This window comes from Physella acuta, unplaced genomic scaffold, assembly GCF_028476545.2.
Source record: "Physella acuta isolate Inbredline_101_S28 unplaced genomic scaffold, ASM2847654v3 ptg000063l, whole genome shotgun sequence".
NCBI classification, from domain to species: Eukaryota; Metazoa; Mollusca; class Gastropoda; family Physidae; genus Physella; species Physella acuta.
The window spans coordinates 314,098-429,307 of record NW_026731583.1 but is presented as its reverse complement, the minus strand read 5'-3'; the positions used below and the strand labels follow the sequence as shown (position 1 = coordinate 429,307).

At 34.1% G+C, this 115,210-nt stretch overlaps 6 protein-coding genes, 1 long non-coding RNA gene and 1 pseudogene across 7 annotated transcripts; 6 read left to right on the top strand and 2 right to left on the bottom strand.

Annotated features, from left to right (window-relative positions):
* Positions 1-3,704: 3,704 nt before the first annotated feature.
* LOC131949836 (zinc finger protein 501-like) lies at positions 3,705-5,232 on the top strand. Its single transcript, XM_059311849.1, has 2 exons — positions 3,705-4,698; positions 4,868-5,232. The coding sequence occupies exons 1-2, from the start codon at positions 3,752-3,754 to the stop codon at positions 5,109-5,111; spliced, it is 1,191 nt and encodes a 396-aa protein (XP_059167832.1). The 5' UTR covers positions 3,705-3,751; the 3' UTR covers positions 5,112-5,232.
* A 10,310-nt stretch (positions 5,233-15,542) lies between these two features.
* Positions 15,543-20,574, top strand: LOC131949829 (zinc finger protein 501-like). The gene is made up of 4 exons (XM_059311837.1): positions 15,543-15,616; positions 18,263-18,359; positions 18,591-18,693; positions 18,903-20,574. The coding sequence occupies exons 3-4, from the start codon at positions 18,675-18,677 to the stop codon at positions 20,285-20,287; spliced, it is 1,404 nt and encodes a 467-aa protein (XP_059167820.1). The 5' UTR covers positions 15,543-15,616; positions 18,263-18,359; positions 18,591-18,674; the 3' UTR covers positions 20,288-20,574.
* A 10,282-nt stretch (positions 20,575-30,856) lies between these two features.
* On the top strand, positions 30,857-35,628 carry LOC131950490 (zinc finger protein 664-like). The gene is given in 1 exon segment (XM_059312683.1): positions 30,857-35,628. A coding segment is annotated over 1 exon segment (1,467 nt). The 3' UTR covers positions 32,324-35,628.
* Positions 35,629-41,808: 6,180 nt separating this feature from the next.
* On the top strand, positions 41,809-47,434 carry LOC131949791 (gastrula zinc finger protein XlCGF26.1-like; annotated as a pseudogene).
* An 8,474-nt stretch (positions 47,435-55,908) lies between these two features.
* LOC131949825 (zinc finger protein 665) lies at positions 55,909-61,015 on the top strand. The gene is made up of 2 exons (XM_059311823.1): positions 55,909-55,982; positions 59,212-61,015. The coding sequence occupies exon 2, from the start codon at positions 59,238-59,240 to the stop codon at positions 60,702-60,704; it is 1,467 nt and encodes a 488-aa protein (XP_059167806.1). The 5' UTR covers positions 55,909-55,982; positions 59,212-59,237; the 3' UTR covers positions 60,705-61,015.
* Positions 61,016-65,523: 4,508 nt separating this feature from the next.
* On the top strand, positions 65,524-74,430 carry LOC131949783 (zinc finger protein 665-like). The gene is made up of 4 exons (XM_059311735.1): positions 65,524-65,635; positions 72,032-72,958; positions 73,208-73,336; positions 73,604-74,430. The coding sequence occupies exons 2-4, from the start codon at positions 72,058-72,060 to the stop codon at positions 74,182-74,184; spliced, it is 1,611 nt and encodes a 536-aa protein (XP_059167718.1). The 5' UTR covers positions 65,524-65,635; positions 72,032-72,057; the 3' UTR covers positions 74,185-74,430.
* A 1,842-nt stretch (positions 74,431-76,272) lies between these two features.
* On the bottom strand, positions 76,273-95,726 carry LOC131950482 (uncharacterized). Its single transcript, XM_059312671.1, has 3 exons — positions 95,622-95,726; positions 81,604-81,760; positions 76,273-76,994 (listed from the first exon to the last, which is right to left on the bottom strand). Exons 1-3 carry the CDS (start codon positions 95,724-95,726, stop codon positions 76,273-76,275), a joined length of 984 nt encoding a protein of 327 aa, XP_059168654.1.
* Positions 95,727-108,082: 12,356 nt separating this feature from the next.
* Positions 108,083-109,768, bottom strand: LOC131949755 (uncharacterized). The gene is made up of 2 exons (XR_009388196.1): positions 108,419-109,768; positions 108,083-108,286 (listed from the first exon to the last, which is right to left on the bottom strand). It is a non-coding gene; the product is annotated as an uncharacterized LOC131949755 (long non-coding RNA).
* Positions 109,769-115,210: the final 5,442 nt, after the last annotated feature.

Here is a 115,210-nt window from a genome sequence, read left to right as displayed (position 1 = left end):
CTTCACCGTCACGGGCCGCTGCGCACTTGCGTGTTGTAGATCAGCCATCTTAGCCTTCAACTTGGCCAGCTCTTGCGACAACTTCTCGAACGTCGGCTTGGTGCTTTCCATCCTACCTCCCAAGGTCAAGCCCCACGTTGGGCGCCAAATGTAACCCTCACTCAGTGGGGATGCTTTTACCCACTGAGGTGTTGTGGTTTAAGACGGGCTGACCCTGAGATTAAGTACACACCGACGCCGACAGTTGTTGTCAAGTACTCGTTTATTTATAGCATCGAGCCATGACGGCGATGCAACACAAAACGAACTAGCCAAGATAGACCAAAATATCCAAACAATCCAAAAGACCAAAAGATCAAAAGATCAAAATAGAAACAGAAACAGAAACTGTAGCCCTAAAACAAATGTAAAATAAAAAAGTTACATTCAGGACAACACCACGTGTAAGCTACAATATACACGGGTACAATAAATTATGTTTTCGGCCAGTACACAGTACTGCCAACAAGTACCAATAAGTAGTACTACAAAATAAATACTTAATTTAATACATCACCCTAACTAGTGTGCACATGCAGCACTAGCAGGAATACATAAGTATTTAAACAAACATAATTTATATATCTACACTACCTTCATTAGGTCTACATCTTGGTCCACAGACAGCAGCCTTGCGTGTGCGACACGACTAGGCACATGTCACATGACATGGAACACAGGTAATTTCGCTCACAAAAGCATAAAAAAAACGTCAACAGTTCAGTTGCAGTCCCACAGGGGCCGCAACCCAATGAATAAAAACTTCATAGTTGTATCCCCCTTTGGCTGGTAACCATATGTGTTACAATAACATTAAAAAGGGAATTAAAAACACACATTTTGTACGTTTTTAAAACAACACCAAAAAATATCTGATGAAAAAGCATACTTGATAAGTAGGCCTATATCAAAATGTAGGGGAACAACGCTTCTTTGAATTTAAGTAACATGTATGCCTATAACAAGTACTTTTGAAACACACGTTTGATCAGAAGAGTGCAGGGGTTCACAATTTGTCAAAAATGCGTCTTTTTTTAAAAATTTACAAAAAATAAATTATGACACATACAGTAGATCTGGGTACATAGAAATAAAGAATAACCATAGCTCTTAACAGGTAAACAGTATTTGGTAGGCATTTGGTAAGTAATCTATTGATCAAAAGCACATACTCGATTTCTTGTTAAGGGCAGTAACTATACTATTTGTACATTAAACTATTATTGATATAATTTATTGAATCTTGATTGCATATAGATCTACCGCTATCTATCATATTTAGCATGGGTGGTGGTAGATCTAAGTCTATAAATACTATAAGCCTATGTGAACTTTTAAAAAAAATGTATTAGAAGTTGGTCTGTTTTTCTGTTTTCTTGAATGGTGTGTGTGTGTAGGGGAGGGGGGAAGAGAAGTGAAGACACCGACCTCAAATTGCACTTATGTTCCTTCTATGACGTAGGCCTATACTTTAGGCCTGCTGAACTCAGTGACCCTGCCGATTGTGGTGGGATTTTTTACCCAATATTTAGGCTAGGCAATCACGCAAGTGGAGATATTTGGAAATTTTATTGGTTGACGAAATTTCGTAAATAAATTATACAATTAGGCCCCTAAGTATCTTTCAACTTATGCGTTATTTTTAGTAATCGGAATTAGAATCTAGTAGCCTAATTGGAATTGGTACTTTCGAGATAAAATCGGCTGTCGGGATCTAAAAATAAAAAAAAACCTTATAGGCCTATTAATATAAATATAAATAATGTCTAAAAAAGTCTAGATTACGAAAATTGTAAAAATTACTACAAAGATGTAAAAATGATTACAAACAGAGTAAAAGGGACTAGAAACAGGGTTCGTACACTATTTTGAAAATGAAACAAGACCTTTGTAACCACACCATTATTTGTGCTTATAGCTGATAAACTTGTGTCTGCTATTAAAAACTACCGGTACCCCCCCCCCCCACACACACAACAAGAGACGGTGGAAGGATAACTGTGAGGTCACAGTAGCCCAGTCTAATACGTCATATCATGAACTATACCGTAACTTCTATTCCCCCTCACCTAGCCAAACAGCACCATCTACGTACTTGGGGCAGAGGCGTAGCGACCCTTCCCGGCGCCCGGGGACAAACTTTTTTATTTGCACCCCCCCCCTCCTCGAGATTTCGATTTGCACCCCCCCCCTTCCCTCAAACTTTCGATTTGCACCCCCCTCAACCTTTCAATTTATTTTTCCAACCCATTTTGGCGCCCCCTACGGTTGGCACCCGGGGACATATGTCCCCCCCCCCCTCGCTAGGCTACTGACTTGGGGTCAGAGGCGTAGCGAGGCGGGGGGGGGGAACGACATATGTCCTCGGGCGCCGACCTTAGGGGGGCGCCAAATTGAAAGTTTGAGGGGGGGGGGCTAGAAATGAAAAGTTCGAGGGGGGGGGGGGGGGTGCAAATCGAAAGTTTGAGTGGGGGGGTGCAAATGAAAAGTTCGAGGGGGGTGCAAATCGAAAGTTTGTCCCCGGGCGCCGGGTAGGGTCGCTACGCCTCTGCTTGGGGTCACGGTGAGTTCATACAAATTTAGATATCAGTGACCTTAGCTACTATGAGGGGCGGGTTAGTCTAGCCCTAAACGTTTTCACGGTCAGTCAAGCAACAAACAAAAAAAAAAAAAAAAAAAAAAAAAACAGGTCTTACACTCTTCCCCCCCCCTCCCCCAATGACGTAGTAACTGAGAAATCAGGTTTCTTCTGTGATACCCAGCGAAAAACGTCATACCACAGTGAAGACCCGTCCAGACTTTTTCCAGATTGCGTACGAACCCTGTTAAACAATGTTTAGTAGCAGAAATATTTAGTTGAAACACTTAAAAATAACTAGTTATACAAAATGAGTAAAAAAAAGCAGTATTTAACACGCAATTAAAATAAATCTATCCAAATTTTAAACGTTCTTTATTAAAAAATTAAAGATGGCGCCAAAATAAAGTATGGTTTACAGTACTTCCAGTGGATACCGGAACTGTATGACAGACTTTGCCATTGTTTTAGTTTTTTTACTGCTATACCATTTCGGAATAATAACCGAAGCTAAACTAAGCCTTTCTAAGGTTTTACCATTTATTTTATTAATACTAGACTATAACTAGATCTAGATATATATTAGGTCTATAATGAATATAGATTTATTGATTCATTGATTAATAATTAATTAAGTCTAGAGCTAGAGTACTACTCTAGCCTAGACTCGAGAGTATCTTTGTTTTCTAGATAATGACTAGAATTTAGAATCTAGGTCTCTGGTTTTGACTAATCAAAAAATCAGGATGTCTAACCTACTCAGATTGTTGTGTACTAGAATCTACAATTTGTACATCTAGACTTTCTGGAATCTAGATCTAGATCTACTAATTAACTTATTCTAACACAGCTAACATGACAAATGTTTGATTTTGGCATTGTTACGGTCAGGTAGACCCTACATCATATAACTTATATGATGTAGGGTCTACCTGACCGTATAAGATAGATCAAGATCTTATTATTTATCATCAATGTGTCCATTTTATCAGTTTTTTTATATGTCCACTTTATCAGCAGATGTCAATGTCATGTCCTTAAGCATTGTGTTTAAACTTATCTTTAAATTTTATGAACATATTTTCAAACAAGTAAAAACATTCCACAGATATTTATCCAAGTCAAGATTGCAGAATGGCTTTAACAAAACTTTCTTATTTGAAAGCACATTTGCAATACAGACATGGTAGGGATAGAATAGTCAACAGGGGTCAGGATGCCATTGATAATTGTAGTCAACTTCCTTCCCAGTCATCAAACTTTCATCAACACCCTATCATTTGTACAGTAGAAAAGCCTTACAAATGTGACAAGTGTAATAAATCTTTACGAAGCCGTTTTACATTAAGCAGACACATTAGAATCCATTTAGAAGAAAAGCCTTACAAATGTGATCAGTGTAATAAATCATTTCGAAGTGGTGTTACATTAAGCAAACACCTTAGGATTCATTTAGGAGAAAAGCCTTACAAATGTGACCAGTGTAATAAATCTTATCTTAGCCATGATACATTAAGCAGACACCTTAAAGTTCATATTGAAAAAAAGCCTTACAATTGTGAGAGCTGTGGTCAATGTTTTAGAACATTTGCACAGCTAAAGAAACACTGTATAATTCATACAGGAGAAAAACCTTATAAATGTGACAAATGTGGTCAATGTTTTACAACACTTACACAGTTACAAATACATCATAGAATTCTTACAGGAGATAAACATTACAAGTGTGACATATGTGGTAAAATTTTTAGAAAGCAGTGGGATTTAAAACAACACCTTGGAATTCATAAAGGAGAAAAGCCTTACAAGTGTGACAAATGTGATAAATGCTTTACAAATTTTAGCAACTTAAGGAAGCACAGTAGAATTCATACCGGAGAAAAACCTTACAAGTGTGACTTATGTGGTAAATGTTTTAGACATATATGGCATTTACAACAACACTTTAGAATTCATACAGGAGAAAAACCATACAAGTGTGACTTATGTGGTAATTGTTTTAGACAGATATGGCATTTACAACTACACCTCAGAATTCATTCGGGAGAAAAGCTTTATAAGTGTGACAAATGTGATAAATGCTATACAAGTTCTTGCAACTTGAGCAAACACAGTAGAATTCATACAGGAGAAAAAACCTTACAAGTGTGACTTATGTGGTAATTTTTTTGGACAGATATGGCGTTTACAACAGCACCTTAAAATTCATGCAGGAAAAAAGCATTTCAAATGTGTCAAATGTGGTAAATCTTTTACAAATTTGGGCAACTTGAGGAACCACCATAGAATTCATACAGGAGAAAAACCTTGCAAGTGTGACTTATGTGGTAAATGTTTTACCAAGCAATGGGAGGTACAACGACACCTTAGAATTCATACAGGAGCAAAACCTTACAAGTGTGACAAATTCGATAAATGCTCTACAAGTTTTGGCAACTTGTGGATGCACTATAGAATTCATACAGGAGAAAATCCTTTCATGTATGATCAGTGAAGTAATTGTTTCACCCAACTTGGTATTTTACAGAAACATCTTAGAATGCCTACAGAAGAAATGTTTTAACTGTGGTATTATAAATGTTTAGCACAAAATTATACTGTACTTAAACATCACAAATGTGATAAATATTTTTTATATTTATTTATACATCAAAGAACCCACTACTGAAATATGCACTTGAACATCTCATTGAGGTATGCATCAGTTTAGGGCAGGGGTCGGCAACCTTTTGAGACGGAAGAGCCAAAAATTACAATTTACAAAATTTTCCAGTTTTAAAGAGCCACTAACATTATTTTTTTAATATTTTGGTATTTGGTAAGGATTAGGTAAATAAATTTGATTTTTTATTTGAAATAAGTAGCGTTAAATATGAACTAATATTGATTCATATAAAAACATCCAAATGTTTCGCACAAAAACTGCTTTAGCTAGCTCTGCTGTAATAGAATTAGTAATCAAACAATATAACTATAATATAACTATACGACTATCCCAATCCACTTTAGAAGCCAATAACTTATTTTTCTTTCTTTACTGACACCACTGGCCCAGGGGGTGTCTCTCATTAGCCAGGCAGGCCTTAACACAGCTAATTTCGACTAACTGGTTAGGGTATCGGTTTGATTACTGTATCGGTCGCTTCCGTCCTTCGGTTCTCACAGGGCTTATCTTCCACCCTACTTGTACCCCACAGTCCAGTATCTGGCTCAACAGTAGGAAGCTAATTACTAAAAAAAACTACGTCACTCAGGTCAATTGTATGCATACTGAGAGGTAGAGGGATGCATTCTGAATAAAATAACATTCCCTATTTAACGGTATTCGAAAAAAGTTGGCACTTGGGCAGTGGCAAGCAAGGAATTGTTTGCAACGGGGCTGGCTAAAGCACGGCTGTGGGACTGGTGCCCTTTATGTTTTATAGGATAGACAATTTACATAAATAAGTCTACAATTGTTTATTGATATTTACATATAAAACTGATTTTCAAATTGAAATTTTAAAGTTAATTTTGATTTTTGGTGAGACATAGGCATATATTTTAAAAAGAATATTTTATTCTACTCTTTACCTTCAATTTGGACGAGTTATTAATTAAAAATATAAAAACAAAAATCTGTCACTATTGTAGTGGAGCAAGTTGGCAAGTGCGAAGTTAGGAGTCACATTGTGTCCCTATGTTAATATGAGGCAACATCATGTTTGTTGTTTGTCTGTTTTTATTTCATGAAAGGTCTTAATTCAATTCATAGTTCACTGACGACCATAATCTGATGATTTTAAGTTGATTCTTTTGATGAAATAATGGGAAATTATATTTCTGTCCAGTTGTGTCACTATGTCACTTATGGTGTGGAGCTTCCTAATGTATTTAACCATGACTAGTACTAATCTAGATGCACAGTTTTAAATTGTGTACAAAATTAAATCTTTTGTTAGCATTAACTGTCTAAATGGTACTCTATCCACCCACCTCCCCCACCGTACATTACTGTTCATACTATAATCACAGGGGAATTTTAACAAAAAAAGATGTCATTTATGTTCTGGTGTTATAAATCAAGTTGTCTCTACACTAACAGATTTCAGTTGAATTTAAGTTTTATGAATTGATTTGTGCTACTGTAACTTGGTGACTTTCTAGCCCTCAGTCTTGTGTCAGCTTGTGTTGCATCTTGTTCAATCTTTTTAGTGTTGATTAACTCTTGATTCACTCTTGATTAACTTAAATTTAACAAAAATAGAGAAACTTAGCTCCACCTCCCTACAGCTTATTGTTTTTTATGTAAGCCACATTTTAAAAAATTACATTATAAATTACATTGCAAATGTAAACCATGTCACATTTTAAATGTAAGTAACATTTTTATGTAAGCCATTTTTCAAATGGGAGTCACATTTTAAATTTTAGTTGCAAATTTATGTTAGCTATCGTCTTTGTATATATTTGAGTCACAAAGTATGTATGAAATATATTGATTTATTTTGTTCAGTTTAATTGTCTCTTTTTTAATGGAAAATAAAAACTGGAAACATTCTAGTTTTAAAAATAAATTGAATTTGAATGAAATCACATTAAATTTTAGTAGATTTGTAGCTGCTTTGATTGCCATGGACATGTGGCACACAGCTGGGTGGATGGGATTACGACTTGTGTAAGGATATGTTACACGTGATGTTATATGTGATGTTATATGTGATGTTATTTGTGATGAGTGTTAAGATTTTTGTTATTTTTAAATGGTAGGTATAACAAGTCAGGTAACTTAAACCTTTACTTCCTTATATAAACTGTATTGGCACAACAGGTAGGGTAAACAATTGCAGCTAAAGTGTGCATGGCTTCTTCCAGATTATTTACTGGGGGGGAGGGGGAGAGGGGGGTGTCACTGTTTAAAGTTTAGGCCTATATTTTAATGTGTAAAATATATTTTTCTATCTCGTAAGGGGTAATTAAAGATACATTCTTATAGTGCAAGTGCACACACACACACACACCAGTGTATATATATATATATATATATATATATATATATATATATATATATATATATATATATATATATATATATATATATATATATATATACATACATATAGATAAATGTATTTCTGTCTTTTTCTTTGTTTGTCTGTCTTTGTTGCATTACTACATCTTTCATCCAGGGGATGGAGTGGTCTAGCGGTAGAGAGCTGGACTGCTAACCCGTAGAGTTTAGCCTATTGAAGATACACCGTACAGTTCATATAGGAGAAAAACCTTACATGTGTGACAAGTGTGGAAAATGTTTTCCAGCACATTATGGATAACAGATACACCTTAAAACTCATACAGAAGAAAAGCCTTACAAGTGTGATGATTGTGGTCAATATTTCAAACAGCTCACACATTTAACAAGCCACCATAGAGTCCATACAGGAGAAAAGCCTTACATGTGTAAGACATGTGGTAAATGTTTTTCAAGGCTTGGTCACTTGAAGAGACATCTTAGAATTCACCTAGGTGTGACCAGTGCAGTACAGGTTTTTAACAGACAACACCATACAATTCACACTTGAGAAAAGCCTAATGAAATGTTTCTTTTAAAGTACTATGTTGTAGAACCACCTTAGAATTCACACAGGAGAAAAGTCTTATAAGCGGTTAAATATTTCTTTCAAAGTACTACAGAACCACCTTAGAATTCACACCCTTTCATGTGTAGGAAATGTAGTAAATGTTTTAGAGAGTATGGTCATTTGAGGAGACACCTTAGAATTCATACAGGAGAAACACCTAATGTTTGATAAGTGTTATAAGTTTCAAACAGACCTCAATTTTTTTTATTCCAAGTATTACATTACAAAACTACCTTAGAATTTATAAAGGAGAAAAGCCTTATAAATGTGGTAATTGGTAAATGTTTGCACTAAGAGTTGTTTGAAAAAAGAAACTGTTTTAACCATCAAAGAACCTAATTATGAAATTGGTTCTTAGACATTTCTTTGAGATGTACCACACTTTAAGGGACTTTTGAACAGCTCTGCTCAATGGATGGCCTCTTTTTGTTGATTATTGTTAAAATTTGAATTCTTTAAATTTGAATTCTTGTTATCTGTTGACATAACATTTTTAAATATCAAGCTTTTTCTTTGGTATTTTGTTTATATAGACCCAGCTTGTCTGTACTTATAACATAGTTACTTTTTTGAGATCTTAGATCAAGGCAGATAAGTTGTATAAAGTATGAGAAGATGGTGAACACCATAGTGCCAACAAAATGTTATCTGGCTCACTCCATGAAATAACATTTAAATAAGACCACTCCGAAGGATATTATACAGATGTAGTAGAGGAGGGCACCTGGTGACACCATTAGTATTAAATAAACTTGCTGTGTTTATTTAAAAATTTGATACATAAAAAAAAAACTGTAAAGCATTTTGTCAGTTTTATATCTAATTTTTAAAAATTAGTTTTTGGTTTTACTTAGCTATAAAAACAAATAAAACAAATATAGATCTACTTATGTATTGATCATTTTCAAAATTGTTTCTTCCCTGTTAAATATAATTTTGTACATAACGCTGGTACTTTGTCCGCATTAATTAATGGTTGGACCAAAGGTGTTTTGTACACAGTGGGGGTTAGACCAGAGGAGTTTTGTACACAGTGGGGGTTAGACCAGAGGTGCTTTGTACACAGTGGGGGTTAGACCAGAGGTGCTTTGTACACAGTGGGGGTTAGACCAGGGGTGCTTTGTACACAGTGGGGGTTAGAATAGGGGTGCTTTGTACATAGTGGGGGTTAGACCAGGGGTGCTTTGTACACAGTGGGGGTTTGACCAGGGGTGCTTTGTACACAGTGGGGGTTAGACCAGGGGTGCTTAGTACACAGTAGGGGTTCGGACAGTGGTGCTTTGTACACAGTAGGGGTTTGGACAGTGGTGCTTTGTACACAGTAGGGGTTTGGACAGTGGTGCTTTGTACACAGTAGGGGTTTGGACAGTGGTGCTTTGTACACAGTGGGGGTTAGACTAGAGGTGCTATATTTGATAGATGCTTAGTCCACATATGGTTTTACATTAATAACAATAATATATAAAGCTCAGTTCTTTTTCTCTCTCTTTATTTGTTCCGAGGGTAAGCGGCAAGAACAGGTTTTACATCAAAATACATACATGAATTGTATAGCCTACATATTTATACAAATTATTCAGTGCTCTTCAGCTTTTATCAGTGTTCTTCTGTTTCTTGTTTCACATTCGGTTTCTTGTGTTTTAGTTACTGTAGGACAAATATTGCTGCAATCGATTAGTTTTTTTTTGTTTTTACAAAACCATTATTCTATCACTGTGAAAAAAAAATGTGTCGGATTTTGTCCCCCCCCCCCCCCCTCTCTATATGGCCTGCGTTATGCGCCGACCGAAATTTGGGGGGGGGGGGGGGGGAGGAAGCTGAATAAATATGCAGAAAAATAAACACATTTTCACACAACTTCAAGATGATCAGCACCAGTGGCGTAGGTAGGATTTTTGGGTTCCTATGCAAAATTTTTTATTGGGCCCCTACGTCAATCTGTAAATTGTGTATTTTATACGTCCATAGTTGTGTATTTATACGGAATTATTATGTAGTACCCCGTAACGTAAAATACCTTTGATTTTACATCTTTTTTATGTATAAATAGGTAGTCCAAACTGGCGAAAAAGTGCGTTTTAGGGTCAGTTTTTGCGGTTTTCAAAAATAATTTTTTTCTACTTCTAGTTGTCCTATAAGAATAAAAATTATATGTCAATAAAGTTTAAGCCTTTATCTGTCGTAATCTGGTATTTTTATTTCTGTAACACATGTTTGAATGTGTTTTATATTTGTTTGAAAAGTATCAGTTACGTCAACAAATTTCACCGTTTTGCGTGTACCGATCGACCCCACACTGTTTCATTTGGCTGCGGCTTCGCGACGAAGCATCGTAGAAGCATAATCTTAATGTCATTTTAAAGAGCGAATTCTAGTCTATCGTTTGATGTATAAATTGAAAAAATAACTTGCTTATTTCATTTTAAAAAGTCAGTTTTTAAACTTTAAATGACGATATATACACGAAAACAAACTAATTCTGTTTCAATCTTTACACCGATGTAAAGTTCACTTTTATAACTACTTCAAGTCTTTCTGATTTACGTACCCTCGATAAGCATATAACCCTCGAGTCAACTTTCAGCCCCGAGTGAGTTGCCCGCAGAACGGTTTTAAAGGTTGACGACCGATGATGCTAAACGGATTTTACCCTTGATAGAGCCTTCAAACTAGTTGTAAGTATCATTTTTAAAGTTTCATTTCCATGTTAATAAATGAATTTTAAGTTTGAATGTCAGTTTGGTTTAATTAGCACACGTTATTAATGTAAATTTGAACGCTACTAGTCCACTGTTTTAGCGTGTGAACTACGCTTGTACACATGGTGTGTTTAAACGTGAAGCTATTTAATTCAGGACATTCTAGGGACTTAAAATATGGATGCACTTAACTATTAGATGCTAGTGTTTACTAATTCTTTAAAATCTATCGAATGGGATTAATGATAGGGTCGTATTACTACAGTTTATCTGGACTATCGCGTCAAAATTATGAATCGACAAATTCAAAATGGCCACCAGACATTTGTGGTTACTATGTGGACGAACTCAATTATTTACAGGGAACGAAGGTTAAATACTTATAAAATATTATTGAAACACAAAAGAAACTTATAATTATAATAACTATACATTTTTATCAATTTATTTAAAACAAAAGACACTAAATTTTAAGGACTAATGTGATAAATTTTAATTTTCTGTTGTGCACTTTGATTCTGATTCCCCTGCTGAATAATGTGAAATGGTCTGCGCCTGTCTCCTTAATAAAATGTACCAGATCAATTTTTAGATGGTGGTGCAATTTAGTAAGATTGTACATGTTGTGACTTAGTTTTAAATGTTATATTAGTTGTAAGTGTAAGTAGTACTAGTAGTTTTTCTCATTATTTATTTATTTTATATGCATATAGTAACACTGAAGGACAGTTAATTTGTCATATATGATGTTGAGAACCACAGTATGGCATCTTCATCATTGGATATCTCAACCATTGTGGCACAAACAACGAATATTTCATTCAATAGAATTAATGTTCAAAATATACTATCAAGTATAAATTACTTTAAACAAAAAGGTGTTTTCAGGCTTTTTCATGTTTCCAGCTACAGTCACAGGACAAATAGTAGGCCTACACAATAGGCTAGTAGTAAATCTAATTATAATTTATTAATCACTAAATCAATTATTTATTCCATAGCTGGAGACATTTATGGTGGCCTATCCAGAACTTTCCTTATAAGGGAAGGGAAGAAGGCCAAGCCCCCCCCCCCCCCAACTACAGTTCCCAAAACATATCACTTACTCTTGATGCTCCACAAGATCAAGGTTGGGGGAAACAAGACATACAAAGATGTGGAGTTGTCGTTTTAAAAACTGTTCCCCCAAAGCAGTTATCAACCCAATAGGTTTGAATGTAGCAGCAACTGCTGCATTACTTGTAGGCATCACGTCTTTATTAGATTACATTACAACTCCACTAAATTTTGATTCTGTTTCTCCTGCTCTAGATAACTGTGGCATTTTTTTAAAATAATATTTTAACTCATGTGATTTTTGAAAATAATGAACACATTCTTCCTGCTAATGTTACCAACACAATAGTTTTAGAGTTATTCTATGTCCAAAGCAAAAAAAAAAAAAAAAAAAAATTATAAAAATAAAAGTGACCAAAACGCATTTTTGTCATTTTCAATTATTTTTTTTACCTTAGAAAGACTCATTTTAGATGACTGAAAAAAATTGGGCATATATATTACAAACTTTGCAGTAACTTTACCAATTTCTACACTTCTATGTTATTTAGTTTAGCAAATATGGGTTCTCAAAAATGGCACTTTTTAAAAATCAGTTTTTTACCAAATTTTGCTTTTTTAAAAATCGCATAACTTTTTTATTTATTAAGATATTTTTATAAAATTTGTGGCATAGAGCTTACAATTAAAAGTTCTTTCATGACATAATCACTCCAGAAGTCTGCAATCAATAGTTAATTTCAGTTTGGACTACCTAGTATAAACAAACTAACTGTAAGCCTGTAACATTTTAAGTAACCTGTAACATTTAAGGTGACACAGTAGCGTTACAGGGCTCGGGTCTCACAATTTAGGCGTGACATCTTTACGAAAACTCGTAAAATTTACTGTCAAAACTTGTTTTATTCAGTGAAATAATACAATATTAAGGAGAGGGGATAACACTCCAGAGGAAATGCAAAACTGTTAGACGGGGTGGAGGTTACACTTACTAAACGCACCGGGTGATATCGAACCTTGTGACGCTACTAACCAACTACAAATTTTTAAAAGTTGCTCATAATTTATTTAGATTTTTGTTTTATAAGTTTGAAAAGTGATTAATATGTTCCTTGAAGTCCAATTTAGCTGCTTATATATGTTTGATACTTAGGATGGCCAAGTTACTGACCCAAAGGGCTTATTTACAACTTGTTTCATAACACCATAATAATGGAGAGACTCGGGTCGCCTAATGTATACTACTCCCGAGGTGGCTGAAGGACACCCTTTATTTTCTTTAGCCATTGATTATAGTAGCCCTCCGTATCCTTGGGGCATGGCGCTCATTAAATCAAGTGTATGCGCCTTAGTGATGAGGTGAGCTAGGGACGCCAGCTGATTCACCTGTGCAGTTTGAGCGTTGAATTAAGCAGTAACCCTGACCCCTTGAGCAGGACACCCAATTAACTGACCCCAGGTGCTAAGAATGCCGCTGGGAAACTTTGGGTGGCAAACCGAACTGCCTTACTGTCAAGGGGCCGTTCTCCGATCGAAACAAAAAAAAAATTTAATGGCAGAAAACTTTGCAGGAGTTTCTTTTTGGCTTCTCTTCGAGGGGAAGTCACTGCTCCTCATGTGTGGGGTTGTGGTAGGAAATTTCACTGTCAGTAGATGTTTGTCTGAACTATTCTAAACGACTTCCCAGTGTTTCTTGGTGATTGGATTATTTGTGTATTAATGCATAAAGGACAATGAGACAGACAAACAAAAATCTTTAAGTAGCGGCATATTGATTGGAGATAAATTAGATCAACAAACAAATTGTGATTACGGTTAAAACTAGCATAAAAACATTGACACATTTTCGAATTAGCTTGATGTGAAGACACTCTCTACGGCTGTTAACCAAAAAATGGCTCAATTGTAATCATGGATGGATGGAATTTCGTTGGAGACAGAGAGTTGAGAGAGGAAGGGGGTGCAGGTTTGTGGCGGTGGAACCTTCTCTTGTGAGACCTCAATCATGACCGGTAATGTAATACGTGGACGCTCTATAAACACAAACCTCATTAACGTAGTACTTGAACTTAGTTACCCTTTCCTTAGGGTATAACAGCATGTAGCCTTAGATTTAATAAATACACCCTTTACTTCACCCCACAACTGCCATCCTCCACAAAGCTCCACCCTACTGAGCGTCCATGATTACATTTTAGTATCATTTCTTTTGCATATCCAAAAACATAGTTTGTTTTCACAATTCGTAACCAGTGTATATTCACGATTCAAGCTAAGTCCATAAGCTATCAATCTTTTTCTATTTCATTTCAACTTTAATTACTTTAGTTTTGTTTATTCTGTAATTTGTCTACAATTCTGTGCTTATTAACACTCTTTTTTTTTAGATAAATCTCAAAGGCATTAATTTATATATTAACTATTAGTCATTAACAATTTAAACAACTTTATTAGCTTAATTTTATTTATGTTAATTATATATATATATATATATATATATATATATATATATATATATATATATATATATATATATATATATATATATATATATATATATATATATTGTTGGCCCTAGGCCTTGCATATTCCTAACGCCGGCTCTGGGTGGAGAAAAGAGTTTTTAGCGATACGTATAAATTTGCGGGTGCCGGATGCCAATCTCACAACAGAGTCAATGTTCAAGTTTATGTATAGGCTAATTCTCTCATCCGCGTGCCCGACAATGCAACAATGCCTATAGTGTTAGTAATACCGATGGGCCCTGTACAACCCTTCCCTATTGAAAGATCTGATGGCCTTTTTTTGGAAATTTTGATTACTTTTACAGTAGAAAAAAAAACTGAATTTCCTTTTTCTTTTTAATTTTTTTTATAACACAAAAATAAAAATTCCAATGTAAAAGTTTAAAAAAAAAAGAAAAGGGCCCCTATTTGCCTTGAGTCCCTATGCCTTGCTTACGCTAGCTTTACGGTAGCTACGCCACTGATAATTCACTGATCAGCACGTACAGATGAGCCCTACACACCTGAACACATGAGCACATTCTACATGCGCCGTTATTTAAATTTCTAATTTTAAAACGTGGTTATTTTGAGTTTATTTCTTGAAAAAAAAACTAGATCAAAATCTACTTCATTTTAGGCTTTGAAACAAAATAATGACGAAGTCCTACTATTATTTGGCTGCCCGATCTATCAGGGCCTAGGTCTACACCAGGGGTCTCCAAACTTTTCAGTCCGAGGGCCGCATTAACTATCAAATTTCAGTTTGGGGGCCAGTTTTTTCTGGGCAAAGTTCCTCAACAATCACCGACAAACGATTTTTCGTTGGACAAAAACATCTCCGCGGGCCGGATGAGAAGACTTCGCGGGCAGCATCCGGCCCGCGGGCCGTAGTTTGGAGACCCCTGGTCTACACACAATTTATTTTTTCATTATTAAAAATAATATGGCGCCAAATTACAGTATTTCCGGTGGTTTCCGGAACGGCGTGACAGACAACTCAATGGTTTTGTTTTTTACTGCTGTATCATTACGGAATAATAACCGACGCTAGGCCTGTAAGTTCTAGAGCTAGATCTAGACTAGACTAGATCTAGATTCTATAACTAATCTATAGACGTAAGATTACCCAAGTTTGTATTGCTAATTATTTTTATGTTTTTTTTTTGGCTAAATATTTCTGCTACTAAACATTATCTAGATCTAGAGGTCTAGACTATTCTAGACTCTAGTCTAGATTCTAGATCTAGTCCTTTTTTGCCATTTTCGTAATAATTTTATTTAACTTTTAACTAGATCTAGAGATCTTCCAGAGTCTAGATCTAGAGATTATTCTAGATCTAGGCCTAGACTTAGCAGCTAACGAGATTCTAGTCTAGAATCTAATCTAGATCTAGAATCTAGACTTAAAAAAATCTAATTCTAAACTAATAATTTAATTTAGGCCGCACTCCGCGTTACGCTAAATCTTTATTCTTTACCCTAGGTGGCACGCGATCTGACAAAAAAAAATTGATATCATTATCAGGACTGGTCGAATTTTTTTTTCGTCTTAGAAATTTAATATTTAATGTTGACATAGATCTAGATCTGGTACTTGTAAAAAAAACAGTATTGGGTCAGATGATAGTCCTAGATCTAGCAGCAATCTAGCTAAATCAAACTGCCCTTTACTGCCTTTAGTAAATTGTTTTTACAGCTATCTAGCATGCGTGATAGTAGATCTGAATTCTCAATCTGTATTATTAAGCCTATGTGAACTTTTCAATTTGCTTGGGTGGGGGGGGGGGGGGGGAGGAGAGAAGTGAAGTGGAGACACAGACTATCTTAGTATCTTGTAAACTTGTGTTCATTTTATGACGTATGCTTTGGGCCTGCTGAACTCACAGGGACCTCACCGACCAGGGGCCTTAGTGGGATTTTCCACTCACTGGATAGTAAACGTAAGCAAGCAATCATGCCAGTGATGATGCTTGGAAATTTTATTTAAAAAAATCACACGTCATGTTTTCAATATGAAAAAAATAAAATGTAAAAAAAAGACACTAGTACCGGTCGTGATAACCCCGGGTAGTCACTTCGAATAATTTATTAATTTATAACTAGATCTAAATTGATTATCACAAATCCTCTGGAAGTCAAAAAATTAATCAAAATTACTGAATGTTTTAAACTACTAAACAAAATACATTTGACTTGATTATTTATATCTTTTTTAAAATTTTATCAAATAGTTTTAAAATGTACTATTATTTTATTCCTATTTATGTCAATTAAACTTAAAGAATTAATTGACTACAATCGACTTTATTTATATTTATACATTTCAATGGTTAAATAAACCATGGTTTACCGTTAATTATGTTTACAAAACTCAACAAATATTACCAGATAATTTCCTGTGCTAAACTAAGGTTTTACCTTAACTCCACTTTTGAGGTTTTAGCCTAGACTGACCTAGACTCTATAATTATCAGAATAGATCTAGATTCTATAGTTTGGTGATGTTACTGGTTTAATTTTAATTCAAGTGAACACCACACTTAATTACGCAACTAATATAACATGACATTTTGTGATCATTTAGGCCTACTATTAGGCCTACTTTTTCACTAAGGCATTATAAGGTTTTAGGACGTGTATACGATAAGCCATAATATATCAAGATTCTACTACCATACTAGATTCTACGATACATTTGAAAAGATAAATTGGAAAAAAAAATACTTCAAAAAAAGCAAAAAAGGAGTGATATTTCACATCTTAGAACGCCAATTTAATGTAGATTTACAAGTATATTTTAAATCTAGCTCAAAGTGTTAAACTACTACTTACTACTTACTTCAATGACTAAATGTTGAATAATTTAGTAGCATTACTCACTTCATTTTTAATTATTTCCTATTTTATTGTATTTTGTATGGGGAAGTATAATCTATATCCACAATATTTAATAAATTGTCTGTCAACTGACAGCAGACCTGAAATAACCTCTGAACCCAAAAAAGGGTTAGGGTTTGTTGCAATGTATTGTTTTTGATTAACAAGGAAAGAGGCATTCTCAGATTAATGTTACTATTATTATAATGTGAGGCTAGGGTCGGCGTGGCCTAGTGGTAGAGAGCTAGACTGCTAACCTGAGAGTCTTGAGTTCAAATCTGGGTTCCTTCAGTGGAACGTCCCTGAGTGAGTCCCTAACTTGCACTAAGGAAACCACAGTGGCTGGGCATAGTGCTGACCATACTATCCCTCCATATGCCGAGGTCAGTGAATCAGATGAACTCTTTATCTACCCCATGTGTCTTGGACACAAACGGGATTAAGAAAAAGATTATGATGAGAGGCTTAATTGATTTTTGTTCAAGTTGTGCCAAAAGTAAATTCTATTTCTGGGTTTTGATTATAGCTCAGTCTGAAGTTAAACTTCCAGTTCTGGTTAAAAATTTGGTTGTGGTTAAAGATACCCGATTTGGTTTGAAGCCCCAATTCTGGTAATAGTTTCTTTTACGGTGATGGTTTAGGTTAAGAAAAAAGTGTAGACTTTAGCAAAGAGTAACAGAAACTTTATCAGACTTGCACCCATTTTATTTTTCCTTTACTCTAATTATCTAGATTGTATTATGACTCGTAATTACTATCATACACTTTTTTTTTATTACTGATTATGTCAGATGTTGAAGAGAAAATAAATAGATGAAAAACCAAATACTTTTTAAGTAAAAATCTAATATTTACTTGTTTAGAACAGGATTCTGACATTTTCAGGTTACTATGGTGACAAGTATGCAGAGATGTAACAACCCATTCTGGCCCCCTTCAACTTTTTTTTCATGTTGTCAAAAAAAGAGCTTTGCCCCTTTTGGTAAGTTTGGGGATGTTTTTTCCAGTAACGGTCCTAAACAATATGTATTTTGATGTCACAATTGATGTAAAAAGCCAAGTAGCAGTCTATAATCTTAACAGCTCAAATTCCCTAGCTACGCCTCTGCAGCTGTTTCAGTAGACCAGAGTAGAACAGTATTTTTATAGTTTCAGGTGTACTATGTTGACAGCAATGTTTGAGTTGACTAGTATAGACATTTGAAATTTTTAGGTGTGTTATGGTGACAGCTATGCCAGAGACCTGGGCATACAGGTACAGAGGGTTGGTGGTGTAAACAAGAACAGTTTAACAAACATGGAGAGCAATGAAAGTGGTAAATACATTTAATTAGTTCTTTATAGTATAATGGGCTTTTTAATTTTCTACATGAGTCTCTTATTCTGTATTGTTAATGTTGATGATTGTCATGTCCACTAATATCACTTAAGTGTAAACAAGACATCACAAGATTAATGTCTAGTCTTCTGAGCAATGTCTTTAAATTTGTCTTAAAATTAAAAAAAATGCAAAAAAATTCCACAGGTATCTATCCATGTCAGCAATGCAGAATTGCTTTTACACAACTTTCTTATTTGCAAGCACATTTGAAGTACCAACATGGCAGGGATATAATTGTCAACAGGAGCTCAGATCTCATTGATAATTCTAGTCAACTTTCTTCCCAGTCATTAAACTTTCATCAACACCATATCATTTCTACAGTAGAAAAGCCTTACAAATGTGAACAGTGTGATAAATGTTTTCTTAGGCGTGGTTCATTAAACAACCATCTTAGAATTCATACAGGAGAAAAACCTTACATATGTGATAAATGTGGTAAATGTTTTACAACAGTTACACAATTAAAGAGACACTTAAGAATTCATACAGGAGAAAAACCTTACATATGTGATAAATGTGGTAAATGTTATACACATTATACCAGTTTACAAAGCCACCTAAGAATTCATACAGGAGAAAAGCCTTACAAATGTGACAAATGTCATAAATATTTTGCAGAAGGTAGCTCTTTAAAAAAACATTTTAGATATCATTCAGGAGATAAGCCATACAAGTGTGACAATTGTGATAAATGTTTTAAGGATAATGGACAGTTAAACAAACACTTAAGAATTCATACAGGAGAAAAGCCTTACAATTGCAATGAATGTGGGAAATGTTTTACCCAACACACCAATTTACAAAGCCACCAAAGAACTCATACAGGAGAAAAGCCTTTTAATTGTGACAAATGTGGTAAATGTTTTGCAGAAGGTAGCTCTTTAAAAAAACATCTTAGATATCATTCAGGAGAAAAGCCATACAAGTGTGACAATTGTGGTAAGTGTTTTGCTGAATATGGTCTCTTAAAGAAACACTGTGGAATTCATACAGGAGAACTGCCTTACAAGTGTGACAATTGTGGTAAGTGCTTTGCTGTTTATGGTTTCTTAAAGAGACACTATAGAATTCATACAGGGGAAAAGCCTCACAAGTGTGACAAATGTGGTAAATGTTTCACACAGCGCACAACTTTACAAGACCATCTTAAAATTCACATAGGAGAAAAGCCATACATGTGTGACAAATGTGGTAAATGTTTCACAATACAGCATGGATTACAGAAACACCTTAAAACTCATGCTGAAGAAAAGCCTTACAAATGTGACAATTGTGGAAAATGTTTCAAACAGCTTCCACAGTTACAAAGACACCAACAAGTTCATACAGGAGAAAAGCCTTACATATGTGAGAAATGTGGTAAATGTTTCAGAGAAAGTAACGGATTACAGAGCCACTTTAGAATCCATACAGGAGAAAAGCCTTACATGTGTAAGACATGTGGCAAATGTTTTAGAGATCGTCGACTTTTGAAAAGACACCTTAGAATTTATATAGAAGAAAAACCACACGTTTCACAAGCATAATGAAAGTTTCACACAGACTTTAAATTTTCAGAATTCACATTTAATACATGTATAAATGTTTCATTTGAAGTATTACATTACAAAGCCACCTTAGTATTAAAAAAGGAAAAAATCCTTACAAATGTGGTAATAGGTGAATGTTTTGCACTGAGAGTTGTCTGAAAGAAACTGTTTTAACCATCAAAGAACCTACAAATGAAATCGGTCCTTAGAAATTTATTTGAGATTTGACATATTTTTAGGGATTTTAGAACTGCACTATTCTAAGGATGGCCTGTATCTGTTAATTATTGTTGAAATTTGAATTCTTATATTTAATTCTAATTGTTGTTAAGTGTTAACATTAAATTTTTAAATATCATGAGTTTTCTTTGATATTTTGTTTATTGACCCAGCTTGCCTGTACTTAAAACATCTGACCAATTTTAGTCACATTGATGAAGTTTTAGATTAATGCAGATGGGTAATCAAGTTGTATAATTTTAATTAGAGGAGATGGATGGCGCCTTAAGTGCCAACAAAATATCTTCTGGCTCTTTCCATGATATAGCAAGAAATAAAAGTCACTAAGACCTTGTTTTCTGTCCACATGAAGGCCCTCTATGATCAAACAGAAATTCACACAGCTAGGGCAGCAAATCCATTTCACAAATTATTTGTTTAAGAGGCAGTATAATCTATCTAAGTTCACCATGGGATAAATGGTGTAAACCTGGGAAAAGAAGGCACTAATTTACTATCTGCTAACCAAACCATCGCTGGTGGTGTTGTCTTTATATGAATATTGAGGATTCTTGTTTAGTGCTTTTATCAGGAAAGGGGGGGGGGGAGGTCACTACTGGACAGCCTTGGTAAGTAATCTTTGTAGTCTAACAGTCTAGTGAGCTCTACATATAAAGGGAAAGTGTTGTCAGCAATATATACCCAGCTTCCTTTACATCAGCACTATGCCCAGCTTCCTTTACATCAGCACTATATGCCAGCTTCCTTTACATCAGCACTATATGCCAGCTTCCTTTACATCAGCACTATATGCCAGCTTCCTTTACATCAGGACTATATGCCAGCTTCCTTTACATCAGCACTATATGCCAGCTTCCTTTACATCAGCACTATGCCCAGCTTCTTTTACATCAGCACTATGCCCAGCTTCCTTTACATCAGCACTATATGCCAGCTTCCTTTACATCAGCACTATGCCCAGCTTCTTTTACATCAGCACTATGCCCAGCTTCCTTTACATCAGCACTATATGCCAGCTTCCTTTACATCAGCACTATATGCCAGCTTCCTTTACATCAGCACTATGTGCCAGCTTCCTTTACATCAGCACTATATGCCAGCTTCCTTTACATCAGCACTATATGCCAGCTTCCTTTACATCAGCACTATATGCCAGCTTCCTTTACATCAGCACTATGCCCAGCTTCCTTTACATCAGCACTATATGCCAGCTTCCTTTACATCAGCACTATGCCCAGCTGCCTTTACATCAGCACTATATGCCAGCTTCCTTTACATCAGCACTATATGCCAGCTTCCTTTACATCAGCACTATATGCCAGCTTCCTTTACATCAGCACTATGCCCAGCTGCCTTTACATCAGCACTATATGCCAGCTTCCTTTACATCAGCACTATATGCCAGCTTCCTTTACATCAGCACACAGTGCCCAGCTGCCTTTACATCAGCACACAGTGCCCAGCTGCCTTTACTTTCAGGTATCCATTAGAGCTGAGTGGACTAAGTAACGTTCTATGGACACGATTGTACCCAGGATTCAAATTGAATGCTTTTATTATTTTAGCATCATATTCTCTAGCTGTCAGACCATGCTGTCCTATCTGCCTAGGTTTGGTAGCTTGATGTCAATATTTTTTGTGGAATGTTCATTTCCTTGATTGCGGAGACTGTCGGGGTAGTTGATGCTGATATTCCAGCCCACAGCAATGTAGTCTGTCCCCTTTCTCCATGGACATAATTTTTGTAAGGATAATTATAAATTACAGTCTTCATTTGATCTTGTATAAGTTAAACTTTTTACATACAAAAATAATAAGTAAATTTATCCTCTACCGTTTAAAAACATCATTAATCCTAACCCAGTACACTAAATCAAATGCTTAACCAACAATACAACTACAAACCCACGACACTGTCAGGTTATTTACCTATACATTTTAAAATTGTAGTAGTCTATATATAAATAACATGTTTATGTAAGCAGTAGTTATAAATATGATGAAAGACAAATGACAGATACTACAGGTAATAAGAGGTGATTTGGTGAAGTTGCAGGCAGTAAGAAGATGATACAGAAGGTTATTAAATAAGTTTACACACAACAGTTTAACTTTTAAAATAAAATGATGAAACTATCAGTAGTTAACCATTGTAAAATTGAAGAAGTAAATATGCTACCCTGGTCAACATGCCAACCCTTGTTTTAATAGTACAATCTTGGGCCATATGTGAACCTGGGACACTCCTAAGAAACAATGCCAGGATCGTCTCATGGGGGACATTCACATTTTTCCCATCATTATATATATAATCATTATATATAATCATTATATTATATATATATATATATATCACATACCATGGTTACCAGTTAGGGGGAGGGATAATTTATAATTTATTTGGTTGCGGCAACTGTTGATGCATTTTTATGCTCTTCTGTGAGCGATGTTCCTCGATTTACCTTGTCCTGTGACCTTTGGGACTCTGGGAAGTTGTACCTGTGTCTGCGGAATTCAAAAGACCCTGCAGTTGCTTAGGTTAACTTGGTTATGTAGACCTAATGAAGGGCTATATGCCGTATATGGCTTTGACGTTATTGAATTAGCCATATTCTTATTGTAACCGATGGTTCCTAAGGGAATTGTATTGCGTTCAATGTTTTTGGTTGTATAGTGTGTATTTATATCAATATATAATTTCGTTTAGAGTGATAAATTGTTTTGTTTTGTCTGCCTACATTCAGGGGCGGAACTACAGTGCCGCCAGACCCCGCAATGCTGGGGGCCCAGGCCGTTTAGGGGCCCACCGCCGACCGTAATCAATTTCTTTATAGTTAAACAAAATAATTTTCTTCTAGAAAAACAAACAGATCTACTTTAGTAGTGATGTTCTACAGTAGCTACCACACGCTGTTTCGTAAAGGAAAAAATTATACAGGCTACATGCGTTGTAGTGTGAAAGATAGGCAAACGTTCAAACCACTTCCATGACTTATTTCCCTTTTTTTAATAGTTAAATATGTGTGTTTTTAAGAAACTTTTAATAAAAACCTTATATACGTGTTAAATGTGGTAAATGTTTTACACGGGCTAGTAGTTTACAAACCCACCAAAGAATTCATACTGGAGAAAAACCTTACATGTGGTAAATGTTTCATTGATAATTGATGCTTACAGCAACACCTTAAAATTCATATTGCAGAAAAGCCATATAAGTGTGACAAATGTGGTAAATGTTTCACTCAGTTTTGTAATTTAAAGAGACACTATAGGATCCATACAGGAGAAAAGCCGTACAAGTGTGATGAATGTGGGACGAGTTTCATAGAAAGAAAAAGTTTACAGACACATCTTAATATTCATACTAACCAAAAATCCTACCAGTGTGAACAATGTGGTCAATGTTTTTTAAGGATGAGCCACTTAAAAAACATTCTGTAATTCACACAGAAGACAAGCCTTACATGTGTGAGAAATGCGGTAAATTTTTTCACAAGTTTTGGGATTTACAGAGACACCTTACAATTCATAGTAGAAAAAAACCTTAAAAATGTGATGGAAGTTTCACACTGCTTTGTGATGTACAAAAACACCTTGTAATCCATAAAGGGGAAAATCCTCACAAGTGTGACAAATGTGATAAATGTTATTTAAAGGTTAGCTCTTTGAAAAAACATCAAGTAGCTCATACAAGAGAAAGAATGCTTAAGTGTGACAAATGTGGTAAATGTTTCAAACAGACTAGTGATTTACAAAGACACCATAGAATTCATACTGATCAAAAACCTTACAAGTGTGACATATGTGGTAATTGTTTCAAAATGGCAATTTACACAGACGCAAAAGAATTCATACAGGAGAAAAAGCCATACATGTGTGACCAGTGTGGTAATAGTTTCTCCCAGCATTGCATTTTAAAGAGACACCTTAAAATTCATACAGGAGAAAAGCCTTACAAGTGTGGTGATTGTGGTAAATGCTTCAAACAGCTCCCACATTTGCAAAGCCACCATAGAATTCATACAGGAGAAAAGCCTTACATATGTAAGAAATGTGGTATATGCTTCAGACAGAGTAACGGATTACAGAACCATCTGAGAATTCATACAGGAGAAAAGCCTTAAGTTTGTAAGGTATGTTGTAAATGCTTTATTAGTCACATGAAGAGACTTCTTAGAATTCATACTTGAGAAAACTGATACATGTGTGACACAAGTGCGGTACAAGTCTCAGGCCTCACATTTACATATCCACCAAAGACTTCATATTTACAGATCCACAAGACTTCACATTTACATATCCACCATAGACTTCACATTTAAAGACCCATCATAGATCTAACATTTACAGATCCACCATAGACTTCACATTTACAGATCCACTATAGACTTCACATTTGAGAACATCCTTACAAATGTTGTAATTGTTTTTCACATAAGTAACATTTTACAGAAGCATTACAAATGTGGGAAAAATTTTCACAAAGAGACAACAGAGGCATCATTATTTTTTTCCCCATATTTTTAATATTTTGTTAACCATCAAAAGAATCCATAAAGAAAATGTCGTTGAAAATCTCTAAGAGCTATGTAGAAAATCTCCTTGTGGATTGTGTTGCTTTGTGAAAAAAACATTTTTTTATTGTTGTGGTTTGCCAGTATTAAATTTTTAATATCTAGTTTTTATTGATAATTTTAAAAAATTGACCCTGCTTGTCTGTACAACCAGCCAATTCTAGTCTAATTGATGAGGGTTTAGTTTAAGGTACCAGGCCAAGCAGTAGCGTACGCAGGGGGGGGAGCAGGGGGAGCGGCCGCTCCCCCTCTGGCCATTTTCATCAAAGTGGCGCCTTTTTGGAAACTTTTTAAACGCAAATATTTAAACAATGATATTCGTTAAAAAAATACTTTTGGTCGGCACATCTATGTAAATCACAAGATTTCTTTTCATGCAGCAATTAAGCATTATTGTACTAGTCTAGTAGTTTCTACGTTTACAACACGTATTAACAGCTGCATCAGTTTGCCATTCTAAAAATAACCATTACGATGCATTGCAATGTTTAAAAAACCTCTACGGTAGTACCACTTGGCAAGAGGGGTGTTAAGTTTAGGGCAACTGTATAGTGTATGTGCTTACGAATAATTGAATTAGAAAATGTTATACATAAAACTTCACACGTAATTACTTTATATATACTTTATATATACAGTTTGAATCGTGTGATTAATTTTTGAAAAAATTACAATACAGAAACAAATATAACTGATGTGGCACCTCTATTTAAATTTACTTATGAGCAAACTGCTTAGTGGTGGGGAAATTTTGACAAGTTCAACAACGTTATCACGATGAAGTAGTAGTATTCTTACAGCGATATTGATTACGATTACAAATTATTTGAAACAGTTAAAAGCCCCCCTCCCCCATGGACCCTTCTGTAAAAAAAATATTGTCATAATACCACTGCTACTTATTTAAATCTATTTCTGTAATATATATTTGTTTAATATATAATTGTGTAATATATATGTATGTTTAGAACAGTCATCTAAAAACTGACGCTATGTTCACTCTGAGTTGGTAACCCCCCACACCTCACCACCACAATTGTGTAGAGCGACATTAATGTCACACCTAGGTATACACTGGGTTGGTTAATTGACCTAAAGTGAACCGACAGTGGTGAATGAAGTTGAACCAACCCCCACCCCCAACCCACCCCGAACTGATCTGTTAAGTACATGTAGAAAAACGCGTAATGATGTACCAATGTAACATGCCGCCAGGAAATTAGCTTTTTAAACGTAAAACTCTGTGAATATTGTTTTTGCAATTACCAGTAAAAAGGTGTGTGATCAATACAGTGATCCAACCCATCACTATCACTATGTTATATAATAATCTTCAAAGAACACAACGAAACAGTAGTTAATTAAATTTATGATCTGAACTATAAGACCGATATTTAGTTAAATGTAGGCTGTTATTCCGAATGTATTTCTATTGTATCGAAAAGCGTGGTTTTATACCAACTCAGATTTTAAAAACTTTCATTATGCTGTAATACTTTAGCATTTATGATGACGATATATTAAATTCTGATTATAGACAAAAACATTTTGTAAACATGAATAGTGTTAAACAATTTCATTATATTCTAAAGTAATTATTTATTTATTTTGACATTTATAATTAAATGTGTAGATATATACATATTTATATTAAGAGAGTGAATATTTCCCCTATTTCACTTGTCTTAAATAATTTCCCAGGAACTATTATGTAAGAATTTTTTTTTTACAAGAATTACAAAACAGATTGTGTTACGTTCGTTGTTTTTGGTTGTAGTGTGTGTATATATATATTTTGTTTTGTTTAGATTGATACAATTTTTGTTTTGTCGGCCTACATTGTGTTTTTTTCTTATTTCTTCAGAGTGCTACTTTCAATTTATTTTACATCATAGCGAAGTAATGACATACAGCTAGTAATTATATATATGTATATATATATATATATATATATATATATATATATATATATATATATATATATATATATATATATATATATATATATATATATATATATATATATATATATATATATAATACACGTATATAGAACGTGCTAAAAATTCGGCGCCTTTTTTTGCTCTTTTCGCTCCCCCTACAACGAAAACCTGGATACGCCTCTGTCTAGATCTCTCTAGCAGTTATACTCAAATATAGAATCTACTCATAGTCTAAAATCTAAAATTATTCTAGATCTAGAATCTAGATTTCTAAATCCTTTAAAATTAATACAAGATGAGGTGCTTCTGAGCTGTTCATAACTTAAAAATCTAGATCTAGAACTAGAATCTATATAGTTTATTATATACTATATGCCTATGATCTATTCATATTCTCTCTAGATTTATAAATCATCTAGATTCTAGGTCTAGACTTTAGTTTAACGTTCAAGCTAGGGACTAGGAAAATTCGTCAAATCACGGGCCGGAAATAGATCTAACGCTATCGCCGCCGTATTCTAAACTTGATTCTGGTTTCCGTAAGCTGTAAGCCAAAACATAGCTCACTGTTCACTGTATAAAACCAGATTCTTGACGTATTTGTGAGTATTTTACACTTCCTGTACAGTTAGGGCCTAGATCTATGTAAAATTACAACTAGATTTTTGTATTAAATTTCTAATAAAGTCTTTATTTTAAAAATTTAACCACCACTTGAATTAGATAATGCCTTCCGAAGCATCAGCATGGTCTTAAAATTTCTGCCCACGATCGGCAAATTCGCTAGTTACCTATTATCGATAAGAGCCGATGCAGTTAGAAACAATATGTAGGCCTAGGCCCTATCTATTGCACTCTCAACTAATTCAAGACATCTATACTATTACTTATATTTGAACAGTATTCAATCATTATATTTTATTAAAAAGACATTTTATTTTATTCAAAATATTCAGCGTTGGACCAACACAAACTGAATGGACGCGAGCGAGAAAGTAGTCTATTCGAGAGGCCCATTAAATAATTTAAAAATCATGCAATGTGTAGTTACAATTAATATGGTTATAAAATCCTGTCTGTCTGGTTTTTTTCGGACCTTACTAAAGATTGGATGTATTTGATGTTTTTCGGTAACTAAATAAAAAAAAATATGCAGAAACAATTTGGTTTTCACATGTAATGGAGACATAAACAATGGCATCCTGCTATTCGATAGGCTGCCATAGATTTTATTGTACACATTGTAAGCTAAAAAAAGAAAACTAGGTCATGTGGGTTTAAATTTGCTTTGTTATTTAAAAACTTTATCTGCAAAGTTTGTAAACAAATAATTATCGATCACGGAGTTCCTGTACAGCCAATCAATGTGTGTCTTACGAAAGTGAGACATCTGGTTATAACTTAGGCTTGATGAAAATAAATAGAAATGTAGCCTTAAACTCAACAACTTATTTTTTTGTTCTCTGGATTTGCAACTTTTTAAACATTTATTCTAAAAATAAAAAATTTCTAAATTGATTTTAGGCTAAAGTTTTTATTTTTTTATAATTTTTACGGTCTAAATCTAAAAAAGCACATTTTTATTCCATGTCAACAACATTTTGGAAGGATTCTCGTCAACTCGCTCACGTCCATTGATATCTATTCATGTTGTGCCAGAAAAAAACGCTATTTCTAGGTTTTGAATTTCAAACTAATGAATTATAGAACTATTTTCAAATTATAAATATAAAATATTAACCCTTAGTGTGGCAGATATTAAATCTAGTATAATTTTTGTGTTACTGAATGCATATGATATTTTTACACTATTTTGTCTTTCGGTGTGGTGTGTGTGACAAGAATGCACTGGGATCATATGAAAGTAATAGAAAATACAATTAGAGTAAAAGTAAAATAAAAAGTAATATGCCAAAATGTAATTTTTTCTCATGTGTGTATTTATTCAATGGCAAAGACAACTAACATCTTACAGCAATGGCAAAATAATAAAGAGAGATAGTATATTGAGATTAGGATCAGTGATATAAATAATGTTAGGATTATAACTAGGTTTATTTTTACGGTTCAAGGTGAGGTTAACCGCCATATTCTGGTTAATGTTTCGGTTATAGTTAAGGCTCCAGTTCCGGCAAACTTTTTATTTGTGTTTAGGTCTAGGAAAATGTGTAGGTTTAGGAAAAGAGTAAAATAAAATTTTCTTACTTGCATCAATTGTATTTTTCCTTCTCACTAATTATCAAGAATGCAATATTACTACTAATTGCTATCAAGAGACCCTTTTTACTTTCTCGTATATACGAAGTATAGAGAAAGTCTTGTAATCGTGAAAAAAAAAATAATCCAGATTTTTACAAATCTCGACATTTTACACCTCACTGATACGGAAAAACATAATTTTGCAATCTTGTCCGTATGTCTGTGTGTGTGTGTGTATTTAGATGTGTGTGTGTGTAAACACGATAACTTGAGTACCGTTACAGCTAGGTTGATAAAATTTCATATATAAGCATTTTATCAAAATTGTTGATCTGTATCAACGTTTGAGCGATTTCCGATAACCAGAAGTTTTACTTTTTCTACTTAGAATTTTTTTTTTTTGAGTACTATTTCAGATAGATAAATGAAATTTCAATGTAAGTAAAAGATCTAATTCTCTACCTTCTTTCAAATTTTGAGTTATTTCCGTTGACCGGAAGTACTAATTACGCTATTTCCGATTTCTCAAAAAACGCATGTAAATTTATAAATTACTATGAGATTCTATTCTATTTTTAAAAGTTTAAGTATTTAAATTTTAATTAAAAATTATGTCTATATTCCAAGTTATATAAGAATATTCGAGAAAGTTTAGGGGAGATCACTCCCGGTTTATTTAGATTACTATAAATGTAATGTTATAGAAATATTTATTGTCAAATTATGGAGAGGTAATTCATTGATGAAAAACCAGATATTTTAAGTAAATTTAATTATTTACACAAATACCTATTTCATTTAGTACATACATCTTCTGGTCCTTTTGTTTCTTCTGCGTTCTTAATTTTTGTGTTGGAAAGTATACATGTCAACTGCTTATGTACAATTGAGGCCATTGAGTCAGATTTTAGCCTTCTTTTCTTTTTTGATTTGTTTCCATAGCCTTTGTTTACCCAAGAACAAACTATCAGCAGTTGTATGATTTTGGAGTTATCTCTCCTAGAAGAGTGGCTGTACCCAGCTTACTAGCTTCATCTGCCCAAGGGTTCGAACTCGAGACTTTTTGGTTTAGCAACCATTACCTTTACTGACTCAACCACTGCCATCCCTTTCGTTTTTTGTTGATGTAGTTGACTTTCATGTCTACTGTATCAATCAGTCATCACTGTGTCCATTGTATCAGTCATCAATTTGTCTATTGTATCAGTCTTCAATTTGTCCATTGTTTTAGTCATCACTGTGTCCATTGTACTAGTCAACACTGTGTCCATTGTATTAGTAATCAATGTGTCCATTGAATTAGTTATCAATGTGTCCTTGTATTAGTCAACACTGTGTCAACTGTATTAGTCATCAATGTGTCCATTGTATTAGTCAACACTGTGTCCATTGTATTAGTTATCAATGTGTCCTTGTTATAGTCACCACTGTCTCCACTGTATTATTTAGAAAGAACTGTGCCCACTATATCAGTCACCACTGTGTCCACTGTATCAGTCCTTGACTTGTCTAATAAGCCCTGTGCTTTAACCTATCTTTAAAAATTATGAAAACGATTTTCAAACATGTAAAAACATTCCACAGATATTTATCCAAGTCAGCATTGCAGAATGGCTTTAACAAAACTTTCTTATTTGAAAGCACATTTACAATATGAACATACTGGGAATAGAATTGTCAACAGGAGTCAGGATGTCATTGATAATTCTAGTCAACTTTCTTCCCAGTCATCAAACTTTCATCAACACCCTATCATTTGTACAGTAGAAAAGACTTACAAGTGTGACTTATGTTGTAAATATTTTAGAAAGCTATCGGATCTACAACAACACCTTAGAGTTCATACAGGAGAAAAGGCTTACAAATGTGACACATGTGGTAAATGTTTTACACAACCTTATGATATACACATACACAAAAAAATCCATACAGGAGAAAAGCCATACAAGTGTGACAAATGTAATAAATGTTTCACACACCCTTCTAATTTACGCAAACACAAAAAAATTCATACAGGAGAAAAGCCTTACAAGTGTGACACATGTGGTAAATGTTTTACAAACTCTTATAATGTACACAGACACAAAACAATTCATACAGGAGATAAACCTTACAAGTGTGACTTATGTTGTAATAGTTTTAGACGGCTATGGGATGTACAACGACACCTTAGAAGTCATACAGGAGAAAAGCCTTACATGTGTGACAAATGTGGTAAATGTTTTACAAAGTTTGTCAACTTGAGGAAGCACCATAGAATTCATACAGGAGATAAACCTTACAAGTGTGACTTATGTTGTAAATGTTTTAGACAGCTATGGGATTTACAACGACACCTTAGAAGTCATACAGGAGAAAAGCCTTACATGTGTTACACTTGTGGTAAATGTTTTACAAAGTTTTACAACTTGAGGAAGCACCATAGAATTCATACAGGAGAAAAGCCTTACATGTGTGACATATGTGGTAAGTGTTTCAGAGGCCCTTCTGATGCACGCAGACACAAAAAAACTCATACTGAAGAAAAGCCATACAAGTGTGACAAATGTGGTAAATGTTTCACACGCTCTTCTAATTTACGCATACACCAAAAAATTCATACAGGAGAAAAACCTTACAAGTGTGACAAATGTGGTAAATGTTTTTTCGGGTTATGGGATGTACAACAGCACCTTAGAAGTCATACAGGAGAACAGCCTTACATGTGTTACACTTGTGGTAAATGTTTTACAAAGTCTTACAACTTGAGGAAGCACCATAGAATTCATACAGGAGAAAAGCCTTACATGTGTGACATATGTGGTAAGTGTTTCAGAGGCCCTTCTGATGCACGCAGACACAAAAAAACTCATACTGAAGAAAAGCCATACAAGTGTGACAAATGTGGTAAATGTTTCACACGCTCTTCTAATTTACGCATACACCAAAAAATTCATACAGGAGAAAAACCTTAAAAGTGTGACAAATGTGGTAAATGTTTTTTCGGGTTATGGGATGTACAACGGCACCTTAAAATTCATACAGGAGAAACCCTTACAAGTGTGACAAATGTGAAAATGTTTTTCCCAGCATTATAGTTTAAAAAATACCATAGAATTCATACATTTAAGAAAAATCTTAGAATTCCTACAGAAGATATGCTTTAACTGTGGTAATTTCAAATGATTAGTATAAAGTAACATTGTACTGAAGCATCACAAATGTGATAAATATTTTAATAACCTTTAATATTCATTTAAACATCGAAGAAGCCACACCTGAAATTGTACTTGAACATCTCTTTGAGGTATGCATCAGTTTAGGGTCATCTATATCTGCACTGAACAGTCTTTTCTTTGTAAAATATTGTTGAAATTTTGTTTCTTGTTATCTGTTTGTATTGCATTTTTTATACCAATTTTTCCGTTGTTAATGTATTTATATAGACACATCTTAGCACATCTGGCCAATTCTTGTCAAAATGATGAGGTTTTAGTTCAAGACAAAAGAGCTAAAAATGCTTTTGAAATCATAATTGTATTTCTCAGAAAAGAAAGTGTGGTTTATTTTTTTTCTTTAAATCAAGTAAAGCATTAATAAAATGTAAAATTATAATTAATTTATAGTGTTGGTTCTGTATGAACTGTATACAGATTGGACGCTATTTTTGTGTTTTTAAAATCATTAACATTTTAAATCCTTTTTTATAATTAGGTAATTCAAACGTAAAGAAAATGGCCATGACTAAGTCATGTGGCTTTTAAAACTATGACTGTAAAGGTTAAATAGGCTATTTTTATGTTAATTTGGAAAAAGTGTATGGGTGGAAATCTAGCATTTTGTATAAAGTGTGCACTAGATCACCATAGTGCTATTACTTTATAAATAAATTTGAATAATGTCTACAAAATTAAATATTCATTAATTTAAAAATATTTGTTCACGGTGAAGAGCTTATAACAAAATTTACATTAATTGAGTAGGCCAACCAGTTACAAAAATTAGAATTTTATCTCACCAAAATCGTTCAAATTACTTCACGTTATAGGATAGATTATTTAGATAAAATTAAGTTTCTAAATAAGCCTACAATTGTTTATTGATATTTACATATCAAACTGTAATTTTTATTCTCTACTAGTTTAGCTCACAGTATCTCTGGTGTTTGATACTACAGTAATACTTTATTTTCCATTTTCATTTCACATAATAGTGTCATATATGTACTATATTAATTATAATACATATTGATACAATTGTACATTTATATAGCAATATATTTATATTTATATTGAGAGAGAGAAGGAGAGAAAGACAGTAAGGCAGTGTGAAGAGCAGCGAGTGTTTATTTTATTGGGTGACAAAGTGTGAAATTGTAAGACAGTTATATTGATTCTGTTTAAATTAGTTTGTTATATTGATTTTTGTTTTTAGCATCTCTTATTCATTGATATTTTATTATCTTAATGCATTGTCTATTTACATCATCCTGACCCTCACAACATGGGCTAAAATTGGGCCATTTAACTATTTTCCACATATTTAATAAAACATGAAGTTCTAAAAAATTTAAACAATTCCAACAATCCTTTCCATATCTTTGGTTTCTCTGAAACTCGATTACAATCTTTTACAAATGATGATGAGATAACCGTCGCTGATTATAACCTAATACGCAGAGACCCATCCTTACACAAAGAAACTGGCCTTTGTGTCTATGTCCACTCCTCCATTCGTTTCAAGCACAAGAAGGATCTGTCAACGGACAATATAGAATGTATATGGATTGAACTGGAAAATAGCAAGCTCTAATAAAGTATTGAAGATTTCAGCTCCAATAATCTCTGAAGTTTTAATCAATATCTATAACCTCTGTATTGCCAAGCAATATTACCCGAAACATTTTAAGCATGCTATGATTATACTACTACACAAAAAAGGTAACATCCAAGATGCTAATAACTACAGGCCAATTTCTATACTTTCTTCCTTCTCCAAGCCACTAGAAATACATATAAACAAATAAATGTAAAACTACCTAGAAAAACATAAGCTTTTCCATAGTAATCAGTCTGGGTTTAGAACGTTTCATTCTTGTCACTGCTTTGATTAAAATGAATGAAAACTGGCTTAATAAACCGGGAGTAATCTACCCTAAACTTTCTCGAATATTCTAATATAACACTACGTGGGATGGCAACTCGGAATATAGACACGATTTTTGTTTACTAAAACTTTTAAAAATAGAATAAAATCTAGTAGAAATAAGAATTCCCCACAAGCCAAACGCCAAAACAAAATGTGCATAATAGTGCGCAATATTATTAGTACTTTATAAATTTACATCAGTTTTTTAAGAAATCGGAAATAGCGTAAATTAGTACTTCCGGTCAACGAAAATTACTCAAAAGTTTGACAGAAGGTAGAGAATTAGATCTTTTACTCACATGTGAAATTTCAATTATCTATCTGTAATAGTACTCAAATTATAGGCTTTTGAAACATTCAAAGTAGAAAAAGTACCACTTCCGGTTATCGGAAATCGCTCAAAAGTTCATACGGATCTACGATTTTGATAAATACTTATATATGAAATTTCATCAACCTAGCTGTAACGGTACTCAAGTTATCGTGTTTATACAGACAGATATGCGGACAAGATTGCAAAATTATGTTTTTCCGTATCAGTTATGTGTAAAACGTCGAGATTTACGAGATTTTTACGAGAAAGTACAAATATTAAAAAAACCTACTTTGTGGCACGCTGTTTTTCGATTTCAGAAAAGCCTTTAATTCTATTGATCACATCATACTTCTTGAAAAACTAATTCCTTACAAATTCCACGAATTTACAGTTAGGTTACTTCACTCCTTTTTGTCTAACAGATCTCAACGCGTGTTTTACCTTAATACCATCTCTTTACAGAAATATGTTAATATAGGGGTTCCACAGGGCTCAATCTTAGGTCCTTTACTTTTTTCATTATACATTAAGATCTTGCATTGCACATTGACGCAGGTCAGTGCGAGATGTTCGCTGATGATACTTCGTTACATGTCTTTGCAGACAGTGCTGACTCACTTAGTTACAAACTTCAAACATGTGCCAATCAGCTTGCTACTTGGACAAAATTGAACAAAATGAAACTTCACCCCGATAAAACTAAGTCAATGATTATTACAACTCATCAGAAACGCCTTCGTCTTCCATCCACCTCATTACGCATTACTATAGCCTATAGACAATACAAACATTGAACAGGTTAACAGTTACAAATGCCTAGGATTGATTATAGATCACAACCTCAATTGGTCCGACCATATTCATCTACTAAAAATGTCCTTATTAAAGACAACTTTTCAAATAGCAAGGATAATGAACTTTCTGGACTATTGGAGCAGGCTGGTTTTTTATGAAGCTTTTATTCAATCTATGTTGGATTATGCTTCTGTAGTGTGGAGCGGCAGCTTTATAACTAAGCAGCGTCCTCTTCTATCATTACAAAAAGGGCTATAAAACTGGTTACTGGCTTGTCTAGTAGTCTGGATTCTTCCATTAAATAAAAAAGATATTATATACTAAATTAGTTTTTTTATATAAAATATTCCATGAATCAGCCCCCCTCTTACTTATCAGACCTATTTTCTTTTAACATAAAATTAAATCGACGTCTTAATTTACCGATCCAAAATACAACTTTTTTTTCCAAAAACATAGCTTCGCCTACTCTGGTTCTAATTTGTGGAACAATATTCCTAATAAAATAAAACTATCTAGCTCTGAAATATATTTAAAACTAAAATAAAACATTGAAACATTTCTCATTCATCTATTATATTCTTATTTTATCTCATTGTGTATTATAACTATGTAATATTATTTCTTTATTCTACATTTTTACAAGCTTTTATTTAACTCACTTCCTCTGTCTGTCGTAAGTCTGTCTTGACGGAAACGCAGGAGTGAAAATTCGGACAGTTCTACTTGACCGACACGATTCACAGTTGGCACGTGGGTCAAGACATGAAGACAATGCAATCTGAAACTAAATTTGACTTAATTGGATGCCTAATTGATTTTTTATGAATTAATTAAAATTTGGACCGAATTAGTAGGCATGTCTAGCCAACCACACCACACGCGTCATCAATAGCTGCGCCATCACGACCACGTAATGGCTGCGTTCAAAAACCATTGCGCGCCTACTGAACGTAATATTCAGTAGGCGCGCAATGGTTTTTAGTCATGTAACTCTATTGTAGATAAAACATGTAAAGTACTGAAAAAAAATTCATAAAAAACGTTTTAATAACAAGCTTTTATGTAATGATGCACTAAAAAGTAGAAAATAAATTATAGACTACTATTTAAATAACTATAAAGAAAAGCGTGGGTGTCTTCCTTAACATTAGTAAAGGTATCCAATAGATACTAAAGTGACCCACGCTTTTCTTTATAGTTATTTAAATAGTAGTCTATAATTTATTTTCTACTTTTTAGTGCATCATTACATAAAAGCTTGTTATTAAAACGTTTTTTATGAATTTTTTTTAGTGCTATGTTACTGCTATGTCGTTACTATTGCTTTTTTTAAATGCTGTTTTTAAATTGTTTTTTTTTAAACGTGCCTACTATAGTTACCATAATTGAAAAAAAAAAAAATAAAAATTTAAATTCTGAAAGTTGATTTTGAATTTCGGTGAGCGTAAACTTATACTTATAAACTTATATTTTATTCTACTTTGTTACTTTCTCGTATATACGAAGTATAGAGAAAGTCTTGTAATCGTGCAAAAACAAAATCGAGATTTTTACAAATCACGACGTTTTACACCTCACTGATACGGAAAAACATAATTTTGCAATCTTGTCCGTATGTCTGTGTGTGTGTGTGTAAACACGATATCTTGAGTACCGTTACAGTTAGGTTGATGAAATTTCATATATAAGTATTTTATCAAAATCGTAGATCCTGATTTATATGTGAGTTTTCAAAGTAGGTATGAGATATATAGATTTATTTAGTACGCTTTGTGTATTGGTTTATCATAAACAATGCTCTTTTTTTGCAAGGAAAATAAAAACTGGAAATACATTAGTTTTTAATTGCCATTGTGGAAAATAATGACACAGCTAGGTGGATGGTGTTAGTGCATGTGTTAGAATATGCTACGTGGAGAAGGTGAAGAGTGTTAAGATTTTTTTTTAATGGGAGATAGAACAAGTCAGATTACTTAAACCTTTACTTTTTGATAAAAAAAACAACGAGATAAAGGAGACAGATACAAGGGGCGCTAGGTTGATAGTGTTGTCTTTTTCTCTAAACCAAAATCACCACCTCAACTTTAGATTTAATTGTAAACGACAAATGACATTGAAAACGGATTTTTATACAGAATCGCTTGATCTGCACGGTTACTGCACATTGATACTAAATATAGTCGTAGCCATACCCCTAAACCTCGCACCTAATCTACAACATGACAAAAGTCGCTTTTAGTTTCTTTCAGGCGACTCTACTTGGGGGGGGGGGGGGGGTCAGCCTTACCGCCAGACAGCATGAGTCAGCCAACCCTTTCCCCACGCCCCACCCACCCGTCTACCGTCTTCCTTCAACGAAATAAAATTTATATAGAAAATATACTTTTACCAGTGTCCGCCCACTTTCTAACAAATTTAGTCCACCCCCACCCTTGAAAATTTCTAGTAACCCCCCCTACTGGTTGCATTTGTAGATCATACAGACTAAATGAAGAGCCTACTTTTATAACATAGACAAGAGGTCGGCAACCCCTAATAGCCGTCACTAAACCCGGCTCTACGATGGTAAACATTTAGCGTGAACCACAGCTCATCAGACCATGTGGGGATGGTAGGGATACGCCTAGAGAGGAAGAGAGGGGTCTGCTAGGCACGCTTACAGCTTGGTGTTTTCTAGGGTATCCAAGAAGAGAATATATATATACAGAGCCGACCCGCGGCGTAAAGCCGCTATTTAGTTGTTTTATTTTCTACTTTTCAGTAATTCATAATTTGTGAATTCGACAGTACCAATGTTGCCACTGAAAATATTTGTTTTAAAACACTACCAGATGGTCGTTAAGGACGATACCCCCCTCCTTTCCCCCAACCCCTACCCCACCCACCCACCCCCACTCCACCCCCCCCCTCCCCCCTTGAAAGCAAACTCCTTCGTTACCTCCCCTAAGTTTAAAATCGTTTCAAACTATATTATCTGCCCCTAATAGCCGTCACTAAACCCGGCTCTACGATTATAAACATTTAGCGTGAACCACAGCTCACCAGACTTCCTAGAGAGAAAGAAAGGGGACTGCAAGGCGCGCTTACAGCTTGTTTTCTAACGTCTCCAAGAAGAGAATTATATATATATATATATAGAATTTTTTATATTTTTTTATAATATAATGAATATAAATAACTTAAAACATGATAAAAACTCTCATCAGAGAACAATGAGTAGGTGCGTTAGAAAGTATCCTGACGGCAGCTTGGGCACCAGGCCCAGCCGCACAGCCGTTGACGACGGCTCCAATCTTGCCACTGCCCAAGTGCCGACTTTTTAAAAATATCGTTAAACGAGTAATGTTATTTTATTCAAAATGCATTGCTCTATCCGTCAGTAATCAAATTTGACTTGAGTGACGAAGTTTGTTTTGGTTATTAGCTTCCTACTGTTGAGCAGGGTACTTGACGGTGGGGTACGAGTTTACCCTGCGTTCAGAGGGGTGTAAGCCTAATGACAACCAAGGGACTGAAGCGACCGGTACACGGTATTCAAACCGATATCCAAGTCAGTTAGTCGGAGTTTGCCGTGTTGAGGCTGCCCTGCAAGCTATTGGCTTGTAAAGTGGATTGGGGTAATCTTATAGTTATATTCATTACTAATTCCATCATAGCAGAGCTTGATAAAATTCTTTTATATATTTTGTGCGAAATATTAATATTTTTTAAAATATAAATATTCTTTCATATTTAAAGCTATTTATTTCGAATCAAAAATCAAATTTAAATGTCTGATCCTAATCAAATGCCAAAATATTGAAATAAAAGTGTTAGTGGCTCTTTAAATCTGGGATTTTTCGTAAATTGTAACTTTTGGATCTTCCGACTCAATAGGTTGCCGACCCCTGACATAGACCCATTATGCATGAAAGAAACTCTTCACATTTACATATCCACCATAGTTCACATTTACATATACACCATAGACTTCACCAGTGGCGTAGCCAAGATCATATCAAGGGGAGGGGCGGTTCCAATTTTTATCCGGGGACAAACTTTCGATTTGCACCCCCCACCCTAAAACTTTCGATTTGCACCCCCCTCAAACTTTCGATTTGCACCCCCCCTCATACTTTATATATGTACCGAGGGGTCTATGGGGGGAGGGGGGTTATGACCCCCCCCCTAACCCCCCCCCCCCCTGCCTACGCCACTGGACTTCACATTTACAGATCCACCATTGACCTCAGATTTACAGATCCACCAAAGACTTCACATTTACATATTCACCATAGACTTCACATTTACAGATCCATTATAGACCTCACATTTACAGATCCATCATAGACCTTACATTTACTGATCCACCAAAGACTTCACATTTAAAGATCCATCATAGATCTAACATTTACAGATCCACCATATACTTCACATTTACAGATCCACTATAGACTTCACATTTGAGAAAATCCTTTCAAATGTTGTAATTGTTTTTCACATAAGTAACATTTTACAGAAGCATTACAAATGTGGGAAAAATTTTCACAAAGAGACAACAGAGGTATTATTTTTTCCCCATATTTTTAATATTTTGTTAACCATCAAAAGAATCCATAAAGAAAATGTCGCTGAAAATCTCTAAGAGCTATGTAGAAAATCTCCTTGTGGATTGTGTTGCTTTGTGAAAAAATATTTTTTTTATTGTTGTGGTTTGCCAGTATTAAATTTTTAATATCTAGTTTTTATTGATAATTTAAAAAAAATTGACCCTGCTTGTCTGTACAACCAGCCAATTCTAGTCTAATTGATTAGGGTTTAGTTTAAGCTACTAGGCCAAGTAAGAATGGCAGACAAACAAAAACAATTTTTTATATCATAATTGCAATGTTCAGACAATGAACAAGATGTGGTTTAATTATTTTTTAAATTGTGTAGAGTTTTAATCAACTAATGAAAGGTTTTAATTTCTCGATATTGTTGATATTTATGAATTATATACAGATTTGACTTATTTTTTGAGTGCTTTTGTACTATTAAAATTGTAATTATTTATTAAATGATAATGTAACTTTAAACAAACTGTCTTTAAGTAGGCCATGCTGATGTGAAATGTATACAGTATATAAAGTTGAAATAGACTGCACTTATGTGAAAGAAAGAGGATATTGTCATACCAAAATAGCAAAATAATCTCTCCCCCCCCCCCTTGACGATAATGACACTACAATTTGAGGATTGGTGTCTATTATATAGGCCTACTGCATTAATGTTTTTAGCTTCTCAGCAAATAATTAATTAAAAAACAATAAATAAATGCAAAATATATGCATTTTGTAAAAACTTCTGTCAAATAATACAAGACGGCATGAACATATTTTATAAAAATTAAAATAATTGATTACATTTAAAAAATTCCAATTTTTTTCTGGTAGGGAAGATACTTTAGGATATCTATTTCTTATTACTGACGCATTTTTTAATAAGAAGTTTAATAAGATTAGTGGTTAAAATTCTTTACTTTACTCCGTTAAATTAGTACTCAAATTTCAAATTTATTCACATTTATTAAAAAAACGGTTGCAATTGTAGGCACAAAGGCCTTTTTTCACATTGGCCGTTTAAACAAATAAAACAATTCAATAACACATAGCAGTAACATTGCACTAAAAATGTGGAATAAAGAAACAATGTTACATAGTTATCATACAAAATGAGATAAAAAAGATAATATAATAGATGAATGAGAAATGTTACAATGAGTCAGTTAGGTCATTAAATAATTTTAGTTTTAGTTTAGATTTGAATATATTTTTATCTAGATAGGCCCCTAGCTTTATTTTATTAGGAAGATTGTTCCACAAATTAGAACCAGAGTAGGCGAAGCTATGTTTTTGGAAAAAAGTTGAATATGGGAATGGTAAATTAAGACGACGATTTAATTTTAGGGTGGTTGTAACTAAAACTCCACAGCTTATTTTGAAAAAAAAATATTTTTATTTTGCTGTTAGCTTTAGGGCAACAGTTAAATACAGATAATGGTTTGATTATGGTTAGTGTGACAGTAAGAGTTACCGTTCTTGGTGACTATATTTGCATGAAATTTGAAAAGCACAAACATACAGTGGTTATAATTACACAGTGGCCTAACAATACCTAACATAGTGTCGATATCACTTTTAATGGTGAAGCTATAATTCTTATTGTTAGATTAGTATATACAAGACTTTTTTTTTCCAAAAACAAGTGAATCAAAATTAATAATATAAATATAAAAACATTTCAGGTTTAGTTTCGTACATACTATTAACTATATACTATATTGCTCTTTCAGTCTTTCAGGCTTGCGAAATTTCATGAAATTTGTGAGTATTTTACACTTCCTGTACAGGTAGGGCCTATGTAAAATTTCAATTAGATTTTTGTATTAAATTTCTAATAAAGTCTTTATTTTAAAAATTTAACCACCACTTGAATTAGATAATGCTTCCCGAAGCATGGTCTTAAAATTTCTGCCCACGATCGGCAAATTCACTAGTTACCTATTATCGATAAGAGCCGATGCAGTTAGAAACAATTATGCACATTAGGCCTATATTTCTATATATCTATTGCACTCTCAACTAATTCAAGACATCTATATTTATATTTGAACAGTATTCAAGCATTATATTTTATTAAAAAGACAATATTGTATTTTATTCAAAATGTTCAGTGTTGGACCACACAAACTGAATGTAGGCCATTCGATTCACAGCTTCCGGGTTTGTTGTTATGAAGCCATCTCACGGCTCATGCACTTACCAAAAATGGCGACCAGTTTCGCTTTCACTAAAGTGTAGAGGGCTAAAACTATTGATTACGAAGCCATCGTTAATTTTAGAAATCGGAACTATCCATTTCTATTTAAGTCTGTCATTTAAGAATTGTCTGATCTACTTTTGGCCTAATTTCTTTGTTTGTCTCTCTATATAATTCTTATCTTTCGAATCAAATAACTATTAAATACCGGCTGCTATTTTTAACCAGACTATGTTTATTTGAAACTTGAAAGCATTAATTTTACACACATTACAATAAACTGGTAATAATTTATGGTTCTCTATGAGATATGGACTGTGAAAATAATAATGCCATTTTATTATAATCTTTTTTTGGTGAACACGAGGCGCGGGAAAATGTGTGACGCGCAAGAATCCAATAATTTGGCTAGATTTATGACTGTTTTTTTATGTCACACCTAAAAATAGAATGTTTACGCTTTCTTCATTGATGATCATTTTAATTATTTTTTAAACTGAAAGTATGAATTATTAGTTAGATTTCAGGTTTTGTAACTTGGTATACTTACCATTTATCAATTTTAAAAGCATAACATGCTAATTGTGAACAAATATAGTCATAAAACACAGAAATATAAAGTTACAATGCAATGTGCCACACCCGGGTCACATCCCCTCAAGAAAACACGTGCTTATTAAGCTGTTTATCTCACTTTACAACAGTAATTAAAATTAATTTTCAAATTTTTATTACTTATTGGATAAAACTAGGCACATGTTTACTAATAGTTTTAAACAAAACATAAGTAAATTCTGTTTTAATGAAGGTCACAGGTCAAATATTTTTTCCTTTAGTCAAGTTCAGTGAAAGGTGCCACAGGCTGACCTGACTTTGGAATTTTTTCAGTAATAATGACTTTGCGCAGAAAGTTAAAATATGCTAAATTAGCTTAGTTTACTAGTGTTCTAGCTATTATTGATGCATTTTTAATAAAAAAATCATTTTGTAATTCTCATCAAAAAGCCTACTGAATGGACGTGAGCGAGAAAGTAGTCTATTCGAGAGGCCCATTGAATAATTTAAAAATCATGCAATGTGTAGTTACAATTAATATAGTTATAAAATCCTGTCTGGTTTTTTCGGACCTTACTAAAGATTGGATATATTTGATGTTTTTGGTAACTAAATAAAAAAAATGCAGAAACAATTTGGTTATCGCGTGTAATTGAGGCATAAACAATGGCATCCTGCAATTCAATAGGCTGCCATAAATTTTATTGTACACATTGTAAGCTAAAATGGGGTTTAAATTTGCTTTGTTATTTAAAAACTTTATCTGCAAAGTTTTGTAAACAAATAATTATCGATCACGGAGTTCCTGTACAGCTAATCAATATGTGTCTTACGAAAGTGAAACATCTGGTTATTACTTAGGCTTGATAAAAATAAATAGAAATGTAGCCTTAAACTCAACAACTTAGTTTTATGTTCTCTGGATTTGCAACTTTTTAAGCATTTGTTCTAAAAATAAAAAATTTATAAATTGATTTTAGGCTAAAGTTTTAATTTTTTAATAATTTTTACGGTCTAAATCTAAAAAAGCACATTTTTATTCCATGTCAACAACATTTTGGAAGGTTTCTCGTCAACTCGCTCGCGTCTATTGATATCTATTCATGTTGTGCCAGAAAAAAACGCTATTTCTAGGTTTTAAATTTCAAACTAATGAATTATAGAACAATTTTTCAAGATTTAAATATGAAATATTAACACTTAGTGCGGCAGATATTAAATTATTAAATTATCTATTAATATAATAGAAAGTACAATTAGAGTAAAAGTAAAATAAAAAGTGGTATGCCAAAATATAATTTTTTTTCATGTGTGTATTTATTCAATGGCAAAGACAACTTACATCTTACAGCAATGGCAAAATAATAAAAAGAGTATATTAAGATAAGGATCAGTGATATAAATAATGTTAGGATTATGACTAGTTTTTTTTTTTTACGGTTCAAGGTGAGGTTAACCGCCATATTCTGGTTAATGTTTCGGTTAGGGTTAAGGCTCCAGTTCCGGCAAACTTTTTATTTGTGTTTAGGTTAAGGAAAATGTGTAGGTTTAGGAAAAGAGTAAAATAAAATTTTCTTACTTGCATCAATTGTATTTTTCCTTCGCACTAATTATCAAGAATGCAATATTACTACTAATTGCTATCAAGAGACCCTTTTTTAGATTACTATAAATGTAATGTTATAGAAATATTTATTTTCAAATTTTGGAGAGGTAATTCATTGATGAAAAACCAGATATTTTAAGTAAAATTAATTATTTACACAAATACCTATTTCATTTAGTACATACATCTTCTGGTCCTTTTTGTTCTTCTTCTTCTGCATTCTTAATTTTTGTGTTGGAAAGTATACATATCAACTGGTAATGCGCCATTGAGCCAGATTTCAGCCTCCTTTTCTTTTTGGATTTGTTTCTTTAGCATTTGTCCACCCAAGAACAAACCACCAGCAGTTGTATGATTTTGGAGTTATCTCTCCTAGAAGAGTGGCTGTACCCAGCTAATTAGCCTCATCTGCCCAAGGGTTTGAACTCGAGACATTTTAGTTTAGCAACCATGACATTTACCGACTCAACCACGGCCATCCCTGTCCTTTTTGTTGATGTAGTTGACTTTCATGTCTACTGTATCAATCAGTCATCACTGTGTCCATTGTATCAGTCATCACCGTGTCCATTGTATTAGTCATAGCTGTGTCCATTGTATAAGTCAGCACTGTGTCCATTGTACTATAAGTCATCACTGTGTCCATTGTATCAGTCTTCAATTTGTCCATTTTATTAGTCAGCACTGTGTCTATTGTATCAGTCATCACTGTGTCTATTGTATTAGTCAGCACTGTGTCCATTGTATCAGTCATCACTGTGTCTATTGTATTAGTCAGCACTGTGTCCATTGTATCAGTCATCACTGTGTCCATTGTATTAGTCACCACTGTGACCATTGTATTATTTAGTAAGAACTGTGTCCACTATATCAGTCACCACTGTGTCCACTGTATCAGTCTATGACTTTTCTAATAAGCATTGTGCTTTAACCTATCTATAAATATTATGAAAACAATTTTCAAACATGTAAAAACATTCCACAGGTATTTATCCAAGTCAGCATTGCAGAATGGCTTTTAAAAAACTCACTTATTTGAAAGCACATTTACAATATGAACATACTGGGAATAGAATTGTCAACAGGAGTCTGGATGTCATTGATAATTCTAGTCAACTTTCTTCCCAGTCATCAAACTTTCATCAACACTCTATCATTTGTACAGTAGAAAAGACTTACAAGTGTGACTTATGTTGTAAATATTTTAGACATTTATCGGATATACAACAACACCTTAGAGTTCATACAGGAGAAAAGCTTTACAAGTGTGACACATGTGGTAAATGTTTTACAGAGTTTGTCAACTTGAAGAAGCACCTTAGAAGTCATACAGCAGAAAAGCTTTACAAGTGTGACACATGTGGTAAATGTTTTACAGAGTTTGTCAACTTGAAGAAGCACCTTAGAAGTCATACAGCAGAAAAGCCTTACAATTGTGACACATCTGGTAAATGTTTTACAGAGTTTGTCAACTTGAAGAAGCACCTTAGACGTAATACAGGAGAAAAGCCTTACAAGTGTGACACATGTGGTAAATGTTTTACAAAACCTTATAATGTACACAGACACAAAAAAATTCATACAGGAGAAAAGCCTTTCATTTGTGACAAATGTGGTAAATGTTTTACAATGTTTGTCAACTTGAGGACGCACCTCAGAAGTCACACAGGAGAAAAGCCTTACAAGTGTGACACATGTGGTAAATGTTTTACAAAACCTTATAATGTACACAGACACAAAAAAATTCATACAGGAGAAAAGCCTTTCATTTGTGACAAATGTGGTAAATGTTTTACAATGTTTATCTACTTGAAGACACACCTTAGAAGTCATACAGGAGAAAAGCCTTACAAGTGTGACACATGTGGTAAATGTTTTACAAAACCTTATAATGTACATAGACACAAAACAATTCATACAGGAGAGAAACCTTTCATGTGTGACAAATGTGGTAAATGTTTTACAAAGTTTGTCAACTTGAGGATGCACCTGAGAAGTCATACCGGAGAAAAGCCTTACAAGTGTGACACATGTGGTAAATGTTTTACAAACTCTTATAATGTACATAGACACAAAAAAACTCATACAGGAGAAAAGCCTTACAAGTGTGACAAATGTGGTAAATGTTTTTTCGGGTTATGGGATGTACAACAGCACCTTAGAAGTCATACAGGAGAAAAGCCTTACATGTGTTACACTTGTGGTAAATGTTTTACAAAGTTTGACAACTTGAGGAAGCACCATAGAATTCATACAGGAGAAAAGCCTTACATGTGTGACATATGTGGTAAGTGTTTCAGAGGCCCTTCTGATGCACGCAGACACAAAAAAACTCATACTGAAGAAAAGCCATACAAGTGTGACAAATGTGGTAAATGTTTTACACGCTCTTCTAATTTACGCATACACCAAAAAATTCATACAGGAGAAAAACCTTAAAAGTGTGACAAATGTGGTAAATGTTTTTTCGGGTTATGGGATGTACAACGGCACCTTAAAATTCATACAGGAGAAACCCTTACAAGTGTGACAAATGTGAAAATGTTTTTCCCAGCATTATAGTTTAAAAAATACCATAGAATTCATACATTTAAGAAACCTCTTAGAATTCCTACAGAAGATATGCTTTAACCGTGGTAATTTCAAATGATTAGTATAAAGTAACATTGTACTGAAGCAAATGTGATAAATATTTTAATGACCTTTATTATTCATTTAAACATCAAAGAAGCCACAACTGAAATTGTACTTTAACATCTCTTTGAGGTATGCATCAGTTTAGGGTCATCTATATCTGCACTGAACAGTCTTTTCTTTGTAAAATATTGTTAAAATTTTGTTTCTAGTTATCTGTTTGTATTGCATTTTTTATATCAATTTTTCCGTTGTTAATGTATTTATATAGACACAGCTTGATTGTTCTTAGCACATCTGGCCAATTCTTGTCAAAATGACGAGGTTTTAGTTCAAGACAAAAGAGCTAAAAATGCTTTTGAAATCATAATTGTATTTTAAAACTATGACTGTAAAGGTTAAATAGGCTATTTTTATGTTAATTGGAAAAAGTGTATGGGTGGAAATCTAGCATTTTGTATAAAGTGTGCACTAGATCACCATAGTGCTATTACTTTATAAATAAATTTGAATAATGTCTACAAAATTAAATATTCATTAATTTAAAAATATTTGTTCACGGTGAAGAGCTTGTAACAAAATGTACATAAATTGAGTTGGCCAACCAGTTACAAAAATTAGAATTTTATCTCACCAAAATTGTTCAAATTGCTTCACTTTATAGGATAGATTATTTAGATAAAATTAAGTTACTAAATAAGCCTACAATTGTTTATTGATATTTACATATCAAACTGTAATTTTTATTCTCTACTAGTTTAGCTCACAGTATCTCTGGTGTTTGATACTACAGTAATACTTTATTTTCCATTTTCATTTCACATAATAGTGTCATATATGTACTATATTAATTATAATACATATTGATACAATTGTACATTTATATAGCAATATATTTATATATATATTGAGAGAGAGAAGGAGAGAAAGACAGTAAGGCAGTGTGAAGACCAGTGAGTGTTTGTTTTATTGGGTGACAAAGTGTGAAATTGTAAGACAGTTATATTGATTCTGTTTAAATTAGTTTGTTATATTGATTTTTGTTTTTAGCATCTCTTATTCATTGATATTTTATTATCTTAATGCATTGTCTATTTACATCATCCTGACCCTCACAAAGTGGGCTAAAATTGGGCCATTTAAATATTTTCCACATATTTAATAAAACATGAAGTTCTAAAAATTTTAAACAATTCCAACAATCCTTTCCATATCTTTGGTTTCTCTGAAACTCGATTACAATCTTTTACAAATGATGATGAGATAACCGTCGCTGATTATAACCTAATACGCAGAGACCCATCCTTACACAAAGAAACTGGCCTTTGTGTCTATGTCCACTCCTCCATTCGTTTCAAGCACAAGAAGGATCTGTCAACGGACAATATAGAATGTATTTGGATTGAACTGGAAAATAGCAAGCTCTAATAAAGTATTGAAGATTTCAGCTCCAATAATCTCTGAAGTTTTAACCAATATCTATAACCTCTGTATTGCCAAGCAATATTACCCGAAACATTTTAAGCATGCTATGATTATACTACTACACAAAAAGGTAACATCCAAGATGCTAATAACTACAGGCCAATTTCTATACTTTCTTCCCTCTCCAAGCCACTAGAAATACATATAAACAAATACATGTAAAACTACCTAGAAAAACATAAGCTTTTCCATAGTAATCAGTCTGGGTTTAGAACGTTTCATTCTTGTCACTGCTTTGATTAAAATGAATGAAAACTGGCTTAATAAACCGTGAGTAATCTACCCTAAACTTTCTCGAATATTCTAATACAACACTACGTGGGATGGCAACTCGGAATATAGACATGATTTTTGTTTAATACAACTTTTAAAAATAGAATAAAATCTAGTAGAAAAAAGAATTGCCCACAAGCCAAACGCCAAAACAAAATGTGCATAATAGTGCGCAATATTATTAGTACTTTATAAATTTACCTGCGTTTTTTGAGAAATCAGAAATAGCGTAAATTAGTACTTCCGGTCATCGGAAATTACTCAAAAGTTTGACAGAAGGTAGAGAATTAGATCTTTTACTCACATGTGAAATTTCATTTATCTATCTGAAATAGTACTCAAGTTATAGGCTTTTGAAACATTCAAAGTAGAAAAAGTACCACTTCCGGTTATCGGAAATCGCTCAAAAGTTCATTCGGATCTACGATTTTGATAAATACTTATATATGAAATTTCATCAACCTAGCTGTAACGGTACTCAAGTTATCGTGTTTACACAGGCGGACAAGATTGCAAAATTATGTTTTTCCGTATCAGTTATGTGTAAAACGTCGAGATTTATGAGATTTTTACGAGAAAGTAATAATATTTTAAAAACCTACTTTGTGACACGCTGTTCGTTAATTTCAGAAAAGCCTTTGATTCTATTGATCACATCATACTTCTTGAAAAACTAATTCCTTACAAATTCCACGAATTTACAGTTAGGTTACTTCACTCCATTTTATCTAACCGATCTCAACGCGTGTTTTACCTTAATACCATCTCTTTACAAAAATATGTTAATATAGGGGTTCCACAGGGCTCAATCTTAGGTCCTTTACTTTTTTCATTATGCATTAATAATTTTGCATTGCACATCGACGCAGGTCAGTGCGAGATGTTCGCTGATGATACTTCGTAACATGTCTTTGCAGACAGTGCTGACTCACTTAGTTACAAACTTCAAACATGTGCCAATCAGCTTGCTACTTGGACAAAATGTAAAAAATGAAACTTCACTTCACCCCGATAAAACTAAGTCAATGATTATTACAACTCATCAGAAACGCCTTCGTCTTCCATCCATCTCATTACGCATTACTATAGCCTATAGACAATACAAACATTGAACAGGTTAACAGTTACAAATGCCTAGGATTGATTGTAGATCACAACCTCAATTGGTCCGACCATATTCATCTACTAAAAATGTCCTTATTAAAGACAACTTTTCAAATAGCAAGGATAATGAACTTTCTGGACTATTGGAGCAGGCTGGTTTTTTATGAAGCTTTTATTCAATCTATGTTGGATTATGCTTCTGTAGTGTGGAGCGGCAGCTTTATAACTAAGCAGCGTCCTCTTCTATCATTACAAAAAGGGCTATAAAACTGGTTACTGGCTTGTCTAGTAGTCTGGATTCTTCCATTAAAAAAAAGATATTATATACTAAATTAGTTTTTTTATATAAAATATTCCATGAATCAGCCCCCCTCTTACTTATCAGACCTATTTTCTTTTAACATAAAATTAAATCGTCGTCTTAATTTACCGATCCCATATAAAACTTTTTTTTCCAAAAACATAGCTTCGCCTACTCTGGTTCTAATTTGTGGAACAATATTCCTAATAAAATAAAACTATCTAGCTCTGAAATATATTTAAAACTAAAATAAAACATTGAAACATTTCTCATTCATCTATTATATTCTTATTTTATCTCATTGTGTATTATAACTATGTAATATTATTTCTTTATTCTACATTTTTAGTGTTATGTTACTGCTATGTCGTTACTATTGCTTTTTTTAAATGCTGTTTTTAAATTGTTTTTTTTTTTTAAACGTGCCTACTATTGTTACCATAATTGAATAAATAAATAAATAAAAATTAAAATTCTGAAAGTTGATTTTGAATTTCGGTGAGCGTAAACTTATACTTATAAACTTATATTTTATTCTACTTTGTTACTTTTTCGTATATACGAAGTATAGAGAAAGTCTTGTAGTCGTGCAAAAACAAAATCGAGATTTTTACAAATCACGACGTTTTACACCTCACTGATACGGAAAAAAATAATTTTGCAATCTTGTCCGTATGTCTGTGTGTGTGTGTCTGTCTGTGTGTGTGTGTAAACACGATAACTTGAGTACCGTTACAGCTAGGTTGATGAAATTTCATATATAAGTATTTTATGAAAATCGTAGATCCTGATTTATCTGTGAGTGTCAAAGTATGTATGAAATATATGGATTTATTTAGTTCGCTTTGTGTATTGGTTTATCATAAACAATGCTCTTTTTTTTCAAGGAAAGTAAAAACTTGAAATAATTTAGTTTTTGATTGCCATTGTGGAAAATAATGACACGGCTAGGTGGATGGGGTTAGTGCATGTGTTAGAATATGCTACGTGGAGAAGGTGATGAGTGTTAAGATTTTTTTTAATGGGAGATAGAACAAGTCAGATTACTTAAACCTTTACTTTTTGATAAAAACAACGAGATAAAGGAGACAGATACAAGGGACGCTAGGTTGATAGTGTTGTCTTTTTCTCTAAACCAAAATCACCACCTCAACTTTAGATTTAATTGTAAACGACAAATGACATTGAAAACGGATTTTTATACAGAATCGCTTGATCTGCACGGTTACTGCACATTGATACTAAATATAGTCGTAGCCATACCCCTAAACCTCGCACCTAATCTACAACATGACAAAAGTCGCTCTTAGTTTCTTTCAGGCGACTCTACTTGGGCGGGGGGGGGGGGGGGGAGGGGGGTCAGCCTTACCGCCAGACAGCATGAGTCAGCCAACCCTTTCCCCACGCCCCACCCACCCCAGAGCACGTCTACCGTCTTCCTTCAACGAAATAAAATTTATATAGAAAATATACTTTTACCAGTGTCCGTCCACTTTCTAGAAAATTTAGTCCACCCCCACCCTTGAAAATTTCTAGTAACCCCCCTACTGGTTGCATTTGTAGATCATACAGACTAAATGAAGAGCCTACTTTTATAACATAGACCAGAGGTCGGCAACCCCTAATAGCCGTCACTAAACCCGGCTCTACGATTGTAAACATTTAGCGTGAACCACAGCTCATCAGACCATGTGGGGATGGTAGAGATACGCCTAGAGAGGAAGAGAGGGGGCTGCTAGGCACGCTTACAGCTTGGTGTTTTCTAGGGTATCCAAGAAGAGAATATATATATACAGAGCCGACCCGCGGCTTAAAGCCGCTATTTAGTTGTTTTATTTTCTACTTTTCAGTAATTCATAATTTGTGAATTCGACAGTACCAATGTTGCCACTGAAAATATTTGTTTTAAAACACTACCAGATGGTCGTTAAGGACGATACCCCCCTCCTTTCCCCCAACCCCTACCCCACCCACCCCCACTCCACCCCCCCCCCCCCTTGAAAGCAAACTCCTCTTCGTTACCTCCCCTAAGTTTAAAATCGTTTCAAACTATATTATCTGCCCCTAATAGCCGTCACTAAACCCGGCTCTACGATTATAAACATTTAGCGTGAACCACAGCTCACCAGACTTCCTAGAGAGAAAGAGAGGGGACTGCAAGGCGCGCTTACAGCTTGTTTTCTAACGTCTCCAAGAAGAGAATTATATATATATATATAGAATTTTTTTTATATTTTTTTTATAATATAATGAATATAAATAACTTAAAACATGATAAAAACTCTCGTCAGAGAACAATGAGTAGGTGCGTTAGAAAGTATCCTGACGGCAGCTTGGGCACCAGGCCCAGCCGCACAGCCGTTGACGACGGCTCCATTCTTGCCACTGCCCAAGTGCCGACTTTTTAAAAATATCGTTAAATGAGTAATGTTATTTTATACAAAATGCATTGCTCTATCCGTCAGTAATCAAATTTGACTTGAGTGACGAAGTTTGTTTTGGTTATTAGCTTCCTACTGTTGAGCAGGGTACTTGACGGTGGGGTACGAGTTTACCCTGCGTTCAGAGGGGTGTAAGCCTAATGACAACCAAGGGACTGAAGCGACCGGTACACGGTATTCAAACCGATATCCAAGTCAGTTAGTCGGAGTTTGCCGTGTTGAGGCTGCCCTGCAAGCTATTGGCTTGTAAAGTGGATTGGGGTAATCTTATAGTTATATTCATTACTAATTCCATCATAGCAGAGCTAGATAAAATTCTTTTATATATTTTGTGCGAAATATTAATATTTTTTAAAATATAAATATTCTTTCATATTTAAAGCTATTTATTTCGAATCAAAAATCAAATTTAAATGTCTGATCCTAATCAAATGCCAAAATATTGAAATAAAAATGTTAGTGGCTCTTCCGACTCAATAGGTTGCCGACCCCTGACATAGACCCATTATGCATGAAAGAAACTCTTCACATTTACATATCCACCATAGTTCACATTTACATATACACCATAGACTTCACCAGTGGCGTAGCCAAGATCATATCAAGGGGAGGGGCGGTTCCAATTTTTATCCGGGGACAAACTTTCGATTTGCTGCCCCCCCCCTCAGACTTTTGATTTGCACCCCCCCCACCCTAAAACTTTCGATTTGCACCCCCCTCAAACTTTCGATTTGCACCCCCCCATCATACTTTATATATGTACCGAGGGGTCTATGGGGGGGGGGGGGGTTATGACTGGACTTCACATTTACAGATCCACCATAGACTTCACATTTACAGATCCACCATAGACCTCACATTTACAGATCCACCAAAGACATCACATTTACATATTCACCATAGACTTCACATTTACAGATCCATTATAGACCTCACATTTACAGATCCATCATAGACCTTACATTTACTGATCCACCAAAGACTTCACATTTAAAGATCCATCATAGATCTAACATTTACAGATCCACCATATACTTCACATTTACAGATCCACTATAGACTTCACATTTGAGAAAATCCTTTCAAATGTTGTAATTGTTTTTCACATAAGTAACATTTTACAGAAGCATTACAAATGTGAGAAAATTTTCACAAAGAGACAACAGAGGCATCATTATTTTTTTCCCCATATTTTTAATATTTTGTTAACCATCAAAAGAATCCATAAAGAAAATGTCGTTGAAAATCTCTAAGAACTATGTAGAAAATCTCCTTGTGGATTGTGTTGCTTTGTGAAAAAACATTTTTTTTTATTGTTGTGGTTTGCCAGTATTAAATTTTTAATATCTAGTTTTTATTGGTAATTTAAAAAAAAATTGACCCTGCTTGTCTGTACTAAATACAAGCAGCCAATTCTAGTCTAATTGATTAGGGTTTAGTTTAAGGTACCAGGCCAAGTAAGAATGGCAGACAAACAAACAAAAACATTTTTTTATATCATAATTGCAATGTTCAGACAATGAACAAGATGTGGTTTAATTATTTTTTAAATTGTGTAGAGTTTTAATCAACTAATGAAAGGTTTTAATTTCTCTATATTGTTGATTTTTTTAATGAATTATATACAGATTTGACTTATTTTTTTGAGTGCTTTTATACTATTAAAATTGTAATTATTTTTCAAATGATAATGTAACTTTAAACAAACTGTCTTTATGTAGGCCATGCTGATGTGAAATGTATATAGTATATAAAGTTGAAATAGACTGCACTTATGTGAAAGAAAGAGGATATTGTCACACCATATAGCAAAATAATCTCCCCCCCCCCCTTGACGATAATGACACTACAATTTGAGGATTGGTGTCTATTATATAGGCCTACTGCATTAATTTTTTTAGCTTCTCAGCTAATAATCTATATATATAATTCTCCTCTTCGAGCCGTTAGAAAACAAGCTGCAAACGCTCTCCCTACCTCCCAACCCTTAATTGGTTTTAGTGAGCTGTGTTCACTCTAAATGTTTACAAGCAGAGCCAACGATTTTAAACGTAGGGGGGGGGGGGGGGGGGGGAAGGGGGGGGGGGAAGGAAAGGGGGGGGGGGGGTTATGGTCCTTAACGAGCTACTTATAGTGTTTTAAAGAAATATTTTCAGTGTCAGCGTTGGTACTGTCGAATTCACAAATTATGAATTATTGAAAATTAGAAACAACTAAATAGCGGCGTATGTTATGCCGCGGGCCGGCTCGTCAATTATAAAACAATAAATAAATGCAAAATATTTGCATTTTGTAAAAACTTCAGTCAAATATTACATTTTTCTAAGACGGCATGAAAATATTTTATAAAAATTAAAATAATTGATTACATTTAAAAATTCCAATTTTTTTCTGGTAGGGAAGATAATTTAGGATATTTTTTTCTTATTACTGACGCATTTTTTAATAAGAAGTTTAATTAGATTAGTGGTTAAAATTCTTTACTTTACTCCGTTAAATTAGTACTCAAATTTCAAATTTATTCAAATTTATTAAAAAAAAAAAACGGTTACAATTGTAGGCACAAAGGCCTTTTTTCACATTGGCCGTTTAAACAAATAAAACAATTCAATAACACATAGCAGTAACATAGCACTAAAAATGTGGAATAAAGAAACAATGTTACATAGTTATCATACAAAATGAGATAAAAAAAAGAGAATATAATAGATGAATGAGGAATGTTACAATGAGTCAGTTAGGTCATTAAATAATTTTAGTTTTAGTTTAGATTTGAATATATTTTCAGATCTAGATTCTAGATAGCTTTATTTTATTAGGAAGATTGTTCCACAAATTAGAACCAGAGTAGGCGAAGCTATGTTTTTGGAAAAAAGTTGAATATGGGAATGGTAAATTAAGACGACGATTTAATTTTAGGGTGGTTGTAACTACAACTCCACAGCTTATTTTGAAAAAAAAATCTTTTTATTTTGCTGTTAGCTTTAGGACAATAGTTAAATACAGATAATGGTATGATTATGGTTAGTGTGACAGTAAGAGTTACCGTTCTTGGTGACTATATTTGCATGAAAAGCACAAACATACAGTGGTTATAATTACACAGTGGCCTAACATAGTGTCGATATCACTTTTAATGGTGAAGCTATAATTCTTATTGTAAGATTAGTATATACAAGACTTTTTTTTCCAAAAACAAGTGAATCAAAATTAATAATATAAATATAAAAACATTTCAGGTTTAGTTTCGTACATACTAGTACTAGATCTATATTGACTATATTGCTCTTTCAGGCTTGCCAAGTTCATGAAATTTGTGAGTATTTTACACTTCCTGTACAGGTAGGGCATATGTAAAATTACAATTAGATTTTTGTATTAAATTTCTAATAAAGTCTTTATTTTAAAAATTTAACCACCACTTGAATTAGATAATGCCTCCCGAAGCATGGTCTTAAAATTTCTGCCCACGGTCGGCAAATTCACTAGTTACCTATTATCGATAAGAGCCGATGCAGTTAGAAACAATTATGCACATTAGGCCTATATTTCTATGTATCTATTGCACTCTCAACTAATTCAAGACATCTAGATCTATATTTAAAATTATTTATATTTGAACAGTATTCAATCATTATATTTTATTAAAAAGACAATATTTTATTTTATTCAAAATGTTCAGCATTGGACCACACAAACTGAATGTAGGCCATTCGATTCACAGCTTATGGGTTTGTTGTTTTGAAGCCATCTCACGGCTCATGCGCTTACCAAAAATAGTTTAAAAAAAACATAAGTAAATTCTGTTTTAATGAAGGTCACAGGTCAAATGTTTTTTCCTTCAGTCAAGTTCAGTGAAAGGTGCCACAGGCTGACCTGACTTTGGAATTTTTTCAGTAATAATGACTTTGCACAGAAAGTTAAAATATGCTAAATTAGCTTAGTTTACTAGTGTTCTAGCTATTATTAATACATTTTTAATAAAAAAATCATTTTGTAATTCTCATAAAAAAGCCTACTGAATGGACGCGAGCGAGAAAGTAGTCTATTCGAGAGGCCCATTAAATAATTTAAAAATCATGCAATGTGTAGTTACAATTAATATGGTTATAAAATCCTGTCTGTCGGGTTTTTTTGGACCTTACTAAAGATTGGATATATTTGATGTTTTTCTGTAACTAAATAAAAAAAAATGCAGAAACAATTTGGTTTTCACATGTAAAGGAGACATAAACAATGGCATCCTGCAATTCGATAGGCTGCCATAAATTTTATTGTACACATTGTAAGCTAAAAAATAAACTATGTCATGGGGTTTAAATTTGCTTTGTTATTTATAAACTTTATCTGCAAATAATTATCGATCACGGAGTTCCTGTACAGCCAATCAATATGTGTCTTACGAAAGTGAAACATCCAGTTATAAGTTATAACTTAGGCTTGATGAAAATAAATAGAAATTATTTTCAAGTTCTCTGGATTTGCAATTTTTATAGCATTTATTCTGAAAATAAAAAATTTCTAAATTGATTTTACTTTAGTTTTTTTTTTAATAATTTTTACAGTCTAAATCTAAAAAAGTACATTTTTATTCCATGTCAACAACATTATGGAAGGATTCTCATCAACTTGCTTGCGTCCACTGATATCTGTTCATGTTGTGCCAGAAAAAACAATATTTGAATTTCAAACTAATGAATTATATAACTATTTTTCAAATTATGAATATGAAATATTAACACTTAGTATGGCAGATATTAAATCTAGTATTAATTTTTGTGTTACTGAATGCATATGATTTTTTTTACACTATTTTGTCTTTGGGTGTGATGTGTGTGACAAGAATGCACTGGGATCATATGAAAGTAATAGAAAATACAATTAGAGTAAAAGTAAAATAAAAAGTGATATGCCAAAATGTAAATATTCAATGGCAAAGACAACTAACATCTTACAGCAATGGCAAAATAATAAAAAGAGATAGTATATTGAGATTAGGATCAGTGATATAAATAGTGTTAGGATTATGACTAGGTTTTTTTTATGGTTCAAGGTGAGTTTAACCGCCATATTCTGGTTAATATTTTGGTTAGGGTTAACGCTCCAGTTTCGGCAAACTTTTTATTTGTGTTTAGGTTAAGGAAAATGTGTAGGTTTAAGAAAAAAGTAAAATAAAAATTTTCTTACTTGCCTCATTTGTATTTTTCCTTCTCACTAAATATCAAGAATGCAATATAACTACTAATTGTTATCAAGAGACCCTTTTTTAGATTACTATATATGTAATGTTTAAGAAATATTTATTGTCAGATTTTGGAGAGGTAATTCATTGATGAAAAACCTGATATAATATAATTATTTACACAAATAGCTATTTCATTTAGATCTAGTACATACATCTTTTAGTCCTTTTTACAAGCTTTTAACTTGCTTCCTTTGTCGTCAGTCTGTCTGTCTAGAGCGAAAAACGCTGGAGTGAAAATTCGGACACTTCTACTTGACCGATATGGTTCAAACTTGGCACGTGGGTCAAGACATGAAGACAATGCAAACTGAAATTAAATTTGACTTATTTGGATGCCTAATTAATTTTTATGAATTAATTAAAATTTTGACCTTATTAGTGTGCATGTCTATCCAACCACACCACACGCGTCATCACGTTCAATGGCTGCGCCATCACGTTCAGTAGGCCCGCAATGGTTTTTAGTTGTGTAACTCTAAATAAAACATGTAAAGTACTGAAAAAAAATCCATAAAAAACGTTTAAATAACAAGCTTTTATGTAATAATGCACTAAAAAGTAGAAAATATACTATAGACTACTATTTAAATAACTATAAAGAAAAGCGTGGGTCTCTTCCTAAACATTAGTAAAGGTATCCAATAGGTACTAAAGTGACCCATGCTTTTCTTTATAGTTATTTAAATAGTAGTCTATAATTTATTTTCTACTTTTTAGTGCATTATTACATAATAGCTTGTTATTAAAATGTTTTTTATGAATTTTTTTGTTCTTCTTCTTCTGCATTCTTAATTTTAGTGTTGGAAAGTATACATGTCAATGATTGTCAACTGGTTATGCGCCATTGAGACCATTGAGTCAGATTTCAGCCTGCTTTTCTTTTTGGATTTGTTTCCATAGACTTTGTCCACCCAAGAATAAACTACCAGCAGTTGTTTGATTTTGGAGTTGTCTCTCCTAGAAGAGTGGCTGTACCCAGCTAACTAGCCTCATCTGCCCGAGACTTTTTGGTTTAGCAACCATGACCTTTACCGACTGAACCACGGCCATCCCTGTCCTTTTTATTGATGTCGCTGACTTTCTTGTCTACTGTATCAATCGGTCATTAATGTGTCCATTGTATTATTCATCAGTATCCATTGTATTTGTCATCACTGTGTCCTTTGTATCAGTCATCACTGTGTCCATTCTATTAGTCACCACTGTGTCCGCTGTATCAGTCCATGACTTGTCTAATAAGCATTGTGATTTAACCTATCTTTATGAAAACAATTTTCAAACATGTAAAAACATTCCACAGATATTTATCCAAGACAGAATAGCAGAATGACTTTAACAAAACTTTCTTATTTGAAAGCACATTTACAATATGAACATACTGGGGATAGGATTGTCAACAGGCGCCTGGATGTCATTGATAATTCTAGTCAACTTTCTTCCCAGTCATCAAACTTTCATCAACACCATAGAATTCATACAGGAGAAAAACCTTACAAGTGTGATTTATGTTGTAAATGTTTTAGACAACTATCGGATGTACAACGACACCTTAGAGTACATACAGGAGAAAAGCCTTACAAATGTGACACATGTGGTAAATGTTTTACAAAGTTTGTTAACTTGAGGAAACACCATAGAATTCATACAGGAGAGAAAACTTACAAGTGTGACTTATGTTGTAAATGTTTTAGACAACTATCAGATGTACAACAACACCTTAGAGTTCATACAGGAGAAAAGCCTTACAAGTGTGACAAAAGTGGTAAATCTTTTACAAAGATTGTCAACTTGAGGAAGCACCATAGAATTCATACAGAAGAGAAAACTTACAAGTGTGACTTATGTTGTAAATGTTTTAGACAACTATCGGATGTACAACAACACCTTAGAGTTCATACAGGAGAAGAGCCTTACAAGTGTGACAAAAGTGGTAAATGTTTTACAAAGATTGTCAACTTGAGGAAGCACCATAGAATTCATACAGAAGAGAAAACTTACAAGTGTGACTTATGTTGTAAATGTTTTAGACAACTATCGGATGTACAACGACACATTAGAGTACATACAGGAGACAAGCCTTACAAGTGTGAGACATGTGGAAAATGTTTTACAACACCTTATAATGTACACAGACACAAAAGAATTCATGCAGGAGAAAAGCCTTTCATTTGTGACAAATGTGGTAAATGTTTTACAATGTTTGTCTACTTGAAGACCCACCTTAGAAGTCATACAGGAGAAAAACCTTACAAGTGTGACACATGTGGTAAATGTTTTACAAGCACTTATAATGTACACAGACACAAAAGAATTCATGCAGGAGAAAAGCCTTTCATTTGTGACAAATGTGGTAAATGTTTTACAATGTTTGTCTACTTGAAGACACACCTTAGAAGTCATACAGGAGAAAAGCCTTACAAGTGTGACACATGTGGTATATGTTTTACAACCCCTTATAATGTATATAGACACAATACAATTCATACAGGAGAAAAGCCTTACATGTGTGACAAATGTGGTAAATGTTTTACAAAGTTTGTCAACTTGAGGATGCACCTTAGAAGTCATACAGGAGAAAAGCCTTACAAGTGTGACACATGTGGTAAAAGTTTTACAAGCACTTATAATGTACATAGACACAAAACAACTCATACAGGAGAAAAGCCTTACACGTGTGACACCTGTGGTAAATGTTTTACAAAAGCTTATAATGTACACCGACACAAAAAAATCATACACGAGAAAAGCCTTACAAGTGTGACAAATATGAAAATATTTTTCCCAGCATTATAGTTTATAAAATACCATAGAATTCATACATTTCAGAATCTTCTTAGAAAACGTTATAGGATAGATTATTTAGATAAAATTAAGTTACTAAATAAGCCTACAATTGTTTATTGATATTTACATCAAACTGTAATTTTTATTCTCTACTAGTTTAGCTCACAGTATCTCTGGTGTTTGATACTACAGTAATACTTTATTTTCCATTTTCATTTCACATAATAGTGTCATATATGTACTATATTAATTATAAACATATTGATACAATTGTACATTTATATAGCATTATATATATATATATATATATATATATATATATATATATATATATATATATATATATATATATATATATATATATATATATATATATATATATATTGAGAGAGAAAGACAGTAAGGCAGTGTGCAGAGCAGCAAGTGTTTGTTTTATTGGGTTTTAATTTTAGCTGCATTTATATTTAAAACTTTTCATTTATGGTAGGTTAGTTTGGTACTGGTTGAGATATTATCATTTGCTGTTATTTTTTCTACAGACTTGTGAAGCTACTATACAATTTAATATTTATATTTTGAAAATAAAACTTTTATATAATTATTTAAATAAATACTATTTATTATGTGGCTGGCATTTTTAATTTTAGAGTAACTATTGTTTAAGTCTGTATATTAGCTAATTGTACAAGTAAATAAAATATGAAGTCACAGGCTCTAAATCTTTCGTGAATAAAAAAATCCAATGCAAATGTAGCCGTTCGCGTTGCTATGTTAACCGTTTAAAAAACGATAGAACGGGATTATTATTCCAATTATATATGCCCTCCTTATTAGCAGCGGTTTTGACCGTAACTGCCGTATAATTTTATTTCAACTTTTTACTTGTTTTTGTTAATCTCATATTGAGTTTAAAAGTTTAAACTCTGTGCCCACTTATCAGAATATAGTATAAATAATCTTAACATTAATCTATTTTAATTATGAGCCTTAATATATAATAATCAAATAATACAAAAATGTATTTTAACTGAAATGTCAATATTAAGGGTTAGTTGAATTTTTTTTTAAAATTACCTGCCTCGGCATAATTGTTAAACATTGTAATTGATTCTATTTATTCAATCCATTTTTTTCTAGGCATATAAACAAAATAAATTTTCGACTGATCCGTTTAGCAATGTGCTTGTAATGTATTTAATATTTTCAAAAAATATTTTGTTGGCGTATTCTTTGCCAACAATAATAATAAATTTTTTAAATAAGTAAACTCTACCTCAATACTTGTAGTAAGACAATGCAATGCAAGGTAATACACAGCATGGAGTGTTTACTTTTATGGCTCTAGAATCTTTAACATGGAGTTTGCGTGGCCGAGTCGGTAAAGCTCATGGTTGCTAAACCGAAAGCCTCGAGTTCGAACCCTCGGGCAGATGAGGCTCGTTAGCTGGAGACAGCCACTCTTCTAGAAGAGACACTTCCAAAATCGGAGTCGATGGCCTAAAGGCGCATAACCAATTGACACGTATCCTTAATTGTTATGGAGGCGTGGTCGAGTTGGCAAACATTCGAAAAAGTCTCGAGTACAAAAACCCTCTTGCAGATAAGGCTCGATCCCTTCCAACACTAAATTTTAAGAACGAAGAAGAGAACTCATAAGGACATAGAGATGCAGAAGTGGAGTGCATCATTTCGAGGGCAAAATTGTGTTGTTTTTAAAATTGCTTTTTTCCCTGTAAAAATGATATTGTAAACATATGATTCTGCCTTCTTTGACCAAATTTGTCCATATTAGGGGATCGACTAGAGGTACTTTGTCACCGATGTTTAAGTTAGCCCACCTGTAGTTTAGCATGAGTTTCAAATACGTCTTCGGGTTTTTTTAATTAACACTATAATTATTTAAGAAATTTGATGAGACAAGTTTCCTTTTTAGTTGCCAGAAATTAAAAATAATATTAACCATGCAAGAAATACAAGTCACTAACTGCTTGTTTTTGTTCCAAGTGACGGTTGGTGCCAGAACTACTACAATGAATTGTATTTGTGTAAAGCTGGGAAAATATGCTAGGCACTGCCATGGATTAACTATCTACTAACCAAACCATAGGTCATGTTATTTTTTAAGTGAGTGTTGAGAAAACTTGTTCAGTGTTTGTTTCAGGAGAACCTGTTATATATTATATTGACCTGTATATTATAAAGGGATAGTATGGTAAGCAATATGCCCGAACGCCTTTACTAAAAGGTAGCCATCTGAGCAAGGTGTACTAGATACTAGATGTGCTAGTTAATCTAGAGTCTACAGAACTCAAGCTATTCTGGATAACACTTGCATACTCAACCATCCGTCCGATGAATAGGCCTACCTAGTTCTGGTAGCTTAGTGTCTCTATGTTTGTTTGTGTAACCCTCACTCAGTGGGGATGCTTTACCCACTGAGGTGTTGTGGTTAAGACGGGCTGAGATTTAGGACACACTGACACCGACAGTTGTTGTCAAGTACTGGCTTTATTCAACAGTACATCGAGCCATGACGGCGATGCAGAACACAGATGAATACTAAACAAACAGGAAAACCAAAAAGAAAACAGAGAAGAACTGTAGCCCTAAAACAAATGTAAAGAAAAAGTTACATTCATGATAACACCACGAGTAGGCTACAACATACACGGGTACAATAAAATATGTTGCGGCCAGTACACAGTACTGCCAACAAGTACCAATAAAAGTACAACAATAAATACTTTAAAAATTACTCAACCTAACTTGTGTGCACATACAGCACTAGCAGGAATACACAAATAAGTATTCTAACAATAAACATAATTTATATAACCACACTACCTTCATTAGGTCTACATCTTGGTACCGTCACCGTGTCCACAGACAGCAGATTTGCGTGTGACTGACACGGCTAGACACGAAACTACCCATAGTCCCATGTCACATGACATGGGACACAGGTAAAATCGCTCACAAGAGCATGCAACACAACTACATCAACAGGGCTCAATGAATTAAAACTTTATTTGTTATCCCCCTTGGCTGGTAACCATATGTGTTAAATTTGCAATTGTCTTTTTCTTGACTGCTGATGTTACGTAACACAGATCTCTGCGTTAACCTTGCTACTTTATTATAATAGACAGCACAGACGACAAGTCTTGGCTCTTGGTCTACCTGTAGGTAACTGAATACATGTAATGTACACATCTACTACTTCACGGAAGCCACTGTGAACACTCAAGGGCCGTAACCATGATATACATAATACAAGGGAGGCAACAATTACCAACAAGACATACTGTAACTGGAACAGCTGAATCTCCCCTGACAGGGGCTGCTGACATCCCAGCCTACACAGTGGCGTAGCGAGGGGGGGGGGGCGGGGGGACATGTCCCCGGGCGCCGACCTTAGGGGGGGGGGGGCGCCAAAATGGGTTGGAAAAACTAATTGAAAGTTGAGAGGGGGTGGTGCAAATCAAAAGTTCGAGGGGTGGGGGGGGGTGCAAATCGAAAGTTTGTCACCGGGCGCTACGCCTCTGAGCCTGCAACAATGTATTTTGGCTCATTTCACTAAACTGCTCTATTTTTTCCGCGCTGGTAAGCGAGCGATGAAGTAAACAAATATCGAGGTCATTAATCAAACTTATAATATTACTATTAACATTTTGAATGGTGGAAAGTGGAGGTGGGAGTCAAAGTCAAGGCTGAATTTTTTGTGAACGTCATAAATGTTTAAACCCTTATGCCACTGATTGGGTACCACTTAGCACACATGGCCGATGTAACAAAACTTCAATAATAGTTACTTCACTTTACAAGAAATCGAGTCTGCACATTTGATTATTCGAGTTGTAACCAAAGGGGGTCGTCCATAAATGACGTCAAACTTGTAGGGGGGAGGGGGGGGGGGTCGGTATTTTTGTGACGATGTGTGATGAGGGGGGGGGGTTCAGATGGTGCGACGTCACACTTTTGCTTTATAGAAAGAAATGTTAGAAAACGAATTTTAGATGTTATTTTGCGTTTTAGAAAACAGGTTTAATAAATTGTAATAGGAATTGATTAAAATACTCTAATTTGACAGATTTCAGACAAGATTTTGGTAAACTATCGATCTTTGTAGGCTAAGGTGTGACGTCATTTTAAGGGGGGGGGTCTGGCTTTTTGTGACGAATTGTGACGGAGGGGAGGGGGGAGGAAAAATCGTCAAAAACGTGACGTCATTTATGGATGACCCCAAATGCTTATTTTAATTTAAATCTAGATCTAGGTCTATATAAAGTATTATAAAATAAACTCATATTAGGCCTACATCTGTAGGCCTAGACTAGTTCTGTTTTCCGTTTCTGCTTAACAATCTCTGGTTTAGTTTCGTATCTATATTGCTCTTTCAGGCTTGCCAAATTCTGGTCCAGGTATAGACTAGAATCTAGAATAAGATCTAGATCATAGATCTAGTAGATTTAGACTAGATGTATATAGATCTAGTAATGTAGAATTCTCTCTAGATCTAGATCTTTCTAGCAGCTATCCTCATATTGACATATTGTAACATTTACTAACATTATTCTACTTCCAACTAACCACATCCTTTAATAAAATGAGGCGCTTCTGAGCTGTTCATAACTTAAAAAGTGACAAGCAAACCAGTTTTCATGCTATAATCTAGATCTAGAATCTATTTTCTATAGGCCTAGGCATATTCTCTCTAGATTTATAAATCATCTAGATCTAGACTTTAGTTTTGAAGTTTTAACGTTCAACCTAGGGACTAGGCTACGAAAATTCGTCAAATCTCGAGGCCGGAAATAACGCTATCGCCGCCGTATTTAAATTATCTTGATTCTGGTTTCCGTAAGCCAAAACAGCTCACTGTTCACTGTATAAAACCAGATTCTTGACGTATCTGTGAGTACTTTACACTTCCTGTACAGGTATGGCCTATGTAAAATTACAACTAGATTTTTGTTTTAAATTTCTAATAAAGTCTTTATTTTAAAAATTTAACCACCACTTGAATTAGATCTAGAATCTAGATAGATCTAATGCCTCCCGAAGCATGGTCTTAGAAAGGCAAATTCGCCAGTTACCTATTATCGATAAGAGCCGATGCCGTTAGAAATAATTATACCTACACATTAGGCCTAGATTTCTATGTATCTATTGCACTCTCAACTAATTCAAGGCATCTATATTTATATTTGAACAGGGTAAAACTCCATTTTAGCGTATTTTATTCCCCGCTTCACGTTTACCTCCAGTTGAGCGTAGTATTTTATTACAAAGTGAAAACAGAAACACACAAAAACGTTTTATGGTCGCTTTGTTTACTCAATCTAAAAAAGCAGGTTTTTATTCCTTGTCAACAATGTGATGGAAGGATTCTAGTCAACTTGCTCGCCTCCATTAGCTTTGCGTTTTTTTATTTTAAACAATAGGCCTATAAGAGTCTATAGTCTATATGAAAATAATTTTTTTTTTTTAAATTATGGCTAGAGATCTTAGAAAAAGGCAGACCAAAATGTAGCCTATATTTTTTACATTATGACTTATTGTGACATTGACAACGAAAATATGATAGAGGTTGAGGGTCATCTATAAATGACATCATGCTTTTTTGACAATTTTACCTCCCTCTCCTTCCCTCAGTCACACATCATCACAAAAAGCTAGACCCCCCCCCCCCCCCCCTAAAATGACATCACCCCTCTGCCTATAACCCCCATCAAAATTGCAGTTGAATTTTTCTTAAAATATGATATTTTTCCAAACTCTTGTCTGAACTCTGTCAACATAGAGTATTTTAATCAATTCCTATTACAATTTATTAAAACAGTTTTCTAAAACGTGAAATAACGTCTAAAATTCATTTTCTAACATTGCTTTTTTATAATGCAAAATTGTGATGTCACACCATCAGAGCCCCCCCACCTTCCCACTCATCACACACCGTCACAAAATTAGGGATGGCTGCTAAAGTAAATGAGCTTGGCTGCATCTGATAAAAACATCACTAATCTTTATTTTTTAATGAAAAGTTTTAAAACAATTGTTTAAAACAGGTATATTAATAAAATTTGAAACATTTTTGTAACTTTCAGAACATAAATCCCCCTAAAAGTGTGAAATAGTTACTAAAATTTAATGAGTCACCTTTTTTTCACATTACTAATCTCAGCCGATTTTACGTACCTAAAACAATAGATTACCAGTGATTTTATAAATGTATACAAGTTGCATCTCACAATACTTCTAGAATTGATGAAGTTGTTTGTCAGTAAAATCAGTTCTTAAAGTACAGAATTTTAAAGAATGCTTTATAGGCCTATATAACATATTTAAATATGCTTCAATACATTTTCATATGAATAGAAATGAAAGAAAGCTATTCTAAATAAAATTTTCTTCAGATGGCTGCTATTTTTAATAGCAAATTTACTATCTCAAGCAGGGTTGAAAAAATTTAATTTCATGATATTTCAATTGATTTAACATTAAATCATGATCTATTATTCAATTATCTAGGCCTATAGGTAATATTTTAATAAAATATAAGAAAATATACTTATATTTAAAGACATTCATTAATACCCTCTCACCCACATTACTAGTTTTGGCAGAATTCACGACACTAATATACTAGTCAAAGTTTCACCCGATATAATTCATTATATGAAGTCCAGATCTAGTTGAATATAGATAGTCTAGATCTAGAAAGAATGAATAATAATGCATACTGATTGAATAGGTCTATAGATTACTATATAAACTATAGGTACATCTTGATGTTCTAAATCTAAAAGCTAATAAAATTTAAGCTAGACTAGATGTTAGATTTAACCTTAGCATTGAATAAAAAAAACATAAGTATTTAGAAAAATATCTGAAATTTTGCTAGCAAAACTACTCAACCGTTAATGTTGAGGCTAGTGAATAGCATGCAATTTCACCCATTGCATTTAAACAGTTATCAAGAATGATTCATATTGAAAGTCTATAGGAAATCATATTTTGTGCTTATTAATTTCCTTACTAATTTCGACTTATTAATTCTATGGGGGTCACGTGTCGCTTACTTTTTATAAAAGGGGGTCATCAAGTTTGGGAACCACTGCTTTAGAGCATCTTATTTTCTAGATTATGATTAGTTTTGACTAGAATCTAGATCTAGGCCTACTAGTACAAGTTAACTAGTACTAACACAGCTAAGATAACACATGTTATTGTTTAAGACAGGTAGGCCTAAGTTACATTTACTAATTGTAATAAAATAACGTCAAAAAATAGAAAGGAGCTACTATTTATGACGGGGACGGAGTGGTAGAGAGCTGGACTACTAACCCGTAAGTCTCGAGTTTGAATCTGGGTTCAAGTCAGTAGACCATCCCTGAGTCCACCCAAGTCTAATGGGTACCTACCTCATGTTAGGGAAAGTAAAGGCGGCGTGGCATAGTGCTGATCACTTCATATGCTGAGGTCACAGAAACAGGTGAACTCTTCTTCACTTGCCCCATAGACCGTTAGGTTTGAAAGGGAAACTTTACTTTCCTATTTATGACAATCATCACAAAATATCGTTTAGATGTAAATCTTAGTTCAATCTAGGGTCTGGATCTAGATCTAGCTTAAACTGAGACGACTTGAAAGACATTTAAAAAAAATAATCTTATAGGCCCTAATAATGTTGAATAATTAGTTTATATTTTGGTAGCATGACTCACAATATTTTAAATTACGTTATTTCCTGACTTAATGTATTTTGCATTGCAAAGTCCATATTTTAAAAGTTGTCTGTCAAATGACAGCAGACCTGAAGGGACATCAGAACCCAAAAAACTGCATGATTTATTTCATTTTTGGTCAAAAGAAGTCCATATTTAGAAGAATGAAAACTTTGCCAATCTTCTATGGTACAACTATTTTTTCAATATTAGACTAGATAAATCGATATCTATTCATGGTGTACCCAAAAAAAAATGCTATTTCTTGGTTTTGAATTTTAAACTAATGAATTGTAGTACTATTTTTCAAATTATAAGTATGAAATATTAACACTTAGTATGGCAGATATTAAATCTAGTATAATTTTTGTGTAAACTATAGGGCAAGTGAAGTAGAGTTCACTTGTTTCTGTGACCTCAGCATATGAAGAGATATTGTGGTCAGCACTGTGCCCAACCGCCTTTACTTTCCCTAACATGAGTTAGGTACCCATCAGACTCAGGGATGGTCTACTGCTTGAACCAGGCTCACTACCGCTAGACCACTCCGTCCCCTAATTTTGGTGTTGCTGAATGTTTATCATATACATTCAGTAACACAAAAATTTGTCTTTCGGTATGTGTGACAAGAATGCACTGGGATCATATAAAAGTAATATAAAAAGTGGTATGCCAAAATGTAATTTTTTTTCATTTGTGTATTTATTCAATGGCAAAGACAACTAACATCTTACAGCAATGGCAAAGTAATAAAAAGAGTATATTGAGATAAGGATCAGTGATATAAATAGTGTTAGGATAATGACTAGGTTTTTTTTTTTTACGGTTCAAGTTGAGGTTAACCGCCATATTCTGGTTAATGTTTTGGTTAGGGTTAAGGCTCCAGTTCCTGCAAATTTTTTATTTGTGTTTAGGTTAAGGAAAATGTGTAGGTTTAAGAAATGAGTAAAATAAAATTTTCTTACTTGCATCAATTGTATTTTTCCTTCTCACTCATTGTCAAGAATGCAATATTACTACTAATTGCTATCAAGAGACCCTTTTTTAGATTACTATAAATGTAATGTTATAGAAATATTTATTGTCAGATTTTGGAGAGGTAATTCCAGGGCTCCCTACTTGTATAGTTTTGCCCGTAATTTTACGATTTTGACACCCAGGTTATAGAATTATGATTACGAGCCGACCCGCGGCATATCATACGCCGCTATTTAGTTGTTTTATTTTCTACTTTTCAGTAATTCCTAATTTGTGAATTCGACAGTACCAATGCTGCCACTGAAAATATTTGCTTTAAAACACTACCCCTTCCCCCTAACCCCGAACATACACGCCCCCCCCCTGTGAAAGCAGCCTCCTCTTAGTTACCTCCTGTAAGTTTAAAATCGTTTCAAACTAAATTATCTGCCCCTAATAGCCGTCACTAAATGCGGCTCTACGATTTGTAAACATTTAGCGTGACCATAGCTCACCAGACCATGTGGGGGTGGGGTGGGGGTGATAGTGATAGAGAGAAAGAGAGGGGACTGCAAGGCGCGCTTGCAGCTTGTTTTCTAACGTCTCCCAGAAGAGAATTATATATATAGATGCCGCAAAGGTTACGGTTTTCATTTCAGTGGCGATCAAAATCGACTTTGGTGTAAAAACACTTTTTTACTGTGGTAACTTTTATGTTCCTGGTCTGAGTTTTATATTTATCTAGTTATATTTCAGAGTGTTATCCGGTTTTCTATGTTTTTTAGCATCTCCCGTAACAATCCCCCTCCCCCTTCACTTCCCGCTCATGTCAAGACTGGCAGCAGTCGTGTTTATATTGTGAACTATTGTCCCCGCGAGTGGTCTGTTACCTCATGAGCCAGTGTTGTCCGTAGAGATGGCCTAAATCATTGAAAGTCCGGTCGCGCATAGAAAATATCTCAATTAAAATTTAACCTACATGTAGATCTACTATTTTTTTAAAGAAAAAATAGTCTACCATTTAAATAATGAAAAAATAGTCTACCATTTAAATAATAAAAAAATAAACTATGCGAGCGTAGGTTTCTATTTATTTATAAAATAAACTGGATTTGGGTAAAAGCCAAGACACGAAATAGCGAGTCATTTAGCTGCGGCAGAATTACGGCTAAATGCCTAAATAGCGAGACATAATTTATCGAGGCATTTTGTTTGAGATGTGCGAGAAGACAAGTTTTTACTAAACAACGAGATCTAGATCTAGGCTCACCTAGATTAATTACAGGTCATATTTTTAAAATTATACTTTTCTTCTAGATATCACATTGATAAAATGTAGATTTTAAAAAAATATTCAAGAAATATGCTAATTCTAAACATTGCCACCCGTGTTATTGGCAGCTCACGTTTTCTTGTTCGCGGGAGAAAAATCTTGATGCCCATACAGTCTAGGGGTCACTGAGTTCACATTGGTTCAGACATCGGTAGTGTAGGCCTATATCATACAGCATACTACTCATTGCAAGGACTATTCCTATTTAAAATTTTCCCTTGTTGACTCACATTCTGAATTTCACTGCGTTTTTAAAAAAAATAATAGTCCATAAAATAAAAAGTATTATGAGTCGCCGACTCATCATTATGCTGGTGAGCTTTACGATCATACAAAATTGGTCTTATTTACATTGTATTTAAAAATGTGTACAAATATTGAAAGTTACGGGCAGTATCCAATTATTACGGAAAACCTATGCTCTTGTTACAGGAAACATTATTTTGGGGTAGGCAGCCCTGTATTTCATCTATATAAAACCAGATATTTTAAGTAAAATTCATTATTCACACAAATAGCTATTTCATTTAGATCTAGTACATACATCTTTTAGTCCTTTTTGATCTTCTTCTGCGTTCTTAATTTTAATGTTGGAAAGTATACATGTCAACTGGTTATGCACCATTGAGTCCAATTTCAGCCTGCTTTTCTTTTTGGATTTGTTTCCATAGCCTTTGTCCAACCAAGAACAAACTACCAGCAGTTATTTGATTTTGGAGTAATCTCTCCTAGAAGAGTGACTGTCCCCAGCTAACTACTATCCTCATCTGCCAAGGGGTTTGAACTCAAGACTCTTTGGTTTAGCAACCATGAGCTTTACCGACTCAACCACGGCCATCCCTGTCCTTTTTGTTGATGTAATTGACTTTTATGTCTACTGCATCAATAAGTCATCAATGTGTCAATTCTATCAGTCATCAATGTGTCCTTGTATTAGTCATCAATGTGTCAATTCTATCAGTCATCACTGTGTCAATTGTATTAGTCATCAATGTGTCAATTGTATTAGTCATCAATGTATCCATTGTATTAGTCATCAATGTGTCAATTGTATTAGTCATCAATGTATCCATTGTATTAGTCATCAATGTGTCCATTGTATTAGTCATCAATTTGTCCATTGTATTAGTCAACACTATGTCCAGTGTATTAGTCATCAATGTGTCCTTGTATTAGTCACCACTGTCTCCACTGTATTATTTAGAAAGAACTGTGTCCACTGTATCAGTTAGTCCATGACTTATCTAATAAGCCCTGTGCTTTAACCTATCTTTAAATATTATGAAAACAATTTTCAAACATATAAAAACATTCCACAGATATTTATCCAAGTCAGCATCGCAGAATGGCTTTAACAAAACTCTCTTATTTGAAAGCACATTTACAATATGATCATACTGAGGATAGAATTGTCAACAAGTGCCTGGATGTCATTGATAATTCTAGTCAACTTTCTCCCCAGTCATCAAACTTTCATCAACACCCTATCATTTGTACAGTAGAAAGGACTTACAAGTGTGATTTATGTTGTAAATATTTTAGACAGCTATCTGTTTTACAACAACACCTTAAAGTTCATACAGGAGAAAAGCTTTACAAGTGTAACACATGTGGTAAATGTTTTAAAAGTTATGTCAACTTGAGGAAGCACCATAGAATTCATACAGGAGAAAGACGTTACAAGTGTGACTTATGTAGTAAATGGTTTAGACAACTATCGGTTGTACAACAACACCTTATAGTTCATACAGGAGAAAAGCTTTACAAGTGTGACACATGTGGAAAATGCTTTACAAGGTTTGTCAACTTGAGGAAGCACCATAGAATTCATAGAGGAGAAAAACCTTACAAGTGTGACTTATGTTGTAAAGTTTTTAGACAGCTTTCAGTTGTACAACAACACCTTAGAGTTCATACAGGAGAAAAGCCTTACATGTGTGACAAATGTGGTAAATGTTTTACAGATTATTCCAACTTTAGGACGCACCTTAGAAGTCATACAGGTGAAAAGCCTTACAATTGTGACACATGTGGTAAATGTTTTACAGATTTTTCCAACTTTAGGAAGCACCTTAGAAGTCATAGAGGAAAAAAGGCTTACAAGTGTGACAAATGTGGTAAATGTTTTACAGATTTTTCCAACTTTAGGAAGCACCTTAGAAGTCATAGAGGAAAAAAGTCTTACAAGTGTGACAAATGTGGTAAATGTTTTACAGATTATGCCAACTTTAGGACGCACCTTAGAAGTCATAGAGGAGAAAAGCGTTACAAGTGTGACACATGTGGTAAATGTTTTATATATGCCAACTTTAGGACGCACCTTAGAAGTCATACAGGAGAAAAGCCTTACAAGTGTGACACATGTGGAAAATGTTTTACAAGGTTTGTCAACTTGAGGAAGCACCATAGAATTCATAGAGGAGAAAAACCTTACAAGTGTGACTTATGTTGTAAATTTTTTAGACAGCTTTCAGTTGTACAACAACACCTTAGAGTTCATACAGGAGAAAAGCCTTACATGTGTGACAAATGTGGTAAATGTTTTACAGATTATGCCAACTTTAGGACGCACCATAAAAGTCATACAGGAGAAGGGGCTTACAAGTGTGATGAATGTGGTAAATGTTTTACAGATTTTTCCTACTTTAGGAAGCACCTTAGAAGTCATACAGGAGAAAGTCATAGAGGAAAAAAGGCTTACAAGTGTGACATATGTGGTCAAAGTTTCACACTACTTTATAATGTAAAAAGACACAAAAAAACTCATACAGGAGAAAAGCCTTACAAGTGTGACACATGTGGTAAATGTTTTACAAACCCTTATAATTTACACAGACACAAAAAAAGTCATACAAGAGAGAAGCCTTACATGTGTGACAAATGTGGTAAAGGTTTTACAGATATTGCCAACTTGAGGGCGCACCTTAGAAGTCATACAGGAGAAAAGGCTTACAAGTGTGATGAATGTGGTAAATGTTTTACAAATCTTTATAATCTACACAGACACAAAAAAATTCATACAGGATCAGGAGAAAGTCATAGAGGAAAAATGGCTTACAAGTGTGACATATGTGGGAAATGTTTCACACAACCTTATAATGTACACAGACACAAAAAAACTCATACAGGAGAAAAACCTTACAAGTGTGACACATGTGGTAAATGTTTTACAAATCCTTTTAATTTACACAGACACAAAACAATTCATACAGGAGAGAAGCCTTATATGTGTGACAAATGTGGTAAATGTTTTACAAAGTTTGTCAACTTGAGGATGCACCTTAGAAGTCATACAGGAGAAAAGCCTTACAAGTGTGACACATGTGGTAAATGTTGTACAAAACTTTATAATCTACACAGACACACAAAAACTCATACAGGAGAAAAGCCTTACAAGTGTGTCAAATGTGGAAAATGTTTTTCCCTGCATTACAGTTTAAAACAACACCATAGAATTCAACATTCAACATAATTAGGCCCTACAAAAAGATTATTTTTGTAAATGCCTTTCAAGTCATACATTTCAGAAACATCTTAGAATTCCTTCAGAAGATATGCTTTAACTGTGGTAATTTTAAATTAAACATTGTACTGAATCATCTCAATGTGATGATTATTTTAATGACCTTTAATATTTATCTAAACATCAAAGAAGCCACACTTGAAATTGTACTTGAACATCTCCTTGAGGTATGCATTAGTTTAGGGTCATCTATATCTGCACTGAACTGTCTTTTTTTGTAAACTATTCTTGAAATTTTGTTTCTTGTTATCTGTTTGTATTAGATTTTTAATTAGTGTTTTTTCCAGACTTTTTTCTCTGGGGGAAAGGGGGGTGGGGGGGGGGGGGGGGGGCGGACTCTAGTAAAAGTGTATGTTAATATTAATTCCATCTCTTTGGGGGGGGGGGGGGGGCAGAAGAGATGCCTGGCAGAAACTCTGATTTTTTATACCAATTTTTCCGTTGTTAATGTATTTATATAGACCCAGCTTGATTGTTCTTAGCACATCCGGCCAATTCTTGTCGAAATGATGAGGTTTTAGTTCAAGACAAAAGAGAAAAGTAAAAAGGGGACACAAAAACGAGCTAACACGCTTTAAAAATCATAATTGTATTTTTCAGAAAAGAAAGTGTGGTTTATTTTTTTTTTTTAAATCAAGTAAAGCATTAATAAAATGTAAGATTATAATTAATGTATAGTGTTGGTTCTGTATGAACTGTATACAGATTGGACACTATTTTTGTGTTTTTTAAATCCTTTTTTTATGATTAGGTAATTCAAACGTAAAGAAACTGGCCTTAACTAAGTCATGTGACTTTTAAAACTATGACTATAAATGTTAAATAGGCTATTTTTATGTTAATTGGAAAAGTGTATCTGTGGGAAACTAGTATTTTGTATAAAGTGTGCACTAGATCACCATAGTGCTATTACCTTAAAAATAAATTTGAATAGTGTCTACTTAATTAAATATTCATTAATTTTAAAATATTTGTTCACGGTGAAGAGCTTGTAACAAAATGTACATAAATTGAGTAGGCTTACCATTTACAAAAATTAGAATTCTATTTCACCAACATTGTTTCAATTGCTTCACTTTATAGGATAGATTATTTACATACATTTAAGTTACTAAATAAGCTTACAATTGTTTATTGATATTTACAATTGTTTATTGTTATTTACATTTGTTTATTGTTATTTACATTTGTCTATTGATATGTACATATTAAACTGTAATTTTCAAATTAAAAGTTGATTTTGAATTTCAGTGAGGGTAAACATATATTTTAAGAGAATATTTTATTCTACTTTGTTTTTTTTATGTAAGCCAAATTTTAAAATTACATTACGAATTACATAGCAAATATATAAAACATTTATGTAAGCCTTATTTTAAATGTTAAGTCACATTTTAAAATTTAAGTCACTTTTAAATTTAGGTTGCATTTTTATGTTAGCTATCATATTATATATATATATATATATATATATATATATATATATATATATATATATATATATATATATATATATATATATATATATATATATATATATATATATATCTCAAGGTATGTAAGAAATATATTGATTTATTTTGTTCAGTTTATGTATTGGTTTATAAAAAATAATTATCTTTTTTTTCAAGGAAAATAAAAACTGTAAATAATCTAGAATTTGATTGCCATCGTGGAAAATAATGACACAGCTAGGTGGTTGGGGTTAGTGCATGTGTTAGAATATGCTACATGGAGAAGGTGATGAGTGTTAAGATTTTTTTTAAATTGGAGATAGAACAAGTCAGATTACTTAAACCTTTACTTCCTTATATAAACTGTATTGGCACAACAGGTAGGGTAAACAATTGCAGCTCAAGTGTGCATGGCTTCTTCCAGATTATTTACTGGGGGGGGGGGGGGGGGGGTGTCACTGTTTCAAGTGTAGGCCTATATTTTAATGTGTAAAATATATTTTTTCTATCTCGTAGGGAGAGGGGAATTAAAGATACATTTTTATAGTTCAAGCGCACACATACCGGTATAGGCCTACATGTGTTAGTTTTCAATAAAGGCTAGGCCAATTGCATGTCTTTTCATCTCTCTCACAAACCAAAGCGCGAGAAAGACCTGCTTGTATTTACTGCTCATGCTGTAGTAGATGAAGACGTTGATGCTGCTGCCCACAGCTTCAAGAAATGTGGACGCCGAGAACATGACGTCAAATATATTCCCAAAGTACCGGTTGATAAAGACCAGACGTTCAAGCAGGGAGATAACATACGTCATCCACATCGGTAAGGTCGTGAGAACAAAAGCAACAGCCAGGTTTAGAATCATTTTGATTAGTTTAAGATCACGTGACGTTATGAGCTGCATTCGTTCATTGGTCAATGACCTCGATCGCCATTGGTTCGTTTTTCGCAGCTGGTAGACGATTAGACACGCCGTGATGAGGTCAAGAACGCAGGGGCAGATAATGCTGAAAGCGTGGAAAGCGATGCTGATGCTCTCATTGTAAAAGCAGACATCCGTCCCGAATATGTACAACACGGTTGTGTTGAGGGGAGGAAAGTTCAAGGTCACGATCTGCACGCACTGATAAAAGATTGGCATTTCGATGACGTAGAGGCTAAAAATAGACGTCATGACGACTGCGGTGGTTGTCTTGGTGAAGTATTCCTTGACTTTCATCGGCGAGAGAATGGAGACAAATCTTTCAACGTTGATGTAGACCTTGATCCAGCGTGAAATACGGGTAAAGATTTCTCGAGGGAAGGCTGGCAGAAGGATGAAAAGAAAATTGGATTTATACAGGGCATACTTCTACTTTATATTAATATAAATACAGAGGCGTATCCAGGTTTTCGGTGTAGGAGGAGCGAAAATAGCAAACAAAATTTTTTCCAGCATTTGTTTTATATATATATATATATATATATATATATATATATATATATATATATATATATATATATATATATATATATATATATATATATATATAAACATATATATGTATATTTATAATATATATATATATTTATAATATATATATATATTTATAATATATATATATATATATATATATATATATACTCTGTATATATATATACTCTGTATATATATATATATATATACATATATAAATATACATATATATATATATATATATATATATATATATATATATATATATATATATATATATATATATATATATATATATATATATATATATATACAGAGTGGTCAATAAAGGGGGGGGGATTCTAACCCCACTGCCTTCGCCACTGACTTAACAGATCAGTTCGGGGTGGGTGGGTTCAACTTCCTTCACCACTATCCGGTCACTTTAGGCCAATTATGCAACCCAGCGTATACCTAGGTGTGACATTAATGTCGCTCTACACAATTGTGGTGGGGGGGGGGGAAATAACCAACTCAGAGTGAACATAGCGTCATTTTTTAGATGACTGTTCTAAACATACGTATTCAATTACCCATGTATACTGATTCAGAAATAGATTTAAATAAGTAGCAGTGGTTTTATGACAATTTTTTTTACAAAGGGGGCCATGGGGGGGGGGGGGGGTGTAACCCTCCCCCATCCTCACCAACGCCACTTAACTGAGCGGATAATTGTGCGATCAGTGTTAGTTTAAATTGAGTTGTTTTTTAATACAAAATATAGCATTATTCAAATTTAATATAGATATAGATCTTGTAAACTTAATTAATATAAAGTTGATACTGTTTCATATAATTTGTAATCGTAATCACTATCGCCTTAACTGTCATGACACTACTACTTCATCGTGATAACGTTGTTGACCTTGTCAAAATTTCCCCACCGCTACGCAGTTCGCCCATAAGTAAATTTAAATAAAGGTGCCACATCAGTTGTATTTGTGTCTGTATTGCAATTTCAAAAAATAAATTACACGATTCAAAATGTATATACATAAAGTTAATTATGTGTGAAGTTTTATGTATAACACTTTCTAATTCAATTATTCGTAAGCGAATACAGTTGCCTTAAACTAGGTAGTCGAAACTGAAATTAACTATTGATTGCAGACTTCTGGAGTGAGTATGTCATGAAAGAACTTTTAATTGTAAGGTCTATGCCACAAATTTTATAAAAATATCTCAATAAATAAAAAAGTTATGCGATTTTTAAAAAAGCAAAATTTGGTAAAAAACTGATTTTCAAAAAGTGCCATTTTTGAGAACCCATATTTTTTAAACTAAATAACATATAAGTGTAGAAATTGGTAAAGTTGCTGCAAAGTTACTTATATATATGCCCAATTTTTTTCAGTCATCTAAAATGAGTCTTTCTAAGGTAAAAAAATAATTGAAAATGACAAAAATGCTTTTTGGTCATTTTATTTTCATAAAAAAAAAATCAATTTTTTTTTTTTGCTTTGGAATAACTCTAAAACTATTGTGTTGGTAACATCAACGTGGAAAAATGTGTTAATTATTTTCAAAAATCACATTAGTTAAAATATTATTTTAAAAAATACCACAGTTATCTAGTGCAGGAGAAACAGAATAAAAATTTAGTAGAGTAAATGTAATGTAATGTAATGTAGTTTAATAAAGACGTGATGCCTACAAGTGATGCAGCAGTTGATGCCACATGCTTTGGTTTCTTTTCAAACCTATCCGGTTGATAACTGCTTTGGGGGAACCGTTTTTAAAACTACAACTCCACATCTTTGTACGTCTTGTTTCCCTCAACCTTGATCTTGTGGAGCATCAAGAGTAAGTAATATGTTTTGGGAATTGTAGGGGGGAGTGGGGTCTTGGCCTTCTTCCCTTCCCTTGTAAGGAAAGTTCTGGATAGGCCACCGTAAATGTCTCCAGCTATGGAATAAACAATTGATTTAGTGATTAATAAAATTTAATTAAATTTACTACTAGCCTATTGTGTAGGCCTACTATTTGTCCTACGACTATTACTGGAAACATATGAAAAAGCCTGAAAACACCTTTTTGTTAAAAGTAATTTTTACTTTATATATATTTTTAAGAGTAATTCTACTGAATGAAATTTGAAATATTCGTTGCTTGTGCCACACTGATTGAGATATCCAATGATGAAGATGCCATACTGTGGTTCTCAACATCCTATAGGACAACTTAACTGTCCTTCATTGTTACTATATGAATATGCATATAAAATAAATAAATAATGAGAAATACTACTAGTACTACTTACACTTACAACTAATATAACATTTAAAACTAAGTCACAACATGTATAATCTTAATAAATTGCACCACCATCTAAAAATTGATCTGGTACATTTTATTACGGAGACTGGCGCAGACCATTTCACATTATTTAGCAGGGGAATCGGAATCAGAGTACACAACAGAAAATAAAAATATTAATCACATTAGCCTTAAAATTTAGTGTCTTTTGTTTTAAATAAATCGATAAAATGTATAGTTATTATAATTATACATTTCTTTTGTGTTTCATTATTATTTTAAAAGTATTTAACCTTCGTTCCCTGTAAATAGTTGAGTTCGTCCACATAGTAACCAGGATTGTCTGGTGGCCATTTTGAATTTGTCGATTCATAATTTTGACGTGATAGTCCAAATAAACTGTAGTAATACGACCCTATCATTAATCCCGTTCGATAGATTTTAAAGAATTAGTAAACACTAGCATCTAATAGTTAAGTGCATCCATATTTTAAGTCCCTAGAATGTCCTGAATTAAATAGCTTCACGTCTAAACACACCCTGTGTACAAGCGTAGTTCACACGCTAGAAACCGTGGACTAGTAGAGTTCAAATTTACATTAATAACGTGTACTAATTAAACCAAACTGACATTCGAACTTAAAATTCATTTATTAAAATGGAAATGAAACTTTAAAAATGGTACTTACAACTTGTTTGAAGGCTCTAGCATGGGTAAAATCCGTTTAGCATCATCGGTCGTCAACCTTTAAAACGGTTCGGCGAGCAACTCACTCGGGGCTGAAAGTCGACTCGAGGGTTATATGTTTATTGAGGGTACGGCTTCGCGACCGTAAATCAGAAATACTTGAATTTACAACAAGAAGTAGATATAAAATTGAACTTTACATCGGTGTAAAAATTGAAACAGAATTAGTTTGTTTCCGTGTATATATCGTCATTTAAAGTTTAAAATCTGTATTTTTTAAATGAAATAAACTAGTTATTTTTTCAATTTATACATCAAACGATAGCCTAAATTCGATCTTTAAAATGACATTAAGATTATGCTTCTACGATGCTTCGTCGCGAAGCCGCGACCAGATAAAACAGTGTGGGGTCGATCGGTACTCGAAAAACGGGGAAATTTGTTGAAGTACTGATACTTTTCAAACAAATATAAAACACATTCAAACATGTGTTACAGATATAAAAATACCAGATTACGACAGATAAAGACTTAAACTTTATTGACATATAATTTTTATTCTTATAGGACAACTGGAATAGTGAAATTTTTTTTTGAAAACCGCAAAAACTGACCCTAAAACGCACTTTTTCGCCAGTTTGGACTACCTACTTAAACTTAACACCCCTCTTGCCAAGTGGTACTACCCGTAGAGGTTTGTTAAACATTGCAATGCATCGTAATGGTTAATTTTTAGAATGACAAACTGATACAGCTGCTAATACGCGTTGTAAACGTAGACTCTACTAGTCTATTACTATTATGCTTAGTTGCTGCATGAAAATAAATATTGTGATTTTTTAACAAATATCAATGTTTTAAAACTTTGAGTTTAAAAAGTTCCCGAAAAGGCGCAACTTTGCTGAAAATGGCCAGAGGGGGAGCGGCCGCTCTCCCTACTCACCCCCCCCCCCTGCGTACGCTACTGTATAAATAGTACAGAGTTTCTTCCAAGGATTCTCTTCGAAGAAAGTCTACCGCACCCCACCCCCCCGAACGAGATGGAATTTTTTACTAGTGTCCGCCCCCCCCCCCCCGAAAAATGTTTACCGCCCCCCCTCCCCGAAAATATCATGTGCCCCCCCCCCCCCCACCCTGGAGAAAAAAGTCTGGAAGAAACACTGAAATAGTATATCGTCGAACTTCACACTAGTACCGCGTAGAAAAAACTTACCGTTAGTCTCAAGTTATATTTCGAAAAGTCAAACATTTTCCTAGATCAACTCATGACCAAAACCACAAGACTAACGGTTAGTGACTAACCTAATCCTATGCCTGATACTATACCAAAAGATTAAGTATAGCAGTCAGCTTAGCGTAAACATAGAGCGTAAATTTACAAATAAGTGATTATAAAGAAGTAGGCTAAATCATTGTCTAAAATAATTTATATTAATACAAATAAACTATAAGATATAAACACGATGAAAACGTACTTGAGATGACGTAATAGACGTTAAACTCCTGAGTCTCAATGTGCCACAGGTAGAAGGGGTTGTAGACGAAAAAACTTGTCCAGGTAAGTGGCAGTAGGTTGAGTAGGTCAGCCACGGACAGCGACAGGAAACTGATGTTGACGGTTTCATGAAAACCCTTGTAAGAATAAAATGTGTTGGTAGCTCAATAAAACTGTACACTAGCTTTAGAAATACATGTCTACGATAACTATACAAATACATATCTACAAGAACTATAAAAATAAATATCGACAGTACATTCAAAATTACATTTAATATCAACAATATAACCATCTACAAAAACTATACAAAATAAATATCAACAATAGATTTACAATTATCAACAAAAACTTTACAATAAATTCTACAATATATCCTTGAATCAAACAGTCGAAACACACGAAAATAAAAAATACCCTATGTGCTAGATACTCCGTTTGCCAAAAAGCTACACATATAAACCATATATATATGATTGTAGGAAAAAAAGTCACAGGAAAAAAAAACACAGGAAAAAAAAACACAGAAAAAAAGTCACAGGAAAAAAAGTCACAGGAAAAAAAGTCACAGGAAAAAAAGTCACAAATATATATTTGCATGATACTTGTTAATACTTTTATGTATTAAATATTCAGAGAGTGCAAATTAACTTAGGATTAATTAAATGTAATGTAATGTGTGTAGGCTGTATACGCATAGGAATTTTTATAATTCATAAAAAAATATTTAGTATGAAGTATGTAGATTGTAATTATTTTAAACTTAAGATTAGTAGCGTTTAATAGAATGCTCCAAAGTCCACGGTTTTAATCCTGTTTTTTTTTTAAATACCAACATTAAATTACCGTGAAATGGTAAGTTCGTCTGACTTGCTGCCCTCAACTCATGGCCATAATAGTTATGTTTAGATGTTTAGTTCAACCACCTTTACTGCCCACATTTATCACGCTCATTACATAACAACACTTAGGATAAAAAAAGAAAGCCGACAAGGTTCAAATGCTGTCATTGACGCATGACGTTCGGACAATGCCTACTGAGGAGAGGCCGACCAGAGAATAGCCTACGGCAAAATTTGCCTAAATTTCTTTTATAATGAAATTTTCTACCGCGTTTTTAACTAAATACGTAACAAAAGTTGAGATTGTTGTGTAAATTTCATTAGAGTATTTTTGATTACAATTGTTATAAACCATAATGCTTTTATGCTATAATTTATGCTATAAAAAATACAACCCACAACAATAAACATACAAAATTTTACAATTCTAAACAAATTAAAAAAAAATATTTCTAAAAATATTTTTGTGACTTTTTTTCTGTGACTTTATTTCTGTGACTTTTTTTCCAAAAAATTTTTTCCACTGTGACTTTTTTTCTGTGACTTTTTTTCCTAGCAAAAACTGTGACTTTTTTTCTGTGTTTTTTTTTCCTGTGACTTTTTTTCCGTTTACCATATATATATATATATATATATATATATATATATATATATATATATATATATATATATATATATATATATATATATATAGATATATATATATATATAACACGTGCAAAAGATATTTTATATCTAATGCGTAGGTGCAACATTTGTTCTGCTGCTATCAATGTTTAAATGTTTGCTTGGAAAAAAAGTCAATTATATTCTGTATTTAACACTAAGATATACACAAAGTAGGCTGGCAGGTAGATAGTTTTTCAAAAAAAATTAATTAAGAAATTCCTTCTCGTAGAGACATGACTGATTACTTGTTTTGGCAATTATATTATATCTCTTTCTTCAATATTCATTCAGTACCTGCTTGAAAAAGACGACAATATTTAAAATGTTCCCCACTGATCCAAGTACCCCGACCAGAAAACAAGCGGAAGTGACGAACACGAACTCCACCATTTGTTTCTCGTAGGTGCTGATGTATTCCGGTAGTTTAGCCAACACATCTGGCGTCATGTTGACCATTTTTGTCCGTTGAAGTATTTTGGGCTAAAACATCCACAGAATAATATTTAGGATACTTTGTGCTGCGATTATAAATAATGAATCCAGATTTATGTCAGGGTCGTGACAGCGGTTATAACATACATTTTTTTAACGATAAATTGTGTAGAAGATTTAATTCCTTGGTAAATAATTCATTTGATTATACAGTGCTTACTCAGTAATAGCTAGATATTCATTACATCTTTTTTTTTGCATGAATTTGGAAGTTATATTTAAAACTTTAATTTATTGTAGGCTAGTTTGCTACTGGTTGAAATATTAGAATTAGCTTTTATTTTTTAAACAGCCTTACAAAGCTTCTAGACAATTTAATATTTATATTTTGAAAAAACAACTTTAATATAATTATTTTAATAAATACTATTTATTTTGTGGTTTGCGTATTTAATTTTAGACTAACTGTCTTTAAAGTCTGTCTATTGAATATAGTAATCAATAGTTTAGTAATCTCAAAAGCCTCGTTTTTATTTGAAAACAGTGACTGTACCCTGCGCCAAAGCATCAATTAAACATAATAGAAGACTTCCATTAAACATCGACAATTTAATTTTGTTCTATCCTCTTGAAATTTATGACAAAACTAGAATAGAAGATTGATCCTCCTTGCTTTAACCCTACAATCATGATTGAAATGAAAAGCTAACATAGCACAGGATTGTAATTACATGTTGTGAATTTTTATAATGATTTAACTTCAGCTAGAACCGCTGTCTATTTTAACAAAAAACCAACAACTAGTTTCAAACGTGATAATTGTATGGTGATACGTTTCTAAAGTCGTCGAATAAAACGAATGCGATTATCAAGAAAGTGATATGGTTATAGTACAAACATTATTTATACCTGTTTAGCTCTATGAGTTAATGTCGGGATTAGTATGAGAGTTAAACTAGGATAGTGGCGGACATGGTTAGGATCAGTGATGTAACGGATCAGCCAAGGCCCAAGGGCCCTTACCCCTAAACATAAACAAGTTTATAATATTGACAGCAGCAGTTACCAAAAGTAGGGGAGATAAGTGATACTCTTTATTACAGTTCTGTATAATATTTGATTACGTCTTTCTAATTTTATTTTATGAAAAATATTTTACTACGAGCCGACCCGCGGCTTATCATACGCCGCTATTTAGTTGTTGTTTTTTCTACTTTTCAGTTATTCATAATTTGTGAATTCGACAGTACCAACGCTGCCACTGAAAATATTTCTTTAAAACACTATAAGTAGCTCGTTAAGGACGATAACCCCCCCCCCATCCCTCCTCCCCCTCCGTTAAAGTAAACTCCACTTAGTTACCCCCCCCCTACGTTTAAAATAGTTTCAAACTAAATTATCTGCCCCTAATAGTTGAACCTAAACCCGGCTCTGTTTGTAAACATTTAGAGTGAATCACAGCTCACCAGACCATGTAGGGGTGGGGGGTGGTAGGGAGCGCGTTTACAGTTTGTTTTCTAGCGTCTCACAGAAGAGAATTATATATATAGATGATGTATACATTTTTGTGTTATTTAGTCTACAATTAATTGTCGTTTTTATCAAGATATATATAATTTTAGGATATACACTGCATACTTAAACCATAATGTGAGTAACCAGAAACTAAATTCTAATTGAATAACTACGTGTGAGATGTTGCTGAAGACTTGACTTCGCACATTAGAATAGGCTGTAAGCATTCTATTCTGTCTACTAAGATTAAGTGGATTATACATTGTTTTCAGGTCTTTATTAGAATTATATATTCTACTTATGTATAGCGTTTCACCTGTTTTATCTTCTCAATGCTAGACAAAATAATATAACCTGCTGTCTTTGTTGTGTGTTGAATGAACTAGCTTTGTTTACTGTAGAAAAAATGTAAGCTCATATATATATACTTGCTTCTTCCCTCTTGATAAATGTCACACAAACTGCTGTTTATAATTTCATGTGTAGATTTTTTTATATGCATTCAGACACATTGATTGTATACACACATACAATAGTCTTTTAACAAAACAATAATTTCTGTATGGATGGTGTTATGAAGTCACCGCAAAGTGATGGAGCTGATGACTGCGGTGAGGTGAGGTATTTAGGTAACAGGTTAAGACGGACATGTTATATAGCCGCCTCGATGGAGTTACATCAACCAGTGGCGTAGGCAGGGGAGGTAGGGGGATCATAACCTCCCCCATAGACCCCTCGGTATATATATAAAGTATGAGGGGGGTGTAAATCGAAAGTTTAAAGGAGGGGGGGGGGGGGGGGTTGCAAATCAAAAGTTTGAATGGGGGGGGGGGGTGCAAATCAAAACCCCCCCCTTCCCTTGAGACGATCCTGGCTACGCCACTGACATCAACACACGTACAATTTTAAGATTTGAATAAGCTTTGAGTTCTGCCACGGAGCACAAGACACAAGCTTGCTTACAACAACACGTCTAGCATTCAACTAACTTAATTCATTCATTCGGCCTCAGCTCCACCCGAAGCCTGACCCCAGCAGTCCGGCGAGGGGCGGGGGTGCCTAACCTGTGCATGCATTAACTCGAACTCTATACGACTGGGACAACAACAAGCTGTTCAGACTTGTATCTAGTGAGGGGACGTATAATCAAACACTTGGACTATTCCAATTACAGCTATTATTATCTATCTAACCAAGAGGCGTAGCGACCCTTCCCGGCGCCCGGGGACAAACGTTCAAATTGGCGCCTCCTCGGAAGCAACATTTCAATTATCAATTTGCACCCCCCCTCAAACTTTCGATTTATATATTTATAATGCAAAACTGCAACTAAAATTATATTTTAATTTGTTTTTCCAACCCATTTAGGCGCCCCCTAAGGGGACATATGTACCCCCAGCCCCCCCCCCTCACTAAGCCTCAGATCTAACCAACAATTAAACGATGTAATAGTAAGGACATAACTACAATTAAAAATTAAAATCTGACAATATACACAAACATTTTACTTTGAGTATTTGTTTTGGGCTAAAAGTTGACTAGCTTTTACATAAATATATTTTATAACATTTCGTTAAGTAAATTTTCTAGAATTTAACTTGGCTTATATATATATATATATATATATATATATATATATATATATATATATACGCCACATACATCTTCTCATGTCGACACACGTCAACAAAGACTATTGGGTCTCGGACACGCGAACTATACCACCACCCCCTCCCCAACACACCCTCGCATAGTCGATCACGCACAAACACGCACACCACCCCACCCTACACACCGCCCCACCCTACACACCGCCCCACCCTACACACCCACCCACCTTAACACCACCCCACCCTACACACCGCCCCACCCTACACACCGCCCCACCCTACACACCCACCCACCTTAACACCACCCCACCCTACACACCGCCCCACCCTACACACCGCCCCACCCTACACACCCACCCATCTATACTTCTATCGTTAGGTCGCACTCTATTCAAGTTTCTTCAAAGCTTGTGCTTTTACACCAGTCATGTTGTAGGCTGTACATAAAGCGAATTCTGCCGTTTGTTTAGGCTTCAAACAAATCAGTGTCAAGACGAAAGTGATCTAACATCTAGATAAACACAAGTATTTTGTTTCATTTTGGATTTAAAATTTAGTCCCTTTAACGCCTCTTCATTCCCCACTCGCCCACTCATACACCCTCCTATTCTCTCTCCCTCCCCTCAAGGCTATAGTACATGCAAGATGTAGTACAAGCTTTGATGTATTGAAACGTGAGTAGATTTTTCTAATGTAATGCATGCGCGGCATCACTATTTATTAGTTGTATCTATATATAGTAACGAAATCACAAACCATGAACATGCTATTCCATCCAGGTCACCGGCGTGTAGGTTTTAACAAAAAGTTCTTGCACTGTTTGTGTCATTGTTTGTTTTGTTTCATGTACTGTTTGTGTCATTGTTTATTTTGTTTCATGTACTGTTTGTGTCATTGTTTGTTTTGTTTCATGTACTGTTTGTGTCATTGTTTATTTTGTTTCATGTACTGTCTGTGTCATTGTTTATTTTGTTTCATGTACTAGATAAAGTAGTTCAGACAGCAAACACGATTGTCTCAATCCTGTATAACAGTGGCGTGACTAGATTATAAGGATACAGTTGTTTTTAATGATGTATTGTTTTTAGACCTATACATGTAAAAAGATGTATAACGTGGATGAAGGTGTGGAAGCTAACGCTACTGCCACACGTCATGAAACTTACATTAACAAAGATTGCGTGTCACTTAAGGTAACGTTTATACCACACGAACCTTGCATTTACAAAGATTGCGTGTCACTTAAGGTAACGTTTATACCACACGAACCTTGCATTAACAAAGATTGCGTGTCACTTAAGGTAACGGTTATACCACACGAACTTTGCATTAACAAAGATTGCGTGTTACTTAAGGTAGTGGTTATACCACACGAACTTTGCATTAACAAAGATTGCGTGTTACTTAAGGTAGTGGTTATACCACACGAACCTTGCATTAACAAAGATTGCGTGTTACTTAAAGTAACGGTTACACCACACGAACCTTGCATTAACAAAGATTGCGTGTCACTTAAGGTAACGGTTACACCACACGAACCTTGCATTAACAAAGATTGAGGACTGAAGGTTTTCACACAAAGAAGATCCGCCCTTGTGTACAGCCTGCCGTTCATGCTAGCCAATCGTGTTGGCTGTAACAATCCAGTAGTGTTTATTTAGTACGTGGTAGGAAGGGCGTGGTACATAGCGAGAGAACTTATCAATGTGCATCAGACTGAGCACCTTGCGCTCTTGTGGATTTGTGCTAGACCTAAAGCAGTGCTACCTGAATTTGTACTAGACCTAAAGCAGTTCTACCTGAACTTGTACTAGACCTAAAGCAGTGCTACCCGAACTTGTGGATTTGTGCTAGACCTAAAGCAGTGCTACCCGAATTTGTACTAGACCTAAAGCAGTGCTACCCGAACTTGTGGATTTGTACTAGACCTAAAGCAGTGCTACCCTAACTTGTGGATTTGTACTAGACCTAAAGCAGTGCTACCCTAACTTGTGGATTTGTACTAGACCTAAAGAAGTGCTACCTGAACTTGTACTAGACCTAAAGCAGTGCTACCCGAACTTGTGGATTTGTGCTAGACCTAAAGCAGTGCTACCCGAATTTGTACTAGATCTAAAGCAGTGCTACCTGAACTTGTACTACACCTAAAGCAGTGCTACCTGAACTTTTACTAGACCTAAAGCAGTGCTACCTGATCTTGTGCTAGACCTAAAGCAGTGCTACCCGAATTTGTACTAGACCTAAAGCAGTGCTACCCGAACTTGTACTAGATCTAAAGCAGTGCTACCTGAACTTGTACTACACCTAAAGCAGTGCTACCTGAACTTTTACTAGACCTAAAGCAGTGCTACCTGATCTTGTGCTAGACCTAAAGCAGTGCTACCTGATCTTGTGCTAGACCTAAAGCAGTGCTTCCCGAACTTGTACTAGACCTAAAGCAGTGCTACCTGAACTTGCTGATTTCTAAAATGTGGACAATCATAGCTGTGACAGTGTTTTTATTATCCTCTTCGTTAATGCCAGGATGCAGAACAGACGAAACATGTCTAACGGTATGTTCAAATAAAAAGTAATATACTTTATAAAAAGATGAGTTATAAATAGTATTGTTAAATACGGTAATGTTTTATTTTGTCAAACTAATTGTTAATGTAAATTATATATATATATATATATATATATATATATATATATATATATATATATATATATATATATATATATATGTGTGTGTTATAAACTAATCAACGGTCCACAAACCCATGAAGTCGTTCGGGCACCATAGATGATTTCTCATAATGTTTCTGTCATCTGCCTAGGTCCTCTGCTGCTGTAAGTCTGCAACTGGCAGCCCACTCTATTTTTGATGTCCTCCATCCAGTGACGACTTTTGCCTCCAATTTTTGTTTCTTAGAGGTTGTTGACCCGTGTCACATGACCATACCATCTCCATTTCTTTGAATCGACCTTGCTTAACAGGTTCTCAGAAGCATCAATCACATTGATTGCCCACCTGTCTACTAATTCAACCAACTCGTCTTCTATGGCCGCACATTCATCTACTATTGTGTCAAGGCTGATAATAATTTGTTCGTCGATACTGAGCTGAGCCGACATGGTCACGCAAGATCTTCCTTTCTAGGTCATTCATCATTTATCCTTTGTGGCCCCTGGGGAGCAAAGGGCTACAATTACACTTCTCCACCGGACTCGTGCTTGGGCTGCTCCCTTTATATGTGCCCACGTGAGCCCAGCGGTCTTTGCCTCTCCCTCTACCGTTCTTCTCCACGATCTCTTTGGCCGGACACTTTCCTTTTCCCCTGGGGCTTTGATGTCCTTATCTGTTGTTTTGTTATTTATTATGTCTTTATTTGTTATTTTGACTGGCCATCTTATTTTGAGGATCTGCGTAAACATCAGTTTGTGAACGACTGCAGCCTGTCTTGATTGCCTTTGTAACCCTCAATGTCTATGAGCCAAAGAGCGATACTGCCTTGACATTTGTGTTGGAGGTTCTTATCTTGCTCTGGAGTGACAGAGCTGTGCAATTCCTTTCTGGGTAGTTGTTGAAAATCATTGCAGAGAGCTAGCAGCCTAGTCTGATGCCTATAATTGTTCTAATCAACCCTCTGACAGATGAGGCTCGTTAGCTGGGGACAGCCACTCTTCTAGGAGAGACAACTCCAAAATCAAACAACTGCTGCCTTGTAGTTTGTTCTTAATGGGACAAAGGCTATGGAAGCAAATCCAAAAAGAAAAGCAGGCTGAAATCGGAGTCAATGGCTGCAATGGCGCATAACCAGTTGACGCGTATCCTTAATTGTGATGGAGGCGTGGTCGAATCGGCAAAAAGCTCATAGTTGATAAATTCGAAAAAAGTCTCGAGTTCAAACCCACTGGCAGATTAGGCTCGATCCCTTCCACACTAAAAATTATGAAAGAATAAAGTTCTAAACAATTTGCCTTTAGTGTTGCTGCTGTACCGGCTACTCCATGGTAAAGATTTTTGATAATTTCTATGACGTTTTCGCTGAGGATGTTTTTAAGCAAGGCAGACAACAGTGCATCATGAAGCATTGTGTCTATTGGAGCATGAAAGTCTGTGTCAGAAATTCATTACTTAAATAAGAACAGTGTTTATAATAGCTAGTTAGACAATTAGGTTATATAATTCTATTATAAGTAATTTATCGATTTTTTAACCTTACTTTTAGGACTGCGACAACAGCTTTAACTTTGGTACACCAAAGTACTTCTGCTTTGTCGAAAATTTCGTTCCAAGTGTGTTTGAATGTGTTCCTGAAAACGCCACCTTATATCTAACGGTAATATTAAAGTAATAACTTAGTTTAAATGGTACGACTAAAACAAAGGTGAAATTAGGTGAATCAAACTCAAGACATCTTGTCTTGTTTACTTGAAAATGTCTACAACATAAATAGGCTTGAAAAGCTGGCCATTGTTCTAAATGGTTGTTGCCAGAAAGCATATTTTTCAACTAAAACTGAATATTTTAAAACACTTGAGAAATAAGCACAAAATTACTTCCGGTTTTACTAAGGCTAGAAATATTCAAACAAATAATTACTAGTAATATAAAAGTAATTTAACAAAAAGTTTTATTTTTAAATTTGATTAGCAGAGTCGGTGTGTTGTGGTGATGGGGGGGGGGGGGGGTTATGATATTATTTAATATAAAAAAACTACTAGGCTATACCCCATTGACCGTTATTGTGTATTTAGTCTTAGAAAAAAAAATGTGACTTTCTTTGTTTTACTTTCCCTGGCCACTCCGGTTGACCAAGGAGGTGTTGAGGGCGGTTAAAAAAATTAATAGAATAGTTCGATACGGCTTTTCAACGGCTTATATTTAATACAAAAAATGAAAATTAATGTAAACGATGGTTAATTTAAAAAAAATGTAACTATAATTTTATCGCTTGCAATATTTTTAAAGATTACATTTTTGTATGATTACATACACTTTTCAAGCCTATTTTATTATTTGGTATGTATCAGGATACACAGCCAGAATACTAACAAGAAAAAAACAATTAATACCATGAAGCCATCAACCTTTTTAAAGACAATCATTGTCATCTTTTTCATTTTTTTGCTCATAATACATGGGGGCGTCACAGGAAGCTTAATACTTGGACACTTTGTCTGAGATCATTTGTACTAAGAACATTTGTCATGGAACTATATATATATATATATATATATATACATATATATATATATATATATATATATATATATATATATATATATATATATATATATATATATATATATATATATATATATATAATGTATTACAGGGTGATTCTAATATCTTGTTGACCAACAACGGCCTACCTAGAGTAACGACTCTAGAAATTGAGCGACTTCCAGTCGATGCCTACGCCTGGAACAAGTCTGCTGATAGTCTGACGAGACTAACATTGAAAGAAGTGCAGCTAAAAAATCCCTCCGCCTCCTTTAAAATTTTATCTGCATTACACAGTCTTGAGATTATAAACACGAGTCTGAACGGATTAAAAAAAGACTCGTTCTATAGAATACAAGATTCTTTAGATTCCCTGAAACTAAGTCAGTTTGATTTTAAAGACTGGCCGATTCATTTCGATGAGTTCACGAAACTTTACGACTTAACCATTGATGACTGTGATATGAGCTCCTTGACTGATTATTCCTTTCCAGCATCATTAAAAAATTTAACAATTAAAAATTTAAAAGTATCTATTAATTGCGATGGGCCACATGTGGGTGGCTACACCAAATCTTCACACAGTCTAGAAACATTAATACTGGACAATATCGAGCTTAAAAATCCCACCGCATGTTTAAAAAAATTAAGTGCATTACGTACTCTTGAAATCACAAAACTAAGCGGTCTAAAAACAGATTCTTTCTCTACGATAAAAGACTCTTTGACTTCATTGAAAATAAGCGATATTAATTTCAAAGACTTTCCAATTCGCTTGGATCAGTTAAAGAAACTTCAGTATTTAAAAATTACAAGCAGCGATTTGAGTTCCTTGACCGATCTCACCTTGCCTGCTTCATTAAACTCATTGGAAATAAAAGATACGAATTTATCTAAAATACCGAAACAAATTTTGAATCTAACCAAAATTTCCGTTCTGAATTTTTTGGAAACGGAATTAAAAAAATCGAACATGTGCCCCGTCATTTAACACAGTTACATATAAATGGAAACAATATCTCGGAGGTAACAAGAGATAGCTTCCCCTTACATTCTCGACTCACAATCTTGATGATCAAGTTCAATCGTCATGACAATATGACAATCGACAGAAATGCTTTTGACAACACCCCTGGACTAAATTATATCTCTCTTTATAACTCGGCCTTTCATGCCTCTATTGAAACTTTCACAGCGTTGAAAAATTTAACACACCTCAGTCTCGGTTTAAAGTATACAGAATACTGCAAACGAGTCAATAAACAATTAAATTCACCCGTTTGCTTTGCGAATTAGACTGTAAAGACGTTAAAGAAATTTTTGGACGGAAAAAAACATTGCAATTTATAAAATAATCAACGCAATGTTGATGATTTGTATTTATAATTAAAAAAAAACCACAACACAAAAACAATAACAGCATTATAAGCTATAAAGCTGTCATTAGATATTAGATAAATTAAATTAAACACAATTTAAAAAAAAAAATTAAATTTATAGAATAGGAAAACCCTTTTTAGTTTAGTTATCTATTAAAAAGTATTTACTGTGTAGGGTGTATTTTTATTGAAAACATTTATGTGTATGATAAACATAAAACTTGATTTTATAACCGTTTTCTCTTTCTCCAATGAGTGGCTCCCCCATTTCAAATTGTTATTGTACAATTTTCATCAATCTGCTTTCTTATTTCTTGATTAAGTGGGTATCGGTTTAACATGTTTACTAAGCCTTTTTTGAGGGGTTATTTACCAGTTAATTTTATGTATACAAAATATGTAACTTTAATTTTTTTTATTACTTTGTGGATTGAGATTTTATTAAAAAAATAATTTTTGAAATAAAATTTTGTTCTCTATATGAGTGTCCTTATACTTGTATGTGGCAAACTAAAAGTGTATGTTAGATTGTGAATGCCGAGAAACTTTAAGGCGTGGGCTTTAGCAAACAATAACAATAACATCAGAGGTTTAAGCTTAAAGGCTTCTTGAGCTGGAAGTAATGTAATAACGCTCAACAGTCACACGATGTATGAGAAAATAATAATTTTGCTGGTAGGAATAGGTAAGGTCTAAGATAATCTAATACGATACACTTAAAGAACAAGAAGAACAGGGCCGCAACTCCATAATTCTGCAGTCTGTGTTTTATAGGGTTAGCGACCCTCAAAATGAGTACCTGATTAAGTTGATGTCCTGACTTTAAAGCTATAAATGTGAATCGAGGATCTCATTAAAGTCGGTCGAAAGATTGCGGCTTGATCCATGTATCAAAGTAATGCCGACAATATTTCCTATATTTCCACATCCACAACCTGTACCCCATGCGTACACAAGCGCTCAATCACGCATTTATTCACTTTCTCACACCCCACCCGCCATCCTACCCAAACACACGCCACCCACACGCAACTTACAACCCACCTCCAACCCCACCCACACCCCACCCTCTACCCACACTCCACCTCCACCTCCAGCAACACCCACACCCCACCCTCTACCCACAGTCCACCTCTTACCACACCACACACTCTACCCACACTCCACCTCCAACCACACCCACACCCCACCCTCTACCCACCCCCAACCACACCCACACCCACACCAACCATCCACCCACACCCCACCCTCTACCCACCTCCAACCACACCCACACCGCGCCCTCTACCCACCCCCAACCACACCCACACCCACACCAACCCTCTACCCACACCCCACCCTCTACCCACCTCCAACCACACCCACACCCCACCCTCTACCCACCCCCAACCACACCCACACCCACACCAACCCTCTACCCACACCCCACCCTCTACCCACCTCCAACCACACCCACACCCCACCCTCTACCCACCCCCAACCACACCCACACCCACACCAACCCTCTACCCACACCCCACCCTCTACCCACCTCCAACCACACCCACACCCTGCCCTCTACGCACACACCACCTCCAACCGCACCCCACCCCACCCTCTACCCAATGTCTCACAAACGTTATCAATGTGAGCAAAGAGCCATGGAGTGTATCATTCACTAGACCAAGAAACAAAGACAATAATAACAGCTGTCTCAATCTCTCAATCCTGTATAACAGAGGTGTGGCAATTTCTGTTACTGGTGCATTTTGATTTTCATAAATCAATAAATAATCAATTTACACACACACACACACATATATATATATATATATATATATATATATATATATATATATATATATATATATATATATATATATATATATATATATATATATATGGGTGACAAGACAAAAGATCTCATGAACAAATGATCTCACGGACAAGAGATACCAGGACAAAATATATCAAAGAAATGTTTTCGATAGACAGCGTAGGTGAGCTTGCCAAACATGAGACAATCCTACCACGTCATGTGGACGAGACTAGATCAAAGGGAATAAAATAACAATAAAGACGGACCTACGTATCAAGATGGCTGCCCGCGTTGATAGCAGCGACATGCATTGAGGGAAAAACATCCGCAATTCATGGACAATACAACTAGCATCTTAGGTCATTATGTTTTGTGAATCATATTCGTGGTCTAGTGTGTGTGTGTGAGTGTTTTGTGAATCATATTCATGGTTTTGTTGTGTGCCACTTCAGTGATCTAGTGTGCATGAGGTCACGGAAACAGGTGAACTCTGCTTCACCTGGCCCATGGATCATAATGTTCAAAAGGGTAGTTAACTTACCTTATAGAAGACCACTTGTTCACCAAGCATCAAATTTTTGCCAAATTCTTCTAAGTTGAAATCCACGATGAGAAGTCTGATCAAAATCTGTCCACAAAAACTCATTGATCTATTTACTATAAAATAGCATTAAATGTCACAGACCCCATCCACCAACCACACAAACACCCCACCCTCCACCCACACAAACACCCCACCCTCCACCCACACAAACACCTCACCCTCCACCCACACAAACACCCCACCCTCCACCCACACAAACACCCCACCCTCCACCCACCCACACACACACACCCAACCCTCCATCCACACAAACACCTCACCCTCCACCCACACAAATTACCCACCATCTTTTACACAAACACCCAACCCTCCACCCACACACACCCAACCCTCCACCCTCCACCCCCAAACACACGTTCATCGATTTCTCTAACGTTGTGTGAAGCTACTGTCCTTTGTTGCAAACCATTATCAAAGCCTCACAAAGAGAGAATAAAGTGTAGTGGGATATTTTAGTTACAAGAAAATAAACAAAAAGGATAATCAAGCCTGCTGTAAACTATCAATCCTGCATACCAGTGGCGTGACTAGGTTGTTTCAAAACATTTTTTTCATAGCTTTATTATGTTTTAAGTGCTATAATATAACATAATAAACGATTAGGCTTTTTTTTTATTAACATACATAAATAGTAAATACAGAATATATGTAAGCATTTATATACTTCTCGAATTATAACGATCGTGTGACCGAGCAACCGACCCACCGAGCAACCGACCGACCGACCGACCGACCGACCGACCGACCGACCGACCGACCGACCGACCGACCGACCGACCGACCGACCGACCGACCGACCGACCGACCGACCGACCGACCGACCGACCGACCGACCGACCGACCGACCGACCGACCGACCGACCGACCGACCGACCGACCGACCGACCGACCGACCGACCGACCGATAGCTTGGAGTGAGCACATGTGGATGCATGTACGGCATCACTCTCTATAGTTGTATCTATATTTAGAAACATGAAACTTTTTTTATTCAGGTCACCAGCAACCAGGTTATAACTCTAATTTCATTTGCTGCTTGTATTGATTAAGTGGGACGTACCCATTCAAACTAAATGTTTTGATTTTCAAGACAAAGAAATGAAGACAATAATGACGGCTGTCTTAATGGTATTACTAGAGTAACTGAAATCACATGTAGCATAGTAGCTGTGCTATTTTCTTTACCGATTCATGTTGTGAAAAATCCTTTTTTGATTAAGGTTACCTAATTCAAGTTGTATATGACAATGATCATCGTTAGCACACGTGATAATAATGGTATTACTTTTGGTTTGAAAGTATTGTATATTTACTATTTAAAATTAAAAATTATGTATTGTATATTTAAAATTAAAAATTAAAATTTTCAAATTTTGAAATTATATTTAGCTTAAAAAAAACGATCTTAGGTTTACTGATAATTTTTTAATTAACATTTTAACAAAATGAATTGGGTTCATTATTTGTTTTATCTAACGCTGAACCTTATTGAAGGTTTACGAAATTGAGATCCGCCTTTGTATAGCCCATACAGTCTGTTGTCCATACTTGTCACATTGAACCAGACACCCGGTCCTTTTGCTCGGAGAACTGTCTGTGGGACATTGAATTCTGGTTGATTTTAAAAAAAAAATGTGGTCAGCCATTGAAGTGACTGTTTTTTCCGTGGCCGCTTTGTTTGTGTCGGGATATAAATATGAACCCGAATGCCTTAAGGTGAGATTGTGTATGTCAGGATCAAATGTAAAATACATATTAAACAGATTTCTTAAATATATATATATATATATATATATATATATATATATATATATATATATATATATATATATATATATATATATATATATATATATATATATATACAGTGGCGTAGCGAGGTCAGGTGTCACCCGGTGCGGCACTTAATGGTGTCACCCCCCAGAGGCGTAGCTACCTTTCCCGGGGACAAACTTTCAAATTTTCGATTTGCACCCCCCTCAGACTTTCGATTTCCATCCCCCCCTCGAAATTTCGATTTGCACCCCCCCCCCTCAAGTTTTTCTCTATATATTTTGCTATTTTTTGCCTTGGTGTCACCCCCCCACCCCTGAATGGTGTCACCCGGTGCAGTCCGTCCCCCGCCCCCCCCCTCGCTTCGTCTCTGTATATATATATATATATATATATATATATATATATATATATATATATATATATATATATATATATATATATATATATATATATATATATAGGCATTATATACTAAAATAAATCTTAGAACTCTTTGGTAACGTAGGAGGAAAGGTTATCATAGTATGGTAGATGAAGTAGAGCGCATCTGTTTTTGTGATGTCAGACTATGAATTAAAAGTGTTGTCAGTCCTTTTTAAACCCGATGTTACTCTCCCTACCGTGAGTCTGAAACACAAAATTTGGGTAAACTCAGGGAAGCCCTGGAGATCTGAACTCGAGCTTTATCAGTTAGTAGTCGTGCGCTCTACTACCCGACCCTGCCCCAAAGGTTGTAATGTTTTGTATAATTTGCGTTTATAACATTTTTTGACACTATTTTTTTCAGGGATGCAATTGCAGTGTTATAACTTACAGCACAAATGAAAACAAAAACGGCACGTTAGACATGAAGGTGATAATAAAAGGAATAATTAGTTTTATAGTTGACAAATGATTGCTCTAGAAATGAGTATTTACACAGTTTTATTTTTGTGCGCTCACACTGGTTTATGAATACATGAGTACCTTTTCGATCAACTCTACAAAAATGATATACACATTTTCCATTAGACGTAACGCTATATTATTATAATCTGAATTCGATTAAACTCTTTATGTCGTTGATGCTTTAGTTTAAAATATCGGTTTATTATAATTTTAGAGCATCCTGCAAAAAAAAGCTATTCTATTGTGGTCGATAAAGCATACAGTTCGGCATTACATCGAATGACTAGACCATCTAGATAGTTGTAACATCTTTGATTCTTCTTTTGAAATTAAAGGGCAACATTAAGTAAATGTTGACATATACTAATCCTTACGTCATCGTTAGCAGGCACAAAATAGTATACGGTATGGATGATAAAAAAATTAAGTTGCAGAAATTACATGTTGTAAATTTATTGAGCGTGGTGACTGAAGTAGAACAAACATAATGGGTACAGTGAGTGTTTAATGTGTGTAATGTCTGTAAGTACTTTAATATATATATATATATATATATATATATATATATATATATATATATATATATATATATATATATATTACAGTGTATTGCTGGTATCTTGTTGCCTGACAATGGTGTGCCTAAAGTAACAGAGTTAATTATTAGAGGTGACGGACCTGAAGTGGCCGCCTACGCATGGAACAAGTCTGCTGACAGCCTTACCACCCTCACTCTGGACAATGTACGGTTAAGAGAACCCTGTACCTCACTGGAAATTTTAAACGCATTAAAAGTTCTTGAAATTGTTAACGTGAGTCTGGCATGTCCAAAAAAAGATTCTTACTCTCGAATAAAAATGTCCCTGACTACACTGAAAGTGAGCTATTTTGATCTTAACGGCTTGCCTATCAGTTTAGAAGAAATCACTCATCTTTCGGAATTAGAGATTACTAATAGTGCCATGCCAACGTTTTTCCTGCCAAAATCATTAAAATCGTTGACTGTTTCAAATTCGGGATTGTCTAAAGTACCAAAACAAATTTTATCCCTAACCGAAATTACAAAACTGAATCTGGCCCGTAACGGAATAAAGAAAATCGAAAACGTGCCGTCTCAAGTTAAATACTTAAACATAGCCTCCAATAACATCTCCAAGATTACAGAATCGAGTTTCCCCAAACACTCAAAGCTTTCTGGTTTGTTTCTTGCAAATAACAAATATGCGAATATGACAATATCGAGAAATGCTTTTGCTAACGTCCCAGAAGTATTAAGTATCCATCTTTCAGGAACAGCCTTTAATGCTCCGGTTGAGATTTTCACTGAAATGAAATGGTTGGGAAATCTTAGGCTTGATTCAAATTACAAAGATTATTGTGATCTCGTGAACGAAAAAACAAATCGTACAATTTGATGTGCGAAGTAGAAGAGAAACTTACTACTTGATTTTCCTTTTGAGTAAGTTTTTGTCCCTTTGTAGATAGGCGTAAAAGTGGTAGTTACAGTGTGATTGTCTGGCGTAGAAAATTATCTTTTTATTTGCATATAATTTGTTGTATTAAAAGAATGTTATTAATTTGAAAACGAAACGTAAACAAACCAACAATTTATACCCGCAGAACTGTTTGTTAATAAAAAAATACGTTCCTGTACTTCATGGTTACGCGTGACGAAATAGTAACACCAATTAAACACCTGTTTAAATTTCCTTACAAAACTCTAATTCGGCAAAACAATCACTTTTTTAAAAACTAATCTACATTCCATTTTAAATATATTCTTCTAAAGAGTTTTTTTAAAATGTACATACTAAAGCAAAATTTTTAAAACAATATATTTAATTTAGACTTTTTATTTATATTTAAATAGTGGTGTTATGGGATTGTTATTTTTTTTTTAAATATTTCTGTTTACGTTTCTCTAAGTTTTTATTACAGTACCATACTAACTTTTTGTATTAAATTCAATTAACTTGTATTGTACTCTTTAAGTATATAATAATTGGTATTTAAAAAAATAATTCCTAACGTAGGATTTGATTCGCATTGCGCCTAATTCCTAAAATTTTGTTGGCACTTAAAAGTGACTTAAGTTGTTTAAAAGCCATTTCCTTGCCTTCATCTATAAGACAGCTAATTACTGAATAATGAAGTCACCATCAGATAAGCTAATAGTTTATTGCGATGTTTATATTTTTACTTCAAAATAAATAAATAGAGATAATAGAAAATGTACCAAATGAAGTAGAAATTGTATCTTTATCCTAGAAAAATATCTCAGAATTTACAGCGTCGGCATTCCTCGCGACTATATATATTCACAAAGTATCTTTGCTGATACTTTGGGAACAGTGCCACAAGGAGAAACACCTTCAACTGCCTTCCCAGTCGTATTCAAAGTCTTCCTTGGTGCAATAAAGATTTTCATTAAATATGAATAACTAAAAATACCCCAAGCTTTGTTCAAAGAAAAAAAAATACTGCGCCTGAGGCCGTACGTAAATTTTAGGCCTACTGCAGACTAATGCGTACCTTTTTTTTTACCTACCCGCATTACTTTTACCGTTCCTGAGTCCACTCTAATGTGAACCTAACGTTAGGGAAAGTAAAGGCGGCTGGGCATAGTGCTGACCACACTATCTCTTCATATGTCGAGGTCACAGAAAATAGTGAACTCTACTTCACTTAACCCATAGACCGTCATTTGATCTGTGTTCATTGAACGAGAAACGTATTTTAGCCAAGATCTAATATTAACCATTTACCTAAATATGTATAAACACAGTAAAAATATCTACAGATAAACAATTGATACATTGTAATAGATATATTGGAAATTCGTATAGTTGTATTGTTTGTCTAATATATCAATGTTGATAAATCACTTCAATTGATACTTTGTTTTTGTCGTGTTAGTGGTTTGAGTATTTTTCAGTGATTGTAGTCATACAGTTTCTCTTGCTATTTGTCTTTTAAAGTTCTCTATGGAAAAATGGTATTCTGGTTAAATATTTTCTCTTGCTTCTTTTCAGCGTTTGGTCTTTTTCATTCCCAAAACTAACAGCTTACTAAAAATAACTATTTTACTATATGAAATCAAAACATGTGCTTTAAAAAAAAAGGTCATTTTATTATAAATAAACGGATTGAGGTTCTATCTTACGCGTTTTATTTGAAATAAATATTTTTTTCTTAATCTATTAGTGTTGGCATTTTTTGTATGGTTATCTAAAAGTGAATGTTTGGTCGTGAATGCAGTGAAACATATAAAGTCAAAAGCATTATAATATAAAAACCAACAATTACAAACATAAGGTTCATGAAATAACTGCAATATAGCTGAACGATGAGAAAGTTGATACACTGGCTGGAAAGAATAGGAACGATACGATGACATGATGACATGAAGACATGATGACATGATGACATGATGACATGATGACATGATGAAATGATGACATGATGACATGATGACATGATGACTTGATGACATGATGACATGATGACATGATGACATGATGACATGATGACATGATGACATGATGACATGATGACATGATGACATGATGACATGATGACATGATGACATGATGACATGATGACACGATGACACGATGAAACGATGACACGATGACATGAAGACATGATGACATGATGACACGATGACACGATGACATGATGACATGATGACATGATGACATGATGACATGATGACATGATGACATGATGACATGATGACATGATGACATGATGACATGATGACATGATGACATGATGACATGATGACATGATGACATGATGACATGATGACATGATGACATGATGACATGATGACATGATGACATGATGACATGATGACATGATGACATGATGACATGATGACATGATGACATGATGACATGATGACATGATGACATGATGACATGATGACTTGATGACATGATGACATGATGACATGATGACATGATGACATGATGACATGATGACATGATGACATGATGACATGATGACATGATGACATGATGACATGATGACATGATGACATGATGACATGATGACATGATGACATGATGACATGATGACATGATGACATGATGACTTGATGACATGATGACATGATGACATGATGACATGATGACATGATGACATGATGACATGATGACATGATGACATGATGACATGATGACATGATGACATGATGACATGATGACATGGTGACATGTCATCATGTCATCATATATATATATATATATATATATATATATATATATATATATATATATATATATATATATATATATATATATATATATATATATATATATATATATATATATATGTATATATATATGTTATTAAATGGGTTCGAGCCATCGAGCAGTTAAAGTTCCTGGTTGCTAAATCGTAAAGTCCCGAGTTCGAACCCCCGGGGCGACGAGGTTCGATAACTGGGGACAGCAAACCATCCAGGAGAGAAAACATTTGCTGATTTTTAGTTTGTTCTTGGGTGGTCAACATCCATTTTAAAAAATCCATAAAGTAAAGCAGGCTGGAATCTAAGTCAAATGGGGCATAACATGTTGGCACGTAATACTTCATTGTTTTGTAGGAAATCCGGTCCGATATTTCAATTAAGAAGGAAGACAATTAATTAGTTATTACAACATTAAGACCCATAGTAAACGGCAGTAGATACTACTCTAGTAATAACCGGCAAACATTTCACAACGCAGACGCAATTAAGTTTAACTGCATTAGTACATGTTCGATGAGTACAACCAATACGGCTACCTGAACATCAAATCACATGCCTGAGGAAATCAATCGATTGTTTATGGTCGTGTTGCCCTGCTTTAGTGTCTTGGGCGGGCCAGCCATAAAGTAGGTTAATCGATATTTTGATGATCGCCCTATAGCTTCTATTTTGTTTCGGTACTCATGTGCTAAACACGGACGGATAATGATGTGTAGCTACACACCTTCATAAATAACGGACGACATTATGGCGTGTAGCTATACACCTTCATAAACAACGGACGACATATGGCATAGATCACAGCCTAACTCTGTGCAAAATCCCAGTGTTTTACACTGGTCATCTATATATATAATTCTCTTCTGGGAGCCGATAGAAAACAAGCTGCAAGCGCCTCCTTGCAGTCCCCTCTCTTTATCTCTATCACTATCACTACCACCCTCACCCCATCCACACATTGTCTGGTGAGCTGTGGTCACGCTAAATGTTTACAAAGCTAAATGTTTACAAATCGTAGAGCCGTAGAGCCAGGTTTCTATTAGGGGCAGATAATTTAGTTCGATTTTAAACTTACAGGAGGTAACTAAGAAATAACTAAGAGGAGGCTGCTTTCACGGGAGGGGGGGGGGGGGGGGGATGGGGGGTTGTAGGGGGGGGGGGTTAGGGAAAAGTGGGGGGGGGGGGTGGGGGTTAGTGTTTTAAAGCAAATAGTTTCAGTGGCAGCATTGGTACTGTCGAATTCACAAATTATGAATTACTGAAAAGTAGAAAATAAAACAACTAAATAACGGCGTATGATACGCTGCGGGTCGGCTCGTATCTTGTACTTCTTGTAGTGACATCACGTAACATTGTATTACTCTAGCTAAGTAATTTTTTTAGGCCTACTGCAAGCTAAAGCGTACATTTTTTATTAAACCTACCCGCACTACTTTTGACATAACTCATTAGATCTATATTAATTTAACGAAAAACGTATTTTAGCCAAGATCTAATATTTACCATTTAACTAAATATGTATAAACACAGTAAAAATATCTACACTACAAATAAACAATTTATAAATTGTAATATATATATTGGAGTTTTGTAGAGTTGTATTGTTTGTCTAATATAACAATGTTGATAAATCACTTCAATTGATAATTTATTTTTGTCGTGTTTGTGGCCAGAGTTTCTTCCAGTCTACCCCCCCCCCCCCGAACGAAATGAAATTTATATAGAAAATATATACTTTTAGCAGTGTCCGCCCCCTACAGTGTGTGTGTGTGTGTGTGTGTGTGCCTGCCTCATTTCAGTAGTCTAGTGTGTGTGTAATTGTAATGGTCAAGTGTGTGTGTGTGTCATTTCATTGGTCAAGTGTCTGTGTGTGTGTCATTTTAGTGGTCAAGTGTGTGTGTCATTTTAGTGATCAAGTTTGTGTGTGTGTATGTCATTTTAGAGGTCAAATGGGTTTGTGTGTCATTTTAGAGGTCAAGTGTGTGTGTGTCATTTTAGTGGTCAAGTGTGTGTGTGTCATTTCATTGGTCAAATGTGTGTGTGTCATTTTAGTGTTCAAGTGTGTGTATGTGTCATTTTAGTGGTCAAGTGTGTGTGTGTGTGTGTGTGTGTGTGTTATTTCATTTGTCAAGTGTGTGTGTGTGTTATTTTAGTTTTAGTGGTGTTAAAAAGGGTTCGGCGTGGTTGAGTCGGTAAAAGCTCATGGTTGCTAAACCGAAAAGTCTCGAGTTCCAACCCCTCGGGCAGATGAGGCTCGTTAGCTGGGGACAGCCACTCTTCTAGGAGAGACAACTCCAAAATTTAACAACTGCTGCCTTGTAGTTTGTTCTGGGTTGGACAAAGGCTATGGAAGCAAATCTAAAAAGAAAAGCAGGCTGAAATCGGAGTCAATGGCCTCAATGGCGCATAACCAGTTGACACGTAACGCTTAATTGTGTTGGAGGCGTGGTCGAGTCAGCAAAAAGCTCATGGTTGATAAATTCGAACAAAGTCTTGAGTTCAAACCCACTGGCAGATAAATTTCGATCCCCTACAAAGCTTGTTGTAAAGCTTGCCTATTTTTATTTTGTAATTGGGTGTTGCAGTAATACTTTGCTATATAACATGCTATTTTTCAAAAAATTATATAAATTAATTGGCAAGCGCTAAAATTATGTTTTAGCTGTCGAAAATTAAAACAAAATATTAAGTATTGATTTTTACGTGTTTTGAATTTTTTAATTCAAGATAAACTATTGAAAATAATTTTTGAAATAATTAATAATATTAATTCATTAATCCATTCAAAGTTTTGGAAAAACTTCCGCCAGGGAGAGATAAAATTTTTCAAACTAAATGAATTTTTGTGATCATGATTCCCATTGATAAAAAAACATGGCGGCTGCTTGTTTCTTGACTTCGCTTCAAGATTTTAAACTCATCATGAACTCCCAATATGCAACAAATATACAAAATTTCAAGTCTATTGTGTACGTACGGTTGGGAAGTAATGTATTTGCATTCAATTCTGACAGAAAAGTTTTGTGGCGGTAAGTAAATTAATTATTTTTAAAAGTTAAATCTAAGACCTAGCAAGCCTAGCCCCAGGGGACATTACTCCTACTGGACGATTTGGTAAACAGTAAACAAACGATTATCAAGTTCGACTTTACACTTTATTTCAGCATATTGCAACTAGATCTAGATATCTAATAGTTATTAGTAATAGATCTCAATCTACCTGATCCTAAATCTGTTCTTTATACTTCCTTAACTAGAGTCTAGATCTATCTATCTATACTGATCCCTCTAAATAAAAAATGACGGTAATCTATCGTTTTGGGTACGTAAAATCGCCCGCGGCTATTAATGTACGAAAAAGTTACCTCATTGTCAAGGCTTTAGTAGAAGTATATTGTGATATATTTGTGTCAAATATTATAGATAAATGAATAATAAACCTAAATCAATGGCTAAATATATCAATATATGCCAGAAATTAACTTTAAACAGCAGTGTTTGCGAGCAAGATTTGCTATATAAACAGCAGCCATTTGTAAAATAGAGTGACTTCCGCCTGTCTCGCGCTATATCCGCTATAAAAAAAAACTTAAACAAGATGGCTGCTATAGTAAATGAGCATGGTTGCATCTGTTGGAAACATCGCTAGTCTTCATTTATTACTGAAAAGTTTTAATTCAATTGTTTAAAAACAGGTACATAAATGAAAGAAGGAAACATTTTTGTATTTTTCAATACATAAATCCTCCTCAAAATGTGAAATAATTATTAAAATTTAAGGAGTCACCTGTTTTTCACATTACTAGTCGCGGGCGATTTTACGTACCCAAAACGATAGATTACCAAAATGACAGTGATTAGATTTATTTTTTAGTGTATGTTTGTAGAGATCTGATTGCAAGTAGAGTAGATCTACTTCTAATATCTAGTAAGTACTTCTAAGTACAAGTAGTGACTACGACTAGTCTAACTAAGTGCAGACTGTAGACTACTGAGGATGTTAGCCGTTAGTGTAGTTCAGTTGAGCATAGTTACTGAAGTAGACTTATTAGAGAGTGAATGCAACATTGTGAGTGTAATAAATTAAAAAGTTAATAATAGGACCTAATGATAATTAATAATTAATGACGAAGTGACTAGCCGGAATAAGATTTTTCTATAATTCTAGATCCAGTGAGTAGGTCTCTGAGTCTATATATTTTTTTTTTCTAGATGTAGCTAGTTAACAACAGTGCTAAATCTAGTTAGTAACTTGTCTAGAGAAATCTAGATCTAGAATTATTTAGTAATTTAGTAGGCAATAATTATAAATAATAATATTATAATATTAATAAAATTAAAATGTTGACATCTGTTGCTGTTGCTACTGCGAACCTATCTAGATTTGATTTAAGAAGTAGATTTAAAGTTTAGTTGACTGCTAAAGATTAAGAAAGTCTGCTACTAACTAGAGTAGTAGGCATATGCTTACTTAGAAATCTAGATGTAGGAAGTTTATGTGTAAATCAGAGTAAATCTAGCAAGACCCAGTTATTTTAGTAGGCATTGAATTATGGTTATTAGATCTAGAGTTTAGATTTAGTAAGAGATTTGTCAATATTGACCTGAAGTTATAGATTTAATGGCTAGTTTTGATTGCAATTTTATTTATATTTTTGATACGCTTATTATGTATAAAAATGTAAACTATGATTATAAGACAAAATTTTAAGTATAAATATTGTGTGTAAATCTATTTTTCAGAATACCTGAATTAAATCAGTGCATATAGACCTCTAGTAAACACAGAAGAAAGTACCCTACACATGTTCCAGACAACCTTAACTAAGACTATCAACAAAACATAGGAAATCAAAATGTGTTTTAGAATGAAGATTTCATCTGAGTCTGCAATTTATGAATAACAATATTTGATGCAGGAAAAAATTAAATTCCCTGAAATTAAGGGACAAATATTACATTAAATAAAGTGCCTTTATCTTTAAATACTAAATAAATTATTAATTTATTTAATAAAAATTGAACTTGTCTTAATCATTGAATTTGTTTATTGATTGTAATTGTTATTGTATGAAAATATTGTAAACAACAGTGAGAGTTGTAAAGTTCCTGTTTCTAGCCTGTTTGTCCATGGATCAGATTGCAAAGAGTTCAACTGTTCTGTGAACTTGGCATTCGAAGCCATGATGTGGTCAGCACTATGACAATGCCTTTACTTTCACTGATGTGAGTTAGGTACCCTTCATTGCTGGGTGCACACAGGGACTTTTTACTGACTTAAACCTCAATTTAACTTGAGACTTTGGGTTAGTAGTAATGGCAGTCTAGCGCCAGTGTGTATTTCTTCATATAAAATTTGCAAGTTAAACACTGTTTAGTTTCCTCAATCACTACAGCTTTCCAAAATCACTGAACTAACACACACAAACACAAAGAACGTATTAAAACAACACTCAATAAAAATAACATAAATCTTAACACTTGATAAAAGATTTATTTAGGATATATCAATTTATATTTTTACAATGACCTACAAATACTAAATTGGGATTCATTGGTCAAGCAGTAGAGCACACAATTGATAAACCAGAGAAGTGGTTTGAGGGCTTGAGTACATTATCATTAAGGGTAACTGGCTTGAGATACTGACTTTAAGTGTAAACCACACAACTGTTTTATTGGTCTAAGTAAAAAAAAACAAGACATTATTAATATTATTACAAGTGGAACATGCTTCATCTGTGGAATAATACTTTCATTAACAGTAAAAATAAATATTAACTAGTGTTCACAGACACTAAAAATACATGCTTACTGTAAAGCAAAAGTAATTCTTCTAAAACAATGTAATATACATTAGGCTTATTTAGTCATATCTGTTTATTCTGAGTGATATAGTCAGAATTCTGTAATTATAGCATATTTAATTTCTACTAAGTAAGCCTTGTACAACAGTATGAATATCTAGAATCTAGCTATATAGATTGATTGAAGTTGCTGATTTTTTTTTAAAAATCTTTGAATTAAATTTTCAATGTTAAACTAAAAGCTCAATGACAGTAACACAAAGTCAAACAAAGCTTATTACAATTAAACTAATTAGGCCCTTATGTTAGTAATTATTAGATTAATCCAATTTTTAGGCGCACTTTGGGCTTAAATCAAATTTGGAATTTCTAGAGCTATTACTAGATATAGAATTTTATCTAGTAATACTGGTACACTATAACTTGTCTATATATATATAACGATAACTATCTCTACGAGGACTAACTACTAAGCAGACGACTAATTAGTAATTACGGTTATTAGGTCTAGCCTACTGTCACCGTGTAATATCTAGTTTATGTACATCTAGATCTAGTACTAAAAGAAAAAGTACTAGGAAAAGGATTTTTTTTTTAAAAATATGGCATTGATTTAAAATAGGGGCCTATTTATTAAAATGAATAAAGGCAAAGTCTTTATAACTAAATAGGCCTAATTTAAATTAGGGGCCTATAATTAACTATAATATGATTAATACATAGGGCCTAATTACTAATTTAATCAGTTCTTAACTTTCTAAGCAAAAGAAAGTCTAGAAAACAATTTATGGGCCTAAATTAAAAAGTAAAGTCTAAAGGTTTCTGTTTTACATAAATCTAGCTAATTATTCTATTATTACTAAATATAGCTTAAATACTAGCTAGCTAACTAAACTAATACTAACACCTATTACTATTATATTAATAAAAGTATTCATATTAATCATATAGGCCTAGTTCACTATAAAAGAAAATACGCTATAGTCTATATAATATACAGTAACAGGCCTATACTTAATACTATTATTATTATAGATCTAGGTCTAACTAAAATAAGGCTGAGATCTAGATCTAAATAAAATACATAGGCCCTAGAATCTAGATCTAGTAAATAATAATACTATTTGACGATTTGTTATAATAGGGTATATATTTTTATTATTGTATCTAGATCTACTGTTTATAACTTAAACTTTAGACTTAATTAAACTTAAAGTATGAGTGTATGACGTATCATTAATAATTAATATTAATTTTAGGCCAAGTACTTAGTACTAAGTTAGTACACTAAAGTAGAATCTAATTCTAATTACTATAGGCCTAGTAATTAGTAGGCTAACTACTAACTAGGCCTAATTAAATTATATAATTACTAAAGTTCTTTAATCTTTAATTCTTTAGACTTGGTCACTTGACTTTACAACCTCTTCTTTACTCTTCTAATAAAATCGGTTTAGACTACGGTCCCTAGATCAGATCTAGATCTAGATTTCTAGATCTAGAGTTAGTAGAATCTAGAATCTAGATCTAGAAATCTAGACAAAACCTCTAAAATCTAAAACTCTAAAAGACGGTAAAACTAACTAAATCTAACGAGTCGGTTATATTCTAATAATTCTAGATTCTAGACTATATTAAAATCTGAAAAGTCAATTCTTTATCTAGATCTAGATTTAGAATCTAGATCTAGATTAGATTTTAATTTTCTATCTCGATTTCTAGATCTAAATTCACGAAATTCTGATTCTAAATTCTTGAGTTTGTTTGGAAGCCAAAAGCGAAAGTAGCTTTCCTAACTTAAAAAAAAAGATTTAATAAAAATATTCAGATTTGGTTTAAAAAAACGCCAACCGGCAGGACTCCATTTGGACTCCACTTCAACACCCAATTGTGTATTATTTTATTATTTAAACATACATATTAACAATATTTAAATTATTTTTTTTCAGGTTTGTTTCACTGATGTGATTACATATTTTAAAACTGTATTAGAGCTTCTTTAAAAAAAGTTAATATTAGCGTTATATCAAACATGTGGCTGTGTTGAATACAGATATTCTTATTCATAAGGTCTGACTCAGACTGTCTTTAGTAGACTACGTAAGCAGTATTTATAAAACGTAACGCAGTTGCAATTAACCGAATAGTGGGTAATTGCTAAATTTTATTACGAACTAATCCAATTCTAGCATTTGTTATTAGGCAAACTAAACAATCTTTAAAGTACAATTCTTAGAGATATGTATTTAATACAACTACTGACCTACATTTTCTTTGCCTATAGCCGACCGTGTAATAATTAACTTTATTGTAATCAGTGGCAGGGGGGGGGGGGTTAGGGGGGCTATAATCCCCCATGGACCCCCAAAGTGACTACTTTTTAAAGTTAAGCTACAGCTATTGACTTGTGTCGATATTATTTAGGGCTTAAACACTATACACTTAAGCCTGGCAGCCTCTAGAACAATAATGATACCATTGTGATGAGAATTGCCTGTAGAATTTAGTTACGATTTTTATTATCGCGCTAAATTAATGTATAATATTCTGGAACGCAGTAGGCCAAGGGAAAGTTGGCCAAGGTTAGATCAGTTAAGGAGTGTCAAATGGGGAAGGGTGGGCTACCTGGGTAGGCCATTGTTGTCTAATATGATTGTAGTACAACAGGAAAGCGTCTAAACATTAAAAAAAAAAGGAATTGATTATTATTCGCATTGAGGTTCTATAATGTGTATGTTTTTACTACTTCAAACCATATGAAATACATTAGGACAAGCGTTAGTGTTTAGGGTTAAAGCTAGAAAGAAAATAAGTCATGTCATTCTAGCCTTCCATGCTGCAACCAATATTAAGTGATGCCACTCCTGGTTTCTTTGTTCTCTCAGTAAAGATTACCTGCTGCTCGTCTTGTATTTGATCTTTTAATTAGACTGTTTGTTAATTAAGATTTTGGGAATCAGGGCATTTCTCAATGTGCCTTAGCAGTTTTTGGCATTCCAGTTAAAGTATATGCATTTTATGTAATACCTTGGAAATTTATATAAACACACCAGTATTTCATACTTCTCCTAAAATCGACAGGAATGTTGTACGCAAAAACAGACTGTACTTAAAACTGTTTTTTAAAAATTATATATAACAGATGCAACGAATATACGTGCTTCGTACGTTCATCAGTTACAAAATAGAATAGAACATGCTATTGTGCAAAACGATAACCGATATCTATATCAATTCAGAATCTACCATGTCTCTTTCTTATATTACAAGTAAAGGATTACTTTGCTTTCCGATTTTACCTGATTAAAATCGTCAATAGCATGCCAGTGTAGCCAATAGAAACATTCTGGTGAAGCTAAACAAGTACACTTTTTCAATACAGTGAATATGCAGCTGACTCAAGTTGTTATGCAAAACTAATAAACATACACTTACGCGTTTTTCCTACTCACTTGTGGATAACCTGAGTGATTAGTAACTAAACTCTTCAAGGAGTGGTTTACTAATCAGCGGCGTAGTAAGAGGCGTAGTAACGGGGGGGGGGGGGGGGGGGGGGCGGGGGTGCGAAACGCACCGGGTGACACAATTTAGGGGGGTGACACCAAGGCAAAACATAGCAAAATATATAGAGAAAAATTTGAGGGGGGTTCAAATCGAAAGTTCGAGGGGGGGGGGGGGGGGGGTGGGTGCAAATCGAAAATTTGAAAGTTTGTCCCCAGGAAGGGTCGCTACGCCTCTGGGGGGTGACACCATTAAGTGCCGCACCGGGTGACACCCGACCTTGCTACGCCACTGTTACTAATTAATTTAACTCGAGTGCACCATCCTATGGGAACCATATAGCCACTGAGATAACTGACACCGATGTCTTGAATTCGAGGTTTGGTGTTGAGGGCTAGTAGTCATCAGCCCAGGAGATTGTTTTCTTCTGGCTGGTTGGAGTGGAACTGGCTCAAGCAGTGTTCAATAACTAGGCGGAACGCAACACAATAAATAATTCAGAGTTTCTCGCACACAAATTGCCAGCCGATAGATCGTTGTGTTTCTACCAGAGATATGCACCCCCCTCCCCATACACATACCTTACCTGTAGAATCCCCAAAGTAAAAAATAACAACTTAATTATAGAAGTTTTTAATTGCAATGAAAATAAGACAAAAAACTGGCTTTTCTTTAATACCATTTTCTTTTTTTTTATGTGTTCTTAAGTAAATTTAATCAAGGTAATGTCTGTGGTAATTAAACAATCACAATAAACAATCAGAGCTAATTTAAAATTGACGTTTAATTTTTTTTTTTTTCCCCCCTCAGACACGTAATTTATAGCGTCAGTTGTGTGTTCGCTTTAGTATTGAAGTTTTCATCATCGGCTTGTGTGGACTGATACAGATTTACAATAGTAATATTTCTTTCTTACTTGTAGCCTTCTTTCATTCATTTAAGATGGTTTACTTATACAAAGATCTAATACAAAACGTCTAAATATAAAGAAAAAATAAAAATTAAAAACCAACCTGAAACTGAAAATGCAAATGTGTAATTAAATGATGATTCAATGGATTTTTCTTTCTCGGCGTGCGTGGTGGGCTGAGGGGACGGGGAGGGGAGGGGTGGAATTTGGGTTTTTAAGTAGAGCTGAAAAAAAATTGGGATTTTCGATCGCTCTTGTGATCCCTTTTATATACGAAATTTTTAATTAAAGAACGTTTTCTTGTGTCTGATTTTCGATGCAATGAAAAGATATAAAAGTTTTTATATTTGTTTAATTTTACACTTTTATTTCGTCATTCTTTTTAAACGAAGTTGACACAGCAAAAAATGCGACTAAAATAACTTCATTCAAACTCGACCTGTATGTTGCGAAGTGAGTTTCGGTACAGGGTCGATGCTGAACGTTACGAACAATAGATGACGACGATCCAAAAAGAGAACACTGTACGACGCTACGATGTTTCCATCTTTTATTACATATAATATCAACAGCTACATAGACGGGACGACGACTTCTATACATCTTCACAAGACGACGACAAGACCAAGGCTGACTCTCAACTATCTTCCTAACAACGAAAACATTCTCTCCTACGTCACATCCTTATTTATTCACGCATTCATAATCTTTTCTTAATACCGCTACACACATACTCTCAAACCATCCACAACTATATTAACTCTATTCAACTACACACATACTCTCAAACCATCCATAACTATATTAACTCAATTCAACTACACACATACTCTCAAAACTCATTCCATACATTTAGGTCCATTCACAACATACCCCTCTCCTTTCTTCAGCTGAAAATACATACCAGAACTATCAAACTATTTTCAGCTTCAACTTCATAATACATGCATCCATACAATATGCATAACAAATATATACATGCAATATGCAACAAAGACAATGTTCTGTGGTCCATGGTTCTTCATCACCGTCGTCAGTCCACCTGAACACACAACTCTTTTGGTCCCAACCAACACCTTGTCCACACACATCTTTTGGTTTCTTGTCTCTGGACATCAACACAAGCTAAAAGAAAAATAATCCAGGACCAGCATGTTCCCAAATCTTAAAATTCATGTTTAATATATAAGTACCCCTGTTGAGCACCTCTTCCTGTCCTTAAAATATAATATTACTACCAAATAGCAAAGTCACATAGCTTCTAAAAATGTGAAAATTAAATCCCAACTAATATTTTAAATCAATACGATTTGGCCATATATTATATAACTCAATTGATCCTCAAGCATAAAAAAAAACTACTATCCAACAATCAGGAAATCAACGGTTCAAGCAAATACCAGCACTCCATATTCAAACCAATTACCACCTAAAGATATTATAGTCAATCCATACAATGGAGTACACCAATAAACTAAATTAGAACCATCAACACTTCCAATAAGCCAATACAATATCACATAGAGGAGTATTTCCCGTGAACCCCCAAACACAACAACCAGGTACTCGGCACAACCTCGAGATACCAAAAAATAACGCGGACTGCATCCTCAGTCTCGCAAAACAAAATCATTATCTAGCGAAGATCAATTATCTCCAAAAAAAAACAACAACACTAAGCTAATGGGTTCATTATCAAACCAAGAAAATCAAACCTCTTAGGATATAATAATTTAGCACATTTTACCTAAAATACCACGATATTGCTATATCTCTAGTATAGAAATATAATATCTAATGGAGGACAATTTTCCATGACCCCGGGACAAACAAAATATCTCGGCAAACCATCGAGATCCAAATAACCATAATCAATATCCCTCAAATAACTAAGTTACGTATCAACCAGACAGCATCCAGCATGAATGGGTGACTACGACAATACAACTACTCTACAAGGGAAACAGGGAAATTACTGGGTCCAACAACCAAATCAGAAAATATATCCTCAATTGATATCATATCCAATACACCAAAGAGTCCCTAAACCTAACACTAACAAAGTAACACATTACTTATAGTCAATACATATTACAACCATGCACATAAAGGGAACCTAACGCTATATATTTCAATAACGCCCTCTCTAAGGCGCTTCCCTAAATGAGAATGGTTAATTGTAATTAACATAAGACAAGTTAATTATACATTTAAATTTAAATTATAGTAAACAGTATAACTACCACCAAAATTATATACATAATGACAAAATACAGTACTCTATCTCCATGATGGTATTTGGAGAGAGTAAAGCCATATAGATCTACCAATGTTAATTAACAGGTATTGTTGAAACTAATCATTAGTGAACCAGTAACTGGTTGTTATT

Bases quoted from the DNA above. Each gene is read 5' to 3' on its own strand.
- LOC131949783 (XM_059311735.1), top strand. From the start codon at position 72,058: ATGGCTTTAACAAAACTCTCTTATTTGAAAGCACATTTACAATATGAT. The intron at 72,959-73,207 runs GTCATAGAGGAG...AACACCTTAGAG, and splicing joins CTTTAGGACGCACCTTAGAA to TTCATACAGGAGAAAAGCCT. The intron at 73,337-73,603 runs GTTTTACAGATT...AATGTGGTAAAG, and splicing joins GTGTGATGAATGTGGTAAAT to GTTTTACAGATATTGCCAAC.
- LOC131949825 (XM_059311823.1), top strand. From the start codon at position 59,238: ATGACTTTAACAAAACTTTCTTATTTGAAAGCACATTTACAATATGAA.
- LOC131949836 (XM_059311849.1), top strand. From the start codon at position 3,752: ATGGCTTTAACAAAACTTTCTTATTTGAAAGCACATTTGCAATACAGA. The intron at 4,699-4,867 runs CTATACAAGTTC...ATGTGGTAAATC, and splicing joins TGTGACAAATGTGATAAATG to TTTTACAAATTTGGGCAACT.
- LOC131950482 (XM_059312671.1), bottom strand. From the start codon at position 95,726: ATGAGTTTTTGTGGACAGATTTTGATCAGACTTCTCATCGTGGATTTC. The intron at 81,761-95,621 runs GTAAGTTAACTA...TATTCTTACAAG, and splicing joins AACAAGTGGTCTTCTATAAG to GGTTTTCATGAAACCGTCAA. The intron at 76,995-81,603 runs GTACGTTTTCAT...TCCTTCTGCCAG, and splicing joins CGTCTATTACGTCATCTCAA to CCTTCCCTCGAGAAATCTTT.